This window comes from Candoia aspera, chromosome 5 (assembly GCF_035149785.1).
Source record: "Candoia aspera isolate rCanAsp1 chromosome 5, rCanAsp1.hap2, whole genome shotgun sequence".
Classification (NCBI taxonomy): Eukaryota; Metazoa; Chordata; class Lepidosauria; order Squamata; family Boidae; genus Candoia; species Candoia aspera.
This window is the reverse complement of record NC_086157.1, coordinates 39,217,858-39,347,195: the sequence shown is the minus strand read 5'-3', so window position 1 is coordinate 39,347,195 and position 129,338 is coordinate 39,217,858. Positions and strand designations below refer to the sequence as shown.

At 40.6% G+C, this 129,338-nt stretch overlaps 3 protein-coding genes across 5 annotated transcripts; 1 reads left to right on the top strand and 2 right to left on the bottom strand.

The window, feature by feature from the left end:
* Nucleotides 1-19,881: 19,881 nt before the first annotated feature.
* RP2 (RP2 activator of ARL3 GTPase) lies at nucleotides 19,882-31,199 on the bottom strand. 2 transcript variants are annotated; one of them, XM_063305027.1, is made up of 5 exons: nucleotides 31,107-31,199; nucleotides 26,774-27,439; nucleotides 24,418-24,532; nucleotides 22,310-22,395; nucleotides 19,882-21,612 (listed from the first exon to the last, which is right to left on the bottom strand). In XM_063305027.1, exons 1-5 carry the CDS (start codon nucleotides 31,182-31,184, stop codon nucleotides 21,529-21,531), a joined length of 1,029 nt encoding a protein of 342 aa, XP_063161097.1. In that variant the 5' UTR covers nucleotides 31,185-31,199; the 3' UTR covers nucleotides 19,882-21,528. The 2 variants fall into 2 exon arrangements, with proteins under 2 accessions (XP_063161097.1, XP_063161096.1); XM_063305026.1 differs by lacking the exon at nucleotides 31,107-31,199 and adding an exon at nucleotides 30,879-31,084.
* Nucleotides 31,200-37,935: 6,736 nt separating this feature from the next.
* SLC9A7 (solute carrier family 9 member A7) lies at nucleotides 37,936-91,088 on the top strand. Of its 2 annotated transcripts, XM_063305024.1 has the most exons (17): nucleotides 37,936-38,394; nucleotides 59,295-59,494; nucleotides 60,296-60,373; nucleotides 64,217-64,293; nucleotides 65,586-65,698; nucleotides 66,221-66,326; nucleotides 66,527-66,668; nucleotides 67,215-67,320; nucleotides 68,939-69,027; nucleotides 70,063-70,176; nucleotides 74,202-74,313; nucleotides 75,616-75,769; nucleotides 79,839-79,898; nucleotides 83,626-83,689; nucleotides 85,011-85,093; nucleotides 85,821-85,926; nucleotides 89,159-91,088. In XM_063305024.1, exons 1-17 carry the CDS (start codon nucleotides 38,151-38,153, stop codon nucleotides 89,399-89,401), a joined length of 2,091 nt encoding a protein of 696 aa, XP_063161094.1. In that variant the 5' UTR covers nucleotides 37,936-38,150; the 3' UTR covers nucleotides 89,402-91,088. The 2 variants fall into 2 exon arrangements, with proteins under 2 accessions (XP_063161094.1, XP_063161095.1); XM_063305025.1 differs by lacking the exon at nucleotides 79,839-79,898.
* A 20,783-nt stretch (nucleotides 91,089-111,871) lies between these two features.
* Nucleotides 111,872-113,518, bottom strand: CHST7 (carbohydrate sulfotransferase 7). The gene has a single exon (XM_063304366.1). The coding sequence runs from the start codon at nucleotides 113,476-113,478 to the stop codon at nucleotides 111,916-111,918; it is 1,563 nt and encodes a 520-aa protein (XP_063160436.1). The 5' UTR covers nucleotides 113,479-113,518; the 3' UTR covers nucleotides 111,872-111,915.
* Nucleotides 113,519-129,338: the final 15,820 nt, after the last annotated feature.

Below are 129,338 nucleotides of genomic sequence, written 5' to 3'. Positions count from 1 at the left end.
TTGCTTTAATTGAGCCTCTCCTGCTAGCCATCCCAGGTAGAGCAAAGAAAACTTTCAGCAGTCCGTTATCTCTCGTTCCCTTCCAGAGCTTGGATAATCTTTGTTCTTAAACCCCATTTCTTTTATAAATCTCCAATTACTCGAAAAATCGGTATATGCCCACTGTCATCAGTGCACTCCGACTCAATAGCATTTTTTTCTTAGCATGTTCCTTCTTCCTGAATACACTGCATAGGTTGAAAATAAAATGCTTTCTTCACCAGCCTCCAGGGAAAAAGACATTTTATCATACATACCTACATGTTACAGCTAATGTAGTGCAAAACAAACCTACTTAATGTGTTGGGTAGACATGGAAAAAACCCATAGAATTGCGTTCATGTTTTGCTGATAAAAACTAGTAGTAGAATTCCTCCAAAAATATTCTTCAGGCAATTTTTGAAAAAAAAAATGTGTGCCACATGCCCAGCCACTCTTAGCTGATCTTTGAAGCGAAGCACAGCCCTAATTATTATTTGGATGGGGGTCTGGCATGGGAAGTTGAATGTTGCCTAGACTGAGAAGTTGAACATCCCAGAACAAGGCAGTAGCGAACCACCTGCGTAACATTACTAATAAAACTGCATGGATGCAGTCACCGGAAGTTGATCTTGGCTTGAGGATATATTTAAGTAATTGACCAAACAATAGATCGAAAACAATTTTGTTAGAAAATTGATAAATCTCCCTTCAGCCCCTGAAGACAAGGGAATATGTTTCAGATGCGTTGGTTGACTATAAGCCCATAAGACCCTAACTCCATTACCACTTCAGGTCTAGCGTAAGTTTTAATGAAGGTGGTGTGAAAATAAATATGTAAGTTTAATATCAGTTAATCCAGAAATACAGTCTATATGATTGAGTAAACAAACCATTTAGTACTCTAACGGGTATCCATTATCCTAAGTTTGCCTTGGATTACTTCAACAGTACAAGGAAAACACTTAAATATTGATTAAGAGATAAGTTATTAAACAGCCTATGAAAGTGAATACTTGCACTTCCTGTTAACACAAAGCTTAACATATTTGGGGAAGCACTCTTATACCCAATACAATGCAATCTAGTCACTTAAGCAGTGTAAGATGATAGAGCAGCTTGCAGCATGGCAGCAATTTCATAATCCCCATTCTTTGACCGACAGTAAGGAAATTGTTAATAGGAAAGCTGCTGGGTCATGTTCAATTATTTGTAGAAAGGAGGACTCCTAGGTGTGAAAAAGAAATGTAGCATGAAGTCACTTACTTTATGCATAAGGAAATAATACATTAACTGAATTATAAAACAACACAAAACTATCAAGCTAATTTGGAAACTAGATAAAATTAATCTTCAGTTTGATGTGGGGGCAGTTAAGCTGGAATTCCACAAGAGAACTCTGAAAATGAAATAAAAGCCTGATAGTTCTTAAATATGTGATGGAAGACTCCTAAGCGAGAAAGAAAAAGTTTCACCCAGTAGATGTTTCTTTGGCTAGGTACACAAATCAAGAAGACAGTGGCAAACCACTTCCAAAAATGTTACCAAGAATACTTATTTATTTATTTATCTATCCAATTTTTCCCCGCCCATCTCCTCCCTTCCGGGGATATTGCACAAACCTGACCAGGCAGTCACCAGGAATCATGACTGACTTGAAGGCACACACTCAAAACCATCTGGATGGTTACTGCAGTACTGTTAAGAGTTTTCATATTCAATATCCAATGTTGCAGTACTTAATTTGGAAGAACCATTTCCAAGCTAGCACAACTCTTAGGATTTTTAGCCATTCTAAGTGATGATTGATAAGAGATAGCTGAAGCTTTTTTTAAGTACTTCCCCATATTTAATTTTTGTATTTTTTGCATTCTTTTAATGAAGTTTTTAAATGCACACACATTTAAATGCACACACACACAAAGTCACACTGAATGTTTTGATTGGTGGCCATATAAATCTAACCAATTGTCATGAGTGCCGTTGAGCTGAAGACATCAGCGCAATGGCACACATGACAATAACAAGGAAACAGGGGAAGGGGCTCAAGATAAGTAGCCATCAACTTACAAAGACTAAAGGACAAGAGACAATGGCTAAGCGGATCGCGAGGCACACCCAAGCTGTTAGCGCTAGCGCAACGGAGATCGCCCAGCTGACAGCAATCACCGGAGGAATAGGGAAACCGATGATGGGCGATCCCGGAACGCCAGCGGGGCCTCGCAACCCCTCACCTACCGGCAAGACAGCGTGTTGGACAAAGGGGGGTGACGTAACCGCGAGTGAGGGGGCGCTGACCGGCGCGGGGTATTTAAACCCCGCACCGGTGCGCTCCTGTCACTCTCAGCTTTTTTCCTATACTGTATCTACACTGCGAATAAACCAGAGCCTGTTTCACGGAATCAGCGTCTGTGTATTACTCGGAGGTAGGCAGCGCATGACATAAAGCTGAGAGTCATAAACTCAGCCTCGCCGAGCCCCACCGGACGATAACGAGCCGCGGGAGGAGTAGACGGCGAGAAGACCAGGAAGATGAGGCCGGCGCGACGCGGACAAGGGGGGCGAGCCGCACGGCAAGAAGCAGAGGAGGACCGATCGAGGCCAGAGGCACCGCGGACTCCCGGAGCCATGGATGCCCACCCGACCCGACCCGAGCCTCAGCTCCAACCCCAAGGGGAGATGGCGACGGAGGCAACCCGGCCACGGGAGGGAGCAACATACCTCCCGAGACCAGCGGAGAACCCCGCGCCCCACATCGCACCCCAGCAACGGGCGTGGAGCGACAGCCCAACGGCGGTAAGCACGGGGGAGGACGAAGAAGCAACCCAGCCGACGGCGGAGGAAGCGGACCAACGGCCGAGAGAGACTGAACCCCACCGGCAACCCACCCCCGCCGACGCACCGACGGAACCGGCCCCAGCGGTGGCGCGGATCGCGGACGAGGACGCACAAGCTAGACTCGCGGCCATGGAGACCCAACTGAAGGAACTCCGGACCATGCTTCAGTCGCTGATGTCCCCCGCGCCGCCCAACGACGCCCCCGCACAGGTCCACACCCCGAGCGAAGCGCCGAACCCCCACAGGCCAAATGAAGGTCAACAAACGGCCCAGGCGGACGACGCCACAGGCCGGGAAGCGAGAGGAAGGGGCGCACAAAACGCCCAGGCCCCAAAGGACTTCCCCGTCTTCTTTGATGGGAACCCCGCGAAACTGTCGTTCTTTATCACGAACGCCAGGGAGTTCATGGGGAGGCACGGACACTCCTACGACTCCGAAGCGGACAAGATCGCTGCCGTGGCGATCAAACTACAAGACCGGGCGGCGGACTGGTATGTCCAACTGTACGAGTCCAGCTCCCCCGCCCTCGCCAACTTCCCCACCTTCATCAATGAGATGAAAAGCTACTTCGAGGACCCACTAGCCAAAGTGAGGGCGAAAAGCGCACTCCAAAGACTTAAACAGGGCACACGCACTGTCCCGGACTACGCCCTCGAGTTCAAAGCCCTCGCGGGGAAGGTCAACGACTGGTCCGAGACCACCCTGCTGGAAATGTTCAAAAGGGGGCTCAACCGCGACGTACTTCAATGGGCCCTCTACCGCGACGACCCAGAAACTCTACACGGGTGGATCCACCTCGCGGGGAAAGCAGAACACGCGCACCGCACCTTCCTCATGACAACTACGGAAGACACGAACAACACCTGCAAAAAGGTACCCGCATCACACGTGGGGACGGCCGGCCCCACATACCCAAAGAAGAAATTTAATCGGGGGCCCTGCGGGAGGTGTGGAAAACTAGGGCACAAGACGGCAGATTGCTTCGCCAACCGACCGCCGACCAGTGTGCCTAAACCCACCCCAAAAACTAGCCCCAAACCACCTAACCCGCCGCCGCCCCCTCACCGCCGAATGACCGGAGCCACAGCGACACCAGAGGAAGGCTGGGACGCCTACTGGGGGGAAGAGGACGACGTAGACCCAGACCAGCCGGCGGGAAACGCTCCCCGCCTGCCCTGAAATGCGTTGCGAGGCAGGCGGTGGGACAGCAGCGCGGACCACCTCGACGGAACGGCGAAAGCTCCGTGATAATGGCGGCAATCAAACTCTCTGCCGGCAACGGAGCCACCACGGCCGTGGCACTAGTGGACTCGGGGTGCTCGAAAAACCTCATCCACCCCGACTTAGTCGCCAAACTCGACCTCCGCTGCTTCCCCCTCCCCACGCCGTTGGCATTCCACCAGCTGGACGGCTCAACAGCGGGAGGGAAACCAGCCACGATGCAAACCGAGCCGGTCACCCTGCAAATGGGCACTCACACCGAACGCACATCGTTCGTCGTCACCCACATCGGACGACCCATTGCAGTCCTGGGAATGCCATGGCTCGCCACAAACAACCCGCGCATCGACTGGGAGACCCGCACCTTCACATTTGGCGACGGCGAGTATCGGGCACCAGTTCCGGCGGGCAGAACCAACCCCACTGTGGGACGAGCAGAGGTGACTACACAGGACAACGCCGCTACCACAGCAGACCTACCGGAACAATACGCCGACTTCTCCGAGGTCTTCGGAGAGGCGGAAGCTGACCAACTACCCCCCCACCGCAAGACGGACTGTCGGATCGACCTGCTGCCCGACGTCCCCTTACCTAGACCGAAGATCTACTCGATGACCCCGAAGGAGATGGCAACCCTCCGGGAGTTCATCGATAAAAACCTAGAGAGGGGATTCATAGAGCCAGCATGCTCACCAGTCGGAGCCCCCGTCTTATTCCGGGAGAAGAAAGACGGCACCCTACGGCTCTGCACCGACTACCGGGGCCTAAACGCGGCTTCCCTGTCCAACAAATACCCCTTACCCCTGGTGAAAGACATGCTCGCCCACCTGTCCACGGGCAAAGTCTTCTCCAAACTGGACCTTCGCGAGGCGTACTACCGCATCCGAATCAGGGAGGGGGACGAATGGAAGACTGCGTTCAACTGCCCCCTAGGCGCCTTCCAGTACAAAGTGCTGCCGTTCGGACTCGCGGGGGCCCCCGGGGTGTTTATGCAGCTCATCAATGAGGTCCTGCATGAACACCTGTTCAAAGGGGTCCTTGTCTACATAGACGACGTCCTTATCTACACTAAAACGCACAAGGAACGTGTGACCCTAGTCAGGCAAGTCCTCGACAAACTCAGAAGGGCGCAGCTCTATGCCAAACCCACAAAGTGCGAATTCCATAAAGCGTGCCTAGACTACCTGGGGTACCGAATCTCCGGAGACGGCATAGAAATGGACCCCGCAAAAGTTGAGGCGGTGCTGAACTGGGAACGCCCCCGCAACAGACGCCAACTCCAGAGCTTCCTCGGCTTCGCGAATTTTTACAGGTCATTCGCCCGGGGGTTCGCAGAGATAGCCCTCCCCCTAACGGACCTCCTCAAAACCAAAGGGGTGGGGGACACCCGACGCGCCAAGAACCCGGGCACAGTATTGAATTGGACTCCCGCGTGCCAGACCGCATTCAACAAGTTGAAAGCGCTGTTCACCACGGAGCCAATCCTCGCGCACCCGGACCCAGAACGGCCGTTCGTGGTCCAAGCCGACGCCTCAGACTTCTCCCTGGGGGCCATCCTACTCCAAAAGGACCCCACAGGACTCCTGAAACCATGCGCCTACCTGTCGAAATTTTCCGAGACAGACAGGCGATGGCACGTCTGGGAGAAAGAAGCCTTCGCGGTAAAATCGGCGCTAGAAACATGGAGACACCTACTCGAGGGAGCCACCCAACCATTCGAGGTCTGGACCGACCACCGGAACCTCGAGGCCCTCCGAACGCCCAGACGCCTCAGCCCAAAACAGGTCCGATGGGCCCAATTCTTCAGCCGCTTCAACTTTCAGCTGAAGTTCATGCCGGGTAAAAAGAACTTCCTGGCCGACGCCCTTTCCCGACTGCCCCAAGACGAAGAGCCCGCCCCAGACACCATTGGGACGGTCCTATCCGCCTCTCAACTGGGGATGGCCGTGACCACCCGGAGCGGCGCTCGGAGGCAGCTCGACTCTACGGCGCAACCGACGGCGGGACAACCTGTGACCAGATGACGCCAACCGCAACTACCAGGGGGGATACGCACGGACCTCGCCGCCGCCCTCAAAACCGACCCCTGGTTCCTGGCAAACCCCGACAAGGTAACGATGGCACAGGATCTGGCATGGGGGGAAGGCAGAATCTATGTCCCGGACTCGCAACGCCAAGCGATCTTGCATAGATCCCACAACGCCAAGCAAGCGGGACACTTTGGGTTCCTTAAGACCCTACACCTAACAAGGCGTCAATTCTGGTGGCCCGCGCTAAGACGAGACGTGAAAGCATACGTAGCGTCCTGCCCAACGTGCGCCAGGGCCAAACGGGCACCAGGCAAACCTGCGGGGCTTTTACAACAGGTGGCAGAACCCTCCCGCCCATGGGAGGAAATCTCCATGGATTTTATAGTGGACCTCCCACCCAGCCAGAAGAAAACGGCCATTTGGGTGGTGAAGGACTATTTCTCGAAACAGGCCCACTTCATCCCCTGCACATCGGTCCCGTCCGCACAACAACTAGCCAAACTCTTCCTCATCCACGTGTACAGGTTACACGGATGTCCCGCACGTGTGGTGACCGACAGGGGCACACAGTTCACTTCTAAATTCTGGCGGGCCTTCCTAAAGCTGACGGGGACCCAACAGGCCCTATCCACTGCCTGGCACCCCCAGACGGACGGAGCCACAGAGGTCCTCAATGCCACCCTAGAGCAATTCATACGCTCATATACCAACTATCATCAAGACGACTGGGCCGAACTGCTCCTGTTCGTCGAAGTCGCATACAACAACGCCGTCCACACGAGCACGGGGAAAACCCCGTTCGAGGTAGTCTCGGGGCGCGACTTCGTCCCCATACCGGAGCTACCACAACCCCCGGAACCCCAGGTGGACGCTAGCGACTGGGGACGGAAGATTGCGGAATCGTGGCCAATAATCACGGCAGTGCTGAAGGATGCACAGGCGGCCTACAAAGAGCAGGCCGACAAGCACCGGCGCCAACAACCGACGTTCCAGGCGGGGGATATGGTCTACCTATCCACCAAATTCCTAAAGTCACCCCAACCCTCGAAAAAACTGGGGCCTAAGTACATCGGGCCGTTCCAAGTCACGCAGATAGTGAACCCGGTGGCAATACGCTTGGACCTGCCACACAACCTACGGAGACTCCACCCGGTGTTCCACACCAGCCTCCTGAAACCGGCAACCACCTCTCGATGGCACCCAAGCACGCCGCTGCCCTCACCGGTGATGATCGACGGGCAACATCACTTTGACGTAAGGGACATACTCGACTCTCGCAGGCAACGGGGAACTTTACACTATTTGGTCAGGTGGAAACACTTCCCCCACCCAGAATGGGTGGCGGCGCACAACGTTAACGCGCCTGACCTGACCTGGGCTTTTCACCGGGCATACCCCGACAAGCCAAAACCAAGACTAGCAAACCGTCACCTGCATAACCCCTCCCCCACGGCCCCCCCCGCCTACCATGCCCCAAGGGAAAGGGCCCCCCCAAACCCGCGACTTGGGTGGACCTCCCCCCCCCCGGGACTCACCCCCCCCACCCCGGGCCCACGAGGCAGTAACAAGCGGTCGCCAGCACCCTCCCCCCGCCCCGGGCCCACGGGGGAGTGGCAAGCAAGTCAACAGTGCATCCTGGGGGCAACGCCCAGGAGCACACATAACAAAGGCGATGCACTTAGAATAAAAAATAAGGGCCCTACCTGGAGCTGATAAGCACCCGACCAGCCACGCCTCTCTCCTCGTCGAACTGAGCCAAATAAACAGGGTGTGGCCGGAGCATGTGCACGCCCAGGGTGTGACCTGGGCATGTGCACTAAGAACACACCCTAGAGAGACACGTGGTAGAGGGCGGAACAAAGGGAGGGGCGAAAAACACTCCGGCGGGAAATTCAAAAAAAAAAAAAACCATTTTGACAGCTCTCCTGGTAAAAAACCAGAAAACCGGGGGGGGGGCACTATTCGGACAGGGGGCAGTATGTCATGAGTGCCGTTGAGCTGAAGACATCAGCGCAATGGCACACATGACAATAACAAGGAAACAGGGGAAGGGGCTCAAGATAAGTAGCCATCAACTTACAAAGACTAAAGGACAAGAGACAATGGCTAAGCGGATCGCGAGGCACACCCAAGCTGTTAGCGCTAGCGCAACGGAGATCGCCCAGCTGACAGCAATCACCGGAGGAATAGGGAAACCGATGATGGGCGATCCCGGAACGCCAGCGGGGCCTCGCAACCCCTCACCTACCGGCAAGACAGCGTGTTGGACAAAGGGGGGTGACGTAACCGCGAGTGAGGGGGCGCTGACCGGCGCGGGGTATTTAAACCCCGCACCGGCGTGCTCCTGTCACTCTCAGCTTTTTTCCTATACTGTATCTACACTGCGAATAAACCAGAGCCTGTTTCACGGAATCAGCGTCTGTGTATTACTCGGAGGTAGGCAGCGCATGACACCAATAATATTTATTTGTTATTGCTTATTTTTAGCTCATCTGAAGGATGTGGATGTTGGATAAGGTTCATACAGAAAGTGTACATAGTATAGTTAAATACTTGATATTTCATTCCTTTTATTTGCATATACAGTACTGTGCAAACGTTTTAGGCTGGTGTGAAAAAATGCTGTAAAATAAGAATGCTTTCAAAAATATATATTGTAATTGTTTATGTTTATCAATTTACAAAAGGCAAAGTGAGCGAACAAAGAGAAATCCAAATCAAATCAATATTTGGTGTGACCACCCTTTGCCTTCAAAACAGTATCAATTCTTCTAGGTACATTTGCACAGTTTTTGAAGGAACTCGGCAGGTAGGTTGTTCCAAACATCTTGGAGAACTAACCACAGATCTCCTGTGGATGTAGGCTGCCTCAAATCCTTCTGTCTCTTCATGTAATACCAGACAGACTCAATGATGTGGAGATCAGGGCTCTGTGGGGGCCAAATCATCACTTCCAGGACTCCTTGTTCTTCTTTACGCTGAAGATAGTTCTTAATGACATTGGCTGTATGTTTGTGGTCGTCGTCCTGCTGCAGAATAAATTTGGGGCCAATCACACGCCTCCCTGATGGTATGGCATGATGGATAAGTATCTGCATGTATTTCTCAGCATTGAGGACACCATTGATCCTGACCAAATCTCCAACTCCATTTGCAGAAATGCAGCCCCAAACTTTCAAGGAACCTCCACCAAGCTTCACTGTTGCCTGCAGACACTCATTATTGTGCTGCTCTCCAGCCCTTTGGCGAACAAACTGCCTCCTGCGACAGCCAAGTATTTCAAATTTTGATTCATCAGTCCAGAGCACCTGCTGCCGTTTTTCTGCACCCCAGTTCCTATGTTTTCGTGCATAGTTGAGTCACTTAGCCTTGTTTCCATATCGGAGGTATGGCTTTTTGGCCGCAATTCTTCCATGAAGACCACTTCTGGCCAGACTTCTCTGGACAGTAGATGGGTGTACCTGGGTCCCACTGGTTTCCACCAGTTCTGTGCTGATGACACTGCTGGACATGTCGAACGGAAGTAAGCATGATGTGTCTTTCATCTGCTGCATTGAGTTTCCTTGGCCAACCACTGCATCTACAGTCCAACATTGCCTGTTTCTTTGTGCTTCTTTGAAAGAGCTTGAACAGCACATCTTGAAACCCCAGTCTACTTTGAAATTTTTGCCTGGGACGGACCTTGCTGATGCAGTATAACTACCTTGTGTCTTGTTGCTGTGCTCAGTCTTGCCATGGTGTATGACCTGTGACATGAAACTGTCTTCCACATCTTCACCTTAGTAGCAGAGTCTGGCTGTTCCTCACCCAGTTTTAAGCCGCCTACACAGCTGTTTCTTTTTCAGTAATGACTGTGTTTCAACCTACATACGAAATTGATGATCATTAGCACCTGCTTGGTATAATTTGTTAATCATACACCTGACTCTAATCCTACACGATCCCTGACTTTGTGCAAGTGTACAGAATGTTCAAGTATAAGAATTGATGCTGTTTTGAAGGCAAAGGGTGGTCACACCAAATATTGATTTGATTTAGATTTCTGTTTGCTCACTTCGCATTCTGTAAATTGATAAACATAAACAATTACAATATATATTTTTGAAAGCATTCTTACTTTACAGCATTTTTTCACACCTGCCTAAAACTTTTGCACAGTACTGTATATTTCATAGTATCTGCCTAATACAATTTCAGAATCTGTATAGTCAAATTTAGTAAAAGAATCAGTAGAACCATATGGTATGATACAAGCCTGTGATAAAGCCAGAGGTCTTATTGTCCAGTGTTGATCATCCTGAAAAAGTTATATGTGGGAATTTACTTAAAGAGTTTCCATGTACCTCATGGAGGTACCTCATGGAAGTATTTTTTTGAAAGTTCTTTTTTTTAATCATAGTGTATTGTCTCAGAGACGGGACGCGATGGCGCTGCGGGTTAAACCGCTGAGCTGCTGAGCTTGCTGATCGGAAGGTTGGCGGTTCAAATCCACATGACGGGGTGAGCTCCCGTTGCTAGTCCCAGCTCCTGTCAACCTAGCAGTTCAAAAACATGCAAATGAGAGTAGATTAATAGGTACCGGTTCGGCGGGCAGGTAATGGCGTTCCGTTTAGTCATGTTGGCCACATGACCACGGAAGGGTCTACGGACAAACGCCAGCTCTTTGGCTTGAAACGGAGATGAGCACCGCCCCCTAGAGTCGGACACGAATGGACTTTATGTCAAGGGAAACCTTTACCATTGTCTCAGAGAACCGCGTTATAACAGAACCATTTTTCCACATCATCTCTGTTGCAGGGAAGCATCAAGTCTAGATATAATGTATATGTGTTTACTAACAGGTGGTTCTATTCCTAGGATCTATCATAGGAATTTGTGGAGAGGAAGCATTATTTTCATTTATTTTGGTTACCACTATCTAATACAATCAGTTCAGTGGATTAATAAGGAATCTGGTTGTTTTGCCCTATTTTTATTTATCTGACAGTTCTAGGTTAACAGCTGTTTTACTTTATTATGTTTATCTATAAATTAAGTTCTATCCCAGGACTTTGCTTTAAATGTATGATATTTGCATTGGTTAATATTTATTTATGGGGTTGCTATTAACTTAAAAGCCAATTTTATTGGAATGATTTATAATTATTTTTATTTTATTAATGCTTATTTTATGGTTGTAGTTATTCACTACAAAAGTTATGCAGCTGTTTTGATTGAACAGTAATGGTCAGTCAATCACTTAATTTGCAGACATGTTGAAAATCTGTATGTTATACATCAGGAATTGATGGAGTTCAAACTGATTGAATGGCTGCAATTTTTAGTCCCTGGCATTTCAACGTAGGATAATAGGATAATTCACATTGCTTTCATTGGAATCAATGGGGAGAGAAATGATAAAATAAGAAAGCCCAGGAACAGGAAAGAGAGAATAAATGATGCTGTCATTTTCTGTATAAAGTTGACATGAATCTAGGAAGGCTTTTACATTTTTGGAGCCTCCTGGCTAGAAAAACAACAGATAGGACATATCTATATTTGGGGATGTTAATTTTAAAATTACTTGGAAATTCTCAAAATGAGAAGCATGTGATATAATAGAACTGCCATGAAATTAGCTGTTGGCTGGTTGCAACTGGCAACTAAGAATGAAGACCAAGCAATAGCGAAAATGTACAGGAGTAATTACAAATTGACTTTGATTGTTGCACATGAAATGTTTCAGGCAGTTGCTATGGCCTAGTTCAGCAGTGAGGTTTGAGATTCAGGACAGCTGGCTTTGTTCTGCTCATGCTGAGAACAGCAAGTTTATTGTCAGTTCTGGGATGCTGACTTAAAAACAGAAAATATTGCATATGAAGGGATATATGATGTGTAAGCAGGAGAGAGGCTAGTGATTTGAATATAAGGAGGATTTTCCACATGCACTAGATTACTCAAGACTGCCTAGAAGTGGGGATGCGGGAATGATGGCCTTTATTCTCATGGCTGAGATCATCTCCAAGGGCTACAAGGACAGCACATGAACTACTAGTTCATGTGTAAAGTTGTGCGTTATCACATCCATGAACACAGCCACTACAAGGGTACCTTGTTTTTCTTCACAGTTATGCATTGAATGAGGCGGGCTGGAGAAAGGTGTGAGGTTGCAGGTCATGAGATGAACCATGAAAGTGAAGTTAATCCACTAAAGGATCAGGGAAAGAGGAGTGCATTTGTCATGAGTTCTGATGGTGAGCAGGAGGGGGCCCCTATCCAGGGGCAAAAATGCATGCATAGTTTAGAGACTTTGAGCTGTCATTCAAAGAGACACAGAACAGACCCACCTTGACTTTTGGGAGTTTATCTGTCTGGGTTTTCCCATGCTTCTTCAGTTTGGTAGGATTTTCTGTCTACTATAGCAATAATAAAGCACTAGAGACTTCTTCCTCATCTTGGCGTGGTTCTTGCTTAGTCAGGACATCAATCCTACCAAACTCTTACTCCCATTGAAAGAGGGAGGAAAGAAAATAAATTGGGGGGGGGGCAATATGTCTTCAGAAAACCAAGAACTACGACAGGCCATACAACTATTGGCAGCAGCCTTGCAGCAACACCAGCAGCAAGTAGATCTCCAGGTCAACACATTACAAGTGGCTATGCTCCAGCAGTTACAACAACCAGCTCCGATCATCCCACAACCGGTGCCAGCAGCAGCAGCAGCAGCTCCACCAGTAGTCTTGAGATCCCAGGGCAGCTTATCAGAGAAGTTTGGAGGAGAAGCTGGACAGTTGAGAACATTTCTTACCCAGTGCACAATGTTTTTCGACAGCAGAGTTCCCAACAGACCGAACCAGAGTCACTTTTATTTTAAGTCCGCTAAAGGGTCCAGCAGCCAAATGGACTATTCCCATGGTAGAGAACAACGACCCAATTCTTGATAACTACCAGAATTTTCTGGCAAGGTTCCGAGCACACTTTGACCCGATCAGAGACATCACTGCCAGCTGGGAAATTCGGAAGCTCAAGCAAGGCAACAAGAGAGTGGGAATTTACATTGCTGATTTCAAGCTGTTAGCAGGGGATCTGGACTGGAACGAGAGTGCCTTGAAAGACCAATTCAAACGGGCTGGATGAGGAGATAAAAAACGAATTGGTGCGCCAGGAAACACCAGCTACTTTAGAAAATTTATATCAGTTGTCTGTGGTCATAGACGCCAGACTAGAAGAGCTTAGACAGCTGCAGCCGGGGAGAGGCAGGGGATTCAGATCACTTCCAGGATTTCTCTCTCTGCAGCATCTCTCTACTCAGGACAAGAGGAGCCAATGCAGATTGGGGCAAGCAGGAGACTTACTTCTGAGGCTGAGAGACAGAGAAGGAGAGAGAGAGCCCTCTGTTTCTACTGCAGAGCCTCGGGGCATATGGTGAGAGCTTGCCCAGCGAGAAGCCAAGTGAATTCTGTAAGAGCCCCAGGCCAAGCAGCAGAACCAAGATCCATCCCTGCCTCTACTTCCAACCAGGGAAACTCTGTCAGTCTCCCTCCACAGAGCTCAGCAGGGAGACCATCAATCAATTAAGAAGGGCTCATTCCGAGGATTCCAGGCAATCCTTTTTCTACTATACGTGGATAATGCACGTAAACCCAGAGCACCATGTCAAGTTAGAGGCTCTCGTTGATTCCGGAGCTTCCAACAATTTTATTGATGTACAGACAGTACAAGACCTGAACATCCCGACCATGGAATTGCCACGTCCCATAGAAGTCAAGACCATTGATGGCCAGCCCCTCAAAGCTGGGCCAATTTGAAGATCCACATAACCTTTACAGCTAAGAACGGGAGACTACGCTGAGTGGATCCAACTTTATGTTACTGCATCACTTAATGTACCTATAATCCTGGGCACACCTTGGCTGAAACTCCACAACCCATTGTTGGACTGGACTACGGGAGCAGTCTCCTTCCCAGCTAAGGAATGCCAGCACCACAAGATTCAAGCCGCCCTTTTCTCTCCAGCAACCAACGCAGTCATCGAAGCAGGGGGAGTGCAGTTGCCAGCCAAGTATGCAGATTTTGCAGACATTTTCAGTGAACAAGAGGCCACAGCACTACCCCCCCTATAGGGACTGTGATTGCACTATTGAGTTGATACCAGGAGCCAAGATTCCAGCAAGGAAACAATATCCCATGTCGCCCAAGGAACTAGCTACCTTGAAAGATTATTTGGATACTAATCTCCAAAAAGGTTTCATCCGACCATCTACTTCCCCAGCATCTGCCCCTACCTTCTTCGTACCAAAGAAGCCTGACCTGTTGGCACCGGCAGCTCAGGAGGCACCCTTGAGAGTGGCTCATGATTTCAGCTCCCTCAATAAAATCATGGTCAGGGAAAATTACCCGCTTCCCTTAATAGCTGACCTGCTGTATTATTTACAGAAAGTATGCATTTTTACTAGGTTGGACCTCAGGAATGCATACAATCTGATCCGGATGAAAGAGGGGCATGAATATCTGACTGCCTTCGATACCAGGTATGGAAAATTTGAATATCTTGTTGTCCCTTTTGGATTAGCTAATGCAGCCATATTTTCCTGATTTCTGATCAAATTTTCTCTGATTTACTAGATAAATATATGGTCATTTATCTAGATGACTTATTAATATTCTCTGAGGATGCTACAACTCATGTAACCCATGTACGTAATGTCTTACAAAGATTGAGAGAAAACAAGCTGTTTGCCAAGCTAGAGAAGTGTGCCTTCAATTTAACAGAATTACATTTCCTGGGCTATAGAATATCAACAGAAGGTATATCCATGGATCCTTCAAAAGTCCAGGCAATTCTCTCTTGGCAACCCCCCCCCCCATGTGAAAGACGGACAAAAATTCCTAGGATTCGCCAATTTCTATAGAAGATTCATACATAAACTTAGTGACAGGGCCAAGCCCCTCACACAGCTTTTGAAGAAAGGATCAAAATTCCTTTGGGGGGAGAGGGAGCAAGCAGCCTTCCAAGAATTTAAGGAACTTTTTGCATCCCAGCCGCTTTTAAAGCATCCTGATACCACAAAGCAATTCATAATACATTCAGATGCTTCAGATTTTGCTATTGCTGCTGTTTTATTGCAATATACTGACAAAGTAAGGAAGATATTGCTTCCTTGTGCCTTTTTCTCTTGCACTCTCTCGCCCGCAGAAGCTATGATGTTTTTAACAAGGAGTTGCTGGCAATTAAAGCAGCATTTCAAGATTGGAGGCATTGGCTAGAAGGTGCGACCTTTCCTGTGAAGGTTTGCACCCCACAAGAATTTGCTCACCCCATGCCAAATCAGATGGAGCCAGTTTTTCTCCCGTTTCAATTTTGTTATCTCTTATGTTCCGGGGGTGCAGAACTGTTTGGCAGATGCCCTCTCTCAATCCATTCAGGCAACCCCCGCTACACACCAGGAGGCCCAGGCTGCTATATTACAACCTCACAACTTTGAGCAGTCTACAGAGGGGAACCAGAGAGAGATTTTAACAGCAGGCAGACAAGCAGAGGACCTCTTTGCAAGGGTCAAAGCTCAGCAGCAACAGGACCCATATGCCAGGGCCAGGATGGATGACCTCCAGAGGGGTCTACAAGACACCGCATCCCCATTTAATGTGGAAGCAGGAATCCTCTGGCATAGTGGGTTATTATATATTCCCCCCTCATTGAGGGAAGAAGTACTGAGACTTTGCCATGACCATTAAACGGCTGGGCACAGAGGTGTTTTCAAAACTCTCCATAGAGCTCTGAGAGACTACTGGTGGCCTAAGATGACTGCAGACATAAAGGGTTACGTGGCTTCTTGTCATACCTGTAGACGAGCCAAGACTCTCCCAGGGAAGCCCCCAGGATTCTTGCAACCCCTACCCACCTCCAGTGGGCCTTGGGATACAGTTTCCATGGATTTCATCACTGATTTACCCCCGGTCCAGGGGCTGACTTCCATACTAGTGGTGGTGGACCTTTTCACAAGAATGGCACATTTTGTTCCTTGCAAGGGCCTCCCATTTGCTCAACCCACAGCGCAGTTGTTTATAGACCGTGTTTTTAGATATAGAGACACGATAAATCACTTGGTGAGTGACGGGCCCTCAGTTCACTTCCAGGTTCTGGAGGGCCCTTTTCCAGTCATTAGGGGTCCAGATCCACCTATCATCGTCTCATCATCCAGCTAGTAACGGGCAAGCTGAGAAAATTAACCAATGGTTGCAACAGTATCTCAGGTGTTACACCACTTATCGGCAAGACAATTGGCCAGCCGTGCTCCCCATGGCAGAATTTACTTATAACAACTCTGTGCAGTCCTCTACCAAGATGTCTCCTTTCCAAGCACTCTGCGGGGTTAACCCTCAGGTGTTGCCCACCTCCTCCCAGCAGGGAACTGTTCCAGCAGTGGCTGATTTTCTTAAAGAGCAACAAGCCGCACAGGAGTTGTTAAAGGAGCAGCTGAACAGGGCAAAGAGTGCTTACAAGAGAGCTGCAGATGCTCACAGACAAGAGGGGCCAGCAATTGCGGTAGGAGACAAAGTGTGGCTCTCTACCAAGTTTTTGACTTCTACCAGGCCTTCCAAGAAGTTGGACTCTTAAGTTTGTGGGCCCTTTCACTGTGGTGCAGCAGATAAATCCAGTGGCTTATTGTTTACAGCTGCCAGCATCCCTGAAAGTCCATCCTGTGTTTCACAGATCCTTGCTAGCCAAAGACCCTCCCCCAAGCGCCTTGCAATTGCAAATGCCCCCCCCCCTCCAGTAATTGTGGATGGGGAGGAGGAATATGAAGTTGAGATTCTGGACTCTAGGAGGAGGGGAAGGGGCATCCAATATTTAATACACTGGAAAGGGTACCCTGAGGAAGAGCGCACATGGGAAAATGCCAGAGATGTGCATGCACCAGCACTGGTTCAACAATTCCATCAGCTTTTCTCTCACAAACCCAAGCCTCGCACTCTCCTAGAGATTCCTCACTTGGCCGAGCAAGCAGAGGAATCCCAAGCAGACGAGTTCGTAAGTTGGCAACTTCCACCCCCACCAGAGGCTCTGAGGCCAGAGCGAGAGGAGGAGGGAGAGCCACAGTCCTCCACCTCAGGCTTGCATTTCCCAAGGGGGACGGGGGAGGAATCTTCTAATCTATTTTCCAGAAGCAGCCACCTGGGCCAGAAGCATTATCAGAACTGGAGAGCAGCAGTGATTCATCCTTGGAGTTTTCCTTTGAAGAATTTCCATCGTTGCCAAGTTCCCATGGGAGCTTGGAGGAGGAAGAGATGGACTCTCATGAGACTTTGGAGGGAGGAGGGAACTCTGGAAGGGAGGGGGCTGAAATGGAATGTGAATCTGGAGGGGAGGGTGATGTCATGAGCACTGATGGTGAGCAGGAGGGGGCCCCTATCCAGGGGCAAAAATGCATGCGTAGAGGCTTTGAGCTGTCATTCAAAGAGACACAGAACAGACCCACCTTGACTTTTGGGGGTTTATCTGTCTAGGTTTTCCCATGCTTCTTCAGTTTGGTAGGATCTTCTGTCTACTATAGCACTAGAGAAGCACTAGAGACTTCTTCCTCATCTCAGCGTGGTTCTTGCTTAGTCAGGACAGCATTTGTCAGTTTACTTTACAGGAAGGTTTTTATGGGTCTGGTGAATGAAGAATGCAGGTAGTCCTTGCTTAACAACTGCAATTGGGACCTGAATTTTGGTCGCTAAGCAATGCAGTCATTAAGCGAGTCATGTCACCAGACCTGATTTTAGAGTCATTTTTACCGTGGTGAAGTGAATCACCACAGTTAAGCTAATCATTCGGTCATTAAGGGAATCACAGCCTTCATTAAGCAAATCAATGGTAACCTATTGATTTTGTCCTAACAGCCAGGAACCACGCTGAGACAAGGAACTGGTCTCTAATGTTTTATTGCTTGTACATAACAGGAATCCTAACAAACTGAAGAAGCGTGGGAAAAACCCAGACATATAAACCCCAAAGGTTAAGGCGGTCCCGATCTGTGTCTCTTTGAACGGCTGCCCAATTCCTCAGTGCTACGCATGCGCTTAAGTCTGGATGGGAGCCCCCTGCTCACCATCCTTACTCATGACAGATTTGGCTTGTCAGAAGCTGGCTGGGAAGGTCGCAAATCGTGATCGTGTGATCGCAGGACAGTGACCAGTTGTAAACGTGAGCCAGTTGCCAAGTGCCTAAATTGCAATCATGTAACTGGGGTAGTGGTTGGGCAATCGTAACTTCAAGGACGGGTCATAACTAACTTTTTTTAGCCCCATGGTATCTCTGAACTGTTGTTAAATGAATGGTCATTAGGCAAGGACTACCTGCAGAAATGTTAGTGAAATTTATATAATCTGGGACTTTCCAAATAATAATTTGATCATGAGATTACCTGTGATGATAGTAATGCTTGAGGGCAATTAAAATCACACAGAATTCAGTAACTTACACACACACATTCAAACAAGGGTTTTGTTTTGGTAGGCCTTAGCTTTCATATTGACGCAGCATCTCTTATAGATACACTGTTCCAACAAAATAGTAATATATGCCTTTGCTAGAACATATATAAAGACAATCATGATTGAGATCAAAACATCTGATTGAGATCAAAACACCACAAAGATGAGCTAGGAAGTCAGTATTCTGCCTTAAGAAATGTGATTCAGTTGCAATGTCATGTTGTTTCACTGATTTTGTAGGGATTTTCTTAAGATGAAGTAAGCTTTTGACACATAGTTTATTGCATATAGTTTGTGTATATGCAGCCTGATAGCAGTTTTCTGATAAACACATAGGCTACCCTCAGAGCAAATGTGCTATGTTTGAGATCTCAGTGTGATTAACACATTTTATTAAGCTATGTACAGTAGATGAGACAGAATTTAAATGCCAAAGGTAAACTCTGCTGAATCAAAGCAAAGGTCTGCCTACTACAGGTTTGGCCACACTGCCCATCCAGGCACCAGAAATCCTCAAACAGGACACGAACATGACAATAATCTCCCAGTTGTGTTTGCTCATAGTAAATGACTTATAGGATGATATATAGCCAGTGTGAGCCTTATCTTCCATAAATCTAACCAATCTATTAAATCTTACAAATTGGTCTCCAGTTAGGCACACACAAAACATAAGCTCAGACTGGCTGTTTTGTTCTGAGTTTAGAATACTCAATAAATCCACATCCTAAAAGGTTTTGTCCTCTATCCACACAAAGTCACTGATTTTGTACCAAGCTGAGACAAAACAAGGCCATCTGAGGATTATTCTGAGTAGTATGTTCAGGTTGTTACTTTTATTTTCTCAGCATTAACTAATAAAACAGGAGCTGTAGGTGCTTCTCTGTTGCTCTTAGCTGAAACTGGTTGAGCAGAGACATTCAAAAGAAACAGTGAAGTTCAGAGCTTAAAAACCATTTTGGATATTTAAAAAAAGCCTGTTGCCTACCTAATAAGTTTATTGCTTTTCCATTTTTTCCTTGGCATAATTAAATAAATAGGCAAATGGCTAGAATTTTTGCTGGCTTCTGTGGTTTGAGAACTTTATTACAAGATTATTGAAGCAATCATTTTCCCAATTTCTAACTAGCTTTAAACCTCTGCAACCTATCTAATTTTTCATCTTCCCATTAGGCATATTGTATAATGTGATTATCAGCATCAGATCCAGCAAAATCTATCTGAAATAAAAAATAAGATTATAAATGTAAAAATTTAGTAACTGACTATATGCAACACTGATTAGGTATTGTTTTTTTTAATGCAATATACATTCCACATTTTAAACAAAGGGATGCTTTCATTTATTTATTATAAAATACATTTCACAAATGCTAGACAAGTTGTATATAAATGCTGTAACATATAAAACCTCTTAAATTCTATACCAATAAATTCCATTCATAAACAATATCTAATACATAACAATTCAGAAATTAATGCATGAGTCCTTCCATTTTGATATTATAAAAACAAGTAAATGTCTGAGATGCCTCCAATGATTAGACAAATCGGCTGTCCACTGCACAATGCAGAAGTTTTCTTTTCTCTTCCGCCCCCTTATAGTTGTTTCCTGTTAAAATTTACAGGTAAAAATTTTGTACATAGTCTTTATCCAACATAAAGTGCTAATATAGAAAAGAAACCATTTACATATAGAATATTAACTGCACAAAAGGAAATTCATTTTACAGTTGTGTAAAAGATCAATCTTACAGATACCAGTAAATTTACAGTATAATCCTTAAGCACCAACATTTACTTAAAGCAAGCCCCCGGCAGCTACAGCATGGCTAAAAGCCATTTTGCTATACTCTGAATAAGTGATAAACTGATTGCATTACCATCTTAATTTTTAATTCTCATAATCTTTATTTTTCCATTCTAAACCAGCTCAATGTTTCAGGTAATGTATCTCAAATACGGAAGAAACATTTGTGTGCACACTTCATTTTAACCGTAATTTATTAAACAATAAGTTTTTGAAGAAGTTTTGGAGCGGCCTATATTTGAGTTTAAAGGATCGGGTCAATTAATTATGTGCATGGGTTTTGGGGGGAACAGGCTTGTGTGATATGCCTGCATTTGGGCTTTTTATTTGTTTATGGGTGGATACTGATGTTGAAGTAGAGTTCCTCTGTGACCTATCTTCTGTCTTACATATTTTCTGAGAATTACCATTTGCTTAATGTTATGTTGAGCTTTCTGCAGTCAAAGCAATTTATGGCCCCACTGCTGCCCTATATTTGGAGAGGAACTGAGCATGGAAAAAAGAAAGAAATTATTTGAGAAAATAAGCAAGAGAAAGTTCAACCTGGGAAGAGATGCTGTTCTAGCTGCTGTTGCCTTACATCTCTGTGGATCAGAAAAAGGTAAGGGTAGGGTGCAAACTAAAATAGGAAGAATCATAATTTAACAGCACAGAATCTGAAAACTAAAACAGGGCTTACTGCAGAAATAAAGCTCTTTTTGCACGTAAGGATTCAGACAAACATTTAGGTTAAAAAAATCCTGACTTGATATTTGGAAATTTCAGGACATACTTAATATTACTAATGGTTGTTAAATGTTATAAAGCATGCCATTATCAAAATTGAGTTTATGCTGAAAGATACAAATATACATAAAAAATTGTTCAATATGGACCAGCTTTCTAACATCTATACTTCTATCTAGTGTACCATTATAGCTGAAAATATTGTAATATTAAAATATAATATGTAGAAAAGAAATAGTCACATTACAGTTAAGAGGGATTACAAAGTTACTTCAATTTTACAGTGTTATTTGAGAAATCAGTGTTATACAGAAAAGGCAAAACTTGTATTTTACTTTAGAATATTTCACTTAATTCAGACTGCTGTACAAACCTAACGCTCAATTATCAAAGCAGACATTTTTCAGTAAGGTGTTTTTGTTTCTTTTACATTCCCATCTGCATATCAGCAAAATTATAGAAACTGTCTACTTCTCTTGAAGCAGACAACTTGTCCTCAGATACAAAAACCTGTATTTTAGAATAAAAAGAGAAAGCACAATTAAGGTTTTACTCCAGAATTTTAATTTTTTTTAAATAACCCAATCAAGTGGTTTACTATTGAATTAAGAATGCTAATCTAAAACTGCAAATTGATTGATACAAACATAATAAAAACATTACATTCTCATTTTCAAATATTATCCCTAACCCCTTAAATGATAGAATCTTGGTATCTTCTGACATATAAGATTATTTACATTTGATTGTTCACTCCAAGAACTAGCGTAACATATTGGTTAGAATGTTGGGCCCAAAGTTAATTGGATGACGTTAGGAGAATCACCATGTATTTATTAAAAGGATTTACATCTAGATTCCAAGTTCATAAAATATATAATAAAATGCAAAACATATTAGTAAAAATTCAAGACATTGTTTCATTACCCCAGTCACTAGGGGATGTTGACAATACAGATAGTTAGGAAAACAGATGTGACTTTATATGTCAGCAAAAGCAGAATGGAAGTACCTGTATCATGTTTGTTTATTACCCTCACCAAGTAGAACCATACACATGCTCTATCTCTCCCAAGTTTCTGGGAGGAAGGGCAGAATTAAGTTCAATTTTAAAAAAAGTAAAATTCTATTGAGAAAGCAGCCCAATGGAGAAAAATGCTAGTAGTTCCAGAAAATACTTTCAGGGAGAATCTGCACCACTACTTACCTTAGCTCCACTGAAGACATTAACAACAATGTCTTGACAGGTTGCTATAGAACCATCTCCGTTAAACTCTAAAGCAACAACAGGACCTAGAAAAGCAATAATTAAGAATTAGTATTTTTAACATTAAGTTGTATTCAACTCTGCTTGCCTACAATTAAACTGAAGAAAATAATCCTTTCTCCATAGCAGTCCTTTCCCCCAGATCTGCTCTGGAATGTTGGGAGAAGATACTGGGTACAACCCTGTATTTTTCTGATAAATCTCACAGCAACTTTTGGCATTGTCAACTATGATACCTTCCTGAATTGTGTAAGTTAAGGTCACTGTGTTAACAGTGATTTGACTCCTACTTGCACAAACAGTTCTAGATGACTGTACCTCTAACTCTGGTAGCTCTGCTGTGGAATGCCATAGAGTACTATTTGGTCCCTAATGCTTAATATTTAATCCCTAATATTTAACATTTATATGAAGCCACTGGGAATAATCTTCAGCAGCTTTGGAACTGCACTTCATTAATATTAATTTATTTAAATGATTTATATGGCTGCCAGACTTGCAAATTGTGGCTTGGGGGCAACTTACATATGAAAATATTACTGTTGACCATAGATTGATGGCTTTATGCTTAGATCACTACAACGTAATCTATGTGGGGTTTCCCTTCCATTTGATCTAGAAGCTGCAGTGGTGCAGACTGCAATAATCAGACTGCTGAGTGAGGTGCATCACCTTGTACCTTCATTTCTGCTGAAGCAACTAGACCAGCTTTCAATTAACTACTGAGCCAAGTTCAGGGACTTGCTTAAAATTTGTATGTTTGGACCAGAATCCTGATGGACCACCTTCAGTGTTACAGACCTGGTCAATTGCTGAGATTGTTGGGGAGGTTCTGCTATGTCTGCCAAATGCACTCAGTGTCATCTCGCAGTCTCTCACAGGTGGGCTTTCTATGTGGTAGCACCTACATTACAGAATGATCACAGCCCTGAAGTTCATGAGGCACTAATCTTACAGTACCAAGGCACTTGTTCAAGGCATCCTTCTTCACAGAGACCTTCTCTGAATGCTGGATAGGTGTGAGGTTTTTTGTTTGTTTCTGCTTCTGTTTTCCATTCCCATCACTTTTATGTATATAATTTATGTTTTATTGTATTGTTGCTATTTTGTATTTTATATTCTGTAAACTGCTCAGAGATCCTTTATATAGAATATGGTAAATAAATAAAAGTCATTGTATATCCCCCACCTTTTATGAAAGGAAAAAAAAACAGCTGATTAAAAAAAAGTATATTTACTAGTAGGAAATATGTCCCCACCCTCAAATATTACCTGTACGTTTGGAAGGAGTCATCCTACAGTCACTGAGAATAAGCTACAGCTGAAATTGAGCAAATGGGCAGAGGGACAAGCGGCTGAAGACATCAAGCTCTTAAGATTAGCCACCACTTGGAAGGGGCTCCTTGCCTAGTGGATTTAATCCTTCCTGTAATGCTGAAATGTGGCATTTTTTTTTGGATAAACAAGGTATCTTCAAAGCAAAGTCTAACATACCATGGGAGAATCCATTACTCCTTTAAATTTGAAGAATACTGGACTACTGGAATTGTTCCTTGGATACAACAGTATCTACTGTACCTAGGGCTAAATACAGTTCTGTGATATTGGAACAATGCACACTTCTTATTGGGAAGCAAAATCTGCTTCCTGCTTATTCTTTTTACAGAATTAAATTTGTCGCAGCATTGCTACAGCTCTGGTAAACTAGACAGTTAAAAACGTAGCTGCTGATTAGTATCAAGTCCAGAAAACCTTATTAAAATTCAGCTTTGCAAAGAGACCAGCATATTCCCGTATTCCCTTCAAGAATAATTTTGATAGTACAGCTTTTACAAATAATCTTTGTTATTTATTTGTAGCAAAAACAAAAAACAAAAAACTTTGGCATGAGCTTCACCAACAAGTGATCTGTGCCATTTGATGACAGGGTTTTTTTAAAAAATGTTTATGTACAATATAATTTCCATTGCCCTCTGCCTCAGGAATTACATTCAGATTTAAGTAAAAGGTTTAATTATTCAAGGTTTCACTTTTTCAAATAATTATACCTTTTTCAAGTAAAGGGATGAATTCAGATGCTCTTTGCTGGAACACTCGTTGAGCATCATCAGCTTTCATTGAAACTTCTTTAGTCTGTACCAGCCAAAAACCTCTGCCAGTCATCTATTGAATTTCAATAAGAATTAGAATCACATATAAAATATATAAATTTTTAATATACAATTTACAATGTACAACATACAGAAATAATCCTGTTTAGAAAACCAAATCAGTTTGGTCTAGTGGTTAAGGCGCTGGGTGTCCTAACAGTGAGAAATCACACTGAGACGAGGGGTAGGTCTCTAGTGTTTATTACTGCTACATAAACAGAATCCTAACAAACTGAATAAGCGTGGGAAAAACCCAGACATATAAACCCCAAAAGCTAAGGCGGGCCTGATCTGTGTCTCTTTGAATGGCTGCTTAATTCCTCAGTACTACGCATGCGTTTTCCACCCTGGATGGGGGCCCCTTCCTGCTCGCCATCAGTACTCATGACACTGGGCTAGAAACCAGGAGACCGTGAGTTCTAGTCCCACCTTAGGCCTGAAAGGTGGCTGGGTGACCTTGGGCCAGTCACTCTCAGCCCAACCCACCTCACAGGGTTGTTGTGAGGAAAATAGGAGTCAGGAGTATTCGGTATGTTTGCCACCTTCAGTTATGTATAAAAGTAATAAAGGCAGGAGAGAAAATAAATAAATATAAAAATCACTTATTTCTTATTTTTATGCAAATGCTTCCCATACAATTTCCCCATTGTTTACAGCTATCTATACCCTCTTTAAGTCACAATAAATTGGGAAAACCCACAAAAACAACACTGAACCGTGTAAAGAGCTCTGTGCCTTTATGTGGTTCAGAAATAGCTTGGATGTGACATAAGGAAGTCAAGAAAATGAACCATCAATCATTGAGAAAGATGGGGTCTAATTGAGAATAGTTTATTTATGACAATGTATAACAATTTAAAGTACTTTAAATGCCCAGATGAATTAATTTGGATTCCTGTAATAAGCAGGGGGATGAACTCAATGTCCTATATGACTCCTTCCAACTTTATGATTCTAAAGTACTGTTAGCCAGTCACTGACTTTTACAAATTAGCAAATAGTCAAAACTGATGTGTGAATTAGATGTATGTTTATTTCAGATAGGAGTGTACGATACACAAAGATTATTCTTCCTATGATACAACAGACAATTTGATTGTTCACTACTGCAGCAATAAAAGTGATAGCACTTTTAATTCTGAAATCTGCTTAAGCATTATACTTTTCTAGCCCGCCTTTATTTTTTATAAATAACTCATTTATAAACTGCGAACATACCTAATACTGCTTCCTCCTCCTATTTCCCCCACAACAACAACCCTGTGAGGTGAGTTGGGCTGAGAGAGTGACTGGCCCAAGGTCACCCAGCTGGCTTTCATGCCTAAGGCGGGAACTAGAACTCTCAGGCTCCTGGTTCCTAGCCCATTGCCTTAACCACTAGACCAAACTGGTCTGTGTGTATTGTGATAAAACAGCTAACGATGAATGATTAGTTACTAATTACTAGCTTTTCCATGATAATTCACTATTACTTCAGAAGCAAAAAGGGGCTCTACTAAATTCTGGAAATTTCCAATTCCCTTCTTCACTTTAGAACAACTTCTGCTGGTCTGAGGTCCATAGCAGCTTTGTGTAACATATGATGTAACATAAGCAGTGCCAAAGCTCTTCTGGGAAAGAGATTTAAGCATTTGCAAAGGCTTAAGATATCTATTTTGTACCTTAAGGCTCTTTAAAATGCAATGAAAATCCAACATTTGGCACCTCCCACTCTGGACGCTATAAAAGTCTGCCTGTGGCTCCTGGACCCTTTTTTGGGGGGCACCTCTGCCCTTGGACAAACACACTTGCAGTAAAACAAGATCCTATCCCAACCATAAATCAAAGAATTTTGTTTGATATTTTTTGCACAGGTGCTGATCTTTTCTAAATTTAAAAAATGAGATACAGAAAAACATTTGACATGAGGATTTTCAAACACCTTCTTACAAGTTTCTCTTTAATGTTGTACCAGCAGACTTCTACTTCTGTAATGGAATTCTCCTCCCTCTGCAACCCTCATGTGTATCCTCAGATTTTACTTTGGATTATTCTCCCATTGCATCCTACAGGATATATTCTCAGACTGCAAAGCATAAGCTGTCGGTCAATAAAGGAACACAGTTCAAAACAGCAGCCTGCATCATGTCAGAATTTGACTATGCCTTTTTACAGTCATTTAAAAGCTACAGATTTGTAATACTTTAATTTCTAAACAGGCAAAATAGCTTTGGTTTTAAATCCAAAGTATAAGGAATAGCAAACTGCTTCTTACCTCATCAATTAACTTTCTTGCATTGGCAGTTGTATAGTCCCCAGCAAAGAACACTACTAAGCAAGATTCCTCACTTTTTTTTGGCCGTCCCCCCTGTGTTACTGGAATTATGCTCCTGTTGACATCAGCTGAAATCCTCACAGCTTTCAGTTCTTCAGTAGTTGGCAATGGTACAAAGTCTTCAACTAAAGCATCCTCAGCTAGAAGACCCCAGTTATTTTCTCCTGAAACTGGTGTGAAGTCATGGATATTGCTCCATGTGTTGTTAAAGATGCTTAGTCCAGCATCTTTCAACTGCAATGCCAGCTCTGGATAATAGTACTGGAAACATCCAAATTTCATACCTGTAGAAGATTCAATAATGGGTTGGGTGGCACAGCACAGAAATACTTCTATCTTTCTGCAGTCTCGAGTACGAAACTGTTGGCATGCCACTACACATTTACAGTCTTTGCAGTCACGCAAAAATACACTGCCTTTTACAGGTCCTAGAAAGATTTGGCAGTTTGTACAATCATCAACAGTGATTGTAGCAGAATGATCAAATATATAGATATTGCAATTCTCACAGTCCTGAATGACAAACTGTTGCCCTGCAACTTTCCCAGGTAAACGTCCAACTGTTTCATTCTTGAGTCCAGAAAACATGTAATCTTTAGGATCAATCTAGAACAAAAACAAAAATTATGTAATCAAGATATATTCTTAAAAGATAAGAACATTTTAATTCAGCCTGGAAAGAATTTAGAATAGATATTTGCTATATTAGGCAGAATATCTAGCATCAACATTATTTTATTTCCTGTCTTAATGTATTCACCTTTCCTATTCCACTGAAGGAATTTTTTTTTAGTCAGACAACTTCTATTAAGAGCTTACAAATAGTTTATCAAAACAGAAGAGTATTCTGTATGCACAATTCAAATATACTATTGAATTGTATACTACTAAATTAAAAAAGTGACAGCATAATATAAAATGAAAGACAAGTATTTAGTGGTTTAAGTTTACTGATGATCAAGGATTTCTTGCAAGCTGACAACAGAATTGTACTTCTGAATATAATGTTGAAATGCACCATTAAACATACATACCAAATTTACATTTAAAAGTATTATAGATTTTATCACAAAAGCATAACAATTTGTTAAGCAATTTGTTATTTGTTTTAATTATGTAGTTAGCCAAGGTTATAAAACTATGTAGGTTCCAGACAGTATGTGATTCAAGTATCACATATTTTGAGGGATCACATCACATATTCCATTTATAGACAATACTGAAAAAATTGAATATTTAACCAGATAAAAGAAAACTAAAATTTATACAGTTTGTTTCTTATATATTATTTTAAATCCAAAATGTAAAACAGGAAAACTGGCTGCTAACTAAAACTAAGCCAAGTGGAGTAGAGAAGCTGTGTCACAACTAATTGGCCTACTCTGAAAACACAAGCAGAGTTGTTCTAAAGTTGGCAGGATTATGCCAATAATGACAAAACAATCTAATTCCCACATATCATCAGCTTTTAAAGCAGCATTTCAACTCAGCTGAGCTTCCTCAAACATCAAACTTTCCCCGATCATTTCAAGAAACAAAAAGCAAAGCCCACTTTCAAATGGATATCAAATTTAAAGCTACATTATTCCATTATGTAATATTTGTTGTCCCTATTCAAGTTGTTTTAATATTAGATCTGCCTCCTTTAGATTAATTCCAATTCTTCCTGATATTAGGACAAGTTAAACTCATTACTTGACATAATCCATTCTAAAGCTCCAGTTGATAAGAAATGGCATTTGAAATACAAAAATTGAAAGATATAAACTACTTAAAAATGGGAAGATGCAATTAATTTCTGCAATTTTATTTTTTTATATTCAAAATACATTTATAAATCTAAATATTGTTCATACATCCATAATCAGGAGCAAGCATTTAAAAGTTACAGGTAACTTGTACAGCACAGGAAAATAGGTGGCAGCCAGATTAAAAGGATGCTTGTTAGGAAATCAGGAAAATAAAATAAATTAACAAAATCAAAAGGATAAAGGCATACATAAATATATATGAATTTGTGAAAATGAGTTTAAGACATTTAAGCATTTATATTCAATATTTATATTCAGAATACTGTATTTGTTATCAGGGGAAAATATACAAGCATATTTCACTTTTAAACATTTGGTGCTCCCACAACTTTTAAGAATAGCAGGTGAAAGAAGTCACCTAGCCTTGGTAAGTTCTTGAAAAATTAAGCAGCATTTGGCCTGATTGTGCTTAGAAAGGAAATCACTGGGAAATCCCAAGGTGGTAGGCTAGACTGCCAAGTCAAAAGAGCAAGCAAATCTTAAATATGACAAATAATGCCATAATCCTACTCCAGAATGCACATGGACAGTCCCTAAAACTTCCAGCTTTTGTATATTGCAAGTTATAGAGAAGTTGTTTTCATGACTGAAGGAAATTAGTCAAAGAATACTGTATTTCAAAGTTTCCTTAAGCACCAAATGTAGAGGACAGTTGAAGAGAAAAAAATCTTGGGTCAGTGTTATGTACCTTGAAAGGGAGGCTTCCATACATCTTTCCTTATCAAAAAAAACAAAGAACCCTCTGGGAATATTAAAAGCTTGTGTCACTACCTGCAGTCTCATTCCTAATACACAAGAGATAGCTAGACAGAAAACAAGGGAAGATCATTACTTCTTAGATTATGTACACAAGAATACATTGATGTGCTCTGAACTATCACCATCAAGTTTAAGTATCTACCAAGTCCAACACCAACTAAAAGATACATTGATAGAACAGAAGTCAGCAAGGAAGTTGTATAATGCAAAACTGGTTTGTGATACTTTCGCTAGCTTGCCTGCACTTCAAAAATATGAGCTAAAAATCTGTTTCCTCCAAAGGGCCCTTGGTGGATAAGTTTTATTTACTTCAAAAAGAAGTTGTATATTGCCTGCTGCTGATTATATGCCTATCAGATTCTGTTGATTCTTACACTTTATTTTCTTTTTAAGCTTTTAATTGTGTCCAGAATTGTAAGCTGCTCCAAGTCATTAGAGTCAGTAAATAAAACTACCAACAATATAATTATGCAAGAACTTGTTACAATTAGTCTTATATTTAAAGAAGCAAGAAAAGGGAAGTGGAATTCAACCTTTAAGTGTGAAAGGAAGGTGATCAAGAATTTTCCTCTAGTTCAGTACTACAGGAATACACTATAAACAAGAGGAAATGTATAAAGTAAATGGAAGAAATAATTAAAATGTAATTGAATACAAAATCTTCAGATTCACAGACAGAACAAGGCACATATACTAGATTTTACAATAACTCTAGCTTTGCTACTCTATTAATCTATGACATCCATGCACTAATACATTATAATAATCTAATTTAAATACCATGTATCTGCCCAAGCCCACCTCACTGCTTCTGAAGGCTGGAAATCTTCACCCCACAGACAGGAGAGAGGAAGCCCATCACAATTCTTCAAATTCACCAGGATGGTTAAAGGCTGGTAAACAGTATCTATTCACACATCTTTTGAGATGGCAGGAATAACCTTTCAATCCTAGGGAAACTGCAGATAATACCCACTTGCCACACAAGCAGCATCTGTTCTCAGAAATAATCCGCACAGACCAAACAGGCAAGCAAAAACACTGCAAGGATTCCGGCCAAGGTGGCGGTGGGTGTCAGATGGGCTAAAGCAAGATTCTCCAACCCGGTACAACACCCAGAATAGTCACTATAAACCACAGCCAATATTTTGAGAGCTCTGCTCCCAACAAAGCTAGTATCCGTTTGGGGAAAACCGAAGTTAGGAAAATCTCATTGAAAAGAGAGAGGGAACGCTCGTGTTCCCACTTTATGCTATCTCGCAGTAAACGGAATTAACCCAGCTGTCTGAGTTCACACGATACACTGAACCGTGATCTAGCCCCAACTAGCGAGGCTCGCGGACACACCACGAGCCAAGCCCCATGTATCCCAACATGTTGTGCAAGCACAGCCAGCGAAGAAGAGGAAGCAGCCCTGCGCGCTCAGCGGCTGCCCCTCAAGGACGGCCGCTTTAAAAGACGGAAATAGCGGTTACCTTGGCTCGCTGGTCCCAGCTATACTGAGTCTGTTTGTCGGCCTCCGCGGACACAGGGCCGTTCCGGTCCCCGCTCTCCGCGCCAGCCTTCGGCTCTTTGGCCTGCTTCCTCCTCTTCGAAAAGAAGCAGCCCATAGTCCGTTCCTTCGCTTTACAACACACACGAACAGCAGGCACCCGCCTTCCCCAGCGGCTCCCTCGAAGAAAATAGAACTGAATATACCCCACCCTCAACTTGAAGCGCCTGCTTCCGGCTTCTCGCTCATCCGTCTCCCATGGCGACTGCGGCTTCCCCCCCCCCCGCATTTCTCCCAATCAGCATCGTGTCAGCCCTCCACAGATCTCCGTCAATCTGGTTTGCTGACAAATAGCGAGGCGCGATGTCGCCCGCGCTCCTCGCCGTCGGTCCCGTGGCTGGAAGCCGGGACAAAAATTGTCCACAAAAAGAGGGAGGTGCTGCCGCCATTCTGTGCGTGTTGCGGTTTGTTGCTTTTGCTGGCAGGAGGAGGAGGGGGGAGGGCGTATTTACACGTAGGCTCAAATGCGCGAATTGAACCCTACGCTGCTGTTTGAGCCTCGAGAAGGGTGTGCACACAAGTTACTCGGTGCGGAGAAAAGCATTCCGCAGATACACATAGAATGTATACGAGGAATAATACCAGCCTCTAAGATCACCTGCACGTGAACCTTTACGGGAGTGGAATCCTGCTTTCCGAGGTGTAGTAAAGTGTTGTGGATTATGCTATAAACTGCAATTATTGACTATTTGATTATGTATTTATAGCATAAGATTTAATCTCTAGAAAGCTCCAGCAAGTTTTCAGTTTATTTATTTATTTATCAAATTTATCACCGCCCATCTGCTCTGAGCAGAGGAACTCTGGACGGTTTACAATATAAAACAATAAATATATAATAAAATTCCAATATAAAACACATTATAAAACAATTTCACAAAGCTACCAAATATAATAAAATCCAGATGGCTATGGTCTCATTTAGTCATTGTATAGGAAGGGCACTTCAAGGTACTAACCAGCCCCAAGTATGACTATTTTCCTTCCCCAAGCCCGGTGGCAGAGCCAGGTCTTCAACTTCCCCCGGAAGCCTAGGAGCGATGGGGCTAATCTCACCTGGGGGGGGGGGTTCAGTTACTAAGATGAATGTTCTATTCTGCTTCTCTTTACAGTATAATGTTTTACTGTTAAGACTTTTTTTTAATTGCACATTCAAAAGCCGATAGGCAAGATGCAGGGTTTATGCCCCCATGCTTGGGAAGAGGCTCCACGGAATATAATGGGACTTTTAAGGAAACATAAAAGGTTGCTCTACAAAGATTATGATAATACATTAGCATTCAACCCAGAGTTCCCACTCAAAGCACAAATGACCAGGCTCCAATTATCCTAGGGACACATTATGTGAAGACCTAGCTCTCTGGAGAAGGCTCTAATGCTGGGAAAGGTGGAAGAAGAGTGAAGAGGTGACCAGCAATCAGGCAGATGGACCCAGTTACAGTGGTGATGGGTGCACCATTGGAAGACTCCAAAGACCAGGTCATCATCACAGAGACAATCCTATTGTTGCTAAAAGTTGACAATGTCTTGATGGTGCATAATCAATCACTCAGTACCAGCATAGGTTTTCATTTGTTTTGTACCTTCCAGTCAATCTTGACTCTGGCAACTTCCTGGACAAGTCCTTGCAGTTTTCTTGGCAAGATTTTCAGAAGTGGTTTGCCCTTGCCTTCTTCCCATAGCTGAGACAGAGTGACTGGTACAAAATTTCACAGCTGGCTTTGTGCTGGAGGCAAGACTGGAACTCACTGTCTCCTGGTTTCTACCCTGGTGCCTTTAACCTCTACATTACAGAACTAAAATCCCTTGTGTATTTATTTAGTGAACAGCATCTAACTCAGCATTTTACTAGGTAATTGCTTGATGAACAGACAGCAATTTTATTTATTAAATTTGTATGCTGCCTGGTTCGCAATGATTCTGAAGTATGAAATGCCTATAAAAAAGTTAAGGCAGCAATAAAAAAGTTAAGGCAGCAATCCTGTGTGTACTTAACCAAGAAAAAAAAAAGTAGAGGACCTCAAGTTAAACCTCAGCCCCTGATCACAATCTAGATATATCCACATGATGTCCTCGCTATTTCCTTTTCCAGAGAAGGGGGTTTTGTCTGTGTTTTACTTCCCACTCTAACCTATGGCTCTAGCATTTCCCAGTGGTCTTTCAAGTACCAAGCAGGTTTCAAATCCAAACAAAGTCAGCAAGGTACGAACCATCATAAGTACATCTGAATCAGGAAATATTAAATACACATATATGTGTAAGGAAATAATTGTAAAATATAATTCATGTCTTCTGCAGTAATTGTAACCTTTGCTATTTGCTTGTTGAGAGGACAGCATTTATAACATGGAAAAGATACTTAAATCATATTAATATTATATTAACTTTAATAGCTTGCTTCTAATCCTTTGCTTGCCGCAGAATAAACTAGAGCAGCATCCTATACGAAGGGCGCGATTTAGTCCTATTAAAAGCAAGGGGAAATCAATTGCAATAGCTGTTAAGTGCAGTGTTAGAAAATTTGTGTCTAGGCACCCTTTATTTCTCTGCGATATAATGGGTTTTCTTCCTTTGTAAAGCAGCATCTTAAATAGGTACAGAGAAGATTGGTTGACTCCCAGAACCAGAGGAAGGAAACAGTAATCCCAGTCTGATGGTATGGTGGTCCTAGATCTCAGTCTCTGTAGTCTGTTCAACATGTTCAAGGGATATAGCTGTACATCTGATTATTCCCTTTTTGTGTGGATTAATTGCAAGATAATTCAAAAGGCCTATGTATTTAATTTTCAGCTGAGAGAATGTAGATTTTTGATTGTGACCTTTCAATTCTTGAAATTAGACTTCCACTGCAGCTGGTGAACTCATAGTTGGATTGGATTGAAAATGTGGCCTAGGTAATAAATAGTTTATGGGTCTGCTTTTGTATTACCTTTATTAACTCATGTTGCCAAGCGTATACTTTAGCTCCTGAGAGAAGAAACTGCTAACCTTCCATAATGATACAAAGTAGTATAAATCTATGTGTACTTGGCAAATAAAAACCAATTACTCCAAAGGACATGTAAACTTATTTTATGCATGTTTAATAAGTAAATGTTACTGGATTTAGTAGAACATATTTTCAATAAATTTACATAGGTCTATATTGGATCATGCTACAAAGTCTTTATGTCTTAATTTTGCACTTGTTGGCATTTAAATGTATATAATTTAATCAGTTTTAAATAAAATGCATGTATATTTATTCAATTTGTATGGCCACCCATCTTACCTAAGTCACTCTGGGCAGTTAAAAACAATAACCAAATAAAACAAGTTAAAACAGGCATACAACACATAAAATCATCAATAATCACATTAAAAACAAAAATAACCATGATTAGCAGCAAAATCCATTTTAACACAGCCATTGTAAAAACTCCCAACCATTGCCAATCCCCCAAGTGTGATGCCAAAGCCATGTCTTCAGGGTCTTCCTAAAGGCCAGCAGGGTTGCAGCCAATCTAAGATCTGGGGGAATGATGTTCCGAAGGGCGGGCATCACAGCAGAAAAGGCTGTCTTCCTGGGTCCTGCCAGATAACATTCTTCCATAGATAGAGCCCGTAACATGCTTCTCCTGTTGGATCCCTTGGGCCAGGTAAATGTAACTGGGGAGAGGCAGTCCCTCAAATAACCCTGGCCCATGCCATATAGGACTTTATAGGTCATTACCAGCACCTTCAATTAAATCCATAAACATACTGGCAACCAATGCAGCTCACAGGGCAGAGGTGTGTGTTGATAGAGCAATACGCATAACTGCCCACTATGCCTCATTTTGTACCAGCTGTAGCTTCTGGATGCTCTTCAAGGGCAGCCCCAGGTAAAGCGCATTACTGTAATTCATTCAAGAGGTGACCAAGGCATGAGACCAAGCACAGCCTTCCAGTCCAGGAACAGGCACAACTGCACATGAAATTGCGCAAAGGCCCTCCTGGCCATGGCTGCCACCTGCTCTTTGAAAAGGGGTCATGAGTTCAGGAGAACCCCCACTTTGTGCACCAGGTCTGTCTGAGGTAAGGACACCCCATCCAGAACCAAAGATAAGTCCCTGGAATCTGCATGTCCCAAAACCCAAAGCCACTCAGTCCTGCTAGGGTTGAGCCCTAGCCTGCTGTTCCCCATCAAAATCCCTACAGCCTCCAGACACTGGGACAGAATCTCAACAGGATAACTTAATTTACCAAGAGAGGAGACATAAAGCTGGGTATTCTCAGTGTACTGATAATACCTCACCCAGTGGTTCATGTAGAAGTTAAACAGGAGCAAAGAATGTACCAAACCCTGCAGAATCCCACAAAGCAGGGGCTGAAGGTGGGCCTTTCGCTCCCAATCAACACTGACTAGAACGATCTCAGAGGAAGGAGGAGAACCAGCACAGTACAGTGCCATGCACCGCCAATTCCCAGAACTGGTCCAGAAGAATGCTATGGTTGATTGTATCAAAAACCACTGAGAAGTCAAGAAGAGCAAGGATGGATGTGCTACCCCCACCCTGCTCATGCTAGAGGTCATCCAAAAATGTGACCAATGCTGTTTGAAAGTTGTCTGGTATGGTTGGGTCTAGCGATGATTTCTTGGGAAGAGAGTGAACCAACATCTCCTTATTCTTGGTTAATATAACTGTTCTCAGCAGACAATGCAGTAAACATCATTCTCTTTGAGAAATACTGCTAGAAGTCTCCAAGGAATTAATTAGTCCAGTTGATAATACAGTATCAAAAATCTAAAAGAAAATTAAATAATCTGAACTAGCTAAATCTACCTAGTTGTGGTTCTATATATACTTATCAGAAAGCAGATTCAATGACATTTCTGAACTACAACCAAAGGAGTATGCTGTGAGTAATATTTTCCATTTGTGTAATACTTTTTAAAGTGTTTATATGTCTGATAATTACTATAGCAGAACTCTTTGGCAATTACATCCTCTGAGCATAATTATTCTTCAGTGGTAGATCAAGACTAAAGCTGACACAGAATACTTGAGCCAACCCCTTTTCAGTACTACCCAGGAGTTTCTTCCCTAATGAAGTATTTACTCATCACAGCTGGTATTAGGAAAAAACTTAAAATATGTTATGCAGTTGCTGATGATGCTATCCATTCAATCATATCTGATTCTTGGTGATTCTATGGTCCAGCTCTCTCCACTTTTTCTGCTCTTGTATAGCTTCTTTTAGTTGTTTAATGCTGTGGCTGGTGTCGACTTTGATGGTGTCTAGCCATCATGTTTTTTGGTGGTCTTGTTTCCTTTTACCACTGACCATTTCAAGCATAACTGCCTTTTCCAGCGAGTTTGATCACATGATATCGCCGAAATAAGTAAGGCAGAGTTTTGTGATTTTGCCCAACAGCAATATGTCTGGTTTTACACGTTCCAGTACTTGTTTGTCACCTTTGCTGACCAAGGAATGTGCAGAAGCCTTCTTCAACACCATAGCCCAAACAAATTGATTTTCTTCCTGCCTAGTTTTTTCATGGTCCACCTTTCACAACATAGGTAGCTATAGGAAACATGATAGTGCAGACAATCTGCATTTAGTAGCGAGGCTGATGTCCTTGCTTTTCCATACTCAATCATTATGCAGTTAGTGTTGTTTATATTTAATTTTTAAGGTACTACTGGTTTGAATAATCTTATTTACAATTATAATTTGAAGTATTTATGTAAGCTGTTTAATGGTTTGTTTTAAATATATTTTTGTAAGCCACCATGTGAAAGTATTGCACCTGAAAAAATTAGAAAATTTCCCAGTATATAAATTACTTTGAAAAGCTTAGTGAAGCAGAGACCTTCTTCAAGGACTGCAGTACACCAACCTAAGCAGCAAAATCCCATTTATAGAAGTATTAAATAATGCCTACTCCCAAGTAGCGCTTGGGGCAGGGCCAGACAACCTTGTGCCCTGCAGCTGTTCCTATCAGTTGCTGCCACTAATACAACCCTGGTTGCACTCACACAACGTTCTCACCCACAATTAATTTAACCATGGTTTCCTCATCCAGTTTCCCACTTTTTAATGACATTCCAAGCATAATTTACCACATAAACTAGGTTTACATACAATGAAACAGGCTATAGCAGTGCTTCCCAAACTTTTTCCTTCATTACCCAAAAGGCTGATCAGAAAGCCCTTTTTACCCAATGTAGGTAAAACACTTTAAGTCAACTTAATGGGTTCGTATGTCATTACCCAAGGAAAAACCACTTTTACGCAATTTTGGGTAATTTACCCAGGTTTGGGAAGCATTGGGCTACAGCATGGTAGGCTAATCTGTCGCTATTTAGGTTATGCAAATTCAATCATCCAGCCAGTTGTAGTCCAAAAGAATTGGAGATGATCAAGTTGAGCATTAAGACAGCAGTTTGACGCTGCGAGAGGGTTATTAGCAGTCCCACCTAGCAAATCGGCCGGCTATAATTTCCCACTTCATCCCCTTTTTTTAGTTTGCAGTGGAGGAAAGAGGGCAAAAGCCGCAAAAACGGAGTGCCTTCCGAAGTAGCAGATAAAGACGACCATCATTCGGATTCTCTCCATTTCGGATTGAGCTACACCAGCTGAATAAAAGAAGGATCGAAGAATCTCGGAATTTCAAGGTTTGGGTGGGGGATTCTATTTTGAACGCTCACGTGAAGGCTGACGAGAATCCTTTATATAATTAAAGCAAACGACGCAACGATTAAAGAGCCCTTTCTCTTAGTCGCCCGGCGTTGTGCTAGCTTTGTAAGTAATTCTGTTGTTTTGATAAGGGAGAGCATCCAAAAGCGGAATCCCCCCTCCTGCAGCCTGCAATGGTGCAGCCCATTCTTTCACCTCTTTCTGCTGCAAGCGTAGACCCCGCCCCTGTGCAGCGGGAGCGGGAGGCGCCGCGGTGCCCTAAGCGTGGCCGGCCTTTAAGAAACGAGGCGGGAGAGCGCCTCTCGCCAAACTTAATGCTGGAGTGGCGGCGGCGGCGACGACGCCGAGGGGCGGAGCTCGGCGGTCCTGTCTGCTGAAGTTGTTTCTGCCTGCCTTGCCAAGAGCGGCGAGTTGCCTGAGCGTGCCGTAGCCCGAGCGGCGGCTGCCCGGGCGCTGCAGAGGCTGCTGGCAGGAAGCTCGGCGCGCGGAGAAGACGCAGGCGGGCACGAGCGGTGCTCGAGGGGACCCTGCCATGGCGCGTCCGCGGCTCCTGCTTCTCGTCCTCTCCCCAATCCCTGGGCTGTGCCTGGGAGAACGGAGCAGCAGCGCCATGGAGGAGATCGCCACGGAGAAAGAAGCGGAGGAGAGCCACCGGCAAGACAGCGTGAGCCTCCTGACGTTTATTCTCCTCCTCACCCTCACTATTCTCACCATCTGGCTTTTCAAGCATCGCCGGGTCCGCTTCCTCCATGAGACCGGCCTGGCCATGATCTACGGTGAGTCGCAGGCTCTGAGATCTTTCTCCTGCCCCGGGAAGAACGGGACAGAGACGCGGCTGGGTATATGGGCATTCCTGCTGCTGCAGTCCAAATTTCAGTACCACCGCTAAAGCCTGTTACCAGTTTTCCATTTACTGTAAAAGAGATAGTAAATGCTGGGCGTGCACCTAAGTACGTGTGCGCACATCCCTGTGTCTCTAGAAGCCCGTCTTTCTTTGCTTCTTTTTTCCCTTGGCTTACTTGACAGATCGTAGGGGCCGAAGGCAAACTCTTTTTTGTGAAACGCCGATGCACGGTCACTCCTGTTCCTCCTTCCTCCCCCACACACTTGGCTTGGCTTCATTCTTCACTGATGACTTTTCAACACCTCAGTACTGTATTAATTTCAAGAATATTTTCCAGTTCTACCTGCTGGGTTCTCATGGCCTTGGCCTCTAAATGGGGACTGGCAATATGATCTCTAATAAGGGAATGGTGCAACAGAACCTCTTGCATCTTGCTTTGTTATGTGGACAGATACTTTATCTGTATTAGGGAATATTAATAGAGATTAATATTCTGCAGGAAGGATGAACATTTCTCATGGTCACTTGATTTCTCTCCACCATTTTTGCTTAGAGATTAAACTCTTCCCTCTGTACCTTTCTGCTGCAATTTATTTATTTATTCACTTGCTGCATCAATCAGGTTATTATCCTGTTCAATAATTTGGCCCTCTTCTCAAACCCGATCAGGCAGAATGAACCTGTCCTGAAATGTCAGTTTGTTGGCTTTGTATATTTCCTGATTTTGTTCTCTTGCCAGAAAAAACTAATAACTGATGACATGACCTTTTTTATTGTCATTATTGGACATCCTCCCCCGCCCCCCTTCCAATATGTGAAAGATTGTAATGGAGCTCTCTCAATGCATATCATGTCATTTTTTTCTATGACACTTGTTAGTTTTAGATTTAGTGAGGGGTCATAATTTTTTTCCTTTTACATAATAAAAAAGAATATGAGCTGTACTTTTTTGGATGCTGAAATTACTTAGGTAATTTTCTTGGAGATGTGTTTTACCATTCTAAAAGTACATCTGTACTGAATTTTCAAGACCTGCTATGAGGGTGCTGCTCATGAATAGAACAAGTAAAGAAGTGGGGTGGAAGTTGTGCCATGGTTAATATTTGAATTATGGCTTGTATGCTACAAATGGGACTTTCTTGTTACGGGTATCTTGAAATATATCTTGAACTTTGTAGCAGATGAAACAAAATCTTTAAATGGGGATGCCTTTTTCCAAATCAGCTAGTTCTCTGTATATATGTATTAATCTTTGACTTTTAGTGCTTGCTGGTTTTTCTCTGATTATATTGGAACAACAGGAAAGATTACACAATGTATCATAAGTGTTGTGAGTGATTAGGCAACCAAATCAACAGAGTGCACCCTTCAGGGGGTTTCAGGATGCAAGACAAAGTAAAAATGAGACCAAGGATCTGTTCCCACCATCTGAAGTGGCACAGGCTTGTGATCAGCTCAGTGCCCACCAGATTTGATTAATGAGTGGTGCAGAGGATTGTATGTGAATCCACAGTGACAGCATGTAACCTTGTGGTGATTTGCTTTTCAAGCCCTATTTGCAGTATTCAAATTTGGATCACCTTTTAAGCTTTGTGTTTGGTGCTTGCTGCTGGCACAGAAAAAAAAGACCTAAGAATTGGCAACTGTCTCTGTTTAACTTTCTCTGATAGAGGTGCATATTCCAGTAAAAATAAATGGTTGTTTATGCAGAGCAAAAAGCATGCTTCTTCAGTGGCTGCTGAGTGACTTCTTAAAAGTTAAATGCTTGAAAAGCTATGGAATTTTCCTCTTCTGAGGTTTCCCAGTTTTGACCATCTCCTTAGTCACTTGTTCCTTGCTGCATTGCTGTGCGATACTGTAGCTGTTGTCCCTTTTTAAGAAAAAAAAAATGGCCCAGATCCCTGCAGATCCTGAAAGAAAAACAAGAACCAGTCATACACTATAATCCTGTCTAGCTGATTCAGAAATAATCCCCGTGAGTTCAGCAATACTTTTCCTTTTATTGTAACCATTTTCATCTCTCATTTTTCTGGCATGATGCGTGCAACCCTTGTGGAAAACCACTTCATTAAGTTGTTCATGTATTTGATTTATATCCCATTTTCCTTCAGGAGCTCAGGGCTGCATATGTAGGGTTCCCTTTTCCAACATGACGGCCAGACAACAAATGACCCTGTGGCTGGGCTGAGTGAGTGTAACTGGCCCAGTGCCCCTCCCCCGAGATTTTATGGCTGAGGATGGACTTGTTTTTAGTCCTCAAGATTACACAGACTTCCTATAATGAACAATTGCAAATAATAAACTTTTGTTCTCTTCCATGAAGATGCATTTTGTGGGCCTTCTTAGAATTTCATTTTTTACCATTTTTTAAGATGCCACTATTTTGGGTTCTGATTTAGAATAATCTGGAACAGGCCTGCACAACTGTTAAAGGAGAAAGGGCCACATTGATAATTTAAAAATAATTGTGGGCCACAAAGGAATCCCTGGCACACCAATCAACTGTTTCAGTGGTGGCAGCACTGGAGCTGGGAGCATTGGTGAGTCCTGTGCTTGGCAGTCTGTCTTTTGGGGTAGTGGCAGATCTTTCCTGGCAATGAAAACATTTGATGGCAGTGAACTGAGTTCTTAAAAAACACCTGTGGGCCTCACAGTGGGCTTGGAGGTCCTCATGTCGTGCGGGCCTGGTTTAGAATGCAATATATAGGTTTTATTCTATGCAAGAAATTTTGAAATTAGTAAAATTTATAGAATGCCCAGATAGCTATTAATAGGTGATATTGCTTAACTTTTGTGGGTGTGAGTGTATATCCGCATTCAAATTTTGATTTTTTGGGATTTTCTTCATAAGTATGACACATGATCTTAACGTATTGTATTTCATAACCCTTTTTTGTCTGTTGAGCTTCTACATTTATAAAATCAAGAAAATTGGCAGGTGCTTTATATTTTCATAAGGGAAGTATTCCAAAATAGAAATGTTCATTTTGTTTAGGCAATGCCATGACAGTATATTGTGCTTTTAAATTAAGGTAAAGGTTTCCCTTGATATTAAGTCCACTTGTGTCTGACTCTAGGGGGCGGTGCTCATCTCCGTTTCAAAGCCGAAGAGCCGGCGTTTGTCCGTAGACAGTTCTGTGGTCATGTGGCCGGCATGACTACATGGAACGCCATTACCTGCCCGCCAAAGCGGTACCTATTAATCTACTCACATTTGCATGTTTTCAAACTGCTAGGTTGGCAGGAGCTGGGACTAGCAACGGGAGCTCACCCCGTCACGCGGATTCCCTGAGGTGCTTTCAACCTAAATTGACAATAAAATCTGGAAGGCAAGTAAGCGGGTGCAGTTATATTTCCTTAAGTTTTGTGTCCATTGTGAACAAGGAACGAATTCAGCCTTCCCCAGTAAAATGCTGTCTAGGTTGGCTGGACTTAAAAAAAATTTTTTAGCCCTCATCAGTTATGTGATGTACTGTGATACCAATATTAAAATATCTAGCTTTCACTGTAGCACAAATGGACAGGCATTATGATTTCAAACTTCAAATGTAGATGGTGCCCCCTTCCCACTGTTTGTAACAGATAGAAGATCTCAAGACCATGGGTTACCTTCCTTGCGTGGAATGGCTCTGGAAAGTTATATTTATGTGCATGGTAATCTACTAACTAAGGTGGGCAGTCAAATGACACCTGGAATTACAGGTAAGCATGGCCTGGGAGAACAAAACGAAGCAGGACATAGACTGATAGAATTTTGCCAAGACAACTCACTCTGCATAACAAACATTCTCTTCCAACAACCTAAGAGACGGCTTTATACATGGACTTCACCAGATGGACAACACTGAAACCAGATTGACTACATCCTTTGCAGCCAAAGGTGGCGGACATCTATACAGTCGGTAAATACAAGACCTGGAGCTGACTGTAGTTCAGATCACGCACTTCTTCTTGCACAATTTAGGATCAGACTAAAGAGATTAGGGAAGACCCACAGATCAGCTAGATATGAACTCACTAATATTCCTAAGGAATATGCAGTGCAGGTGAAGAATAGATTTAAGGGACTGGACTTAGTAGATAGGGTCCCGGAAGAACTATGGACAGAGGTTTGCAACATTGTTCAAGAGGCGGCAACAAAATACATCCCAAAGAAAGAGAAAACCAAGGAGGCAAAATGGCTGTCTGCTGAGACACTAGAAGTAGCCCAAGAAAGAAGGAAAGCAAAAGGCAACAGTGATAGGGGGAGATATGCCCAATTAAATGCAAAATTCCAGAGGTTAGCCAGAAGAGATGAATTATTTTTAAACAAGCAATGTGTGGAAGTGGAAGAAGACAATAGAATAGGAAGGACAAGTGACCTCTTCCAGAAAATTAGAAACATTGGAGGTAAATTCCAGGCAAAAATGGGCATGATCAAAAACAAAGATGGCAAGGACCTAACAGAAGAAGAAGAGATCAAGAAAAGGTGGCAAGAATATACAGAAGGCCTGTATAGGAAGGATAACAATATCGGGGATAGCTTTGACGGTGTGGTCAGTGAGCTAGAGCCAGACATCCTGAAGAGTGAGGTTGAATGGGCCTTAAGAAGCATTGCTAATAACAAGGCAGCAGGAGACGACGGCATCCCAGCTGAACTGTTCAAAATCTTGCAAGATGATGCTGTCAAGGTAATGCATGCTATATGCCAGCAAATTTGGAGAAAACAAGAACGGCCATCAGACTGGAAAAAATCAACTTATATCCCCATACCAAAAAAGGGGAACACTAAAGAATGTTCAAACTATCGAACAGTGGCACTCATTTCACATGCCAGTAAGGTAATGCTCAAGATCCTGCAAGGTAGACTTCAGCAATTCATGGAGCGAGAATTGCCAGATGTACAAGCTGGGTTTAGAAAACGCAGAGGAACTAGGGACCAAATTGCCAATATTCGCTGGATAATGGAAAAAGCCAGGGAGTTCCAGAAAAACATCTATTTCTGTTTTATTGACTATTCTAAAGCCTTTCACTGTGTGGACCATAACAAACTGTGGCAAGTTCTTAGTGGTATGGGGATACCAAGTCATCTTGTATGCCTCCTGAAGAATCTGTATAACGACCAAGTAGCAGCAGTAAGAACAGACCACGGAACAATGGACTGGTTTAAGAGTGGGAAAGGAGTACGGCAGGGCTGTATCCTCTCACCCTACCTATTCAACTTGTACGCAGAACACATTAGGTGACATGCTGGGCTTGAGGAGTCCAAGGCTGGAGTTAAAATCGCTGGAAGAAACATTAACAATCTCAGATATGCAGATGATACCACTTTGATGGCTGAAAGCAAAGAGGAACTGAGGAGCCTTATGATGAAGGTGAAAGAAGAAAGTGCAAAAGCTGGCTTGCAGCTAAACCTCAAAAAAACCAAGATTATGGCAACCAGCTTGATTGATAACTGGCAAATAGAGGGAGAAAATGTAGAAGCAGTGAAAGACTTTGTATTTCTAGGTGCGAAGATTACTGCAGATGCTGACTGCAGTCAGGAAATCAGAAGACGCTTAATCCTTGGGAGACGAGCAATGACAAATCTCGATAAAATAGTTAAGAGCAGAGACATCACACTGACAACAAAGGTCTGCATTGTTAAAGCAATGGTGTTCCCCGTAGTAACATATGGCTGCGAGAGCTGGACCATAAGGAAGGCTGAGAGAAGGAAGATCGATACTTTTGAACTGTGGTGTTGGAGAAAAATTCTAAGAGTGCCTTGGACTGCAAGAAGATCAAACCAGTCCATCCTCCAGGAAATAAAGCCAGACTGCTCACTTGAGGGAATGATATTAAAGGCAAAACTGAAGTACTTTGGCCACATAATGAGAAGACAGGACACCCTGGAGAAGATGCTGATGCTAGGGAGAGTGGAAGGCAAAAGGAAGAGGGGCCAACCAAGGGCAAGATGGATGGATGATATTCTAGAGGTGACGGACTCGTCCCTGGGGGAGCTGGGGGTGTTGATGACCGACAGGAAGCTCTGGCCTGGGCTGGTCCATGAAGTCACGAAGAGTCGGAAGCGACTAAACGAATAAACAACAAACAATCTACTAACTATGCTGAATCACAGGCTCATGACTTATCTTCAAACTGACTCATTTACTTCATTGAAGTAAGTGATGATCTGTGCATGTTTTTTCATAAATTGTAGAATAGGAAGAGATCAGAGAGATCAGCTAATCCAACCCCCTGCTCAGTACAGGAGTTGCTAGAGCATTTTAAAGAGAAGGTTCAGACTCTATTTGAAGACCTTTGATGACAGGAACTTATCACTCCAGGAGGCAATTGAATCCACTAGTTGACAGCTCCTAATGTCAAGAAATTCTAACCCAGGTGTAAAGGTAAAGGTAAAGGTTTCCCTTGACATTAAGTCCAATCGTGTTGGACTCTAGGGGGCGGTGCTCATCTCCGTTTCAAAGCTGAAGAGCCGGCATTTGTCTGTAGACACTTCCTTGGTCATGTGGCCAGCATGACTAAAAGAAACGCTGTTACCTGCCCGCTGAAGTGATATCTATTAATCTACTCACATTTGCATGTTTTCAAACTGCTAGGTTGGCAGGAACTGGGACTAGCAACGGGAGCTCACCCTGTCACACGGATTTGAACCGCCAACCTTCCAATCGGCAAGCTCAGCAGCTCAGCGGTTTAACCTGCAGTGCCACTGCGCTGTACTTACCTTTTAATATCAACCCATTTGTCCTGCCATCTAGGGCAACAGAAGACAGGTTAACTCCCTCCTCTATATCAGTGTTTCTCAAATTTGGCAACTTAAAGTTGCTGGCTGAGGAATTCTGGGAGTTGAAGTCCACACATCTTAAAGTTGCCAAGGTTGAGAAACCCTGTGGTATAGGACAGCCCTTTAGGAATTTGAAGATTGCTATATCTCTCCTCAGTCGTCTTTTCCTTCTCTTTTGGTGACTAAGGCAAGCTCTAATTCCATTCAGTAGGGGGGGAAATCTTTTGTCCTCCAAATGTTGCTGCGTTACAATTCCTAGCATTTCTACAATTCCTATGCTTTTGGAGCTATTGGAGGTGCAGTTCAGCAATATCTGGAGCACGCTGGCTGGGGAATTCTGGGAGTTGAAGTCCACATATCTTAAAGTTGCCAAGATTGAGAAACACTGGTCTGGAGGGCCATAGGGTCTATTCATCCACTCTAATGTTTGCAGTGAACGTATGCATTTAGATGATTTGAGATAACAAGTACTCTATGGGAAGAGAAATGTTATGTTCTATTATGTAGCACTTTCCAGGGCCATATTTTGAGTGTGAAAATAACAAAGAACCCTGCTGGTTTGGTTTTGAGGCCCTAAATGTTTTTTTCATTGGCAAACATAATTTCTAGTGTTCCTTGCTTTGTAATCCTATATGTGATTCAAAAAGTATAACTGAGCTTGACTTCTGGTGACTTCATGGACATATCTGAACAGTTTGCATGCAACATGCAAAAGTAGTTTGTGATTCTGTTCTTTGCCATGTTTTAAAAACTTCCCAGCTTAGCTTGCAGCCTTGGACTTTACAGATGGCTTACCACACAAGTACAACCCTACTTAGCTTTCTAGATCAGCCACAATTAATTAGGTGCTGCATACATTTCTTAACCTTACTGTGGCTTGCCCCTGCATTTTAAAATTGTTTTTGTATTGTAAGGGAACAGCAGAAACCACAGAGTCAAAGGCCACAAGCTTTCATTCATTCGTTTGGACAAAACTCCTTTGCTTCTGAGTAAACAAAGTTACCCGAGGCAAGGGCAGCTTTTCTGTTTTAAAAACATACTGCAAGGACAACTTAAAATAATTCCTTTTTTTTCCCAGTTTATTTGGCAGCTTGACCTTGTTAAAGGTTTGTTGTTAATCCCTTCTGACTTGTTTTACCTTAGTGCAGCCTTTCTCAACTTTTTGACCCTGGAGGAACCCTTGAAATATTTTCAGGCCTTGGGGAACCCCTGCACATTCAGGCTCAAAGATAGGCCAGAAGTTACAAAATTATTACATTCGTTTCATGTGTAGGCCTGTGTATATGCATTAACAGCGTTCTTAAACTAAAAATAAAGGAACTTACCTCTTTAATGTGAAGTTGCCTGAATTTGAAATAATTTTTCAAATAAATCATGATCTCCCAGGGAACCCCTAGTGACCTCTCGCAGAACCCTGGTGGAGAAACCCTGCCTTAGTATGATATACACACCCATCTGTTGTGGCTTCTAAGCCATTGTTTTTGGTGAGGGTTCACCATTATGTTAAACCAGAACCAAGCCCCATATTCTGGATTAGCACTATGTGTAAATCAGGCTCCATTCTTACTTATTAGGAAAAAAGGACAAACATTCTTAATTTGTAAAGAAAGGTATTCAATTCTCTCTCTCTCTCTCTCTTTCCTTTTTAGATTTTAAACTGTACAGATTTTCTCCCTTGATAGCTGCCTATAGCCCCAGCCCAAAAAAGGAATTTTATCTTGAAAATATGATACACGCTTCCTATCAAGGAACCGGAAACATTTTTACAGTAATAATGGGATAAGAAGGTTGAAGGCAAAACTTGGTTTATTTTTTCAGGACTGAGAGAGAAGACTAGGGCAATAGTTGGATCAATTCCAGGAAAACCATGAAGTGTGTTAAGATAGCTGTGCTAGCTTTTAAATGTAAATGCCTAAAGAAGAGAAAGCATTGCCTGGTGAAAAAGCTGCAGAAATCTCAGAATTGCAGAAGGGTGGAAGGGATAGCAGAAGCTGGAAAGAGGTTCCAGGGTTGGCTGGAGGAAGAAATGTGAGGTGTTCTTTGCATTCTTTTTTCTTGATATGTTAACACTGTTCCTTTTCTCTGCAAGCAACTGATTATTACTATTATGCTGCCTAAAAGTCAAGCAGGAAATACTGTTGTGCTGATTAGTGGTGCACAGCTGGGGCTGGTCAACTTGCACACAATCATATTGTTACTTTCCTGTGTGACAATAATAAGCTATTTTTTTCAGCCTATGAATCCTACTGATTTGCTGTATGCAGGACACAATATTAAGAGGACTGTAAATAAATGCACGGCCATCTGTACTTGAGAAGTTGCACGAGTAGTATCATTTTAAAATCTAATCTGAATATGTAACTTCAACCTGCTTAGCATATTTTAGGGAAACCATACAGTGATTATGCCTTCCAGAGTAGTGAATGTAAGATTACATTTTTGGTATACCAGAAGATCAAAGGCTGGTGTTGGTAGGGCTAGTGTTATGCTGTAGTAGAGAATTCTTATATGGGGATGGATTGTGTTTTTTTACTGTATGTATTTGAGCTTACATAGTCCCCTAATGAATATATCTTGGGTTTAGCATGTAAGCATTGCACACATTAATGGTTAAATGCACTGCATAGTTCCAAAGGAGAATGGAATATAAATGTATCTGACTATTTCCCATAATGTGATTCAAAGTTCATGAGCACAACCATCACTGATAGTTTCCATTTTTCTCTTCCTTGCAGGTCCTCAGTATGCACTTTGCTGGTGATATCACACTCACAATAGACCAATGCAGAAACTTGCACGCTTCATATAGGGGTTAGGTAAGTGTGAATCTTTACACCAATATTGTATTTTTTCACTTATCTTAATATTCTTATTTTATAGCTTGTCCATAAAATAAGAATATTTTTAAAGGAAAACATGCCATATTGAACAACAACCAAGAAGTTTCATTTATTGCTATGAACAGGCTTTCCATCAGTTACTTGGAGGGTGTGATGTCGCCAGCAGAGTGCATCCTGGGCTGGTCTGGCCTGGCCAGTCATTGAGTACCTGGAGATTATGTTGAGGTCTCAGTTTTGTGGATATTTTTTAGAATGCTAAATTTTGGGGAGGGAGAAGGCAAAGGTAAGTAGCTATCATAAAATGCCACTTCAACCTCTAGTGTTAAGCCTTTCCATTGCACCGTATTGAAGACCACTAATTCCAGTGCGTACTAGCTGTAAACTCTGAAACAAATAGAGAAACATGCTAAGAGCTTGGAAAAATAAAATTCTTAACCTGTGTTTTTACTTGATGTGAATAAACCAAAGAAGGCCTACTGTATGTAGGAGAGCTATGGAGGGTGGGAAGGGAGATACTTAATCACTTACTCCCCTATCATCTCGTCTCTGCAGCCTCTTTCTTTCCTCAGCCTTTCCCTCTCTGGATATCTTATCTGCCTTACTGACTTGCTCTGGGTATAAAAATATTTTTTTCAGTGAAGATGTTGGTAAGGAGAGAGCTTGAAAATTAAGTATCTTCCTTTTTACTGTTCCTCCACTGTAAACATCTTTGTCCTATTCCTGTTTTGCTTCTCTAGTGCAAATGCAGTTGGGGAATTCCATATCAGCTAAACAGTATTTTGTTTGCTTTTGAAGACTGGCAGCTGGGGACATGATGCAGGGATCTGCTATAAAACAGTCCAGCTCCATTAGAGTGGTCCTAAAGCCTTTGGGTTGTAGAAAGTAAATTCTGGCTTTTTATGAAAAAAATTCTGACAACAAGTGGTGCAATTTTCAGTATACCATATATGTTCTTTCACGTGAGTAGCATTATCTCATTATTTGGTTTATGCACCCTAACCGAGAATGATGCAGGTTGTCCTTGACCTACGACCATTTGGTCAGCAACTGTTCCAAGTTATGACAGCGCTGAACAAATGGTGGTTACAACCGGTCTTCAGAGTTCCGGTTGTCCCAGCACCACCACAGTCATGTGATCGCCATTTGCAACCTTCCCTGCTAGCTTCCGTAGAAAGTCAATGGGGAAGCCAGCAGGGAAGGTCACAAGTTGCTGGGGTAAGTCTTCCCCACCCGCACACCGTCCCCCAGCCCCTCTGCGCTCACACCGCGCTGGCCACTTGCGTACCCCCGTGCACCCTCCCCAACCCTCACTGCACCCCTCTGCACCCTCCCCTACACTCACCCCTGTGTACCCTCCCCAACCTGCATGGTGCCTCTTGCACACCCTTCCTGACCCATGCGGTGCCTCACATGCAGCCCCTCACACCCTCACACACCCTCCCTGACCCGTGTCACACCTCTCATGCACCACTTCACACCCTCACACACCCTCCCTGACCCTCCCTCATGCACCCTCCCCACACCGTGCCTCTCACGCACCCTCTCCAACCCTCCCTGGGCACCGTCTCGCTTCCTCCCCAACCTGGCAGCAGCCACTTACCTGCCTGCAGGGCTGGGACTTGCAGCAACCTGCCGGCTTCCCCACTGACTTTGGTTCTGGGGAGCTGGCAGGAAGCTTCCTCACCTACAACCATGGGATTCAGTTCATGATGGCAACTGGGACCGCAGGGATTGCTGTCGCTAAGTGATGTAGTCACACTTTACGACCGCATCGCTTACATTAGAAATTCCGGTCCCAATTGCCTTCATAAGTTGAGGACTATCTGTACCACTGAATTATAATGAGAATTGGTCAAAACCCCTTATGACTGAGTGGCAGAGGATTAGGCAAAAGAACACTTGAAACAGAGGTGACTACTCTTTCCTTATCATTGAAATTATGATTTCTTATCTATCTTTTTCCAGCCAGAGTCCCGGATCTTTCAAGTCAGTCTAGTACAGGAATGATTTCCAGAACACTGCTTTGAATTGTAGGCTTCCTTTGGGAATTATACTTAGCACTGTTTGACCATTTAGAGAAAGAAAGCAGCCATTGATGAGAACAGCATCTGCAAAAGATGAAGTGAGAGTAGGAGCGATAGAGAATGGCAACTCAGGAAAAGACAAATGGTCTTGTGCGTATGTTTAGTGGACAATATCTTGTAGTATGTGCAATAGGAATTAAGTGTTGATGACATACTCAGACTATTTGGCAAACTAAAGATAATTGACTGCATTTAGGGCATTTTCTTCAGAAAAAAGGACAGTTTTATGAATGCTGTGTTTGTTCCCCTACCCATCACTGGCAAATCTAGATAATAATAATAGAGTTTGGCTGGTGTCCTTGGAACTGTGTGTAATCCTATATAAACAACCAGCGTACCAGCATGGTGAAGGAGCAGTTAGGCCTCTCAGCAGATGTCCACACTGACAGGAGGTGAATGAAGGAGAGTAATAAGTGCATCATTAATTTTCTTGCAAGCAGTTGGGAAAGGAATTCTAGGTAATTTCCCCATTAGTCTCTCTCTTAGCCAGCAAAGTGGAAGCAGATACTAACATTTGTGTAAGATCTCTAGCTGTAGAATGCAGACCCTCTCAGCTTTCTCTCTATTAGCCTAATGAGAAGTTTCCCGGGTGTACAAAAAGGTCACTTAGAGAAGGTGTAGGCAGAGTGGGCAGCTCAGTGAGTGCAATTCTGTGCGTAGCAGCAGTAAAAAAAAATCCAAGTTCCTTGCAAGTGAAGAGAGAAAATGGCAAAAAGCTCTTCTTCAAAAGTATGTAGTACATCCTTTTGTTAAATGGGGTATTCAAAAGTCATTTTAAGCAGCTTCCTTGGAAAGAAAGATCAGATCACCATTTGGCAAATTGTACTTTGGGGGGGAAAGGCAAGAACGTACTGTCATACAGTGCAACTGGCCACAAAAAACTGACAAAAATAACAACTGCATACTTTCGATCAACACCCTTATTTGTCTACTATCAGATTCATTTCTCCATTTGTGCATTTAAAAAATTCTAACATATTTTCCTTGTTCCTTAATAATTGAATGTGCTACTGGTTGGGATTGAAAGTCATCCTGATCCAGGAAAAGTTGCCCAGACCTTAAGCTCATTCTCTGATTTCTCAGCTTTATGGCTTGTAATAGATAACGTTCAAATATGATGTGCTAATATGATGTCAGCTGCCTTAGGATGGTTCATTCTCACCGTTGGTAACTATACAAAGTACACCCATTGCCACAAAATGCAGTGGGGTCATCAGTTTGGCTAAATCCATCAAGATATACAGTGATTAAGTCACGGCAATGGTCAGAGTCAATGTACTACTTGAGGACAAGCTGCTGCAACACAGACTAGATTTCCACTTTGATTTAACTATAATTACCCATGAATAAGCCATGATTTGCACAACACACTAAGTCGGAATGGGCAACATTTTAGTGGGTAAGGGACATACTTTGGTTTTGGGGAACTGAGAGCTGCAAACCAGATAGGACTACATAATTTCATTTAAAAAAGAAAAGAAATATGTATCCTATCCTTACTTTAACTGATAAACTGATAGCTTTTATGTATTTCTCAGCTCAAAATTATAGGAAATGGAGATCGGCTTTCAGGAATTATAAGGTGAAGGGGCTCTGAGTAGACTGGAGAAGCAGCATGCAGCACCCTTGCTCTATGCCAGTGTTTCTCAACCTTGGCAATTTGAAGATGTGTGCTTCAACTCCCAGAATTCCCCAGCCAGCATGCTGGCTGGGGAATTCTGGGAGTTGAAGTCCACACACCTTCAAGCTGCCAAGGTTGAGAAACATTGCTCTAAGCCATAATGTGTTCCTTTGAATTTGGCTTCCCATTGTAAATCCAGCCATCGGGCACTGTACAGCTGGTTGACCTGAAGCTTTTGGGCTTCTGCCTGTAAAAAAAAATAATGGACTCAACTGGGCCAGGATCTGTCTAATAAAACCTACAATGCCAAGAGTGATTAAATATTATACGTTGTTTTAGCAGGTGTTCAGCCTTTGTAATACGGAGTTTATCCTGTTGAAACAGCATTATTTTAAATAGATAATAGTGGGATGAATTAAAGCTGAAAGCACTTTGTGTGATTGACATATTTCTTCAGAACAATCATTGTACATAAGTCATACTGACAGTATTTAGTCTAGGTAGATGAAATGTGGTAGAACCCATTACATACAGATTAATGGCTTCCATGCATTTTGTTGTTCTTGGATAGACAGCTTAGAACACTTCTCCAGAAGTTTCTGTACTATTGAATCTTTTGCATAAGTAGAGGTTGAGACTGACAGATAAAAACAGATAAAAATGTGTATTCTATTATGTACAAAGAAGATTAATTGTATGCCTCAGGTTCTTTCCAATAGTTTGTTATAGCACAGTGAAATATTGTGTTACAGTACTATGCTTTTAGAGAGTGAATAAGACACTAACTCATATTAGTTTTGACACAATTTGTTCAGTCCAGTCTTCAGAGTAATGGGAATACTAATAATATTATGCTATGGTGTTAACTTTTTTTAAAAAGGCATGCTCTAGTGTCAATGAAACATGATTTGTAGAAAAACCTGCACCAAAGAGTCAAGGAGAAAGGTGTCTCTTTTACTACTTTTCCTGCCATTGCCCTACAAATTCTAGGTAAGCCTTCCTCAACTTGGTGGCCCTCCAGGAGTGTTGGGATCTTCAAGGAAGGGAAGGGGGTTATAACCGATGCAATTTGCATCATAACATTATGATGCAGACCCTGTGACATAGGTATTTGTGTCCAACATCAGGCTGCAAATACACAAGGCTCTATTTGCATTTGTGACATACAGTACTTTTTGTCATTTTTCATCATTAAAAAAAAAGGTGCCTGCAGTTGAAACTACAACTCCCAAAGTTCCTAGATGGAAGTGAAGTCCAGTACCAAGAGAACACCAGCTTGGGGAAGGAGGTTCTTAGTTATAGTACCATCTGGATCACTCTATAGAATTAGATGTTGGGAACAAGGGTTGTTGATCTGGTTTCATAGGTTTGAGAATGGAATCTAAGAACAGTACAGGGTGGGGAAAAGAAACTTCTCCTTTCCCTCTTACTCCAAATATTCCATTTTGCTCCAGGTTGTGTCACCAAAATTTGTTAGCAAAGCACCTATTTGTCAATTTTATATACGTTTGTTGCCAAATAAAAGTGAAACTGGGTAGTGTTCAGCCTCTGCAGGGCAATACATATCCATTTCCACTGCTATACTTTAATGTACACTGCCCAGAGTCACTTCCTGTGAGATGGGCAGCTATACAAATTTCACAAATAAATAAATACCACCTGCCCAAAGTATAAAAATGGGTCCTAGATTTTCAGGCCTGCCCACCTGGTGCTGTTGCTGCATCACCATTTAGGGTTCACCTTTGAAACTCTAAATACGTAGGAAAAAAATTAAGATAACCATGTCAAAATTGGCCTATTGCCAATTCATCTAATTTTGAGTAATTATTTGTAGGACTTTGTGCAACCTGTTGATTGATTAATCAGTGCTACAAGCAAATATAATTCAGTGCTACAAACAAATAGTGTAAATTCAGTTGAGAAGTAATGGTTGGTTTGAGATCATGAAGTAACATTTTTAGGCTTGGCAGAAGTCAAAACTTGGATCTGGTTTAATTCTTAAAGCTTTCTAATCCAAGGATAAGAGAATCTTCCTTTTTTCCTGAGATCACATGTTGGTGATTCATGGGGCCAGACTCAAAAGTGGACAAGGCCACCCTGTTCTTTTTTGGGCTATTCATATGTGCTCTCACTTTCCCTAGATAAAAAAGGAGATAATCTGAGAAAGGAGATTGGGATCAACCCAGGAAGGCAACAGTCACACATAGAAAACGTCAAATAAAATCAGTACAGTCTAAGCAAGTTACATATATCTACTTACCTGGATTTCAGAATATATTGTAGAGAAGTGAAATATTGCATGCTTTCCTTCGGTTTTTTGTTCTCTTGAGACCAGTACTTTCAGTTTCATGGCACTGAGGTCAAAGACCACCTCTTAGGGGAGACTGACTGTTGTGTTGCTCAAACACTGCACCCCGCAATCAGAAATCCACAAATCAGAAAAATATTGACTGAAGCTACCATCTCAACTATTCTATACTTGAAAAATAAAGAAATGGTCCAGTTTCCACCAGATAAAGTACTGTGTTTAATTAACTTATTCCTTATATGGGGGAAGAAAGGTGAGTTCTTGTCTATTCAGCATTCCCAACACAGGACCAACTTGCCAAATGCTAAAAAAAAAAAAATCAACATATTAGGGTTTTTCACTTTCTCTGCCTCTCAGGATATAGATGTGTGATTACCAAATATTAAGACAAACCAAAGGGAGGTAGTATAAACAATACTAGTTAAATGACATGTGTTTGCTACAGTGCTTTGGTTCAGGTTGGATAAGAAATGCTTGTTCTATGGCTTTTCTCTGTACTACAAATGAAGCTACGTTTATGTAAAATAGCTATTACATTTCTAAAAAAAACCCAAATAAATTGAATGTGCTGTGCATTCAATTCATGCAATTAAAATGCATGCTTTTGAAGGAAGATAGGGCCTAACTATTCTTCCATCATCCTCTTCCTCAGTTGCTATTTGTGTTAGAAGAATGCCTTCAAGAAAATAAGATCCCTCTTAATGTTTGTTTGTTTGTCCAGTCTGCAATAAAGACAGATAACATTTAACTGTTTGAAATGGAAGACATCAGTTTTAATCTCTGGACTAACAGACGAGACTCCTGTTTGACCTTGGACAAATCGTTGATGGGTTGCCTAACCCATCTCAGAAATAAGTTGCTGTGGAGATGAACGTTAATAGGGAGTGATATGAGTTGCCCCAAGCCATGGAGGAAACCAGGATTAAAGTTCACATTACAGCTGATACTGGAGACAGCAAATCTTATGCCTCCCTCTGTTGACCTACTTAAGCATCTTGTGGAAAGAAGAGTTTTTCTCTTCCATAGAAAAGTAAGGTAGGCTTAAGAGCATGATATAATACCAGTATGGTAAAGATGCCTAAGGGAAACTTAAAGATAATAACAGGCATGGGCCTCTGCAAGGGGGAGGAGGTGAGAGTGATGTGTATCATGACATCATCACACAAATGACATAGATTATGTAATTTGTGCAAATTACATAATTTACATTATTTGTATGGCGATGTCAGGATGCACATGATTTCACAGTGACTTGCACCAGGCACCTATTGTAATAGATAAGCAGTGCACAAATTCCCTGGCCTATGTCTTTCAGAATGTTTGCCCTGCAGTGACTGGAGTGTTAGATTAGGCCTGGACAAAACCAGTTTTAAAGCCACACAGCCATGAAATTCAATGGGCCAGTCACTATCTTCTTCCTCATAGGACTGTTGCAACAATAAACTGCAAAGATGAATTCTTGTGTGTCACTCTGAGCATCTGGAAGAAAGACGGGGTATAAATACAACAAAATAAATAACTGCTGCCCTGTTCTCTACTTCTTTTTCTTAGGAGATTTTAGTTTTCTAATATGGTTGAAGCTTAATAAGCCTGTAGAGCTACATTTCCCATTTTCCTTTAGAGAAAATCCTGATAGTTTGGGTTTGGTTTTTTTTTTTTTAAATAAATGCCATTTTGGGGTTTTGTTTGTTTTTTTTAAGAATGAAACAGAAGGCCCTTATTGATTGGTTTCCGTTTACTTTTGTGCAAGCAGGGGCATAAAGCAATTGGAGAGATTAATCAGCTCCCCTCTGTGTATTGCATCATCCGGTTGTCCTTGTCATTTAACTTTTCTTTCTCCCTCTGCTTCCCATGCTGAAGATTGAATACAAACAAAAAAGACCGGTTGAACAGGGGAGGCCATGAACCTGAACAAACCTGCTGGGTTGTGCGTAGAAGCCAGAAGCCAGTGTCTTCAGTCAGTTCAGTGAAGAAAAGACTCTGGTGCTGCTGACAAACAAGTGTTACCGATTCAAGCACGGGATGGGTTTGGAAGCAAAGGTTATGAAAGGGTATTCCTCCTCTTTGGATGTTCATTTCTTAATATGAATGGGTCTGCAGAGACATGCTGGGCTAATTCTGTCATCTTGATGAAGCCCCAGGTGCCACCAGAGTGCTGGAACTTGAGTGGGATGAAGGCTGCCTTCCTTCTGTGTTGGGTTTCCCAGTGGGAACTCAATTGGCTGAGGTTTTTTTAAGTTCTTTATTATGTAATCACGCTTCTGCTAAAAACTTATCAAGGCAGTCCTAATAGTTTAACCAACCAAGAATCCCAGCCCTCACGTTAGAAGTGTGCAATTGAAGTGGCCTCTTTCAGATTCAGTTGATTACCTTACAAATGCTACCAATATGACACAAGGGGGAAAAACTAGATACAGTTCCATTATTCCACAGGTGTTCATCAGTGAGTGCCTAAAGAAGATCAGAAGTGAACTTCTATCCAGTTTTTAGCTTTCATTTTCCCAAGCTATAATCGTTCATAACCTCAGTCATAAGGACTAACACCATTTTTCTCATACTGCTCAGATTCTTAGCTTCAGCATACCAGCAATAGTTTCAGAATTTTTCCAGCTTGAAAATATGCACTTGCAGCTCAGTTTTCCTTTCAGAATTAAATCCTTTTACTGAAAAATGTAAGACAAATATTTCCATACTTGCTCTCCAGCTTATAGTTTAAAAACTATTATCTACTCATTAGATGCACTGATTATTCTACCTAGGTTTTATTTTTAGAGTCAGAGCTTTTCTGGATTTATCTTTGCTGCTAATTCATTGAGCAGTTTAGCAAGAAAGTAGAGCAGGACTGCAATGCATTTTCCCAACCACTTTTAAATGGGTTGTCTGTGCATTGGGTTTTTTGTGGTTTTGTTACCTGTTTAGAAAATGCCACTTGCAAGGAAGATGCATGCTGTCTACTGACATTCTTTGAATCCATTTAGATTACCACTTTTTTAATTCATTGGCTGTTTGAATAGTCTTTTGTACAAACCTAAATTTCTAAGGTGAACTTTTTGAATTCCATAAAGGCAAACTAGAGCTCTTGTCCGGGTGCCTAAAAACCAAATTATTGAATAGGTATAATCCTTTTGTATCAGGCATTCTTTTGAAAAGCATAAATGAGATTGCTCTGTAGCTTATTCTTCTGATCTCAAAAATGCACTAAGATAAATAGCTTTGTGATCCAAGCTTATGCTCTTTCTTGCCCAGGCTAGTGTCCATACTATTAGAATACCATGATTCTTGATCAAACATGGTTTATGGAAGTTATAATCCACATTGGGGTGTTCTATATTGGTAAATGCTAATTTTTCTTACTTGTCATGAGATTTCCTTTTGGTATCTCTATTTCTTTTCTCTATTGGTAGTATCCCGCTAGATATCCAAATGTAATAATTTCCTTTAAGTATATCTGAGATATGATTTATCTGGTACTACAGTAGTTGAACTATTTTGCCTTACCCTAAATGATCATATGAATTTGTAATGTGATTAAAGTGCTGAGAATTGTTTTTTTCAAAAACGTAGCTTTTCATTCCCCCCAGACTACAGATCTGATATATGGTAGAGCTATTTTCCAAGAGCTCATTTTCATTTTATCCTGCATGTCAACAATTTATCTACGAACGTTTATGCCATAATTAGCATGCTTGTATTTTTCTTTCCTTTTTTGGAATAACAGACTAATGCATCGGTCCCTTTGGAATTTATGTGACTGTTTATAGGCTATTTCAGAACAAAAATTCTCTAGGTGATTTACAGAGTAAAATTAAATTTACAAACAGCAAATACAATCAAAACAGATCCACTCTAAATCTGTCTTTTGAGAAGCTTAGACGTAGGATGTTAAAGAAACAAATGCCATCAATCACTACCTGCTGCTAATCCATATCATGTGAAATATGGAAAAAGGAGGGTCAGTCAAGTTCTGTGGCATAGAAACTGAACTTCGAATTTAGAACTTACAAACGTATTTGTAGATACTTTGTTTTCAGTGGAAACTGGTTACTGGTTTTCCTGTTCTTCTCAATCCTCTCTTACTGGAAGTATTAAAGTATCTCCCAGATTTGCTAATACTGTATGTATAAGTTACAGTTATTCTGCATTTGAATTCTATGTATGCAGTCTCTATATGTGAGTTAAAAGAATGCAGGAATCTGTCTCTGTTATGTCTGTTGTGTCACATTTTTTATAAGAAATGTATTATTTTGGCCTAGATGCTACTATTCTTCTGTTCTTACTTGCTTTTTTTCAGCAGGTGTATTTTTGTCATCAAGTTTTAGAAGCAATTATTCAGAAAGTATACTGAACGCTCTTGTACTCAGTATAAATCTAACCAAGTCAAAATGTAGAACAATGAAATTTGTTTTGTTTCACTTCCCCTTTCTATTTAGGGCTTTGGCAGAACGTTTAACATGGTTAGATGACTTCATGTTCCAAAACAGTCCTAAGATAACAAATCCAAATACATTTGAACTTACGAATTTCACAGAGCCCTTAATCTAAGTTGGCAAGCTGGTTACTTAATCCTGTCTTACAATGCTTCTTTAAAACTAAAAATTGAAATTCGTTTGAGGCTGGAAACACATCAAATCAAACTCCTGGTTACTGGAGTGGCTGAAGAGCACAAGGTGCTGAACAAAGTGTATTCATTTCACTTTCCAAATCGGTGTATAATTGCTCAGTGTGATTTGGGCTTTGGCCAGTGAATTGCTCAAGCATAAATCAGATAAAGGTAGGATGTTTTAGGGAACAAATGTTGTTTTTTTAAGTTCTGAATGGTTTGGGGTCATCAGAAATTGCATTATACCTGAATCTAAGAAGGGGATGTGAAACCCCAGATAATTTTAAGAAGTATCTAGTATGTTTGTGGCATGAGATTATTTATAAATAGAAATTCCTCATTTTCCAAATAGGAATTTAAATGTCAACATATGGCAGTGCTGCGTTTCTAAGATGATGCCCACTGAACCCACTAAGCTTGCTTTGCCCAGTGTTGTGATTATAGTCTTACTTAAGACAATGAGAAAAATATCTGCATACCTATCCTCTTTGTGTGTAACCTGAAAGTGAACATAAAATGGTAACAACCCAATGACACACCCTTCTTAAAAAATAAAACATGTTAAAGTTTATACAGACCCCGTAAGATGTAACTTGTGGTCCTGTCTGTCTTTCAGGGCTGATTGTTGGAGTAATCTTGAGATATGGCATACCTCCTATCAGTGGTCATGACAAGCCCTTCAGTTGTTCCCAGGAAGATCGGGCTTATGCCACTCTGCTGGTCAACATCAGTGGGAAGTTTTTCGAATATACTTTAAAAGGAGAAATAAGCCCTGGAAAAATACACAATGTGGAACAGAATGACATACTGCGAAAAGTGAGAACTGTCATTTGTTAACTAAGGACCTTTTCTTATTGAACTATACCATTTTACACAGGACTTTTTCATAGCTGAAAACGTGAAATGCTGCATGATCTTTCCCAGGAGTAGGATGCGGTTTGTAGTGAGGTTCAGATACAATGACAACCCATATCTTCTGCATTCTGTGGTCCTTAAACATGATTATTGATCTTTCCATAGCAGTATGGTAGTCTACCTTCCCTCCACCCACCAGCTAGAGCTTATTATTTGTAGCACTTTGTTCTGATGACCTCAAAATCTCAAGATATGTGCAACATATACTATTAAATACTAATTTCTCATTCTTTCTCACAAGTCATATGATGTGGCTTGCTGCTTCTGTTATTTTTACAGATCAGGAACAAAGTGAACAGGGTAGATTGTCCAAAGCCACTTACTCAGTCTGACCTAGCGGGTGTGTGAATCCAGACTTCCTTTGTTCAACTGCTGGTTTTATTGGGGACCAACTGTGATCTCTCTATCTGATAGAAAGTCACCATTTTGCCATGCGCAGTATGTAGGTTAAATGTAACCTTTGTTGGGAAAAAATGGCCGGTCACAAGATAAATGGTTACCTGAATCACGTTGGGCACTGGAACACACACTTGTAAACTAGATCTCTGAAGGAACTTGCTGCAATAAAATCTGTTTTCCTGAGGCAGGTATCAAAGTAATTCTTTCAGAAAACTAGTTTGAAAAACGTGTTATGAGAAACTACAGAAAATAGCCACCTAGGCATTTTATTTAATAACATGTTCTCTCTCCTTTTCTTTTAAGGTAACTTTTGACCCAGAAGTATTTTTCAACATCCTTTTGCCTCCCATTATTTTCCACGCTGGCTACAGTTTGAAGAAAGTAAGCCTGAAATACTTTCTTAACACTCTCATTTTGGCAATCTGGACTTTCGTCTTGTGTTCACATAAAACTGAATTGTTCTCACATTATCTGACTGTTTCCCTCTTAAATACTTGCATATTTTTCTGGATAGTTACCAATTCTGTCCTTTAATTTTCAACTTTAAAAAAAATTACAGAGCAGGGTTTTTTGTTGTTGCTATAAATTATTTGGTGTATTGCCTCTTTCCACTCTTACGTTACAGAATCTTATTTCCATGTGCTCCTGTTAGTGAAGGTAAGTTTGTTTTAAGACTCTTTATGGCTACGGTTCATTTCTTGTCTCAACCGTATCTCCAGTGCAAATGTTTAAGATGGATGAATAATGCCTTGGATCCAGTGAAGCATTAGATGAAGTGGAGATGATCTCTGTCTCCATAGCAGGGAGGTTATCTGTAGTGTGCATCACCCACACGCACACAAGCCTGCCAGATTATTTCCTAGGATCTCTACCCCCCACCCCCATCAGACTTTTGGATAACCGGGTGTGATGTGGCTATTCTCCCAGGTGAATGAGTCTTAACTGGCCAAGTAATTACGTTGCCACCACCTGTTCTTCAATACAGAAACGTTCCCCTGCACTTTCACCTTGAATCTGGATAGAGCAGAACTGGAAATTCCCTTTCCCCAGGGCTAAGCTTTTAAATAATTTCAGTCAAAGCTTGACTCTGGTTTTCCCTTTTTATCAGACTTCCTAGGCCCAAGTTATTATGGAGCATGGTGCTACTACGAATTTAGGATCAAGGTTCCTGATCAATCACAGATCTCCTGATATTTCATGGCTTAGCTTGACTTCTTAGCTGGACTTTGCAGAGGATGACAGACGTGGCTCTGCTAGATTAGAATGTATATTGCAGATAAGAATGAAGCCATGTAAAAAAGTTGATTGCCCACTGCTAGTGACAAGATGTAAAGGACTTTTATACCTTCAGGAGTTTAAATTCATGGCTTCTTTTCCCCTTCTTTCCAAATTTACAGATGCTTGGCATAGCACTTGGTGTCCTTGAAGCTGAGTGGTTTCCTGTGTTTTAAAGTATGATTCATGTATCTACCTGTAGTTTCCGTCCTAACCTGATCTAACTTTATTGTCCGATTTCCTAGGGCTTACGGGCAGAGGATCTATATCCCAGACCCAATTAAATAAAAATCTATTTCTTAACCCCTTGCTTCTTTGAAGACTGTTTGCCAGGACTCCAGGGACAAAGAAACTTCTGACTTTCTCTCCCGCTGAACCACCTGTCTCATTGGAAGAGAACAGTGGCTGTGCCCTTAAAATGCCTCACCAGTTCAGAAATGGAATGTTCCTGAGGGCTTCAGAATTCTTTGTTTTCCTTCCGGACCAAGCCATTCTGGAGGCAGTTTTGCAGTTTCCAGAAGTAAATCCTCTGAACAAACCAGTTTTAGGCATTCTGGGAATGGTCCTGCCCTGAAATATGCCTGTTTCACCTGGAGCACCATGCCTGACACACCTTAAACAACTACCAGTTTGAAGGGTTTACTTCTGGAAACTACTGAACTGCCCCTAGAATAGCATGGTCTGGAGGGGAAATGGAGCATTCTGGAGCTTCTAGGGGTATTCTGTTCCTGAATTGGCAATTGTACTGCACATATCCCTACTATAGGATATTTACAATTATCACCTAAACATCTGACTACTCACTTAACTCCCATCAGCTGGTGTGCAGGCCTCAAGGTTTGTTACAGTCTCATATAGTGTTCTTTAGGCTATCATCCAAGATCCTCCAAGTTTTAGAAGGTTGAATGGGCTGCATGGGAATAAGCTGCTCTTGGTAGAAGGTTTTCAAGCTACATAGCCTGCATAGAATTTCCCATGTAGCCTTCATGATACAGGCCCATGTCTTACACTGAAAGGCCTGTAGTTTATTTTCACAAGAATAGTTCCATTTAGAAAACAAGACAGTCATCTTCTAAGAAGCGTTCAGGTGGATACAACTTGATCGGTGACGCACATTTTATTTCCACCTTGTCTCTTAAGGTGTGCGTATAATACACAGGTAAGAAAGCTGCTGAAATAAAATAAATGCAAAAGGCTTTATTGTATTTTTTGTGAGAGTTCACTGTAATAAGTAGAAATTAGGGCTTGAAACGCAGCAGCAGGAGCTGGGTTTCACTTAATGCTCAATTTCCTTCAGTTCTCCTTTTCTCCTGACATGCTTTTTAAACCTGGTAGATTGTGACAGCTGCTGATGTTTTGTGTATGTGTACCTTTATGATTTTTTAAACCTAGAGATAAAATTAGAATGATCAGATACTCATTGAAACTGGTGTGCCAGATTTGTTGAATGTTAAGGCAAAGTTGACAGAAGATGAGGAGATTGGATATCTTTAGCAAGGATGCACTCTATATTATCTTCTTAATTATTTGCTTTGTTCTAGTCTTTATTTCATAATTGCTAAGAAATATAGGATGAAATTATAATGTTGTAATTTGGCCTCCCCAGCCTGACTTGTAAACCTATTTAGGTTTGTAAACAGCTTGTTGGAATGATAGGTCTGCATCCCAAGTAGATGAATTCTTGTGGCCTCTAAGTGTTGATTCATAGGTAACTCTACAGCAGTTTTCTCCACCAAGGATTTTCCAAGTATGACAAAGTCACTTTCAACCATTTCTTGAACACAAAGTGGACTATGTGTTAGTAGTTGGATTGCTGTAATTAACTGCATGTGGATCCACCCTTGAAGTCTATCCAGCAGTTTCAGATAATTGAAAACAGGGTTTATATAATGTAAAAAAGTGACTTGTCCAGATGGGATCCTGCTGCACCAGTTTTAAGACAGTTGCACTAGCTGCCTACAGTATTTGCTCCTGGGCCCAATGCGAAGTCTTCATGTTAAGACTCTTGTCAAAGTTTTAAACAATTTGTGACTCAAAATCTGAGGGCAACACAGTTTATAGATCTATAAAAAGAGTCTTAATAGGCAAGTTCTTTTCCAACATTATGGACACCTAATGGAACATTTTCCCCCGAGAAGTATAATTTCAGCCTCAGGCCTACATTTTTCTGTATGTCTTGGTCTTTTAGGTTGGAAGGTATATTCTTTTAAAAATAGCTTTTTTAAAAAAAGATGTATAACCCTTCTTCATTATATTAATATTTCACTACCCTTATATCCTTGATAGATGATGGTTTAGAAGTCTGAAAATAAAGAAACTCATCACTTCTTGCAGTCTTTAGGGAACTCCAAGGGGATTCTCTCTGGAGCAGTGTTTCTCAATCTTCGCAAGTTGGACTTCAAGTCCCAGAATTCCCCAGCCAGCCTTCAACTCCTAGAATTCCCCAGCCAGCCAGCCAGCCAGCCTTGGGAATTCTGGGAGTTGAAGTCCACCCATCTTAAACTTGCCAAGGTTGAGAAACACTGCTCTGTAGGGTTAACTCATGAAGCAAGAGAGAAACTATGAGCTTCTCCATCGAATGTCTTCCTCTTCTGACCAAGCCGAAGGCTAATCCACAGTATTCCTAACAAAATAGCTACATGGTTCTGAGTTTGTCCCTGTCTCTTCTGTTCCTGTGCTTGGGGGTCTGATTTTCCATAGTATTGGGCTTTTTAATATTTAAGAGCCTTGGTTTGGACAACCTGAACCTTTTATATTAGATAGACCCCAAAGATGATTCAGAGATGACTGATGTTCTAAATAAAACTGTTCTGTTCTCTGGCTGAGGTTACATCAGTCACATTACCAAAAGTGCTACTTCGCTTTTTTTTTTTTTTTTTTTTTGAGTTTGGCAGAAATTCTGAATAACTCCTTTTTGCACCTAATTCACTTTTTTTTCCTCCTCTACAGAGGCACTTTTTCAGAAATCTTGGATCAATTTTAACTTACGCTTTCTTGGGAACTGCAGTCTCTTGTTTCATTATTGGGTGAGTTGAGTATTGCTATATTTTTTAGGCCCTGTGGGAGATGATTTTGGGAACTTCTAGCATTTTGGCCACTGTTCTTCAGCTGATTCTGTGAAACAGCACGTAAGGCAAGATATTTGGCAAAACTGATAACAGATCAATGAAAGGTTTTCTCTTTAAAATATTTTTTCCTTTCATTCCGGCATTTTGGTTACCTTTTAGAAATAGTTTCATGATATGGAACAATATGATGTCCTAATAATAACTGAAATCAGTTTTCCATTGCACTACCAATTGATTGCTTATTGAAAGATCACATATTAGTTTTATTAATATTAAATTCAACAGCGATAGGCTGTTCTGAGCACCAGATGAATTAGAATCCCCAATTATAAGTTCACAGAATTAATTATGAGTAATTTCGTATATTTAAAAAAAATGTATTAGTTTTGCGATTGGGTTGGCTTTATCTTTACTTTGCAGTAGGTTCTCTCCCATTTTTATTATTCTTAGGATTTGGCTAAAATGTGTTGACAGTTGCCTTCCTTGCTTTTGAAGGGAAAGGGTGTAATTTTAAGTTGCCTTGGGAAAACATGGTTTTGAAGGGCAGCTTACAATTTTTAAAATAAATGTTGCTACCACAAGAAGCCCTTCCTTGGCTACAAATTCAGGATGCAGGTCAGAATTTGTCTATGCAGCTTGACTTATGCAAGTAGATTGAGAAACCTCCTGAGATATGGCTAAGCCCAGAGTAGTTTCAACACTTAGAGCAAGCTTGGAGAAACAAGATAACTTTGTATTGTTATCTCTCTGAAGTACGGGAGAATCTCTAAGCGATGCTTCAGGAATGGCCTTATTCCTATCCCCCACCTCAAGCTTGGGCTAGGTTGGCAGGGTATGTGTGCTATGAATCAAGGGCAATGTCCCTTTCTTGTTTGTTTGTATTGAATGAAAAAAAAATGACATTATGAATATGATCTTATGCCCATCCATTTCACTCAAGTAATCATATATAAATTAAGTTCTATTTTTTGTCCATTCTAGAGTTACTTGGAAGATTAAAATAGCTGTATATTAAAAAAAAACCATAATAGACTAAATCCAAAATAATGTGGTTTACGACCATTACATTGTTGTTTATATTTGATATTACTCTATACGGCCTTTTATGTGTTTTATTATATTTTACTGAATTTCATGTATTTCTAATTCTGTATACAGCCAGAGGGTGTCTAAATATTTTAAATGAGGTCAGAGAAATAAATGAAAAGACTGAAAAAATTAACGTTTCATTGAATCCTCTTATTCTGCAGGAATCTCATGTATGGTGTGGTAAAACTAATGATGCTGGTGGGACAGCTTTCTGATAAATTCTACTACACTGATTGCCTTTTCTTTGGAGCCATTATATCTGCTACTGATCCAGGTAAAACCTCAGTTCTTAAAAGTTTGGCTAGGTTTATACATGGCTGTAGTATGTTTTAATTCATGGTTCAGCTACAGTATAATTAGCTGGGATCATAAGTGTGCTAAGGCATGAACCATACTTTACATATGCAGTGGTTTCCCCAAACATGCTAACCAAAACAAACAAGCAAAAATGTTTTTGGCTTAACATGATGCGTGAATCAAACTTTGGGTCTTTACAGTTTTGTATAATTAATAAGATACAGGTTACCCTGTAATAAATTAATACATACAAATCAAATCAAATCTTTATTATGGTCATAGAGCAGCATAATACATACAAACTAAATTCAGGAATTGGAAAAATGTTTGGAAGTCACTTCACTAACTCTCAGCCTGTTAACATCTTTGATTACATGTTTATATTGCAACCTGAAAACCTTCCCTGTATAGGAAATGTAGAGAAAATATTGTGTTCTATATAGAATTATATACAACCCAATGTTAAGCCTTTTACTGTTTTTCTATTTCCCTATTTTAGTCACTGTACTGGCGATTTTTAATGAACTTCATGCTGATGTTGATCTATATGCACTGCTGTTTGGAGAGAGCGTTCTAAATGATGCTGTTGCTATTGTATTATCTTCGTAAGTAAAATGCTCAGATGTTCTTCTGTGTTTTGTAAACCACATTTGGGGACATCATTGTTCTTGGATTTACCTATTTGGGAGTGGATGAGCAGATAAGAATTGCCTGATGTCTAAACCGACTGTTGATTGGTCAGTGATGTAGAACAGATGTTTGGCTGATTGCTACTTCTCTCTCCCCACTCCCTTTACCCTTACAGTTCTATTGTAGCATATCAGCCCACTGGGGAAAATGCCCATGCCTTTGATGCAGCAGCCTTTTTTAAATCTGTTGGCGTGTTTCTTGGAATCTTCAGTGGTTCCTTCATGATGGGAGTAGCGACTGGAGTTGTGACAGCTCTTATATCCTTCTGCTAAAAATGCCTTCCAGCTGTTTGCATGTGCAAACCAAGTCCTGTTTCCCTTTTTGGCACAAGCAATTTGTTTTTCTCTTCTGTGCTTCTCTTACATCTCTGGAGAATTGTGGTGGGTATCATATAATCTTCTAAAGCTGTTCTGGATGAGGGAAAATTTTGCACCACAGGAGAGTTGGTTTAGAAACAGAATCTCTTGTGGGTTGAGTCTTAGTCAAACCTTTCATTCGAAGGAGGCTAAAATGGGAAGATTATATGCAAGAAAATTTAAGGAAGTGGCAGAGAGGGAGATAAGGAGGAATGCAGGCAGATGGGAGGCCAGATGATAAAGAAGTCCAGAATCTGGCTGCAGTCCAGGCAAAGACTTGAGGCTAATCTAAAAGCATTTTTAACCTGGCTGCATTAGAGAGTAATGAGAACCAATAGTTTAACTGCATAGCTACTCTGCGATGCTGACTCATCGCTAATACCTTTGAGGCAAGTCTCAATTCTTAAATCACATCCAGTCTTTGTGTTGCCTTGACAAAATGCTTACGTAACAAAGTTTACCAAACTACACTGCTTTCCCTTGCTGGAGACAGCCCTTTTTTTCCTGATGTCCTGGAGTACATTCTTGTTGGCTGAAGCTTGTGGTTTTACAGGTAAGGTGCTTTTATAGAAAAGAAGGATCTAAGTAATATCATGCTGACATAGCCATTCAATTGTTGGAACACTGTAATTGTTCCCGTCCTTTGTCAAATATGTGTGCTTATTTTTGAGATAAGTAAATTCATTCATTTTCAGCAACAATTCCTGCACGGAGTATGTAATTGAATAGACTTCTGCAACACTTCTGTGCTTCAAAGTCTGTGCTTTGAAGCATGTGCAAGAGCAAAAACATAGCACCTGCTCCCAACACCTAAAGGCAGTGGCATCTTTCTCCAGAACTCTGTGTGGCTGCTCTAAGGTGTTGCAAATAGGTACTATATTCACACTTATTCACTTGGAAGCACCTTTAGGAGACTGAATGTGAAGTGATACATGGGTCTACAATTTAGTTCCTTGGCCTAATTTTTGTGACAAAATAAGTGATAAAAAACAACACTATATACTTAAATTGAGAAATTCTTCTGTTTATATTGCACATCTCTTAACATTTTGATGATGTATATTTTCCTGGACTAAGCTGCCTTAGTTCCTGACCTTTTGTGGTGTTACTCCCCCAGAGTTCAGAATCCACTTGAATGATATCAGAACAGGAGCATCTTCATATATTTTTAATTGGTTCCATAGGGCAGCTTTTGCTAATCAGATATATGGACTTCAACTCCCAGAATTCTAGGCCAGCATGACCATTATTGAAAATTCATGGAGTTGAAGATTTTTGATTCATAGTATTGAGATTTTCTATTCTGTACAATTGACACTGGAAATACATTTTTAAACATTGTTAAGAACACTGTGCTTTTTTGAAAAGCAAACCCAGTGTTCCAGAGTCAGAACAGTAACATGTTCCTCAGCTGTATATTTTATTTTCATTTAAATAAGGCATCAAGTTGTTAACATTTTCAATAGACTGAATTCTATACAAATATACAATTAGTTATATTGAACAATTCTAGAGAAAATATGACCAATGTTCTATTCTTTATGGTCCTAGTACACTATTTACAGTTTGCTTAACCCAACAGGAAATAAATCTTTTAAAAATGTTGAATCTTTGTATTGAACATGAACTGAAATGTAGTGCATCTAAATGCCAGGTTTCAAATATCACTGATTTGCTGATATGTATGGTCTAGTTGTCATTTTTTCCATTCCTAGATGGCTGTACACCGAATGCTTGTATTCTAAAAAAATATATGGATTGATTTCTCAATGCCAGAATGAGCCTAGTATTTAATTTCAATCTCACCAATGCTTTGAAGGATTGAGGGTTATGAAGATTCTCTCTACAAACATGGAATATATATGATAGTTGGCATCCGAGAAGGTGCACTATCGCAGTTACTGTATAAGAGTGTTCTTTGCACACCTAGAAATACAAAACTAGGTGTCCAGGACATATAGTAATACCTTCAAGTAAGATTAAACCCTGCGGCTTTCCAGTGGACATGTGCCTTGGAAAAGGTTAACCTACCAGGTCCTCTTAGGCAAGCCAAAATATTCAATAGTTCAGGAATGAAAAAAAAATAATGTAAAAACTTAACTGTCATGAAGGCATAAAAGAGACAGTCTACAGTCACTTAATGGTTTTTTTTATTGCTGCTTTCTTTACAGGGGTGGTATCTGTTCTTTTCTGTGGTATCACACAAGCTCATTACACGTATAATAATCTATCTGTTGAATCAAGAAGCCGAACCAAGCAGGTGAAAAAAAAATCTTGGCTTTGCTGTGTAAATAGTAAGATGTCATTTATACTGTACACATGCATTCCTTGTGTCAGGTTGGTCATACTTAATAAAAACAGAAAATGCCTTTTGCAGTTGATAAAAATTGATGAACTGAAATACGTGGTTGGGAGAACAACCTAGTGCAATGTTCTTTGGATTATTACCCAAACTGCAGGGATGCAGAATTGTTTTGGAATGTACCTCTGTGATGTCCCCCTAAAACATTCTTGGACCTACAGAACTATGGGGCTGGGAAAAAGGTTCTTGGCTATTCTTCTACTATATTTTTCTTTATCTCAGTGTGACTGACATATTCCCATCTTTGCCACATGATTCTGCTTGGATACCTTTTATGAGTTACGGCAGAATGTGGGATCTTTTTATTTTCTGTGGTTTCAGCTCTGCTGGAACATTTAAAGCCCAACCCAACATGATGTTAGCAGAGATCAGAACTTTCCAACATAATCACTTCTGTTCTTCCTATATGAGTAAATGATTGTGAGGTGAAGTCCAAACACTGGTCTCTGTGCACATGATGATGCACCTTTGAACATTCAGCTGGAACATGGAATAAAAGGCATCTCTTACGCCACTCAATGAGAGGTCTTTTATGTATGAGATATACATATAAGACCTCTGATTAGTAATTGGCTTTAGTTTTACAGCTGTTCTTTTTAGCTGAGGAACCTTTGGTGCTCCATGTATTGTTGAGCTACAACCGCAGCAATCCTAGCAGCACAGCTAATGATGATATTTGTAGTCCAGCAAGTTCTGGAGAGAATTCCTGTTTTATGATAACTATTTTTGCTATACTAGAAGATCATTCAAAAAAATGGTAACAATAACTGGTAACAAAATGACATGTTTCACTTTGAACCCATTATTTTTTATTATTAAATGTATTTTACTTAACAGGAGCTATGTGGAAGGCAGGAATACATCTATATTTATATAAAGTGTCAGCTATATGGAATGCAACTTGCAAGCTAATTTTTTCACATTTCCTTCCAGCTTTTTGAAGTTCTACATTTCCTGGCTGAGAATTTCATATTTTCTTATATGGGCTTAGCTCTGTTTACTTTCCAGAAGCACGTTTTTAGCCCCATTTTCATTATTGGAGCTTTTGTATCCTTTCTTCATTTTTAACATATTTCAAATATGTGTTTCAAAAATTTTAGAAGTTTTCTCTATGTTTTTATGGAGTTGAAATAAGATGGTTTTAAAAGTACAATCTGTCATGAGTACTGATGGCGAGCAGGAGGGGGCCTCTATCCAGGGGGGAAAACGCATGCGTAGTACTGAGGAGTTAAGCAGCCATTCAAAGAGACACAGATCAGACCCGCCTTAACCTTTGGGGTTTATCTGTCTGGGTTTTTCCCACACTTCTTCAGTTTGTTAGGATTTTCTGTCTAATGTAGCAGTAATAAAGCACTAGAGACCTATTCCTTGTTTCAGCGTGGTTCCTGGCTGTTAGGACACAATCCTTTAGGTGGCTATTTAGAAATAAATCCTGTTGAATTCATGGGATTAGCTCCTAACCACATGCATGTGTATATGATTTCAACCCCAGAAGGTATATGGCTGTATCTTTTAGCAGGTTTGAAATAAGACTTCAGAAGCTTTTGCTGTAGCCTCTTTTATAAAATGATAGCTTTTGAATTCTTTGTTGCTATAATCCAAACAAGAGGACAGAGCTTCTTAAACTATAATCTATTCGATATTATATTGAATAGATTAAACATTAGAAAAAATTCTTATCTCTGGCCTTGATTCAGAGCACTGTGTGGGATAAATCGGTGTACACTGCAGGATCTCTGAAACCTGCATGTTTATCAAGCCAAGTGTGAGATCTGGGAGACCTTGAGACAAAGGTGGACAAACATTGCTAAAGTCAGATGACAAAAGGTGAACCTGCATCCTTCTGAGATTTCCAAGCATCTGAGAGCAAAACTGGAAGGAGAAGTAGTTTAGCCCCTCTCCTGCCTGAGAGAGAATTTTCTGAAAATGCAATTTCTAAGGACATAATTAGAGTTACTTTAGTTTCACAGCCTGGGAAAGATGAAAAGGAAGAACTAGTACTTGCTGAAAACTAGCAGATAAAATTAAATGGAGAATGATAGTTGCAGATGAAAACTAAGTGGTGAGGAAAGTAACTATTTGAATGGTCACTCATGCCCTGGTCATCTCCCATATAGACTGTTGCAATGCACTCTATATGGGGCTACCCTTGAAGAGGGTCTGGAAGCTACAGCTGGTCCAGAATGTGGCTACTCGGGCAATTCTCAGTGCCCCAAGATCAGCACATGTAACACCATTGCTGTGTGAGCTGCATTGGGTACCCGTTTGCTTCCGGGTCCAATTCAAGGTGTTGGTTATCACCTTTAAAGCCCTACATGGCATGGGTCCAGGTTACCTGAGGGACCATCTCATCCCCATTACATCAACCCGTCCCACCTGATCATGCAGAGAGGGCATGTTGCGGACCCCTTCTGTAAGAGAATTTCATCTGGCGGGGTCCAGGAAGCAGGCCCTCTCTGCAGTGGCTCCTGCTCTTTGGAACATTCTCCCCACAGAGGTGAGGTGGGCCCCATCTCTCCTGGCCCTCAGGAAGAACCTGAAGACCTGGTTTTGCCACCTCGCTTGGGGCAGGAAGGGGTCTAGTTATTCTTGGGGATGGCTGGCACGTTAGAGTACCCCTCGCATATATACAAACTGAATTAGATCTGGTGCTGCCATCTGGATTTTATATTTTATTTTATATGCATATTGTGTATTTGTACTTATATTTTATACATTATTTACGGTTTTATTGTTTTTAACTTTTCGGCTTTGTTGTAAAACACCCAGAGACCCTCTTCTGGGGGGAGATGGGCAATGGCAAAAATTGAAAAATTAGCGAACAAACAAGCAAATAAATTCTTATCCTATTCTCTATTGTCCCTAAATATGTCAGGCAGGAAAAAAACCCCAAACTTAATCCTGCCTTCAGACCTTTGGCTGATTCTGTTGCACATTTGAGGACTTGTTGTCAGCCCTAGAGATAAATTTACAAGACCTTAAACTAGAAATCCACTTTTTAATCCTTCTCAGCCATTTTCACACAGTAATGACAATATCTTAAATTGTGCTGATTATTGTTAATATATATGATGCAGACTTGAGGGAACTGCTGTCTAAACTGCCGCCTCTTCCTCTTCCTCTTCTTTTTGCTATCGTGTGTTCTTTATATTTCAAATTATATAAGGAAATGAAAGTATGTATGTACTGTGTGTGTGTGTGTGTATATATTGTGTGTCTGTGTGTGTATGACAGTGGAGGTCTGAAATTTGGTGAATGTCTGTAATTATAAAGAAACATTGACAACCTGATCAAAATGGTTGACATTCATTAAAATGTTAAAAGCAAGTAGCAGGAGTTATAGCAACTCCTTCGAGTTATAGCAAACCATTGCTATAACAATTGGATAGTTTTATATTGCCAGGGTTCTATCAAATTCATCTTTTGGTTTTCCTCATGTGCAAAAAGTCCACAATTGTTGGTGGATGTTTGGCACATAGATTCCAGATGGGTGGATAGACTAGAATACTCAGTGATCAGTCTAAACTCAAGTTAACAATCTGTAGATTTCAGCTGAACTTTGGCAATAGAATAGGACAAGCCCAGATCATGCCCTAAGGAAGTAATGTTCCAATCCTGAACTCAATCTCTCAAGCAAGGAGATTGCAACTAATCCTTATTAAACATTCTGTGAAGTGTCTTAATATTCAACAAAATATTCTATTGTATTAACATGTTCACATCATAAACAACTATTTTACATTCTTTAAAGTAACCTTCCAGTGTTTAATTAAATATCCTTACCTTCTTACAAAAATGATTTACTGGCTGGGAGCCTGCATAGATTTTTCTAAAACCTATAATAGAGGTAGAAATTCAGAAGCACTACTGATACCATTTTGCCATACAGTATTGATATTTAGCTTGAAAAGGTGATTAGGAGAGCCTTATTTATTTAAGGATCTCATAACTTTGCCTATGGGCTTTTATTGCTTTTAAGGACGGTTCAGTAACATTCTCTGGAGCTATTCAGGAGTGTCCCTTTGCCTCTGTTTTCACTGAGCTGACCAAGGCCCTCTAGGAAGGCTCTTGTGAGATTCACATGTATGTAGAGTTTACAACTAAGGTTTCATTTATTTTTAAGAGACCTTGTTCTTCCTCTTTATCTTAAATCCTCTAAGCCCATTTAGAATAGCCTAGTGCTGAACCTCTGTAGAGCATCTCTTCCTGTTAACTTTTATATAGACACTTGCATTTTAAGTGTTCCTAAGGGTTCATTTGACAAGAACTTCTGCTAAAGTGCTTCATGTGAGAAATTTACCACATGAAACTGAGGATTTGAAAAACAAACTGCAGCTCTGCATGTGAATGCAATGTGGAATATACTCTGTATGCAAGGATTTTACTACTTTGATTGACTTGGCAATTAGTTCAATTTACCTTCTGCATGTTCTCCCTAAGGAACCATTAAGGTGGCTTTGTATGACCTGAGCTGTTTCTTAGTGACCAGTGCAGGAGGAAAATTGACTGAAGTTTAATCCTATTTTTTTCTCAACAGCGGCTTTATGCTTCCTGTAGATAATAAATAACAGATAGCAAGAGATGTAGCTTCTCTTAGTATTGGGTAGAGGCATCACTTGTTCAGACTGCATGACAAGCAGATTTCAATGGGAGAGGCTCTCTCAGAAAAAGGTGTCAGGGCTTAAATGTTACATGTTTAAGAATAAGGAAAGGGTTGGATGTACAGGAAAGATGCTGTAGAATACTTATTCTTCAGATTATTAAATTAAATTGCTCTGAGTTTTAGTCTTAATAGTCTTAATAATAACAACCTATATTATACTTTTACTATATCCCAGTGTTGTTTAAGAGCTCATGTAGATCCAGTATTCCCTGCTTTGTATTTGTGTTTTATTGCTCACTATTCCCTTATTACTTTTCTTTTTGTCTGATTTTTGTTTGTTTGTTTTATGCTGATCATTGACGGAAATAAAGGAATTTGATATTTGATATGATGTTTGATATTCTTAAAATTACTTAAAAATACTACGAGATTTATGCCTGTTGGATTCTTAACCAAAAGTTGTGGTTAGATAGCGGTCTTCCTAGGACGAGCTGCACACATCTATCCACTCTCTTTCTTCTTGAATCTGGGAAGAAGGCACAAGATCACCTGGAATTTTCAGCACATGTTGATGTTTTCAGGTAAATCAGTAAATTGAAGCTAATAAAGAGGGTTTTGTCTTTATTAGCTTAGAGAAAAGGATACTCTAATATATTCTTATGTCGTTCTTATTCCTCCCTACTCTTTTTTGACTCCTTTGATCTTTCTTAGCTTCATTGGTTGCTAAGTTCATACTTTTATTTGTTCTTACCTCTTCATCCCATCCCATCCCAACATGAAGAAAGATAATAAGGAAATAGTCAACAACTATATCAAAAGAGTGAACAATTTCATCAGATTAACTATACAGCATTTAGGCCATATAATTTGGGGGATATTCCCATGGCAAGATTAACACAGCTTCATCTGTTTTCTGAATGACTTATCATTCATATCACTCTTATTGGACAACGGTACTTCTCTTTCCAAAAAGAATGCATGAAAATGAAATGAGTGCCCCATCATGCCCCATGAATGCTATTGATTGCTCAGTAACCACAATTTCTTAGGTGTAGTGAACCTAGAAAGTGGCACCAGAATGATCTTGGGACATCCAGAGCAAGACACTCTTGTGGCCTCACACTACCACTCCTTCTGAAAAAGCCTCATTATTTTTTTAATTTTTCTCATCTCAGAAGGAATGTTAAAAGAAGACAGCCGTAAGAAAGGATTAGTCTTCTTGCAGCCGGTATATTGTTCTTCTTTGAAAGAATAACATTTCTTGAAAGTAAACAAAAATAAGAATCCTAAAATCATTTTAAACCTCTAAATAGATACTACTGCATATCCTTGACAATTAAGGCAAAGTTCTTGGAAATCTGAAAAAACCAGCAGAAGGAAAAGATTTTAAGCAGTTAAGCAGCAGCAGTCACCAAGAGTCAATACTGACTTGAACAGACAAAACACACATACACACTAAATATGTCTTACAAACACCTTCCAGGGGTCAAATGTTGGGGTGTCAGTGACTATTACAACTTGAGTCCAACTGTTAAATCCTTCCCAAAGTTTCATGGCCTTGGGCCTTCCCACCATTTATTGTGTTTTTTCAAAGCTTTGTTAAATTCTAGAAACGAAGTAAATTCTGGATTTCTTCTAGGTGCTTTGTTAGCTGTTGAGAGATGTGCATAATCTTAAACAGACATATACTGGATTTGAATAGCATTCATATTTCATTGTGGTAACAGATATTCTTTCCTGGAGCTGAGAAATTGTATGTAACATTGGCAGTTATAGACTGTGTCAAATATTAAGTGCTGGCATTCTGTTTGGATGGAGCCATGCAAAATACCTCTCCTGTACTGTGTGACAACAGGTATCTTTTTTGTCACTGTTGCCTGCAGGTCTCAGAGGAGCCATGGCATTTGCTCTTTCCATACGAGACACTGCAACTTATGCTCATCAGATGATGTTCTCCACAACCCTACTTATTGTCTTTTTTACTGTCTGGATCGTTGGTGGAGGCACAACGCCCATGCTGTCATGGCTAAATATAAGGTATCCAATCTGAATTTGAATCAACTTGTTTAATGCTTGTCTTTTTTTTTTAAAGTCAAATCAGCATCAACATAGGTATTCAACCTTGTATTAAGTTGCATAGCAAAAAATACGATCACAATTCATATACTCAGAAGCTTGTTTGCTTTGAAGGGTTAAATTGGTTTTATGTATGTGTTTTTTTAGGGTAAAGAGACTATCAAACAGGAGATTGCATTTGATTGTATACTCTAAACTTGATTTGATTGTAGACCCTATACTAAGGAATTGCTTGTGAACATCAGGCAGGACCAGAATCTAGAGTTGACACACAAAAAATTCCATTCCCAATTATTTTCACCATCCTTCATTTCAGCAGCAGAGTACTTTGGAGTCATTTTGTTAAACAGTCGGGAGATATCCTTTTCCAAACACTTAGGATTTGTTTGGAAGTTTGAAATCTTCTCATTCTTACTCAAAGATCTGGGAGAACTTTCTAGTCATCCCTGAGCTAAATCATGGATAAAGGAGTGTGCTTCATAAAGAGATAAGCTTTTAAAGATTTGCAGTGTAATCCTTTCTCCTTTTAATTAATCTGAGTCATTCTGTATGTACCCAGATGGAAAATGATAGAAGCTGCAGGACATAAAACAACCCAGAAGATGGCAGTCATGGGCAACTGTACTGTAATAACAAAAGAAGAAGAGGAGGAGGAGGAGGAGGAGTAATAGTAGCAGTTGGTTACTTGTTACAGTTTTGCTGAGGCAGTGCCAGTTAGTTAAAACAGAGGATATTCTCTCTGCAATAGAAGAATATTCTAGCTGAGAATAATGATACTTTGGCACAGTTAAAAAAATATAGCCATTACTGACCTTGCATGCCTTCAGATGTAATGTGTGGAGTAGGGATTCTATTTAACTGAACTTACAATTAGAGTGTAAGGTGTGTTGTGCACTTGGGATTACTAGTAGTGAAAACAAAGGGCAGTACTTCCAATGTGAGAAGTCATAATACCGTGCCAGCACATTTACTTGGAAATTTGATATAGTCATTTGTTGTCAAGGAATCTTCTAGTAAGTTCTAGTGTTTACCATAGTAAAGGTAAAGGTTTCCCTTGACATGAAGTCCAGTTGTGCCTGACTCTAGGGGGCGGTGCTCATCTCCATTTCAAAGCCGAAGAGCCGGCGTTTGTCTGTAGACACTACCATGGTCATGTGGCGGTAGATATCTTTAGCCAGTAGCATCATGCACAGCTGTTTGCTTAACTGCTTTAAAGATTTCTTAAATGCTCTTCATTAGTAAATGCTTGAAAAGTGGTAATCCTTGTTATAACCTTGTTTGTTAGGGTTGAGGATTGCATTACAATTAGGTAATGCACGAACACAAGCATTTAGCATCCAATTATCTTTCAGATCTTCTGCTGATAACAGACTTTAGAGAAAATGATGCTCTAATCAGGATATCCAAAACCACTAGAAGTGTTCTGCGGAAAATAGTTGACCAACTAGTTTTGCTCGTAGTTGTGAGGAAGGAAATGATGCAGCAGTAAAAATGTCTTCTGTGAGAAGACTGTTTAAAAGGGTTTGTGCTTTTAAAGTCAGTAATTCTGAAATGACTTGTTTTTCTTAATTTAGTTTCATGCAGAGGAAATTTACATGCTTAGGGGTAGTTCCAAGAATCTATGCTGTTATATATTAACCACATAATAACCCAACCATTTAATGGGTTTATCTTGTAATAATTTAGGAAAGTGTTGGCCAGTTTACACTATTAGCATTTCAGATCATGGCTCAAGAAGCTACTGGTGGGCAAGAATTTATTGTGGCTTGCTGTGATTAACTACCCATCTGGAATGTAACGTCATAGTTTTGAAATGGATTTACAAACCTAGGTTACTGTGATTTAGAATCTGAATTGACCAACCGTAGTTATGGTAAGTACTTTGTCTTTACAGGCCATTAGAATTATGTGTTTCTATCTTTATGCATGCCACTAGTGACTAGATAGATGGGAAAGTAGACAAGCCACTTTTACTTCAGTTTCCCTTTGTTAATCTTTACTTTTTGAAAATCAAACAGTAGTTTGCACTCTAAATTTATGGATACAAGCCATGGCTTGGAAAGATGTCTGAAGTAAGTCATTGCCTGATATAGCTGACCTGTCAGCTGTTAGCACTTGGTTGGATATATAGAAAATTTCCCAGAAATGCTGGCAGCTGGAACTTCTAAACCATCAAGGCAGCTTGGCAGGAATTATTTAGCCAGCGAAGAACTACAGAAAAGGCTTGATTCATATTTTGGAAAATTGATTTGGGGGTGGGGGGGTTAACAAAAATTCCACAATTTTAGTTCTTTCTAAGGCCCAGAGAATGGCATCTTGAATAGATAGTATAATGCCACATATATTGTAGAATTCGTATTGCCCCAAGAACATTGTTCCAGAATTTTGAATATAATGTGCTACATTTTATATGTATATTTCCTTCTCTGTAATTGGAATTCTGGCAGTGATTTTATATATAATGATCTACAAGTGAAGTTTGCAAAACAAAGGACATTTCTCCCTATCTTTCCAATCAGTAAATCTTGATTCAGAATATGATGTTGGCTTCACAACTGTGTGAGTGAAACCTCCTTCCTACTGCAGTTTTTCCCCACACTCCACTCCTTCAAAGAAAACTTCTCCAAAAGAGTTAGGAGGAGGATCCTTCTAGATATGGTGAGATGCACTGCAAGGGACTTCAGTGCAAGGGGCAGAGTGGTGAAAAAATTAGCTGAGACATCTGATACAAGTGGAACTTTTCTTGGCAAAACAGTAGAGCTACGATCACAGAAAATGCCACAATATTTCCATGTTTATATGTGCCAGATGTTTCCATTGCTAGAGAAGAGAGCAGGAAAGCTGACACAAATCATATAGCTGGGACACATTGTGCCTCAGTCAAGAGAGAAAGATGGGTTGCATTCCTTCTCTATATTTTTGGTGTAACTGCTGTAATCCATGTCTTCAGTCATCAAGTACTATGATGTTTTCATTGTGTCCATATACACACCAGCTGCTGCATTACGAATCAGTCTCTGGATTTTAACCAGTAAAAGAAATTCTTAGAATCTGGCCTGAATGAACTAGGAAACTCTTGCCTATGATGATGCATTATTTGTATGATCGTATGAGGGTCCTTCAGCAGTCCAAGCTGAAGCTTCCTCTCCAGGAAGTATCTATTGAATGACTGCTATAAACACAATCAGATTTTTTTTAAAGTTCACAGTTGGTCTTCATAGTAATGGTAAAGTTAAGGAGGAACACACTAGAGAGGACTTTGATGTGGAGCAGGCAGGCATCCAGAGAAAAGGCTTGAAGAACGCGTAGCTGAAAAAACAAATGAGGAGAGGATGACGGAAGAAGCAGAAGGGTTCAGGAAAGAAGGCTGCCACTAGAGGAAGCAGGAGCTTGGAAAGGAGATGGTAGCATTCCATAAAAGCATGAAGAAAAGGACAGAGGAGACTCTGAAAAGAGTAGAAGCAATGAACCTGAGAAAGGTTCTGAGTAGGAATGATGGGAGAACTTCTCATTATAAGTACCTCTGGTTAATTATAACGGGCTTCTGGTTTTTTATATACTTTTCAGTTTGAGTTTCTTTGCTTGGTTGGTAGGGTTGATAAAGCTTGTGGTGTTTCATTTTGTGGATATTTGTGGACTTGTGGGAGAGGGTCAACAAGACTTCTGGCCTTTGTCCCCATCCTTGGTCTCCACATTCCATCAGAGCTGAAGTGGCTAGCAGGGAGAGGGGAAAAACAAGTGAATGAGCACTGCCCTTTGAACCCTGGTTATGGATCAAGGACATGGGCAAGGGGAGGTTTGTTTGGTGCTTTTAATTTCTTTTAATTATATTTTTTAGTTTGCTGAGTAACTTACATATTATTGTCTTTTTTCTTGTTGTTCGTTTTGATGTTGATTTTTATATTGTTGGACTCTTTTTATTGACAATATTTTGTTTTGGGTAAAGCAGTCCTAGAAGAAAGAAAATGGAAAGGCAATTTTTTTTAAAAAAATGTATAAATAAATCAATCCCATTTTTATGCTATACTAGAGTCGGTGAATATATTCCATCGGTGGAAGAGATGAATGAAAGCCGCTGGCTGTATTTCAGGTGACCAAACAGAATGACCTTTACCTGGTGCTTCACTTTCTTCATTTTTCTAACCAAAAGCGTGCGCATTCTCTGTCTGCTGTTGCCTGTCTCTCTCTTAATGCTGCAGAAGATTTTTTTTACCGTTCTTCACTTTTCTGCAAATTTTGCTATATATGAATTGGAAAAAATACTTTGGTCGTTCTCCAGGACGTTCTATCTAGCAGCTGAAAAAGGGTGCAGAAACCTACAACCAGCCATAGGTGTGCTAGGAACTCTTTTGCAAATCAGATTGCAGTTACCACCTTGTCCCAAAGCCCACTTCACCTTCTTTGCTGAACTGGACTATTCTTCTAAATCCTGATGAGCGTTGGGTTTTGTTTGTTTTTTAAACATTTTTGGTGTGGAGAATTTTTCCTTGAAAAAACAGTTTGATAGTGGAAGTGGATATTCTAAACAAATGTTTTCCAAAAATGGATTTGGGAATAATAAGAATTCAATTGGCAGCCCCAGATAAAAAATACATAGATTGCAGATTTAATTAGTTTTTGAATATCTAGTAACTAGATTTTTGGAGAATCTAAGTGATGTTCCACTGGTTTGGATTTTTCTATTTCTCTTCGTTTTTTCTTTTGCATTAAATGCTGGAGCATGGGATAGTATGGATACTGAACTGGAACTTAAAACCATGTCAAATACAAGGCTTTAGAGCAGCCTTTCTCAACCTTTTGACCCTGCAGGAACCCTTGAAATATTTTTCAGGCCTCAGGGAACCCCTGCACATTCAGGCTCAAAGATAGGCCAGAAGTTACAAAATTATTATATTTGTTTCATGTGTAGGCCTGTATATATGCATGAACAATGTTCTTAAGCAAAAAATAAAGAATGGAACTTACCTCTTTAATGTGAAGTTGCCTGAATTTGAAATAATTTTTTAAATAAATCATGATCTCCCAGGGAACCCCTAGTGACCTCTCGCCGAACCTGAGGGTTCCACGGAACCCTGGTTGAAAAACCCTACTTTAGAGATTCAGTTTTGCTTATCCATGTTATGAGGAATTTTTAATGGGTGAGAACAGTGTCAGGTAATGCAAAATGCTTAGATAAGACTATCTAAGGCTAATAGGTTAATACAGAAGCCTTAAAGGTAAATTCTATTAAAAGTTAACAGGAAGTTTGGAGTTCTTGTTAGCTTTTTAACTTTCATAGAGTATCCCATTAATATGAAAAGGGAGCAAAACAGGGATGAAGATGATGATGATGATACAAAAATGTACATTCTATTTTTCTATCAAAGGGTACAGTGTGCCAATAATAAAATATAAAATTAAGGACAAACAAGCAGGTCCTTTAGTAAAATCATCAAATAACCAAGCTGTTGGAGCAAACTATTTTTATACTGACTATATTAATAAGACCCAATAGTTATATAAATAACTATTACATGTTTTACTATTATAAAAACATGTTTGTTTGCCAGGGGAAGGTCATCAGAGAAAAAGAGGTGGGAGTTCCTGATTTTGGAAGGCTGTCACCTGAATTTTTGCCAAGTGTGTTTCAGAAGCAGGTGGAACAGAAGGAAAGATCTCTCCACCTGGACCAATTTGTATAGTGGAACACTGCAATTCAGATAATCTGATTTGGAATTATGTAGGATATTGTTACAGGGACGCGGTGGCGCTGCGGGTTAAACCGCTGAGCTGTCGATCGGAAGGTCGGCGGTTCAAAACCGCGCAGCGGGGTGAGCTCCCGTTGTTAATCCCAGCTCCTGCTCACCTAGCAGTTCGAAAACATGCAAATGTGAGTAGATCAATAGGTACCGCTTCGGCGGGAAGGTAACGGCGTTCCGAGTCGTCATGCTGGCCACATGACCCGGAAGTGTCTATGACAACGCCGGCTCCAAGGCTTAGAAACGGAGATGAGCACCGCCCCCTAGAGTCGGATTCGACTGGACTTTACGTCAAGGGAAACCTTTACCTTTACCTAGGATATTGTTACTGCTCAAAGTTTTGGTTACAATCTACAAATGAACTGTTGCAATGTGACACTTGCATCTTCTCCATAAGTAGTGCTAAATGCGAACTACTGTAGCTTCTTCCTTAAATATGAGACTTAGAAGTTGCCAGCATGGGAGGCCCAATCTCTATCAAGACCCTGGTCTGAAAAGGAGGGTGTCTTAAGTCTTCCCTTCCCATCCACAGAAATATACTGCAGTCTAACCTAGATTAAAGTTCATTGTCTGCAGTTGTATATAACAAAAGATCCCAATTGTTCCCTGTGGGCTTTTCCTTGGCAATGCAGATTGCTGCTCTAGTCCTCAAGAATTAAATTGCCCCATACCTCTCCATGCTAGGGTTGCAAGTCAGATGAGAGTGCCTTGCTTTTAAAAGCAGAACAACAGGGTTAACCTTATGTATCATTTCATGTTCAATTATTTAGCTTGGTGGAAGCAGCACAGTGGAAAGCTGTATATGGATAAATTGAGGATATATTTCTTCAAAACAATTAGGAGAAATGGAAATAAAAGTAATCAACAGAAAATTATAATCATGTGGAAGGTTTTGTATATTTATGATGGGTCACTGAAACACACAGGAATCTAAGAGATATTTTTAAATATTTCACTGTATCATAAGTCAAAAGCATTACTGTAAACAGTCCTCTTTCAGTTAAGAATTGTATCTGTCATATTCCATGCTTTTGGGGTTCTAATAGCCAAATATCTATGGCAGTCAACTGGCAACCCTGGGTTGTTGAATTTTTTGCTAGGTTCTGAAGGTCACTAATAGGATATGCTATTGCTAGGTGCTCTTCCTTTTCATGCTTTCAGGATTTGTACTTCCTTGAAAAACTACCTGCTTATGGTGTACAGTACTTTCCTGCAATGTTGACTGAACTCTTGTTGGCTTTCTGTGTAATTGGATCTTTAGTCTCTATTGCACCTGTGATAACTGGATTTTACTATTCCTCAAAGAAGCAAGCCACTACAGAAGTGATGTAGTCACTAGAGTCTTCCTGTCACATTTAGAGCCATGGTATAAGTGCAGGAGATTGTGGGGAGGGCGGGGAGAATTCAGTAGAGTGGCTGCTTCTTTCCAGATCCTCAAATTCTGATATCAAGTTGGTGATGTAGGGAGCAGTATCAACCCCTTGAGGCAGATTCAGTTCCATACTGCAGATTTTCACCTTCTATCAATGCTCTATGCAGTGTTTCTCAACATTGGCAACTTTAAGATGTGTGGACTTCAACTCTCAGAATTCTCCAGCCAGCCTTGCACACATCTCAAAGTTGCCAACATTGAGAAACACTGCCCTGCAGTCTTTCAGGCCAAAGAACTCATTTTCTTAATTCATACCAATATTCATTAGAAAGTAAAATCTAGGGAATAGGTACTCAGTTTAGGCTTTTCAACATATCTGGTTGTCTTATAAAAAACTGATAAAGCTGATGAAGGTTTAAAGGCCTGCATATTCAAACAACCATTCTCTCTACAAAATATTGATCGCTTCAGCTTTATGAAGTGGTATTTTACTGAGGTTGTTAAAAAATAGTACTGTATCCTGAAATTAGAATACAAGCAGAGTAATACTTAACAATTCTGTATTACCAGACAGTTTCTGGTACTTTTTGCGCTACACATACCTATGCTGTTCTACATCTTTTCCACTGGCCCCAAGCCTAGTGGAAAAGATATTAATTCAGTTAATTATCTCACACCATGCTATTTGTTCCCTGCTATTTGTACAGAGTTGGAGTTGACCCAGATCAAGACCCTCCACCCAGTAATGACAGCTTCCAAGTCTTACAAGGAGTAAGTAGTTAACTTTTTCAACAGGTCAATGATGTTCATACCACAAGCATGTTCGAGCAACATGCATATTCCACAAATCTTTCCCCAAACTTGTGCCCAACTCACGTGGTTGTGAAATTCACAGGCAAGATTCAGCCTTATATTAAAATAAAGATGGGCATCCAAGTTCCTCGTTCGTTAGGAGGCTTTGTATATTTGTCCTCCAGTTTTGTTTCATCCTATAGTTGCATGGGGAGAGGAAGGGAGAGAAGGGACATTCGTTTTCTTTCATCTTTGTCTTCTACTGCTGTGCCTCCTCGCCTTTGTTCCACCTATGTCAGTTTGATGTGTTTCTTACTAAAGAAGCCCCAGTGTTGTATTCCTACAGTTATTTTTAAAGAATTAGTTTTAACTTATTGATACAGCTAAAGCTTAGCACCCCTGAAGCCTGGCAGTTATCAAATCCATTATTGCATTCACCAAGAGATATGTGTAGGATTAACTTCCTTAGATGTTTAGAGAAATAAAATGTTCCTCCTGAACAACCTTACTTCCTTTTCAGATAACTCCTAGGATTCTTTCCTTTTTGTTACCTTCTGCTTTCAACTGCCCTGACTGAATCTTCTAATTTGCAGCAATTGTTCAAGCTCATCTCAGGAAAGAAAACCATATGGCTTGTTAAATTATTTATTAAGATAATAATATTTATTTATGTTCATATGCACACTTCTCATCTGATCTCCTCTATAACCAGAGTCCCATTTTGACAGTTTTTGTTTTTTAGAGCTGTATAAATAGGATAAAAGGCAGGATGCTATCCTGATATTCATGTCCTAAATAGGGGTAACATAAGTTACTATGCTTCCTCCCTTTGTGTCTTATGGAGGAACTCCATGTTTGTGAATAGCTGCCCTTGCTTCACATAGCCCACGCTTAAGCAAACTTTTGATCCAGTTGGTCTATTTAGTATTTAGATACCATATTTTGGGCATTCCCATAAAATGGACTCCCGGTTATGTGTGGATGTGGCCACTTCACATTCTTGTACCAGAAGCTAAACTGGCAAAATGGACACCCCTTCCCCCAAGATGTCTATGCAAACCTACCTTTGACCTTTTTCTGGTAAGGTGGGTACACTTCCAAACAAAGTGCAGGGATATAGCTCTCTATCTCTTTTATTTTTTAAGCATATCTGTAGATGCCGTGTTTCTGCCCTCTTGGAAAGAACAAGGGTGCTGGAGAACTATTGTCATTCATCAGTTTGGCCTTACACATACTCAGATTGTATTTTTTTTTTATTTGATAATGTTCTTTGCATAACAAAATGGCCTTTCCTGCACAGGATGGTCCAGATGCTGAACGAAGGAATCGGACAAAACAGGAAAGTGCATGGATCTTCAGGCTCTGGTACAGCTTTGACCACAAGTATCCTTTCCAGACTGTTAGGGTGAAAACTTTACACAAGAAGTAGTTGTAAAACTGCCAATTCTTTGTCTGGTCTGAGCAGGCCATGTGTTCCAGTAAAAACAACAGCTAAATGAAGTTACTGTTAAGGTTCAGAACAGAAACGAAGTAGCCAAATGAATCACATTTATTGCGAGCAGAAAGCCATATGGCCCATCGCTCCAAGTGGCACAAGACAGAATATGTGAGGAGTTCCTATTAGGGTAGCTGAGCTACAAAGAGAACATTCTGAATATGTTATTCTACATCTTCCAGATTCAGTTCAAAAACTTGGTCCATGCCACCATATGGCTGTTGATTGTACTTGAGTGTATTACTGCTGAACTGTTGCACTCAGGAAGCATATGTTAATCTTGAAACTAGCACTTACTCATAAATAGTTTGCGCAGATTGTTTCTGAACTGCTTCCACAGCTTGGTTTCTGTACTGGAGAATGTTTTAGATGTTCTCTGAAGGCCTCTTTATTTCAATAGCTCAGTGATTTGGCTGATGGTTGATTTACTTTTTGTTCTGTAAATTCCTCATTTTCCTTCTTCCTTGAGATTCATGATACCTGGTAGCTAGCTCCATTCATAATTCATAGCTCAGCACAAGAATGGACTGAAACTACTGTATCTATTAATGGCAGTTTTGAACTATTTGTACATCGTTGCTTGATAGGTATATTTTCCTTAATGAAATGTGACAGATACCTCAAGCCCATTTTGACACACAGTGGTCCTCCACTAACAACAACCCTTCCAGGTTGGTGCGGATTGATAGCTCGTTGCTTAACTAGCCCCCAGGTTTATGAGGTAAGTACCTTTTGCTGCCCACCAAACTCTTAAGCAGCATCCGATGTGTGTGTGTGTGTGTGTGTGTGTGTGTGTGTGTGTGTAAAAGAGAGAAGAAGGAAACTGAATGGGAAGAATGGTAAATATTCCAGGAAATTACCATGCAATTTTAATACATCTTAATAAAGTTTGCTTGCACATCTGGGCAGGAATGGGGCATATTGGTGTCAACCCTTTGAGATAGGTAAGGTGAATAAATAGGCAGAGTAAGGATTCCAAGTTCTTTATTGTTGCAGGGTAGAAGAACAGAAAGTTGAAAGCCTATCAGTTTTCTCTCTCCCCATTTTATACCAAACAAAATTAAGATGGGGTTATTTTGAGTTTCTTTCTTACACTTCCTTCTTTCTCAGGATTGAGTCATATTTTCTGAAACTCCCCCCTTAACAATTCGCACATTCCTTCCCTATTCCCAAGGCCAGGTCCACATTTCTTTCTCACCATCTCCCTCATCAGAATCATTAAAAAAAAACATACATACATTTGCCCTGGCTGCAGCTGTATCTGCTTTGATGTAGAATATGATATAGGTGTGGAAATACACATGGCTACTCCAGTACTGTTTAGTTATGGGAAAGTGTCAGTCCAATGAGTGTTAGGGTTAGTGAAGCAAATAGAACCAGATACTTCTCAAGTGAATTTAGGAGATCTTATCGGTAAGAATGCAAGGAATCGGAGAGGCCAGTTTCAGGTTATTTTTGGAACATTTTCAAGTCCCCAGGGATCCACGTGGATTGTTTTTCTGCCTGCCTCCAAAGAATGTTTTGGATTACTGGGACTCAATGTTAAGTTTTTGCATGGCCTTTCTAATTAAGGCAGTATAATACTGAATATGCAGATTAAGTGAAGCTTTCAGTCTACGTTTGTGAAAGAAGGAAAAAAGAAGCCCCTATGGTTACACAATGTTTGTGAAAAACTATAGCTTAATCTAAAATAAATCAGTTTTAGGAAAGGGAAAACTCAGTAAAGGATGCAATTTGTGGTTTCCTTTTCATATAAGCATATTGGGAAGGAATGAGGAAAACAAATGTGCTGTTACTACAGCTGTTAAAATGCTTGGGGAAAAACGGGAAAGAATCTTTAGAGAATGATGTAGTGGTAGTTTGACTCCTTTTTTACTGGGACTATGTTAGAGCAATTAATTAATTAAGACATCGTTGCAAATATTCACCCTTTCCTTTGACCCATGCAGTATTGTAGATCAAAATGGGTTTTTTTTGGCCTACAGCTACCCTCGGTTATGGGTGTGGCATGTTAGGACCGGTGCATATGACAAAATTAAATGAATTAATTTAATTTAATATGGTTATTTTTATTAGTAAGTGTAATACATGATACTTGCACAGTTCCATGTGAAGTCTATGTCTCCCTTAACTTTCAGGAGTCTTTTTGCAGATGCTAGTTTTCCACTATGGAAAACCCAATATCCTACCTACATTTCAGAGGCAGAAAAGAGGAATATCAGAGTGCTTTGCTGAGCACAACATGGAAATGCATTTTGGTTGATCCTGCTGCATCTCTCTGCTTTTCTGGCAGGTCTTTTGTGTCTCAGGATCTAAAGGGGTAGTTTCCATATAGGTCCAATCAAACAAGATACTCTAATCCATTTTTAAACACTTACTTTATTTGATTACAGCAGTGGTAATTGAAGTGGCATCTGACCAATCAGTCTGTGAACTATCAGCAACCTCTTTCGCATGCCATTTAAAAGATAGAATGTACTAGTTCAGAAACGCCAGTTCAGAAGGGACTGCCTATTACCTCCCTCCCATGACAATTTTTAGAAACAAATTCTGTGCTGTTGTAAACCCTACAAGGTAGACCAGACTAAGAAACTAATGTCATGTTGGTCAGGACTACTTTTATTTTAACAGCTGTAGTAACAGAATCTTGCAAGTCTGAATGTGCTTCCCCCTCCCTGCCTTTATCTCTGTGTGATTCAGGGAGGCACTCGCTGAGACGTTTTCTCAAGTTCTTCCCTTGGTCCTGGCTCAAGATTCGTTTATCTAACCGTTGGCTTGGTAACATCACTTCCTCCTATCCTTCAGAGCCATTCCCTATGCCCTCTACAGCTGTTTTCATACTAACTTCTTTTTTATTTAAAAAAGCCCTCTACAATTACATCCGAATATGCATTTCTGAACAGATTTTTCCACCAATACTTTTTATCCGAAGGTATTTTCTCTCCAAATACATAGTTGAAAACATCATTTATCCCATAACATCATTTATTATCTAAATAATATTCTGAACAGGTCAATACAAATCAGATCAGTTTGCTGAAAGAGGTTGAACATTTAAGTATCCATATGGTATCCTCTAACTGTCATGTAGTAGAGGACAAGTATGACCTCCTGTTGGTGCACACACACCACCTGTTGGTGAACACACACTTAGTCCATGAGAATATCTGATCCAGAGTACTTTGCAAAATAAGTAGCAGGTGTACAGGGAAAATTACAGGAAAAGGGACATTTATAAGATGAACTTTGCTACCATATCTAGCTTCTATCATATCTGAGCTGCCAAAAAAAAAAAAGGATAACTACCAGATGGCAGCAAAGAATCGGGGTCTCTAATCTCATTTCTGACATCTAGAGGTTACCTGGATTTTTGCAGCCCAGATATGGCAACAGACCAGATTGTTGGATTGGATTGCTTTGAAGGCCATATTCCAATGCCGTTCAGAACAAAATGAAAGTCAATATAGCCAAAAACAAATCCCAAAAAGAAATTCCCCTCAGTACCTGTAATGGGCTGTGAGAATAACCTTGAGGAACAGGAAATAAAGCCACAACCAAAACAGTGGTCAGATAAGAGAAATCTGAGTCCAAAGCAGGAATGTAATTTGAGAAAGCGTCTCAGACTTGACCCTCCCTAGTTCTCTTGAAAGGCAGGGAGGGGAGAAGCACATTCAGACTTGCAAGATCCTGCTATTGTAATATTGTAATAAAAATAGTATTAGGATTCATAACTTTGGTTTCCTGGTCTGGATTATCTCGAAGGGCTGACAGTACCACTCATCTCTATTTTGCAAGGGGAGATAGATGGAAATGGTATATTCCAAATCTACCCCCAAAATCTAGCCTCATCCACATGTGGGGGATATAACTCCACCAAGTTTCTGACTGGTTCCATTAAGATGTAAAGGATGTTTCTGCTGTTTTCCTTAAAAACCTTCTTGAACACATTTCAGAACCAAGAACAGCTTAGAGATGAAGACTCCGATTTTATCTTGAATGACAGTGATCTGACACTGACATATGGAGACACAACCATAACTGCCAATGGATCCTCTGGCTCCCACGCTGCCGTTACCAGCCTGGATGGCAGGAAGGCAAAAAGTAGTTCTGAAGAGGCCCTGGAAAGTGATCTGGGAACAGAAGCACCTGAGGTGATGAACAGAGGAACTCGGCTAGTGTTTCCATTGGATGCATGAAGACTGCCCAGCTTATGGTGCAGTAATGGATAGGCCCAGTGCCCAAAGATCCACAGTATCTGCAGGCCAGTGTATCAGTGGAGGTGCTTAGCAAGTAAATTAATGTCTCTTGTACAATGTAAGTTTTTTAAAGTCTCAAGATGCCCTTGCCCCCCACCCCCATGTCTTTCTAAAAAATAATTTGAGATGCTGATGGTCTCTAAACCTGAAGAATGGAAAATTGCTAAGCTTGTCATACTAAAAAAAATGCATCCTTGAAATGAAAAGCAACATGTCATAGTCCTCTTATTCTGTGCACTGCGGGGATATTAACTGTCACGGTGGCTAAAATAATTCTGATCCACTGAAGGACTTTTTGTCAGAAGAGAATTCTTTTGTCACTTTTGTCAGTGACAAAAGATGCATTGTTGACTTATACTTGAAAAAAAAAGTTGGAAGAAAGGATGTATAATTTCCATATGAACATTTTTCTGGACTTGTTGCAAAAAAAGAAAGAAAAAAGTTCCCTCTCATTTCAAGAACATTTGTATTAGTAAAGTTTGGCATTAAATTATTCTGTATCTGAAAGAGGAAAGGGAAAAAAAGCAATATGTATGTCCATTGCTCTTTGAACAACTTACTGAGAATTTCAGTGTGAGTCCTGTGGTTGCATCACAAGCCAAGCTGTTGCTGTCTAAGATGTATGTTCTCTGCCTCATGCCCTTAATATTCTCCAGTAGGCAACTGTAGACATCTGTAGACAGTAATGTTCCTCTTCTGCAAATGTGAAGAAACTATTGAATGAGTATAGTGAAGTTGCAAACTGCTGTACAGCTGCCCAAGAAGTATTGATAGAATCTGTCTCAGGCTATTGTAATCTTCCCCAAGCTGGTGTCTTCCAGATGTGTTGAACTACTGCTCTTAACATCCCCATCAGCATGGCCAAGCTGGAGATCACCAGTTTGGATAAGGCTGTTTATCTGGATTTAAGTGGTGTCTTTTGTTAAGCAGGATAAGACTACTGTAAACTGTACCTCCTTCTCTGATGTTTGCATCAGAACAAAAGGTGTTTTTTTGTAATCAGTTAGAAAGACAGTTTTGGTGTATTTGTTAGTGGCATATGGCACTAGGATCCTGATGTTTAAAAATGGTACAGTGCCTTTTATGTAATAAAGAGTATCATGTTGTGACCTGACTAGGGAGACCTTGTCTAAGGCAGTGTTTCTCAGCCTTGGCAACTTCAAGATGTGTGGACATCAACTCCCAGAATTCCCCACCAAGCTTGCTGGCTAGGGAATTCTGGATGTTGAAGTCCACACATCTTAAAGTTGGCAAGGCTGAGAAACACTGGCCTAAAGTATAGCAATGTCGTTCGCAAATAAAGCATATGTAATTCTAATTATAAATGAGCATCTGCCCTTCATGATGGAATTTGGCAGTTCTCTACAGCTTCCTTTGTCAGAAGGCTAGCTGTTAAAAAGCAAATGTAACAATAATGTAATGTTTTGGTTCTAATGGGTACTATTTAAATGGGCTGCCCTGTAATTTAAAGATGCTTAGGAAAATAAAAATGTGCTTTCCCATTCTTGTATTTTTGTTTCCTGTTCTGAAAACATTTTTTTTTAATTTGCTATTTCATTTTAGTCTGTTTGTGAAATGAAGCTACCTTTGAACCAACCTATGTAATAAAGTCTGTTACTTTCCCGTTGCTCTTGTGATGTCACTGATCAATATTCAACTGAGAAGATTCAACTTTTTAAAAAGTACTGCTACTTTAGTTAATCATTTTCTATAGAGGTGCATATAACTAGACTAGTTGTAGAGAATATTTTATGCTGAGTCTTTAAAAATGTAAAGAGATTAAATTATTTTCATTTCACAATTCCTGTGCATGTATGCAGCCTGATCCTATGAATTTTACTTATCCATACATCCTTGCATATGCCATGGTAGTCCTCTTTCTCCAAGGAGGTAGTTGCAAGTAAGTATTATAGCAAGTGAGTACAGGCTACTTAAGTTCACTAGAAGTAAATGGGAACCTATATGGTTTAATGTACTTTACTATTTGCATTTCCTAACTAGATGTAAGCATGTGTAATGGGCTGTAAGAATGACCTTGGGAGACAGGAGGAAAACCCGCAGCCTAGACAACCATCATGCAAAAGATATCTGAGCCCCCAGAAGCAAAGAGGGCATGGGAAGCCTCTCAGAAGAGACTCTCCCTAATTTTCTGGATAGTAAAAGTAAGGGAAGGGAAAAGTGCTTTCAGACTTGCAAGATTCTGTTACTGTAACCTTACAGTAAAGGTGGTGTTAGTACCTATGGTTTTGGTTTCCTGTCTGGATTACCTTGAAGCATGGGTGCTGGAGTGCAGTTAGGATAAAGATTGTGTCCTGATTACCAGGAAACACACTGAGGCGAAGACTTGGTCTCTAATATTTATTAGTAGTACTTAACAAGAATCCTAACAAACTGAGGAAGCGTGGGAAAACCCAGCCATATAAACCCCAAAGGTTAAGGCGGTCCCGATCTGTGTCTCTTTGAATGGCTGAACAGTTCCTCAGTGCTACGCATGCGCTTGACAGTCTGGGTGAGAGCCCCCTGCTCGCCATCCTTACTCATGACAGATTGCCTGGGCTTCCGGTGGAGGCATGGCAAGCTAAACACATCTCTGTGGTGGCCGGAGATGATGACCACAGCAAAGACCTAAGAATTGATGAGTAGACTGGTCCTTCGGAACCTCTCCAAAGAAAGAGAGGACAGGAAATTGCCCGCATGTGCTCCAGGTGGCTGCTCCTCACGAGGAGTCCTCAGAGCAGTGGTCTCCGGCAGGTTTGAGTGCCAGGAGACAAAGGGATTAATCATCAAACTCACAATCACAGCAGAGCCTTTTAAAGGACACTGAGTTCACTAACCTCTCTTCTAATCACTTTGGGAAATTGCTTATCTAACCACCTAAAAGCTATTAGAGATCTTTGGAATGACAAGTTTGAAAAGCCACCTGGTGAGTCTGTCTTCATTTCTGAACAGAAGAAAACTTAACTATAACTTTAAGAATTTAAAGAATTTGAAATAAACGGCAAAAAGCTAAATAAGATTTTGAACCAAGCAAGTTATAAACAAATTAAGGGTCCAGACAAATGTGGAATATTGAAACTTTTACTATAAGATTTTGGAATTAATTATATAAAATAAACAGCTTTTTGTGAGAACCAGAATTATTTTGTCTACTGTAAATTATAACAGAGATTAAAGACCTTATGATTTAAATTGGACACTAGATGGGATTAAAGATTCAAAACCAAAAATGCCTTTTTTTTTTATTAGGATTGGGATTTACAAAATGACACAAAATACTGTAACATTTGAAATATAGTATTAAAGGAGATCTTCAAAGAATGGGGCCAGAAATTAGTAGGCACAATATCAACAGTACCAGGAATTATGTCTGCTTCTATGGATAGACTATGTTTAAAGGATGTTAATGAAGGAATGACAGATGTGAAACAAATCTTGCTTGATGCAGAAATAGTGGAATCAGAAATATTGGATTAAAAAAGTGTCGATTACAAGACAAAGAAGGTATTTAAAGTGGAAATACAAGTGACAGGCCAAGAGAATGACCTAGATAAGGACTCTTTACTGGACATACAAAAGAAGCTGGCTGAAGTTTGTAGTTGAAGTTGAAGTTTTAAAAATTAAACAGAAAATGCAAGTGATAAACCAAGAAAATGACCTGGATAATGTCTTTTTATAAGATTTACAAAAGAGGCTTGTTAAAGCTTCGAAGAAGCCTATGCGATGGGATTCACTCATTTTGTATTTAAACATGAAAAATTGCACATAATTTCTCCCTTAGTGAATTGGTTGAAAGACCACAGGAGGAAGTGTTTTCATGTTTTTTAAATTTAAAAATATGTATGTATTGGAAAACGATTATACAATATAGTAGGGTTTCACAACCTTGGCAACTTTAAGATGTGTGGACTTCAACGCCCAAAATTCCTGTTAGCCAAGGTTGAGAAACACTGCAATATAGCAATTATAAGACCAATCTAGATATGTTAATGAATGTGGAACCAATCTCTTAAACAACCCCTCAAGCTCTTCTCCCTCTCCTCTGTAATGGTAAATTCATAAAAACCATATTTGTAATGTCCCACGTGCTAGTGGCCAACAACATGAAGCAGAAATTAGAGAATGCCGGTGGCCTGCCAAGCAGCCTTGTGTGGCCTGCCAGCATTTTTTGAAATATCAATAAATTTGCTGCTGCTGCCCAAAAGACACGCTGCTGAGCACCTTCAACACCTCCAGGCCTCACTGCCGCAGCCACCAGCTCCAGCCTTGCCACCACTTGGCTAGCCACTATACAGCTGATTGGCACACCAAGTATTCCTTTGTGGCCAGCGATTATTTTTAATTTATCAATGTGCCCCTTTTCCGTCGACAAGTTGTGCAGGCCTTCTCTCTGGTATTAAGTTTGTGTTGTACATTTTATCTTGCCTTGTTTCCAATCTCTGATTTCTGTTCTGCCTTTTTTTTCCAGATAGTACTAGCCAACTGTCCAGTTCAGTTTAGCCAGAAATGTTAACTCTCAAATTAAAAGGTCCAGGATCTTATGTCTGACAAACTACTTTCTTTTTCAGCCACTCTCAGCTTGGGAGGGAGGGGAGTTCTCAGCATAATTTTGCAGCTTTACACCTTTCCATCTCATTCTATTAAGCTCATTTCTACCAGAATTGGTTACTGGTAGTCCTTATTTAGCAACCACAATTGGGACCGGCAACTTGTTAAGTGAGGTGGTGGTAAAGTGAAACCAAGACTGTGTTTATGATCTTACTTCAGCTTTTCTTTGCTCTACAGACCTGTGAGGATTAGTCATAAAGTTACTTCTTTATCACTGTCGTAACTGTGGTCATTAAATGAGGCAGTCACTAAACAAGGACCACCTGTACATGCTGTTATAGTAGGATTTGTCTGCTAATGTTTGGAGTAAACTGAGAAGTGCTTGGTGCGGTCAAAACAAATATATTGGGATCATCAAAATTCCAGATAATTAAAATAGCTGTAAGCAACTGAACTTGTTTAATTTGTGAGATACTGTATATTTAGTTGATTAACTTGATGCTGATTGAGCAGCTGAGAACAAGTGAAATTTGATCTACATACATGTTTATAAATAAGTTTTGGTCTCTACTGCTGTAATTAGGATAACTGTATATCATATTAAAAACAACAGTCTCTCCTATGATAAATTTTAAATGAACTTGCTTCTTCAGAAGTACTGTTGAATGAAATGTTTTTTTTCCATAAACAGGCATAAAAATATGCTCTTGTATTTCATTTACACTTCCACACCCAAGCACTGACTCAATTTTTGAGTCTTGTATGTCTTATTTCTTAGTAATAGAGTATGCGTTGTCCTGTGTTTATTATGGCAATATCATTTCTTTTTAAAAATATAGTGACAACCAGTGATTTTTCAACATATAGAGATCAGGTTGTAATGCATCCAGTGCAGTATAACAGATTGGCTCTTCCTCAAATTTGGCTTATGAGCTTTGTCTCAACTTTCTTGCAAGACATTAAAAGGAGCCGGACAATCTAACTCAGATATCTATAAAAAGGCCAACTAGGAAAAAACACTTTTTGCAGCCTAAAAGATCAAATATCATAGCATGAACCTAGGGGCTAAGTCAATGGTTCAGCTCTAACACTATACTCAACCATCATTTATTGAAGCTACAGTTGGGTTCAGAGAATACAGTCCACTCCTGATTTGGTACAGTGAATACTATGTGTAAACCAAACAAACATCATTATGGCTCAGCACAACCTGTGATCACAGCCACTAAATATGACCTAATTCTCTAAAAAGGCTACACTGTCATCCCCACCTATCCCCACCCCCATATTGTGTTCTTACGAATGGCTATGTCCGTGTATTGATTGGACTGGATTTGGCTTAGTATGATATGGAAAACTGGTAAATATATAGCTTTACTTTAAACATGAAAACCTCACTCTCAACTTTAGGCTGTGTTAAAGCAACACAAAGGCATAACTCATAATTTACAAACTGCAATGCCTAAGGCAAAACTAAAGAAACCACATTGTTTTTACTATCTTGATACGAATAAGACCATCACAATCATAATATAGTTTGTTTTGGCTTAAGTTTGAACACTGTCACTGTGGTTTGCAATAGATAGTTTGTTGATCATATGATGTCAACCCAGCCTTTTCATCATGCTATGTGAATGCAGCATTAGATTTGAATTTGGTCTTTCTTAGCCAAGAAGAACTCCCTTTCTGGTTACAAAAGTTATTTTATGGGTCTCAAGTTTGTCAGTTTAACCTCTTGTCCCAATTCCTGTAGTAATAACATTGTTCACAGTAAAAATCAGTACAGTATTTTAATTTATTGAACCAATGGCTGTTTTCAGATTTTTTAAAAAGTTGAAATTCAATTAAGTACAGAGTGTATTTTCTTGTATTATATGATCAAATTCATTTAAAACAATAAAAAGGTATATCTGCTTTTTCAAGTCATCAGCATACGAACAGAGCAATAGTATAATTTTGTTGTTGGTAAACTTTCAAGGAAAGGAAAAAATCGAGAGAGAGGGAAGAAATAGTAAGGAAGGTCTTTAAAAACAGGTAGAAGATACTACTTATCCTATAACCCTATCCTTTTCTAGTCAGGGTTCTTCCTTGATCTCAGTCTAAGTGATGCAATACGTAGGGCTGCTTTGATGACTTTCTATGGGCTTTTGCACATGCATGTACAGAAGTACTTCTGTCAATACTTCTGGTGAAGTGAAGTGGTGCATCTCCGTCCTGTGATTGGAGGCACTGAGGCAGAAGTGCTTTGGCTGTGCCTTAAAATAAATTGCTCTTTCAATTTAGCTTGATGTGGCTTCATAAGATGGCACCATTTTGTACAAGTCTAGAGTTGAAGGCTTCTGTTTATGAAATGAACAGGATACAAAGATTATGAAATGACTATTCTACTGCAATGTCCAAACCTCTAGCTAAGTTGGTTTTTCCCCTGTGAGATCAAAAATGAGTCAGACTTCCTGTCTCCTCCTCCACACCAATATCTCTTTTGACATTGGAAATTTCTAACATTGTAATGGCCCAAAAGGGAACAGATGCAGGGACAGCATAAGAATTTTTAGATCCAAAAGATTCAAAGTTCACTCAGCCCTAAGCCACACTCCTGAGGTGGGGAAAAAAAAACTTGTCTAAATATATTACCTGTGATTACTTTCTGTATTTGTTTAAGGGGGAAAAACAGAAAGGACAAGGATGTTTTTAAGGGAAAAATGTGGAAATAATAGTCAACAGATCTTCAACATTTCCACTTCCATTGTTGTCAGGTCTTCGGGCATGTTGAAAAGCTCAAACATCATACCTGGATTGCCTTGCCTGAGATTCTAAGTTCCACTCTTGTGTTTTTACATAGTATAGTAGGTGTTTTGAATGTCCCAAGTGTGATATATATAAAACAGTAACACATTAGTTGACCGAAGATAAAACACTTCAAAAGTGGAGGGGCACAGATTATATTTCACCAAGTCAAATGTCATATTTAATTTTTTTTTCATAATAACGATTCCATTAAAGCTAGTCAGCATTCATTCTGCCATGCAGAACCTACAGTAGAAATTTCAGTTCATTCATGGGTCCAGTGTCTATAGAAGGCATAGCTCCTTCTAGAAATCTTCTGTCACAAGTGAGCAACTGGTCAGCCTGTGTTGGTGAGAAAAATCCACAATTTAGATTAGGATTTCTGCAGTTCAGTCCATGAATCTATCTTGCAAATAAAGGCACACATAGGTAAGAAAATACAGTTTTACTCTTAATCAGCCCATGATGTTTTCTTAAGATTAGGCAGTATCACATCTCAATAAACAACTTAACTGTAAGCTGCCCAGAGTCACCGTGTGTGAGTTGGGCGGCCTTATAAATTTGTTTAATAAATAAATAACTGTATATCATTTGCTAATAAAGCTAAATCCATCAGCATTCCTCCCCAGCATTATAGGGAGAATTCCTAACATTCTTTAATATTTTACGCCTTGCTTCGGCATGTTTACATTTAATTACTTGTGTGATTCAAGCAATAGTAGACAATGTCTATGTAATAACATGTTTATTCGTTTAGTCGCTTCTGACTCTTCGTGACTTCATGGACCAGCCCACACCAGAGCTTCCTGTCGGTCTACACCCCCAGCTCCCACAGGGACGAGTCCATCACCTCTAGAATATCATCCATCCACCTTGCTCCTGGTCGGCCCCTCTTCCTTTTGCCTTCCACTCTCCCTAGCATCATCATCTTCTCCAGGGTGTCCTGTCTTCTCATTATGTGGCCAAAGTATTTCAGTTTTGCCTTTAATATCATTCCCTCAAGAAAGTTAATCAAGAAAATAACTGAGAAGTAGTACTGCACATGCTTTTCATGCAAAAAACTGTAGGCTCAGTCCTAGCTTCCTCAGGAAAGGAAGAGGATAATTTCTGTCTGAAAACCTGGAGAGCCAACTACTTCCTCAGCACGATTCGGAGCTAGAGTCTGAGCTGAGCTAGGTGTGACACAGTATCAGTAACTATAGCGAAAAGTATTAGTCACATTGATTACAAGCTCTATAATATGTAGGCATACAGTTCCATAATCCTCCTATAAAGCAGCATATGTTCATTTCAGAGAACTGGGCTTGTTCTCAAGAAGTAACTCCAACAAGGGCTGCCCCTTGGGGACTACTTTAATTGTTTCTATAAAATGGCATTGGGAAAGAATGGTGCTGTAATGAGGGCTTTTTTTTTAATGCTTGGTCTTATCTCAAGCAAATTTGGAAGAATGGAGACAGGAATACGGCCTGCAAATAGTAACTGGCAAAGAGAGAGGTGCAGGTGAGAAAGACTGGATAAAATATTCTGACCCAGATACCTGATGGGTCTGGATGGTTTCCTGAAAATGCTTGGGTAGATTCTCATCTTATCTATCCATCAATCTGTTGAAACCTGGATGACATTGATGTAGCCTAGGTGAAAAAAATGCATTTTGAAATCACTTCTTTAAAATAATCACCTCCTCTGGCATCCTGGTTTAGCATGGAGCAATGATGCGGTTAGGTTGAGGGCTAGAGTATAAGTGGAGATAACAAAGGGGGTACTGCGTGGGGCCTATTCTTAAGACCCATTTGAAATCCAAAAAATGTCTGCAAATTTCAGTTGGTGTAAGTGCTGCAGCTAGGCTGCTAACTGGGAAAAAGTATAGGGGTCACATGATCGCTGTATAGAAAGACCTGCATTGGTTGTCAGTTGCATACCAGGCACAGTCTAAATTGCTGGTACAGATTTTTAAAGTTCTAAATGGTTTGACTGCCTAAAGCACTGTTTCTCAACCTTGGCAACTTTAAGATACGCTGGGGAATTCTGGGAATTGAAGTCCATACATCTTAAAGTTGCCAAGGTTGAGAAACAGTGGCCTAAGGAATCATTTCTTCTATTTTAAAGAAGTAGTTTTAAGATGCATTTCTTTCACCAAGCTTTTAATTGTTAATTCTTTAAATTTTACTAATTCAATATTAAGTTTTAAACCTTGTGTTTTTGTTTTAAATGTTGTATGCTGGAATAGTCAGTGCTTATATAAATAAAAGAAATTAAAATTTAAAAAATTCATTGCCTATGCATGTGGCAGTGATTTATTTAAAAAACTGAATTGCTGGCTGAGCTCACTGGACTGACTTGATTCACAAACTAGCCAATTGTAATTTAGTCTAATATGTTCTGCAAATCCAGCCAATGTAGCTAATTTGAGATGTAGTATGCCATTCAAGTTTTTTTGGCAGAAAAATTGTTGCTAGGAATAGCAAAAGGATTATTCTGTAGTGGAGAACCTGAGGCTAAGGGATTTTTTAAAAAAAAGGAAGTTACAGAAGTGAACAGTTACAGGGATATTACCAACAATATATCTAGAAAGATTTAGAGAGCCAGTTTGGTGTAGTGGTAAAGGCATCAGACTAGAAACTAGGAGACCGTGAGTTCTAGTCCTGCCTTAGGCATGAAAGCTGGCTGGGGGACCTTGGGCCAGTCACTTTCTCTCAGCCCTAGGAAGGAGGCAATGGCAAACCACTTCTGAAAAACTTTGCCAAGAAATCTGCAGGGACTTGTCCAGGCAGTTTCCGAGAATTGGACAAGATTGAGCGGATGAAAAAAAACTTAGAAGGAACACAGATTCATCTTATTCTAGTTTTAGCAAACTCAGAACATGACCATGAAGTGCTGTTCATTCATCATATATAACTTTTAAAAGAAGGCATGATTTGGATGAAACCACTCCAAAAAAGATAGATCAGGATATATGACTCTTGGAATGCAGACACAGCCCCTCTCTACTTCTCTTGTACCTAACACAATCAAGGTGGAATAGGTTAGAGTTTCTTTCTCACACTTCCTATTGTTCCAGGACTCAAATATCTTTTCTGTAATGGCTCAGCATTCTTCTCCCCTTTCTCTGAGTCAACCCAACATACCCCCACATACTACTACTATTTTCTAATTGGTGTGTTTTTTTTAAAGTATGATATTTGGTGTAATATTAAATTGATTTGGGAAGATTAGGTTAAATTGCATGTTTGTTCTGCAAACCCAAGAAAAAGGTCTGTACATCTTAGGTTAATTAATGTCCCATTTTTTCTTAGTCTTTGAAAAAAAATCAGCATATTTAAACAAAGATATCTCTTGCTCATTACATATTTTCACTAAAGAAACTGGATTATATAGATCTAAGAATATATATCTTAGTATGTAAAAAATCAGTATCAAGGCAAGTTCTTAATTTAATATAACAATTTTCTGGATGTTTCATGACATGCTATATTATGAAAACAGCTATTAAGGAAAACAATTTAATTGGGCATTAAATATTTTACACACAATTATATATTTGAATATGTAAGATATAAATTGGACTTTGAAGAAGCAGATAGAAAGAGCATTGATTCTTTCAAACTTTGGTGTTGGAGATGACACTTGGAAATACCATGGATAGCCAAGAAAATGAATAAATAGATCATCGAAAAATCAACCCACAGTTCTCACTCGTCACACAAATGACCATGCTCAAATTATCATACTTCTGACACATTATACGAAGACCTCTAATGCTGGGAAAGATGGAAGAAAAGAGAGGAGGAGGAGGAGGAGGAGGAGGACAACCAGTGTCAAAGTTGATGGACTCAATTACAGTGGTGGTAGGTACAGTGTTGGAAGACCTGAAGGAGCAGGTTGGGAACAGATCCTCCTGGAGGAAATTTATGTGCTCACTAAGAATCAATACTTTATGGTACATAATCATCAAATCAATCAATATATAAATATTTAATATATCAAATTAATTATTAACAATCATTAGTGAAATAATTTTACTTGCAGTGAGGCATTTCAGTTCAATAAAATTATTTTATATCAAAACCCTTGCTTTCCAAAACGTGGCAAAACCTAATCTATGGCTACTGAGGTACAAAGGAGTCCTTTAAATTACACAAGTAAACACAGTGTTCAGGTCATGTATTATATTAATACTTAATATCATAGCTATTACTTTGAGAAATGTATTTCATATTAATCTTGCATATGGAATAGATAACTCTGGCGCCTTCTTATGAGGAACTAGTTTATTTAAGTCCTGCAGAAGCATGAATCAGCAAAAAGATATATGAATGAACAGCTCATAATTTAAAGATAACATAGGCTTTGTTTGCCTGGCATATTAAATAAAAAAACTTGTTAATAAATTTATGGATTGTGCTTTAACAATCCGCTGCCTGCATCATGAATGGCTGTTCAACCAGAATCTTAAGTTTACTATGGTTGTCCAAGCTGAAACAGAAACAAGAATTTGTAATAGATTCATAGGCCTAAATTTAATTTTCTATAAATTCAAATGGCAGCTGTTCTTGATTTGAAAAACACAGCCAAGACACCAGTGGTTAAGGAGCTGCATGCAACAGTAAATAAAATGGTGGTATGAGTATTAAAAATGTCATGAGTAAGGATGGCGAGCAGGGGGCTCCCACCCAGACTGTCAAGCGCATGCGTAGCACTGAGGAACTGTTCAGCCATTCAAAGAGACACAGATCGGGACCGCCTTAACCTTTGGGGTTTATATGGCTGGGTTTTTCCCACGCTTCCTCAGTTTGTTAGGATTCTTGTTAAGTACTACTAATAAATATTAGAGACCAAGTCATTGTCTCAGTGTGTTTCCTGGTAATCAGGACATCAAAGTATTAAACTGACTTTTTGGTTTAGCATGCTATGCAATAGCGTCTGTAGCAAACTGGGGACATCACCATGCAAATGCTATGATTATGCACTTAAGTCTCAATGTGTGATGCAAGTTGCAACATTTGTGCAATGATGTGGTCAAACACATTTCATTATTTGCCCCCTTGCAGTTGGTGATGTGAATACATCTAAAGAAAGCTGCTTTAAATCAGGGCAAATAATGGTGGTATGTAGCAAAGTATTGGCTCAGATATGCTAAATAATGGTTTGTCCCACTATGGTTTATTGAATAAACCAGAATTAGTTGTTTACCAACCATAATAGTTAAGTTCACACCACATGCTAAAGCAAACCAATGACACAATGACATAATGACCAATCTTTTCTAAAGACATATCCTCCTAATAATCGTGAATTTTAATACTAAGCTCAACTTTTGACCATGGTGAACAGGAGTTATGGGATCCAATACTTCTGAGAACATTAAGTTGGCAAAGACTAGACTATACAATCACAATGGTAGTTCATCTGTGATTAACCAAAATCAAGCAAGCAATCCAGATTATGGCTTAATGAGATTTGTAAAGCCACTCACTACACTTCGTAAAACATGGTTTATGGGACAGTGCAAAATGCATACATCCAACAATAGCTAATTCAACAAATCATGATTTAGTTCAAAGTGTGACCTAGGTTTTAGATGAAAGAAAAGTGTCCTAAGGGTCTAGAATGCAAGAATAGCTAATGGAAAATAGGATAAAAGAGCTAGAAAAATACATACAAAGAAAAGAAACACATTCAGCCTGAACGAAAGAGCAATGGTGTTCTTTACTGGGTAACTTCACAAAAGTCTGTATTTTACATAGCACTTAAAAATAATACTTGGTTGGAGGCCATCAGGAAATACCAGAGCCATAAGCTAGACTGAAAAGTTCAAAAAATGTTCTAGAAGGCGGCAATGGCAAATCACCTTCAGATCTGTTGCCAAGAATAATCCATGATCTTTTTCATGTGGTCACCAGGACAGCATCTTCGTTTTTTAAATAACCAGTCGAATATCTAGCTGAAGACTAAATCACACTGATAGCAGCCTTTCTTTATGCTTATAATTCTTCTCTTTATTTGGATTATTTTAAAACTGTATATGGAAGCCAAAGTTATTAAAGTAATTTCAGTTATGTAATCAATAAAATATGTACTTTCAGCCCAGCTAGGTAACTATCAGAATGTAACATTTTGGTGCCCCCGAGTGTGAAAATTTTGCTAGGCTCTCTCAATAACATAAGGTTAATCAGACTGACCAAGGTGAAGCTAAGATCAGAAAATACAGCTTGACATTTGTCCAAAACACACAAAACAAGTGAATGGACTCAACATGCGGATGTCACATTTATATAAAAGAAAACAATAAACGTTAGGGATGCCTTTACCATCTACTTCTGCTATCTGATCTTCAACTCATTATCAATCTGCTATTAAATCCCAAACCCAAAAGCTCATTATATATCAGTTGAGCACTTAAATAAACCTCATGTTAGCAGTCAACCAAGTTTGATGGTTTGGAACCCTTAGGATATAATCTTAAGATTTAACATTGCATTAATTACCTAGGAATAAGCCCTACCCTGATCTGAACCAGACTAAGAAAATATGTAAGATGGTACTGCAAGCCATGATTAACTCTGTGCATGATCCAATCCCATAAAATGAAGAGATTGTAAAGGATTCACTTTGTACCGGAAGAAACTGGCCAAAGCATACATTTTCTTCTCTTCAGCTTTCTTCACAGAGGTTCTAAAGTACAGCTCTTCTCTAATTCACATTCCTGCTCAGTTCTTAAGTGATTCAATGAAATATACCATCTTCTCCGCTTTGCAAATCAAAATGCAGTTCAGTATTCAGCCTTAGTAAGTTTTTATACTTTTCAAGATTTATCTATATATTAGATAATACTGTATGTAGAAATCTGTATGTCCCATTTTACAGAGATATTATTGTGTACAGTATACTGCTTAGTATATGTACACTAAGGTTAAACCATGCAAACCAAATTATGATCTGTGGTCATATGTGAATCCAGCCTATACTGGAGATGATATATTTTATTTACTCATCCAATTTGTCCCCACCTATCTCCTCCTTTCGGGGGACTCTGGGCGGTTTACAGTAATCAATTAAAACAACAATCATACAATGAATAAAATACACAGTATAAAATTACAGTAATAAGTAATATAAATAAGAGTAAAAAATAAAAAAATCCAAGTGGCAAAAGAATCTAAAGCAGTCCAAGTGTGGGAAGAGTGGTCTATAGCAGCCATCCCTATGTAGATCTACTCCTGTCTAATGTGTACTTGACAGGAGTACAAGTACAATGTACTCCTGTCAAGTAAAGCTGATCGTGGCTCCTGGGGGGGGGAGGATTAGGGTCGCTGAGAGCCCTGCGGGCCTTGTTACCAGCCCCTTCCTTCGTGGGGGGAGGTTTTCTTGTCAGAGCAGTGGCAATGTGATCTGAGGGGAGAGGTAGATCTGTCCCCATTGTCATGGTCAGACCACGCCCTGGTGGCCCTGAGATTCTCTTGTGCTGCCCCCCTCTGCATTCAATTGGTCCGCCCCGGCGACTGATGGACCCAGTGAGGTTTCAGAAGTAGCTGGGGGTTATACCCGGGGATCTACTGCGCGGTCCAGCGGAGGTCCTGGCCGCAACCTGGAATAGAGAAGCAGTTGGGGCCTTGGACAGGATCACGCCTGTGCGGCCTCTCTTGCCCACTCAAACTCGGCACTTCCCATGGTTTACGGAGCAACTGCGGGTTTTGAAGAGGATGAAGAGACACCTAGAGCACCGCTGGAGGAAGACAAAGACTGAATCTGACCGAACACAAGCTAGAGCCACTATTAAGGCCTACTTTGTGGCGGTAGGAGCGGCGAAATGTCAATATTTCTCTGCTCTTATTGCATCCACAGAATGCTGCCCAATGGCCCTGTTTAAAATTACACAATCATTATTAGGTAGGGGGGGCTCTGTCTCCCACCTACAGGGCCGTGTGGAGGAATTTGCTGAGCATCTGCAGGGTAAAATCGCTCAGATTCAGTCCAAGTTGGACTCTAAGCGTGGGGCAGAGTCTGGGGAGATGCTGAGGGAATGTACTTACCCAGTTATCCGGGAACAGTTTGATCCTGTTGGGCCTGAGGAAGTGGACAGGATCCTCCAGATTGTAAACGCCACCACGTGTCATCTAGACCCATGCCCTTCCTGGCTTTGAAAGCAGCCCGGGAGGTGACATGTGGTTGGGTCCAGGTGATGGTTAATGCATCTTTGAGGGTGGGAGTGGTCCCGGTTGCCTTTAAAGAGGCACTGGTACACCCCCTCCTCAAAAAGCCATTGCTGGACCCTACTGTCCTGGACAACTTTCGTCCAGTCTCCTACCTCTCCTTTTTGGGGAAGGTGGTTGAGAAAGTGGTGGCGTTACAACTTCAGAGGATTCTGGATGAAACGGATTATCTAGACCCCTTTCAGTCTGGTTTCAGGCCGGGATATGGGACAGAGACTGCATTGGTTGCACTTATGGATGATCTCTGGTGGGAGCGGGATGGAGGCAGTGTATCCATCCTCGCTCTCCTTGATCTCTCAGAGGCTTTCGATACTATCGACCATGGTATTCCTCTGGGACAACTCAGGGAGTTGGGGGTGGGCGGCATGGTTCTGCGCTGGTTCACCTCCTTCCTCCAGGGCCGGTCCCAGTCGGTGGTGATAGGAGATGAGAGATCCGTCCCTCGACCCCTGCTTTGCGGGGTGCCGCAGGGTTCGGTTCTCTCCCCTCTCCTATTTAACATCTACATGAAACCGCTGGGTGAGATCATCCGTCACCATGGGATGAGGTACCATCAGTATGCTGATGATACTCAGATATATATCTCCATCCCGGGTGAAGTAAGTGATGCGGTCAGTGCCCTTTCTCAGTGCCTGGGGGCTGTGGGGGCCTGGATGGGGAGCAACAGGCTTCAGCTGAACCCTGGTAAGATGGAGTGGCTGTGGATTGCTGGCTCCTCGGTATCTGGGAAGTTGTCATTTTTAGTTCTGGATGGGGTTGCACTGCCCCATTCAGAACCTGTGTGTAACTTGGGGGTCCTCCTGGACTCACGACTCTTGCTCTTAGAGCAGGTGGCAGTCGTGGCTAGGAGGGCCTTTGCACAACTTCAGGTTCTGCGCCAGTTACTCCCTTTCCTAGATCGAGATGCCCTCCGGACAGTCACACATGCCCTGGTCATCTCCCATATAGACTACTGCAATCCACTCTACATGGGGCTACCCTTGAAGAGTATCCGGAAGCTTCAGTTGGTCCAAAATGCGGCTGCACAAACAGTGATGAGTGCTCCAAGATCAGCACACGTAACACCTCTACTGTGTGAGCTGCATTGGGTTCCAGTTTGCTTCCGGGTCCAATTCAAGGTGTTGGTTATCACCTTTAAAGCCCTACATGGCATGGAGCCAGGCTACCTGAGGGACCATCTCATCCCTATAACATCAACCCGCCCCACCCAATCATGCAGAGAGGGCATGTTGCGGACCCCGTCTGTAAGAGAATTTAATCTGGCGGGGTCCAGGAGGCGGGCCTTCTCTGCAGTGGCGCCCGCCCTGTGGAACATTCTACCCCCCGAGGTGAGGCAGGCCCCTTCACTCCCGGCCTTACGGAGGGGCTTGAAGACCTGGTTTTGCTGCCTCACCTGGGATAGGAAGGGCAATAGCTCTTCCTGGGGGTGGCTGGTGATGTAGAGTTCTCCCGATGGAATGGAAATCTCCCACTTGGATTTTATATTTATATTTTTATTATTTTAATATTGGTGATTTTATGATGTCAGGTTTTAAGGTGAATTTTATTGTGAATATAATTTTACTCTGAATTTTATTCAGAGTCCCCCTTTTAGGGGGTGATGGGCGGTGATAGAAATGTGAATAATAAATAAATAAATAAAAATGTCAAAAGTAGTATTAGTAAAACTTCACCCACCTAAGAATACCTACTTATGAGAGGTAAATGTGCTTTTGAGATTCTTGTCATGCAAGTAGATTGCTTATTGTCATGCTCCCAGATCAAATGTTCCCAGAACATCTGACTCGCATGCATGAATGGAATCAACACAGGTTGAGACTTGTGAGTCAGTAGAAGTGGGAGGGGGACAAGCCAGGAGTGTGAAAGCATCTTGTTTGGACTATCTCTGGCATCCAAGGTCAACCGGCAGAGTCCTTGCAGACATCTCCACGGGACTGAATGGACTGGCACGAAAAGGGGGGCTGCATACCGAAGAAGGGGGAGGGGGTTGAATTCATTGAACTGTTTAACTTGGGGAAAGTGCGGGAACTCCTATTCACAACTTTTTCTCTGTACTGCACACTACAATCCATTAAAGAGATTTCTACTTAACATGTACAAATCAGATTTAATGAGAAACTGAGTGGGCAGTCATTACACTTATAAATGTCCACAGCTGTAAACATTTCCAATAGTAGTATTAACCTTTAATAACATCTGGATGTATTCTGCATACAGAATCAGAAATATCAAAAGCAGCACAATCTTGCATTACATGCTGCTGCTTTGATTCTGAAAGACAGAAAGGGCAAGCTTGAAGATGTTTAATGCTTGTTTTCAGAATGTTTTTCCTGGTGATTTTGTCATCATTTTAGAAACTAAAACATACTGGGCCAAATCTCAAGCTAAGCAGCATAAATATTTCCTAATTTTGGCATTGATTTACAGTTTTAGGACTCTTGAGGTTTGATGGGTCTGTACTGAATCCCAATTTATGGAGTACTCGGTTTCTTTCAACCATGAAATACATGCATGCACATGCTTCCATGAGATTTTATGAAATGTTCCTGCAGCTGTTCTTAAATCTATCCCTTCCTCCTTGCAAGAGGAATGATTCTCCTCAAAATCTGAGTTCATAAAAAGTTCTTACTGAAAATATATTCTTAGTTCCTTAAATTACAGAAGGCCATTGCCAGTTTCTTGCCATTATCTCATCATTTTCAGCACTTAGAAGAAGTCAGCTGTCCAGCCAAAACAAGGCATGCAAATAAACAAAAAATTCACGATGGCCTAATCCCTTTATGTGGAAAAACTGAGACCATTTACTTGTTAGGAATGAGTGGCCAGATAATTTGAGTTTCTCAGGTTTTATGCCAATGGAGAGGCTACATATGAAGCACTCTATTTTCTGTACTTTTTAAAACCTACCCAATTCCAAGGCAAGAATGTTGCTGGCTGAGACATAGTGGCATTGTAACACTTTTGCAAGCTTTTTCTTTTTCTGCAGACCAAAATTATCACTTGAATGATTTACAGTGCATTTCTTGTTTCAAGCATGTAAATAGGGCCCTTTCAACTGCTTGCTGATCCCCTTCAGTAATTGCTTCTCCCAAAAGCTCTTTATTATGTTCTGTATAATTGCTACTTTATATACCAGTTTCTCAGATTTTTAAATCTCTCTTCTGTAGGCTTTCAAACATAGTAATCATTAACAGCCAATTATTCTTGGTATTACCTAAACCTTAAGTGTAAAAGTATACTTGAGGTAGAGAACACATTGAAAGATAAAAATTCAAAATAGAATTACTGTATACTATCCTACACAGGAAAGGAATGTTTCCTTTATTATGGCAATTTACATCTTTTCAAGCTTTAAAAAAGTGGCCTTTCACTTCATATTAGGCCAAGAGTCCTCAAAATATCTTGTTTGACTATCCATATAGATGGGGAAAAAAAGACCATTACAAGGAACTGTTACAAGGATTGTTTAAGAACTGGTTGAGGAATTTAAGTAACACATCAGCGAATGACTGTAGAAATAGCTTCATCACTATCTCCTTATTTTTCAATCATATTCTTTTTCTGTTGATCTTTCAGCTTCATTTCTAGTCTCTCCTGGCATCAGACTGAAAAATATACTGTGTTCCACCCAATTCATACCTATAGCATTCAGTTTTTAATCCTAAACTAAAAAAACCTGAGAGTAAATCAATTTGCTGTGACTTTGAATATGGCTGGCTATACATCTGAAGGTTTAGTTCCAAAATATGTAGTCAAAATCAGGTTTGCCATGGTGGATGGACCAAGAGACTTTCTTATTGAGTGCTGTCTCATATTTTACACACAAAAAAATCACAGCCATCTATACTTCCTGCAAAAAGTGTGCTTCTACAAGACAAACATTTGCAAAGTCTTGGCTCCTGCATTTACATTTGACATTTTAAATATACTCTCAAAGCAACTTCTGGGTACATCTAAACAAAAGTTATATGTGAAGCAGTCACTAGTTACCACAACAGCATGACAAACATGCTTAATAATGAATACTAGTGCCCCCAAATGTTTGAAAAATTAGTTTCCAAGACTCAGCTTTAATGACTTGACTTGCTACCACCTTGCAGCCTGATTCATGTTCAGGGGACTAATGTCCTTGTTCAAATACAGGAGCTGGTACTCACAGCTAACCAGTCAATCAACTTGTCAAAAGAAGGGAGGGAAACAGCTAGTAGTGTGCATTTCACCCATCTTACTTTTCTACAGTGAGCTAAACCATGAAGGGCCACCCAAGACGGGAAGGTCATGACAGAGAGGTCAGACTAAATGCAATCCCTGGGGAAGGTAATGGCAACCCACCCCAGTGTTCTTGCTGCGAAAACTAAATCAGTACAACCAGAGATATCTCAGTATACCATCGGAAGATGAGACCCCCAGGTCAGAAGATGGTCAAAATGCTACTGGGGAGGAACAGAGGATGAGTTCAACTAGCCCCAGACGTGATGACGCAGCTAGCTCAAAGCCAAAAGGTCGGCTAGCAGCCGACGGTGCTGGTGGTGAACGGCAAATCCGATGTTCTAAGGATCAACACGCCATTGGAGCCTGGAATGTAAGATCTATGAGCCAGGGCAAATTGGATGTGGTTATTGGTGAGATGTCAAGATTAAAGATAGACATTTTGGGCGTCAGTGAACTGAAATGGACTGGAATGGGCCATATCACATCAAATGACCACCAGATCTACTACTGTGGACAAGAGGACCACAGAAGAAATGGAGTAGCCTTCATAATTAATAGTAAAGTGGCTACACCTGGAATTACAGGTAAGTATGGCCTGGGAGAACAAAACGAAGCAGGACATAGGCTGATAGAATTTTGCCAAGACAATTCACTCTGCATAACAAACACTCTCTTCCAACAACCTAAGAGACGGCTTTATACATGGACTTCCCCAGATGGACAACACCGAAATCAGATTGACTACATCCTTTGCAGCCAAAGGTGGCGGACATCTGTACAGTCGGTAAAAACAAGACCTGGAGCTGACTGTAGTTCAGATCATAAACTTCTTATTGCACAATTTAGGATCAGACTAAAGAGATTAGGGAAGACCCACAGATCAGCTAGATATGAGCTCACTAATATTCCTAAGGAATATGCAGTGGAGGTCAAGAATAGATTTAAGGGACTGGACTTAGTAGATAGGGTCCCGGAAGAACTCTGGACAGAAGTTCGCAGCATTGTTCAGGAGGCGGCAACAAAATACATCCCAAAGAAAGAGAAAACCAAGGAGGCAAAATGGCTGTCTGCTGAGACACTAGAAGTAGCCCAAGAAAGAAGGAAAGCAAAAGGCAACAGTGATAGAGGGAGATATGCCCAATTAAATGCAAAATTCCAGAGGTTAGCCAGAAGAGGTAAGGAATTATTTTTAAACAAGCAATGTGTGGAAGTGGAAGAAGACAATAGAACAGGAAGGACAAAAGACCTCTTCCAGAAAATTAGAAACATTGGAGGTAAATTCCAGGCAAAAATAGGCATGATCAAAAACAAAGATGGCAAGGACCTAACAGAAGAAGAAGGGATCAAGAAAAGGTGGCAAGAATATACAGAAGACCTGTATAGGAAGGATAACAATATCAGGGATAGCTTTGACGGTGTGGTCAGTGAGCTAGAGCCAGACATCCTGAAGAGTGAGGTTGAATGGGCCTTAAGAAGCATTGCTAATAACAAGGCAGCAGGAGACGACGGCATCCCAGCTGAACTGTTCAAAATCTTGCAAGATGATGCTGTCAAGGTAATGCATGCTATATGCCAGCAAATTTGGAAAACACAAGAATGGCCATCAGATTGGAAAAAATCAACTTATATCCCCATACCAAAAAAGGGGAACACTAAAGAATGTTCAAACTATCGAACAGTGGCACTCATTTCACATGCCAGTAAGGTAATGCTCAAGATCCTGCAAGGTAGACTTCAGCAGTTCATGGAGCGAGAATTGCCAGATGTACAAGCTGGGTTTAGAAAAGGCAGAGGAACTAGAGACCAAATTGCCAATATCTGCTGGACAATGGAAAAAGCCAGGGAGTTTCAGAAAAACATCTATTTCTGTTTTATTGACTATTCTAAAGCCTTTGACTGTGCGGACCATAACAAATTGTGGCAAGTTCTTAGTGGTATGGGGATACCAAGTCATCTTGTCTGCCTCCTGAAGAATCTGTATAACGACCAAGTAGCAACAGTAAAAACAGACCATGGAACACCGGACTGGTTTAAGATTGGGAAAGGAGTACGGCAGGGCTGTATACTCTCACCCTACCTATTCAACTTGTATGCGGAACACATCATGCGACATGCTGGGCAAAACTGAAATACTTTGGCCACATAATGAGAAGACAGGACAGCCTAGAGAAGATGTTGATGCTAGGGAGAGTGGAAGGCAAAAGGAAGAGGGGCCGACCAAGGGCAAGATGGATGGATGATATTCTAGAGGTGACGGACTTGTCCCTGGGGGAGCTGGGGGTGTTGACGACCGACAGGAAGCTCTGGCGTGGGCTGGTCCATGAAGTCATGAAGAGTCGGAAGCGACTAAACGAATAAACAACAAAGTCCTAATTTAAAAGAAAACCAGGTATTTATAAAAAAAACGCATTATTTATCTCTTTTTCTGCCTTTTTCTATGACTTTCACCAAGTTGGTAAATAAAAGAGCATGCAAGGCAGCCTTATGTGGACAGATATTGCCCCATACTAACTTGGATGATAGGAATTGCCTCTATGGCACCAAGATGGGGAAGACTGAGGATGGACAATCCTCCTCTTCACTTTAGTGACTCATAAAATCAGCGAGGAAAAACTCCCGAGTTTCTGCCTGTCTGTCTAGATGCAGAGGTGCCCACTGCGAGAAGAAGATGGGGTTATCTAAGTGCTCTGTTATAGCACCCTATGGTGGAATTTGCATCATTAAATAGGTTACGCCAGGGACGAATTTGCTGCTACCTGGATGAGGAGAAGCGCTGGAGCGTCCCCTAGTGGAGCCACGCCGAACGCCCTTTTCGCTGCTGAGCGGGTAGGAGAGGAGACTCATGGCCTCACCGCAGGTAGCCTCCACCTGGCGCACCTGCTCACGGCTGAGCCGCTCCCGCCAGGCGTGGACAGCTTCCCGCGCATCGCGGGCGGAGATGAGGAAGGGGCGCTCGGAGGAGTAGGCGGCCCCGCGGGTCATGTTGAAGACGAAGGCCTCGAGGTCGGGCGGCGCGGGAAGGTCCACGAAACGCAGTAAGCGGCGCAACTGGGCGCGCGGCTCCAGCACCAGATCCTCGTAGCGCACTTGTATATACCGGCTGCGCAGCCAGGCCGGGGCCCGGCGGGAGAAGATCAAGTCACGCAACCAGGCCTGGCAGATCACCTCGAGGGCACCGTCCAGGAAGAATTCGGCCCGGTGCTGCGGGTGTGCTCGGACGGCTCCACCGCCGACCCCGGCGATCGCCGCGGCGGCTGCGGGCAGAAGGAGCTGCCGGCGGGGCAGTCCTCGAAACTCGGCGTGATACCGGCTCCGCAGCACCTGAATGCTCTCCCGGAGCAGCGCCTGTTTGGCCTTGAGTCGAGAATTATGGACGGCGCGGGGATCGCGGAAAAGCTGGATGACGTGCAGGTTGAGGTCCGGGTCCTGCAGCAGCGGCAGGAGCGCCCCCAGTTCCAGGAGCCTCACGTCCTTGATCACCACCACCGGGTACTTTCGGCACTCGGCTTCCAGCTCCCGCAGCGCCCGCGGGGGGCAGCTCCGCTCGCAGGCGGCGCTGTCGACGAGGCCCACGTCGGCGCGGGCCCGGGGAGCATGGGGACAAAAAGGAGCGGAGCAGATCACCTTGTTGGTCCGCCACCCGAAGATGCTCGCCGTGCTAAGGTTGCTGCTCCCACTGCCCGTCTTGGCCCCGAGGGAGGCGGGGAAGGGTATGAGCGGGTCGCGGCCGGCCGGCGGGGTCGCATAGAGGCGCAGTACCGAAAAGTCGCAGCGGAAGAGAGAGCGCATCATGTCCCGGAGGGCGCCCTGCAGGCTCAGCGCGTCGCCGGGGTAGAGCGCTTGCCACAAGTGCCACATGGGCTCGTACAGGTAGAAGACATCCGGGTGCTGATTGAACAGTTCTCCCAGGAAAGACGAGCCGGTGCGCCAAGTGGCGTGCAAATAGATGTGCCGCTTCCCGCCCGCCCTGCTCCCCGGGCTGGGCTCGCTCCCGGTCCCATTCCCGTGTCCAGCGCTGCCGGCAGCCTCTCCCGCCGGCGGCGGCGGTGGCGGCGGCTGCTCTTCCCAGCCCCACTCGCCCAGCGCCTCCTCTAGGCTGGGGCAGCGGCGGGGCAGCTGCAACTCCTCGCCCGCGCGCCCCCTTCTGGCGCGATAGTCCAGCATGTAGGACACCAGCAGCAGGAGCAGCAGCGTGTAGGCGCCCAAGCCCAGCACAAATCGCCGGTGGGGCTGCCATCGCCACCGCCATCGCCACCGCCTCATGGCTCGCTCTCGGCCCACGCCTGAGGGACCTGCCCTGCCCGCCGCTGTTGCCCGTTTCGAAAACAAGCTCAAACTTGAGGGAGGCGGAGGGGAAACGGGGAGGTGGTGGCCGCCGCTGCAGCGGCCGCCTTCCCGGCGTAGAAACACGCCCCCAGATGCCGGCAAGAGAGTGAAAGGCGAGCGCCAGCCCGCCGCTCCTTCAACTCAGGCTGCGGCTCTGCGCTGCTTCGGGGCGCTGCCGACGCGTCCCGTCCTTCTGAGCGCACCGGCGTTTTAACTCCGCGCAGGGTTAAGGCTGGTCTCTGTTCCGGTGACCTTTGGGGGTGGGGGGAAGGCTCTCGGAGTGGCGTCTTCCCAGGCAGCCTGTATTTGCATAGGATGGGGTGACAGTTCCCTCAGCATTCAGTAATCTCACAAAGTCTAACTGCAAATTAAGTAATTTAGGTTAAAAGAGGTTTTGTTTGTTTATGGTTAAAGCACTCAGTACTTGCCAGATGAGGATAAATACTGGAGAGGATATTCCTTAAGCCTAAAAAGGTGTATGCTAAGTATGTATGTTGCAATTTCTACTCTGCCTTCCCACCCCATAATCCTCCAGGTGGGTAACGATGGAGGGATTCACCTGTTGGACACTCATGGTTTATTGAACCGTGGCTTATGAAATAAGCCAAAAGAACTAGGTTATTTATTTATATATTTGATTTCTATAGCCACCCATCTCAGCGAGTGACTCTGGGCGGCTTACAACAATAAAATTCTTTATTTTATCGTTGTAAGGTTTACATATTACACTTAGCCAAAATCTATGATTTGCAAATGGCAGCTGAGTTTGCACAATTAGGTAATTGTGGCTTATCTTGAAGTCTGAACCCAAAAGCAATGCAGACTGTTGGTCATCTGAAAACAATTGCTAAGAGTCAGAATAAATAGGCATTATAATATCTGACTGGACTGTAACATTCCAATTCACAATGCTACTCAATGGAATTCACTGGGTGATTCAAGCCTATCCTTAATCTAACCAAATTTATGGAATTGTGAGGCTCACAATTGGCTGTGCTCACTAACGCACTAAGTCAAAATGTGTGTGTGTGTGTGTGTGTGTGAGGGGGTGTTGGTGGCTTCTGTGTTGTGTAAATCAGCCAATGTGATTCATAAACCATGCCTTTTGCCTTTATAAGTTGTTACGAAAATTGCTATCTGAAGTTTTTGGTCACTTTTTCAAATCAGCTTTATATAGAGTATGTTACAGTAATCTGATATGGATGTAACTAAAGCACAGGTAACTGTAACCAGATATGTCACCTACAGATACTTGCTGAAAACTGGAAAAATGCATTCATGACCACTGCTATTATTTGAGAAATTAATGGTGACAAAGGTCCAAAAGTATTCCAGAACTATAAACCTTGTTTTCTAAGTAAAATGCTAGATACCATTTAGAATAGGTTGAATGTTTAGTCCAAGAATATTCTGACTAGTTTATGTTATGTGGCCATAACCAACTATTATCCAGTCCAGAGAGAATGTGCTTATTCTGCTGGGCCACAGCTATTAGCAATGTGGTGGTCTCTCTCTGTTGGATTTTGACTCCCATAATAACCATTAGCTGGAATAACAGATCTTAATGCATCCAACAAATCTTTTTACAGCAGGGAATAAAGAATCTCTTTTGCATCAGGAGAAAACCAGATCTGTTAATGAAACAAGTAACTACAACACTGATTCTTATCTTGAAAATGTTGCTGGAAAATACAGGAGTCCAAACATTTACGTTTTGTTTAATATGAACTATTCTCTGTATTACTTTGAGCTTACACAGAACAAATTCTGGTCCTGTTAAAAATCTACAGGAATTTTGGCAAACCCTCTTCAATGGGATATTTTGTATGTGTCCTTCTGAGCATGATGTGAACACTGTAGTTGCAGCTGCCTTTTCTGCTCATGATTTAAAAGCCACATCACATGGATTTTTAATTTCTATTTAATAGATTAAGGATGTTTTCCCATCATCCTAAAGGCCAAAGTATGCCAATATGATGCAACTGAACACCAATCTGCCCAGAGGAGCCTCTCCTGGTACTTGGTCACTACATTGTGCCACCTGATTTTAATACTTTAAAGACTTTTTAAAATTAATATAACTGAAAATGCAGCATGCTGCAAATCATCTTTACTTACGAGAATAACTCCAGACTCTATATAAACCCCATGGCATTTTAGAAAAGTAAAGATTGGGTGGCAGCAGTCCAATGCTTTGTTTGGTAGGTTCCTGTCTGCCCAGAATAAAGATGTCTGGAAGGATGGACAGAATCTTTATCAGCTAGAAGAGACAAAGAGAACAACCTCACCAGTTTGTTGTCTCATCAGTTGGTAACTGATCGTGATTACCATCAAAGCCACTTTGCAAATAGGCAACCCTTCCATGGCAACCATTTTGTATAAGTGCCTATGACATCTCTGAAAACTTTAAAAGTGCTCACTTATCCAAAATAACTGTCTACTCCTGTCTTAAAAATGTACATTAGTCTGGTTCATAGAAATCTTCCATATAAGAACCCTAGCATTGGCAAAGGGCAAAAACCTGCATAGAACAAGGACGTACAGCGTTCACAAACTAGTGTAAAATGTAAGGATATATACTGTTTGTGGTCTGATAGTTGCTAGAGGTTTTTCCCCCCCCCATTATTATCATTGATCAATTTTATGTGCCAACAGTGCATTCTTATGTCTTGTTAAATTGCTAAAATTTCACTGGCACTTGAAAATCAGTGAATTTAAAAGTGCACCCAATGTGACAGCAGATAGTGCTTCAGAGGTGAAAGATAAACCTCTTGTATGGGTAAAATCAGATTTCTTTTTTGACAATTGATTCTTCTTCTTCCCCTTCCTCTTTGAAACATCTCTTTAAATGCCACTTTATACATCCTTTAGGTTTCCTTACAAACTTGATTCTTTCTACTTCAGTTTGCATATGGATTTCTTAAGAACAGAAGGTAAAGGCACTCATTCAATGGTGTGTAGGAATGTTGCGCCTGTTAATACTCAACAGCTGTCTCTCCTGTGAAGCAGACTGAAAGTATTCTCAAAATATTTAACGTAACACATTAAAATACAGAGCTGAATGTAGAATAGATTCTTGCTTCTTATAAATTACTGTACGGTATGTCATCATTTCCATAACCAGAATTAGTGATTTATGCCTTATTTAGGGAATTTTTGTCTCATCTCCACGCCTCATCTCCTTCAGTGGGGAAAGACAGCATCTGAGTGAAGTCCATCATGTAAGAATGGCTCAGCTTTGTTTATACCTCATGCTTCCCCTTTGAGGGGGAAGGCAGAATGGAAGTATGAATGAAGTCAACTGTGCAAGGAAGTTCTCCCCCACTTCCCTCAGGAAAGCAGGCTTCTCTAATGGACAGGACTTCCTTACCCAAAGTCTTGCTCCTTCATATCATCCAGGCTAAGGAAGGAAGTAGAGGGCTGAATTTGGCCATCTCTGCCATAATGTAACCAAGATTATGTTAATAGGTTCATGCAAAAGAAATTGTTATCAACTAGAGCAGACATATGAATACTTTTGATAGCTAAGAGCTGCACTTAATATTGTTAGACTGGCTGAAGGTTACAGTGCATGGACTGATAATGTAAAGCTTGAGGGATAGAGTTTTCTGTGGGTATTTCCTTATTTTCTGGTGTAGTGAAATTTGAGAAACAATATTAACCAAATTTTAGATCTTACACTATAGTTTTTTTTTAATGTTTCTCCATCTCAAAATGGCAGGAAACTATGCCATCACTTTCCAGAAACGGTGATTATGGCAGATTTGCGGGCAGCAAAAAATTGGACCAGAGCTGAGTAAGGCTCTGGAGCCTCCAATTGCTCACATCAGATTAGAAGAATGGAGTAGAGGTTGTACAAATCCAGCATAAAATAGTTATTTTGATTTTACAAGTGTAGAAACAAAAGTTAAATAGCATGAGTACAAATTTGTGTATTTGAAAACTTCATTATTTTGTGAAATTTTGATTGAAACTAATTAAAGTATTGCCAAACTGTGAAAACTAAAGTTAGAATGCTAAGCCAAAATAGAGGAGCAGGTCTTTGAAATGAACAATGCTTCTTCTTTTTTGGATTTTTTTTTAATTGCCCTCCTCCTGACTCAGTAATTTAGATGAACCATTACAGATATAACATCTTATACTTGTATAAGTGGCAGAATTACAGCTTTCAGGATTTACAGACCACTCTGGAATGAAAGGACAATAAATAAATGCATACATTCAGACAGAAATTAGGCAAAAGCATTTTAAGTTATCGTCTGATTCAAGAAATATAATTTTAGTTTAGTTTAAATAGCTCCATATGTAAAATGCTAAAATATTGTCCAAAATATTACATTATTTCAATTTTATTAGTATAGAACAGTGGTCTCATACATAACAAAATGGAACTGTGCTATTTGCTAGATTAAATGTACAGCATTCTCATCTTTTTTTAATTTATTGTGATTGTGTTTACATGTTTATGTTTGCTTACTCTATAGTTGATTCAATAAGATATTGTGCCCTAGTTCAGACAAAACTCTAAGACATAAATTATTTTTTTTCTGCATTATGCTGCTTACCACAAAATGGAACAGCTTATTGTGTATGCAGGCATTTCTGAATGCCTATTCTATATTTTGCATCAACACTTGCATATTTTTACCTTATGTAAATACATAAGGAGAGCCAGTCTAGTGTAGTGGTTAAGGCACCAGGCTAGAAACCGAGTCTTGGGCCAGTCACTTTCTCTCAGCCCTAGGAAGGAGGCAATGGCAAATCACTTCTGAAAAACCTTGCCAAGAAAACTGCAAGGACTTGTCCAGGCAGTCTCAGAATTGGACATGACTGAATGGATTAAAAAAAAACCCACATAAGAGTGTAAGCCTGGCACTGAAGATCAGCTCGAGATCTTAAAAAATCCTACCACCTATGTAGCTACTGACCCAAACTGCTAGCTGCAGATTCCAAAGGCCAGTCTGCTTATGGGCTGCATCCCAGTGACTGTGGCTAATACACCCTATTAAATTAAAACTCATCAAATATACTCTGTAGTTTTGACACAGTGGCACTCTTGAACAATGCTATATGATAGCCACAGGAGCACTGTGGGGGAATCCAAATGGTCAAATGTTAGCATTTCCTGTTGTTGGATAGTTCAACGTTTATTTTGCTACTGCTACTGAGTCTGTCGGACATCACCAAATTAAAAAGAGATCAACTTTGTCACTAATGTCTCTCCAACCTAGCACCAGTCTGAAGGAATGGGGGTAGTACATATGTTGCATTATGCTATTTTGAATTCTCTTTAGGGGAAAACAGAAATCAAGAAAGTACATCCTCCTGAGCAGATGTTTCCACCAAAGGCTCCACATGTTCTTATTCAACCTTTTTTCCCCTCAGTACTAAACAGATTACATGAAGAATTTAGTTTTATCAACAGGAACCAATCTTCTCCATTCGTTTTCCTCCCATTGTCACCAACTGCTTCTGCTGAATTATGGCAGTCCCAACAAAACAACCGTTAGTGCTGTCATTTCTCAAGCAGTTAGTCTGCAGTCTTCTCATAATACTTGCATATTCTAGGTAATGGAGAAAAGAGCATCAAGATTTAGGAAAAGGTAATTCACGAGGCCTTTCTAGTTGGATAAACACAAGGGATATTAAAAGAACAACACAAAAGCCATCTTGACTGCATCAGCCAGAGCTGAGCTGTCATCATTTCTTGGAAGAAACTGTGCCTCTGAACATGCCTGTTTACAACCCAGAGCTCTTACATACATCCCAAGGTAAGATAAAATTTCTAGGAGGGAAACATCCCTGTGAAGCTATTAGTGGTAAACACCCTGCCGGAAGGCATCCTACCTTTGCTCTGTCTGCTTGGAGATTTGCTAATGACACATATCAATCAAACTCAGGGAAAAAAAATCCTGCACAGGCACATGTACATGCTTTAGGAGGGGCAGAGGGAAAAAAAAGAGAGGCACTTGCAGAAATGTAATACAGTAGTTGCTTCTCCTAGAACTCCAAGGCTCTGCACATCACGGTGAGTCTTATGTGCCAGTTGATGTGGGATTAAATTTAAAATGTAAAGGACTAGGATTTATGTATTGATATATGGTATCAAAGTCTTCTTATAGAAATTGTTTGCATTATTTAAATTATTTTACTCTTCTGGAATAATTCTCATGCTTTTTGTTAAATTCTTACTGAAGAAGTAACAATTCTTTTTCTTTCAGATGAATTTTGTTTCCAGAATATTCTTTAGTGTGGGTGGTGAATGACTTCCATACTGGCACCAGTAGCAACCAAGGACCTTACAGTAAGCTTTTCATATGTTGTCTTGCTGTGAGGCTAATTCACAGAATACCCTGCATCTTAGAGGAACACTATCAAATCCCTTTGGGGGAATGTATTGATGACCCTTGAACCTACAAAAGAATGTTAACAGTTTTGAAATTCAGCTTTTCAAAATGGTATCATTTTCAAATGGTAATCCTACACCTATTTTCAGACTATTCAACAGAGATTAAATCCAATTTAAAGTGCACAAAACCTCCACTGAGTTTGAGCAAGGCACAGTCTGAGCCTTTTGGTCTTGCTTATTCTATGAAACTACAAAGTTTATCTAAATTGTAGACTAATTCTAATTCTGATGTATATCAATCAACATTTCCATCAGTATATCAGTAATTCAACATCAAACTGGGTACCATGTTAAGATCTAAAAGAATTGCTGTCTTTATAAATAACAAACCTGAGACCTTTTGCAACGCACGCTGACTTTTTACTTTCCACAAAGATTTCCCCCTCCTAAATATTTTAGTATATTGTGTGTTTCCATCCAAATAGCTTTAACTTGTTTAAAGATACATTTAGTTTTCTCTGCCAATGTGTCAACTATTTGCATAAAATAAATATGATTCTTAGAGTTTTACTGATTTTCTGCATTGCAGGACAGACATCTTGACTGATATTATTATAGAGATGGGCCTACTGTGGTGATTTTTGCTTTGAAAACCTTACATGAAAAATATGTGTCCATTATTATATCCTTTCATGTTTTTGCTATTAAGATAAATTTAATATATTTATCTTAATTAATATTTAAGATAAAATAAACAATAGAGGCTGAATGAGCATGCACTGCTTTTGTGTGCCTAATAGGATAATATTCCTTGAAGAAAATTCTAATTGCATTTGACATCTGTAAGAAAATTACTTTGATATTCTCTTAATGTGAGCAATATATTGGTAGATATTTGCCATCTCAATCTATAGTGGATCACCTTTCGTAAGTTGGAGACAATAGCTAGGATTCATACAAATAATATTTGTTCTTTGCTCAAAGTAGCCAAAACTGCGTAAGAGCAATATTAACAGGAATAGGATAAACCTCAGGTTTGCAGGGTGGCACACAACATAACACATAGATTTCTTTTTTGCATTTTTATATGTTGGATTTCAGCTAGTATGCATATTAATAGAAAGATAGGATATAATTACTGAGATAGCAGTGAGCTGGCCTCATAAAATTTCTGTAGGACCTATGTCCCACAATAGGAGTAAGCAGGATAAGTTTCTTGAGTTGTTAATTTTCTGCTCAATGCTTCTCTCTCCTCTGGCTAAACAAAGGATTAGAGATATTTTGCTGAGCTCTTAAACAGGGGCCAATTAGGACATATAGGGCCTATTTTTTCTGTACTCTAAACAGGTGAATATATACTTCTCTATCTTTCTTATGAGAGATGCGGTGGCGCTGCGGGTTAAACCACTGAGCTGCTGAGCTTGCCGATCAGAAGGTCGGCGGTTCAAATCTGCGTGACGGGGTGAGCTCCCGCTGCTAGTCCCAGCTCCTGCCAACCTAGCAGTCCGAAAACATGCGAATGTGAGTAGATTAATAGGTACCGCTTCGGTGGGCAGGTAACAGCATTCCGTTTAGTCATGCTGGCCACATGACCATGGAAGTGTCTACAGACAAACGCCGGCTTTTCGGCTTTGAAACAGAGATGAGCACCGCCCCTAGAGTCAGACACGACTGGACTCAATGTCAAGGGAAACCTTTACCTTTACTATCTTTCTTATGACTTCTCTGAAACTGCCAGCTGCCCTTTAAGGATTAGTTTTCTCCATTGTAAACAAACTCTCAACTACCAGTAGCACTTCCCTGCCATTATCGCCATTCAAATTAAAAATATCTCGTGTTTTTTATTCTATTACTACTGTTACAAACCATATAGAAAAAAAATAGATCTAATTTTTATTTTCTCATTGTGGTGTGCATGTGTGTAAATAAGTATGTTACACTTATGCTTGTGTTCCTAAGCTAATTTATTACTGTCTGGTGTCTAAATGCAGTAGTACATAGTCTACTGTGCATGAGCCATGCTTTAGCCCATGGTAATTTTATTTTTATGACAAAAGAATGCACACATGTAGATGTTTACAAAAACATGTACTTAGGAATAAGTCATAATAGTTCTGATATCTACTTACTGGAACCAGTTTGAAAGTGAAGCATTCAGGCATTTTTACAAGATTACTAATACCTTTTTTTAACCAATGTTGACATCTAGGCAGCCATCTTGCATTGTCCTTGCAAACCAGCTTAACAAGAACCCCACTGAGAATTTAGCATCTTGCTAAATTCAGAGACATCCCTTCCCTACTGTCACTGTTCATTTCAAACAGTCACCTATTTTAAAACTGGCATATTTATCCTTTGTTATATGAGGGGGTAGGGAAGAATGTCGTCAAGGAAATTCTAAGGCACACAGATCCACAGTTAGCAATTGGCCATTTTCTTTTTATTACCTGAAGTGCTCTTCCAACAAAAAGGGTAATATTAACAGTGCAAAATCCAAACACAAAATCTGCTAGTCTGTATTTTCTGTCACATCAACATCCTAAACTAATCTAGGCTTCCATGTACACAGAATACTGGTACAAAAATCTATTTATAAGTTGATACAATTTTTCACATTTTACATGTATAAATTATGAATCAATGTTATTGTCAGTTTGTTTCTTGCTCTCCCTTGCCTGCAATCAAAGGTAAAATACCAGGCCAGACTAACCACAGTTCTAACCCAGAAGGTTATTCTCATTCCAGATGCTTCAAATGAGAGACTAATCAGCAAGCATCAGTTTTGCTTGTATGGTATTTTATCTGAACAAAGAAGTTCACACTTACCTGGAAGTAAGTGAAGTTTCACTTATTTCAATTTAACTTACATCCACATAATCCTCAGGGCTACCGACTTATACTTCAAGTTCTAATTTCTATTTGATGTGCTATGTTATGGAAAAAATCTTAAAAAGAAACGGGAAAGGCTCAAAGTTTTTATATGAACATTGGCTGTGTGGATATCGAACAGCATCTGAAATATTAAAATGGCTAAATTGATTGCCAGTGTTCATGTTGAATACTGAATCTGTTAAACAGGTTTATACTTTCTATGAACTGAATTCTGTTGTGCAAGCACTTGTAGTGCTGTACTCTAGCAACTGCTGCATACAGAACATTTGGAAAGGAAAGGCAATTTTTGTACCAAGAGTCACTACATGCAAAGACCCTTGTGAGCTCTACATTTGTGTCTCACAAAATTGCTAATTAAAAAAAAGAAACAGTATTTTCCCTGATTGAATTGCTTCTACAAAAAAATCATTACACATTAGCCAAGAACAATATTTAATTTAGTGCGATATTTCCTCATCACAGGTGAGAAATCAAAAGTTTCTTTTTCTTAAATCTTCCCCTCTCCAGATCGTAATATTACCTTAAATCTTCAGGTGTAATTACTGCAATTAGTTCAGAACCAATTCAGATGATAAATTCAGAGGGGGAAAAAAAGCCTTGGAGCAGTAAACATCCAATGGTGTGTGTAAGAGTTCTATGACTTACTATAAAAAATGACTTTGCCAGTTAACTTTGATCATTTTCTACATCTTTTTTAGCTTTCCTGCTGTAATCGATACACTGTGGAGACACTCCTCCATCATATAGCAGAGATAAAATTGACATTAAAATTTAAACCATCAACATTAAACTTCTTTTTAAAAGACTGCTACATTTTAATTAGTTGTAGAGAAATAATTTACAGCGATAAGAAAATAGGTAAAGAATGAATGCTTATTCTTCCATTTTATCCTACAGAGAAGCATGTATTACTGCTTCACTATTGCTTTTTCATTCTTTTCAATTTTCCAGCAGGAAAAATGGTAAGGTATTAAAACAAAACAAAGCAAAATACCAGATAAATAGCTATGGCTGACCATTACAAAAACATCCAAAATACTGAAATGAGATACTGCTTTCTGAGAAACATTTTGTTCATACCCTTTCAGTGGAGTCTGAAGGATTATTATTTTTTAAAGTATCACCCTGCCTTATTCTCACAATACACTTAAACTAATCACTTACCACCCCAGTCAAATTTTACTACAGCAGTTGAGAAGATGGTCATTTAGCAATTCCAAAGAATCCTGGAGAAAGTGGATTATCTAAACCCAGTCAGTCAGTTTCAGGGTGGGATTCAGTACTGAAACTGTTTTGGTTGCACTTGTTGATAACCTGTGGCAGAGCCTGGATAGATGGTGCATCCATCTTTGTATTCCTTAATCTCAGTGGGGACTTTGTATTTAGCAGTTGGTGAGGTAGTACAATTTCTGTTCTGGTAGAACCACTAGTAAAGAGATTTGGTTGCGACAGTAACTAGCTCGCTTAAGTGAGTTGTGAGAACCAGGTCTCTCACTTTTTTCCCTATGGTTTTCCTAGACTGCACTGCACTGCAACGTAATGCTCCATCCCTCTTAACATTCTGCAGGTCCCTCATAACCTGGCTATGCCTTCAGGCCTGGGGATCCTAGGCGACCGGGGAGATCTTCCGATGGCTCCCTTACTGCAGCTAATATCATTCTCTCTTGTTTTTGTGTTATTTATAGTTTTTTAAATAATTAATGTTTTTAATATATTTATTAGCTTTTTAGTTAAGTGTTGTATGCTGCCCAGTCACTTTTTTGTGAGATGGGCAGCCAAACAAATCTGATAAATAATCAATTAAAAAAAATAAAGTATTCAGAGTTGTTGATTTTTTAAAAAAATACAAACACAATGGATGGTGTAAATATAACTAAATTAGATGGCACTTCTGGCCAGCACACTATAAAACTCCCTAGGGCACTTATTATTGCTCTGATTTCAATTAACTAGTTCACATATTCCTAAGCAAGAGGAGAGTATTTCATGTTTTAGAGGTCTGGGTTGCTACTGATACGTTCCAAGTTTTATGGAAACATCACACATATTAATTCCACGTATTGGGAACTATGTTGTCTTTTTAAGAACATACCGAATGTGTTCCGTTTTCCTGCATATAATTTACTTTTTCTTAATAAAGTTGGATGAAATGGTTTCTTTTCAGTTTGCTGCAGAAGGTCCAGACTTCAAGCTGATTTTTACATCGTAAGATCTGAAAAATCTGGAGTTGTAAGTTTGGGTTGTGACCTTAAATAAACAAACTTTAAAAGCAGCTAATCTGGAGCAAGAGGGCATAATTAAATTGGCACATATCAACCTGTGATGAAATAATTAGAAGCAGTGGGGGGGATAAGCAGAATATTGCAAATAATATGTAACTTGTGAAAAAAATAGAAACCAGCAATCATAAATTGTAATTACATCTACTCAATGTGTCCAATCATCTACCAAACAAGTATATGTAAGACACTGAAATAAGGGTGTGATCTAGATTTCACTGTGCATAAATTGAAGACTCCTTTATCATGAAATGTTTTTCATTAACGGGTGAATGGCACCCTGCAAACCAGAGGTATTTCCCACATGTAACAGAGTTGAAAGTATCTATCTATTTATTTATTTAATTTATATAGCTGCCTATCTCACAGATGTGACTCTGAGTCACTTACAATAGAATAGATTAAAAACAAATAAAATACGTAATATAAAATTAAAACACACAGCAGCTGAGCTTCATAACATAACCGTCAACAAAGCCAAGAGATGGGCTCTATCACATTTCTGGGACCCAGGCCTGGGCACAAAACCAATTTTTAGGGCCTTGTGAAAGGCAGGCAGGGTCGGGGCTAACTTCAGGTGGAATGATGTTCCACAGGGTGGGTGCTACCCAAAAAGGCCCTCTTCCTATTTGCAACACAAATATGATACTTCATACATTAAAACAAGAGATGCATAAAAATCAGTAGATCATTTTGAAAGTACAGTGCCAGTCCTTTTTGAATAGCCACAAGATGAGACACTGTCACTCATAGCACATGCTGCTAGATCTGTTTTGATAACCTTAACAACTGACCAGATCTGTAACAGCAAAGGCAATCTGTCAAGTAACATAGTCCAAAGTTATTTAAGGCCCTAAATATCAAAGACAGAATATTGAATATGGCTCATCAGTTAATTGGCAGCCAGTCTATTGTTGGGTTTATACATACCCTAAACTAAAACTAAAAAGAAAACACATTATGACTTTGCATGTTATGTGAATTCAGACACAGACACTACCTCATGCCTCATTAACTTCAGCAGTCCTTTCAAGTATCTCTGAAGTTCAGCATAGCATTGGGAAAAAATATCCTGTTATCTGAACACATGTGGTATCTGCCAATATTTTCTGAGTCCTGGAAATAAACATTCTGAAACAATGGTTAGGTTCACTCCTACTAAGCCATGGATACTTTAATCATGGATTGTTGAACAAGCCATAGCTTGCTTATAAATTACAGTGAATAGACTCATGCATTATGATAAAACCAAACCAAATAAACTATGCTATGGTTTAGACATAGGCTAGTTTGACTTTTCTGAGGCTCAATATGACAGGAATGAATCCATATCTCTTTCCACATGAGGCAAGGAATGTGACATTATCAAGACACTTCAGAGTAACTTCACAGACACTTTTCTTTGTAGAATCAGGTTATGGAGGAAACAAACAGACCTTCAAAAGCTAGTCAACTTGTGATTTCTCACAGAAGCCTACAATTTTACTATAAACTGTCACTTTAATCTCTGGGAAGAAGGTAGAGTTTCTTGACAGAGACCAAATAGAAAGAAGAATGCCTACAGAAGGCATTGACATTAAATGGCAAAAAATTACTGTATTAAAGACAAAAACACCAAAAGATCTAGTTATTGCTATTTACATTTTATAAGAAGCGTACAAGCAAACGGAACTAATGGATTCATCTTGGGAAGCTTTCATTGACGCAAAAATATTATTGAAACCAACTGGAAAAAGAACTGCAAGCCAAATGAATATAAATCTATGTGAAAGGCTGCGCAGGGAGAATGCTAATTAGCATTTATAAAGGTCAGACCTCATTCCTAACATGGATTAAAACACTGTTCCTCAATTTAATCCACAACCAGAGCTCAAAGCAATTTCAATGATTCTTTTGAGATGCATGTATAAAGTACTGAATAAAAAAGCACAGTCCTCCATTTTGCAACACTATGAGAATTGCCTGGCAATATATGAACATTTCTCTTTCAGAGAAATTGTTCTATCTTTGTATCTAGTAAGGCAAATACACACATACACAAACACACACAGTGGTCATAAACTACTGCTCGAGTTCCAGTGATATATTTCAATAGGGGTGGAAACTGTTGAGTAAAAAATGAAGAAAATTAATAAGAGTATCATGGTATGCCATGAAACATAAATGCATTAAATAAAAAAAAACTTTACTGTGAAATAGAGCTGCAAATTAGTCTATCATTTTGGTCAGTTAACTGGCATTTTTCTTTTTCTATTTTCTTTTTTGTAATGGCAAGAGAATGATGGAAAACAATATTGACCAGAGAGGTTTTCTGGTTGGAAGACAAGGAGGTTAATGAAAGTGGTTGAAGGGATAGAAATGTTGCTGTAGCAGTGTCAGAATGCTGGAAGGCTACCTCCTTCTACTCATCAAGCAGCTCCACCCTAGCCTGTTCTTCTTGGCCAAGCCTCACCTCCCCACCATCCCTCCCTGAAGATCCTGGGACTGGGACTGCAAAACAAAAGTGCAGCAGTGTCCCATGCAGAGCTAGGCAGCCTGGATGACCAGACCCCCTGCCATCATGCAGCTGTTCTTTCTGGAGCACTTCACGTGCCCCAGCCTGCTCATCTATGCAGTGCCCTGACCTTGCTGGGCAGCATTCTCAAATCCTGCAAAATATTGTTGCAGGCTGCAGATATTGTAATTACTTGGGGAGTTACAGTACATACATTCATTGGCTGCGAGTCTGAGACTGTGGTTTCAGATATGTTGGGAAGAGACAGAGACCAAGGTTTTACACTCCAGATGACTTTGGGCCTGTCATATTGCCTAGGTTTATACATTGCACTATTTATTTCTTTAATTTGGGCAGACAATAAACTAAAAACAACCCAACATGTAAAAACCATGCTATATTACATAATGGTTGTTTAACTGTAACCCACAATGCTGTTCAGATAAATTTTTAAGTATGGTTTGCAGCACTTCAAGCAAAAAACTGGTTCATAATCCAGAATGCCTTTATTTATATGACATGCTAAGCAAAAACAAACATAACATAGCAGCTAAATATTATGGCTTGGTTTATAAAGTTACTACAACATAAAGAGGTTCGTTTAGTTTTAGTTTAGCTATTATAGTTTATTAACTATAGTTTTGAGTTGTACAAACATATTCCATACTTTAATACTTATGTGGATCCAAACCTATCTTAGCCCATGCATTTGTCCAGTCCATTTTTTAAACACCTATACTTGTGGCCTCACTTCAACCAATGGCAATTAATTCCACAGTTTTGGAATGTATTTGAGTAAGGTAATACCATTAATTGGTCCTGCCTCTTCCTTTATTTAGTTTTAATTAGAAAAACCTATCTAACCATACTTTTCATATCCCTGTTTGAATTAGTATCTTTCCTTGAGCTAAAAAGCCTCTAATACTGTATGGTTTTTTTCTAGAGGAACTGCTTTAGCCCCTTTCCTTGGATTTCCAGTTTTACAATAATCGTTTTTCAGATGTGGTCACCAGAACTATACACAGTACTACTTATTTGTGAGATTTATATCCCAACTTTTCATACCTGGAATTTAAGGCTGCACATGTAACATTCACTCCTCCTATTTCCCCTGTATAACAGTTTTTACTGTGAACCGCCCAGGGTCCCCCGTGGGGGGGGGATGGGCGATGATAAAAATATAACTAACTAACTAACTCTGTAAGGTAGGTTGGGTTGAGAATGATTGGCCCTAAATCACACAATAAGTTTCTGTTGCTAAAGTGGACTACAACTTGGATCTCCTGGTGCCAGACCAATACTTCCATACTGGCCCTCAATACCAACTGTTTATTTTTAGTCCCCTTACTAACTTCAAGCATGAAATTTGCCTTAAAAAAAAAAAGCAGCAGCAGCCACACATTGTAATGATGTCCTCATTGAGCTATCCACTGTGACGCCAAGCCTACTTTCCTGATTAGTGGGATCTGAGCTGGCAATGACCACACTCTACATGTCAATGTGCATCACTCTGAATTTACATATCATCTGTATTATGAAATTTGCATCTCTACACAACTGCAGACTTGAAAAATGAAAGACAATTCAAAACCACAATGTAATTGCCTTCTCCTACAACCACTATCAGTTGTTGAACTAACTAATCAGGCAAAGGATCAAAAACGTGGCAAATTCAGCCTACCTTTCCCGCAGTCTAACACAGTTTCTCAACAAGGGTTCCGTGGAACCCTAGGGTTCTGCAAGAGGTCACTAGCCGTTCCCTGGGAGATCACAATTTATTTAA

Excerpts from the sequence above, each read along its gene's own strand:
- RP2 (XM_063305026.1), bottom strand. The coding sequence starts at position 31,013 with ATGGGCTGCTTCTTTTCGAAGAGGAGGAAGCAGGCCAAAGAGCCGAAG. Across the intron at positions 27,440-30,878 it reads GCTGGGACCAGCGAGCCAAG|ATTGATCCTAAAGATTACAT; the intron begins GTAACCGCTATT and ends TTTTTGTTCTAG. Across the intron at positions 24,533-26,773 it reads CAAGAAAGTTAATTGATGAG|ATGACTGGCAGAGGTTTTTG; the intron begins GTAAGAAGCAGT and ends GAAATTCAATAG.
- SLC9A7 (XM_063305024.1), top strand. The coding sequence starts at position 38,151 with ATGGCGCGTCCGCGGCTCCTGCTTCTCGTCCTCTCCCCAATCCCTGGG. Across the intron at positions 38,395-59,294 it reads CGGCCTGGCCATGATCTACG|GGCTGATTGTTGGAGTAATC; the intron begins GTGAGTCGCAGG and ends TCTGTCTTTCAG. Across the intron at positions 85,927-89,158 it reads CTAGCCCCCAGGTTTATGAG|AACCAAGAACAGCTTAGAGA; the intron begins GTAAGTACCTTT and ends AACACATTTCAG.
- CHST7 (XM_063304366.1), bottom strand. The coding sequence starts at position 113,478 with ATGAGGCGGTGGCGATGGCGGTGGCGATGGCAGCCCCACCGGCGATTT.